This window comes from Lygodium microphyllum, chromosome 30 (genome assembly GCF_053477565.2).
Source record: "Lygodium microphyllum isolate KBCC chromosome 30, Lygodium_microphyllum_v1.1.10, whole genome shotgun sequence".
Classification (NCBI taxonomy): Eukaryota; Viridiplantae; Streptophyta; class Polypodiopsida; order Schizaeales; family Lygodiaceae; genus Lygodium; species Lygodium microphyllum.
The window spans coordinates 44785986-44930164 of NC_141164.1; the positions used below are offsets into that span (position 1 = coordinate 44785986).

General features: G+C 41.4%; 1 protein-coding gene across 4 annotated transcripts; it reads left to right on the top strand.

Moving 5' to 3' along the window:
* Nucleotides 1-57334: 57334 nt before the first annotated feature.
* On the top strand, nucleotides 57335-118829 carry LOC148009801 (zinc knuckle (CCHC-type) family protein). Of its 4 annotated transcripts, XR_015689672.1 has the most exons (10): nucleotides 57337-57773; nucleotides 62074-62126; nucleotides 64080-64239; nucleotides 64413-64501; nucleotides 72565-72700; nucleotides 72867-72959; nucleotides 74045-74147; nucleotides 83255-83534; nucleotides 118242-118361; nucleotides 118549-118829. XR_015689672.1 is itself a non-coding variant. In XM_087672581.1 (9 exons), exons 1-9 carry the CDS (start codon nucleotides 57465-57467, stop codon nucleotides 103407-103409), a joined length of 1227 nt encoding a protein of 408 aa, XP_087528707.1. In that variant the 5' UTR covers nucleotides 57338-57464; the 3' UTR covers nucleotides 103410-104023. The 4 variants fall into 4 exon arrangements, 3 of the variants coding, with proteins under 3 accessions (XP_087528709.1, XP_087528708.1, XP_087528707.1); XM_087672581.1 differs by lacking the exons at nucleotides 118242-118361; nucleotides 118549-118829 and adding an exon at nucleotides 103406-104023 and having other exon boundaries at nucleotides 57338-57773; XM_087672582.1 differs by lacking the exons at nucleotides 118242-118361; nucleotides 118549-118829 and having other exon boundaries at nucleotides 57336-57773; nucleotides 83274-83890.
* The last annotated feature ends 25350 nt before the right edge of the window (nucleotides 118830-144179 follow it).

The following is a 144179-nucleotide window of genomic DNA, read 5'->3' on the forward strand; positions in this document are numbered from 1 at the left end:
TATCCTTAAGACACATGAGAAATCCTTTGTATTGAGCATAATGACTATAAACTATTGCTTACAAGCTCCAACACATTAGTAGTAGCAACCCAAGACAAGTCAAGTCATCTTGTTCAACTTGGGAAGCTTCATGTTTTGCATCCTAAGAAATAATCCTAGAAGCAACCAAAATTTCAATAGTCAAGGAATTGTCTTATAGTCAATTATCCATTGGACACCAAGGGGCTATAGTCAAGGGATTGGCTTGTAGTCAATTATCTAATTGACACCAAGGGGCCTTCTCAAGTACCACTTTCCAACAGTAGACAAGGTGAGCCGACAATAGTGAGGATTTTAGCCATATTAGGTTGGGGCTTGAAGCCCATATTTTGCTTGAGTTGGGCTAGAAAAGATAGATCTAGATTATCAAAAGCTTTCTATAAGTCCAATTGAACCATCACATCTTTTGATGTGTATGCTATGCATAATGCATTCCCATTGGTACACAAAGAATATTGGTTGGGTTGGCTAGAAGTCCACTTCATGTAGTTAGCATCATTGTGAAGCTTGCAAGGCTACACTTTGCTTACTTCAAATTAGCAACCATGCTATCACAATATTGCTTCCCTTTTCTCACCAAAACAAAGCAAACAAAACAATCCACATGTAGTGATGTAGTTGTGTTAGCTACTTAAATCTATGATACAAAATCTTGGATGATGAGTGTAGGTTATATGTGAGTCAAATAGCTCATATTTTTATATCTTCATTTTCATCAAACCTTTAAGTAATGCATCCTTTAATATCGGTTTATTGGCTAGCTAGAGATTCTTACCTGGAGGTGGAGACTACCTTAATCAGGACATTTACTAAGATCTTATTCATAGATTTTGCCTCACTGTTAGCTTAAGGGTAATATGGTGAGGATTTCCTATGGATGATCAAGAAGGTGAATAGCAAATGGGCAATCACTTCATTAACGAAGTGTGTGCCTTGATCAAACTAGTTTGATGGGGTAGCCAAATCACGAGATCACATGCTCCCAAAGAAACTTAGCCATAGTCCATCATTCTATCTAATGGTCCAAGCTTTAGCCCATTTCATGAGATAGTCCATTGCTACAATTATGTATTTCACCTGTGGGTGTTTTGTTGAGGGACTGATCGGCACAATGAAGTCGATTCCCCACTTTTCAAATGGTTTTTGTGCTATCATCAGGTCAATTCCATCTTGTCCTTCCAAATGGGGACTTTAGTTCTCTAGCACTCATCGCAATGCTTCACAAACTTAGCTACATCGCGGAATAGGTTGAGCCACCATAGCTAAGATTGCAGCACCTTGCATGCCATAGCGTCTCGCTGAAGTGTTTGCCAGCAATTCCTCCTTGTGCTTTGGCAAGTGTATCATGTATCTTGTGCTCGCACATGCATCTTCATAATAACCCATCATGTCCAAGTCTATAGAACTAGCAAGCTCTATTAGCTGATAGGGCTAAACCTTGAGAACAAGGCACTTTAAGGCTAGCCTTCTCTATGGGCCTCTCATGCAATCTATGCTCTAGGATTTGGACTATGGCATCCACCTAATACGGTGGTAGATCGGCCCTGAATAGGCCTCTCTCACTGGATACTCCAAAAAATGCACATCTATTAGGTCATCTACAGTGCCTTGATTAGTAGCTTCTCCTGTGGGTATGTGGGACATATGATCTACCATGTAGTGCTACTTAACCCTTGCGTACAACCGTGGAGAAGTCAAACTCTAGTGGCAAAAGTAAACATCTAGCTATGCATTCTATAGCACAAGGTTTGTTGACTAAAAATAGTCAATGAAGAATGTTGAAAGGTGTAGTTAACAAATAATGGTGGAACTTCTTCACAGTGAACACCATAGCTATGCCTTTCTCTCTCTGTCATGGAGTAGCTCATCTTTGTATCTATGAGTTTTCTACTGGCAAAGCTCACATGATAATCGAGATTATACTAACCAAGTTTGGCAAAAAATAGCTCCCACAATGAACTTTGATGCATCAATGTGCAAGTGGAATGTCATGCTCCAATCTAGGGCTTGTAGGATTGGTGTGGTTGTAATATTCTTCTTCAATTCCTCATAAGTGCATTCGCATTCCTTGGTCCACTCAAATGTGATTAGCAATTTGTAAAGGGGTCTAGCGACCAGTGCATAGTTTAGAACGAATCGCCAATAGTACCCTATGTATCCTAGGAAGCACTAAACTCCCTTATAGTTTATGGGCGGTGGTAAATTGGCAATGACCTTGACTTTGGAGAAGTCAGTGTGGCAATGCCATTCTTAGACACCATGTGCCCTAGGATACATTCGTGTTTTACCCAGAACTAGCACTTAGGGGGATTCAAGGAAAGATTACACTTCCTACACCACTCAAATATTGCACAAAGTTTATCTAGGTGTTCCCCCTAACTAGAGTGGACACATAGATCGTCAACAAATACCTCCAATTCTTGCCTAAGCATGCCTTTGAAGATGGTGCACATGAGGTATAAAAGGTAGTCGTTGCATTAGTTCGCCCACATGGCATGACCATGTAGCCAAACACACCCCATTCAGTTTGCCAATGCTATCTTATATCTGTCGTCAGGGTGTACATGCACCTGATTGTAGCCTAAGAAGCCATTGAAGAAACTATAGGCTTCCTTCCTTGCTACTCTTTTAAGCATGTGCTTCATATAGGGTAGTGGTGGATAGTTGTCCTTCTTTGTTGGAGCATTGACCTTTTTATAATTCACACACACTTGAATCTTCCCATTCTTCTTCAAGATAATCGCTATAGGTGACACCCAATCCGTGTGCTCAATCTCGTAGATGAATCTAGCCTTCAACAACTTATCTATCTCCTCCTTAATGGCATGTGTATGCTTTAGATTCATTGGATAGGGTCGCTACTTGACTAGCATTGCATCAGGAGTCATGGGGATATTATGGATCACAACCCTCAGATCTATTCCCTTTAGTCCAAGTAAACAAATCTATGTACTCTCATAGAGAGTGATGAGATTAGTATCTTCTTTTTTAGTCAGGTTCTCAGCTATAAATAGGGATCGAGGCTTTTCACATTCCCTTGCTAAGTTGGCTCCACTGACCTTGGTGGACCCCTCTATTGGTTTGCTTGCCTATCCTTGCCTCTTAGCTCCTAGCAAGATCACCACTCTATCACCCTTTTTGAACTTTGTGAAGTGCTTTGGTGAATCTTGGGGCTTCCTTTACTCTTCAACTTCTAATCCATTTGGCTACTTTCTCTTTTACTCTTTCAACCACCTACGCCTTAGGTGGACTGGTAGGTCCCCCTTGGTGCATTTGTTCTTAGGTGGTCGGGGCATCTCTAGATCACTCTCAAAGCTCACTTCCGATTGAGAGTTAAACTCACAACAACCCTTGCTAGAAGAAGTTTCCCCCGGTGGTCATAGCTCTGTGGTCGATTCAGTTCCAATGAGTGGTGCTTTGGTTGAACCAATCTAGCTTGTTCATAGTCCATTACATCTAGGTGGTCAACCAAGTACAGTCACATTCTATCCTGACAACTCCTCTTTCTATCCTAAAGATATTGGCTTTCCGTGGCTTGGAGTCTACTTGTATCTGTTCGATCACTGCCATCCGTATCATACTCTATCGTATCGGCCTCTTCCTCATTTTCCTCATTTCTAGAGTAGCAGTCTTTGTACTCATCGTCTGAATCATCATATTTTGACTGCTTCTCGTCTCTTAGGCTTCTGCTCTCAGCCTTCTTCATATCTATGATTTGTACCCAATTGTACAACAAGTCCAAGTCATGCATTTTGATCCATTGCCACTTCGGCTCATCCATGAGGTCCTTGAGAGGTTAGAGGTTGGCAGTTGTGTTGCTAGCTACCCTAGAGTACAAGTCCATAAGATGGGACGTAGAAGGGGGCAGGTGTTGATTGACTGCCAGAACTCCTAGCCATCATGCACAATGGTACCGATGGTGGGGTCCTACTCTTTGACATTTAAGATTGTATGACTTTGTGGGACTCACCGATAGGCCTAGCGGCCTACTTATAATCCTCCTCTTCATCTAAAAATAGAAAATCAATGTGGCTCATAGGAATTAGTCTTCTATCAAAGATTTCCATAAGTCTCCTTTTAGAATATCAAAGATGTCATCTAGGTTGACTAGTGTGGTTTTCCAAGTATCCATCTCGACTCTCATGGCTTTTGATCTACTACCTAAGAATATTAGACCATTACCCTAGTCTTCTATCACTCATGCATTTCGCATCTAGGATCGGCCTAGCAAGATGTCGTAGTCCACTCCCTTCATGACTATGAAGTTTACTGAGAATTGGACTCCTGCTACCTTCAAGGGCCAATCTTTCAGCACTCCAAATGGTCTAACCTTCATTCCATTATCCAATGTGATGTTAAACCTAGCAGTCTCCATATCTGGGTTAGCTCAAGCCTACATGACTATATGCACTAACTCCCACTACTGTATCTATAATTCCCTTTCTTATAGTATCTCCTAATGCATTGACAAGCAAGACTGTGTGCATCTCTGTGCCTTTCCAAAAAGCATTTACATGCAAGGACTTAAGCATTGAGTTCAAGGTTGAGCTTGGTATATGTGTTACTGAGTCGTGGTCAGGTAAGTCGATCGCTCAAAGCTTGTCAGGTCTTTCTATCCACTGCTTCAACCCTTGTCATAGTGTTGGCTTTTGCCTAAGCAGCTCCCTAAAGGAAAATTCACAGGGGCTAATATCAATGTCATGAGCAGGTTGCCAATTGCTTGCTTTTTGTTAGGCTCTACAGTCGTTTGCCCTAGTGATCCCAACTAGATTGCTTGCATGTGGCATCTAGGCTTTGTCCATGAGATGCCACATGGGGTGAAAATGCATCTCTCAACCTTAACCGTGTAGGCGAGACTGGTGTGCTCATGCTAGAGAGCTCATCAATCTCATCTTCCATTATGGATTCGGCAACCTTGAGGTACTCTTAGGCTTCTCTCACCCACTCCTTGTGACCTTATCAACTACTTTCAATTGGTGCCTTGGGTCGAGATACTCCTCAATCTTGGCACTCCCCTTTTCTATCATCTTAGGAGCAAATGTTTTAACTTCTGTGTCCATGACCTGCTTCCCCTTGGGTAGTGTGGTGGCACTATCTGTGTTGAGCATTACCTTTGTCTTTGCTCTCTTTCTCCTCCTCCTACAGCTCTTCTTTCCTATTGAAGCTACATCAAGATTGCTAGGTCCAAGTAATGAGATACCGGCTTGCTTTGTTTGTACTTAGATCATGACATTCAACAGGATCACGGTGGCCTCCCCATCAAGTGTCTCGACTCCAAAGAGCCCCAAGGGTACGAATGACACAATTGCTGAACTAGTGGAAGGTTTCCACCTAGGACATTCGGCATATAAGTGTGTGATCCTACACTTCAAACATCTCAAGTTAGCTTTGTCTTGATTGCCTTGCTCCCTTTCGGGCCAATAGGATGAGATATTCCCTAGGTGATCCAGTATGCGATGGGTTCTTGGTGTTGTCCTCCTAGACCTCAACCTCTTCCCATGCCTAATGCCATCATGGGCACTAGTTTGAAATCCATCAAGATGGGGTTGCACTCCTCTCATAAGAGACATAAGGATTCACGTATGCTTCATTCTTTGTTCGGCTCCTCTACATAATGTATTGGAGCATTGCTCAATGGATGGGTCACAATAGGTCCAAGTGGTCTAGGTATCCATGTAGGATTGATGTCCATCCTAGGGATGGCTAGCTTTGAGTTATTAGGTGATGCTAGAGCCAATGGAGCTCCCCTCCCAAAGTTTGGGGACCTATTCCCTAGGTAATACAGCTAATTGTATAGTTACGAGTACAAAAATCTTCTTGGCAATTGGCAATACATCACGTCATGTCCAAACCTACCACAATTAGCGCATGGTCTTGATCTAGGATCCAGGCATTCAGTGAGGCAAGAAGGTGATTTCCTCTACAATGCACACATTGAGTGTATACCATTTGACTCCATAATATAACATAGGGCTTGCTAGTAGGTTAGTGAATGAAATAGCATTGATATAGAACTATGAGAAGTAGATGCTAGAAAATGAAGGAAAATAGGGAAATTGTTAGTAACACAAGTGCAAAGTACTAACTTGAAATTAGGCATGGAGCACCTAGTAGGGATTATGCCAATGATGTGTAATATTGTAGATTAATAGGTAACAACAATAGGAATTGATATGGAGCTATCTATATGTTCTTTTTTGACATACTATTATTCCAAAAACATCAAAACCAATATGCTAAACTTCTTGCCAGTCAAACAACATGTTTTGCATAGATGTTCAATTTCCTTTAGATTTAGAAGTTTTCATGACAATGCATTTTAAGGCATATGTGTGTGATGTCTTTGTAGGTTTCCTTTTGCATTATGCATCTTTCATTACCAATGTTAATTTGAATGTCATTTTATGGTTTATTAAACTCCTTCCTCCCCCTATTAACTTCGACATTGCCCTCACCACATACAACTACTTTGAGGAGTTCACAAACATGTTAGAGGTTGTAGTACATACAATGCATAGGTGAGTAATCAAATACCACAAACTAGTCATTTGTAGTAATTGGAGAAAGCTGAAGGTAGCCTACTATTTGATTGATATGCATACTTTAAACGTGCATAAAAGCTTCATGATAGATCCTAAAATGATAATTCAAGAAATTATTTTCTTGATAAACTTTTGGGTAGAGCTACATTGTGTAAATTAGGTATGAACTTTGATCCCCTGCATTGGTAAACATTTCATTATTTCTCCCTTCTAGGATTTCAATCATCGGACATACTCTGCAAACTGTATGTTTGAGTTAGAGAGTTCTAACTTTCAACCAAACAAAATGTGGCCACCAAGTGATGGGTATAAAGCCCATGCATAAAGCCTTAAATTAATTTCATGTGTAGTGCATCATTTCATGAAAATGTTTGGGTGGCATTTGATTTACAAAATTTTTGTGATTCAATGAATTTGATCTAAGAAATGAAGGAGGAATTTAAACTATTACAAAAGGAATCTATGTTTCAATGTTGGCTCTATTAAAAATGTTACCTCACATTCCTATATATTGTCATTTGCTCAAGTTACCTATGCAACTCAATATGCTACAATATTATATTGTCAAATTGTTGAACTTACAAATGACATGATTTAATGAGCCTTCCATCGTTCTCAATTTCTCAATAGACTATAATACTACATGGCTAAAAGATGAATTTGTAGATGATAAAATTAGTTAAGTATTGTATGGTTGAAAGGGGGAACGCTCAATGATGCAACTAAAATATCAAACTTGCATAAATTTTCTAGCACTAATCCACTTAATTTTTGTTTGTTAACATGGTTAAATGGTTGCAATACCAATAATATAATTTGTGAATACACTCATGATTGAATTTGACCAAGCAATGCAAGTCAAGGCTCAATATTTATCTCTCACAACTTAAATCAATCCTTCAAGCACAAAGAACATGCCAATCCTACATAATTTTTTTGTGAATTTTAAAATTTAAGGAAATACTTGATCAATCTCTCTATCTCCCTCCCTCTCCCCCCCTCTGAATAGCACCATGCACATTAGTGCTAGGATAGGGCTTATCATCAATGAAGCATTTAACTCTTAGCTCAAAGTACTAAAGTTGTTATTTGACTAGGTCAAATGTATTCAAACTTTAAACTTGAGGAGAGGGAGCATGAGAGAATGTATTAACATTCATCATTATTCATATTTAAACAAATCAAAAGCATCGTGCAATCATACCCAACTCATAGTTTGGTAATTTTCATATACAATCGAGTTGTTGAAAAAATATAAGAAGATGATGTTTAAACAATATAAGGATGTAAGATGTTTAAATTGTTACTGCTAGAGAGAGAGAGACAGAGAGAGAGAGAGATTCATACAAGATTTTGGTGTGATATCTTTTCTTTGTGATCTTTTAGTACTACAACATAAATTTTGTGTCAAAAATCAATTACCCTTCTTATGGGAATTAAGTGAGCAATTGCAATTTCAAATGAGCAATCATAGTTTTCAAGGAAAGTTTGGCTTTTTGGTGAGCATTGCTAGGTGACTATTATTGCTTTAGGTGAGAAATGCCAAATTTTAAAGAAGCTAATGAGGCCACTTGAACTTCTTTGAAAAGTAATGGAGGTGTTTCAAAGGATACTATTAGTCTATCACTAATGCTATTAAGATTGGATTGCCTTAGGAAGTGAATCTATGCTTACAAGTTAGGCTATGGGGCTATTGAGTTGAACCAAAGTTTTGAGTGAATTTTCCCTAATGTGTCCTCGTGATATTGTAAATATCTTTTGATATTAAGGCATATTTTGGAGCTTTAATTGTTAAAAGATGTGGATCTAGGACATGACACAAGCTATGGTGGATCAAAGATGTAAACCAAGTTCATAATGACATGGACAAGTAGAGACAAACTATTACACAAGTGAATTAGGTTCCAAGATAGATTAGCTTGGACTCATAAACACAATCTTGTGTGGAATCGACAATGACAGACACTTAATTGAAAGTACAAAGCATCATGATATTGTATTCATTTCATAGTCAAGTACAATGCTTTATAGGCTTTGAGTTGTTCCACTCTCCTCACTGTGCATATGGGATTCAGGACAGCTCCTCTTGGAGCATACATCATTTGTCTAGTACAAAGCATCATGATATTGTATTCATTTCATAGTCAAGTACAATGCTTTATAGGCTTTGAGTTGTTCCACTCTCCTCACTGTGCATATGGGATTTAGGACAGCTCCTCTTGGAGCATACATCATTTGTCTATTTCTCAACGCCCCCCCTCAAATGATGAGTCCCTACACTTGCTGGCTTTTTCCCCCCTTCATGATAACATGGCCCGGAAGACTAGCTCATAGGCAGCCTAGTCAAGTTAAAGCTTGAGACTTTACATCTTGGCAAGGGTTGTACAAATCAAATTCACTAAGGAAAAGAAAGATCCACTATGGGGAAAAAAACATATGAAAGATACAATGAAAGTTCTTCAAAACAATCTGTTAGAGTTGTTGATGGTAGTGGAAGCATATTCTTCTTCTTCTCTTTCTTCCATGTATTGGTTCTGGTGATGATCACTTTGTAATTGTTGGGCTCTCTTCTTGTGGAAACATTCACTGGCTACATGGCCAGTCTTACCACAATAGTGACATGTAATCCGATCCTTGTTATTGTTGTTGATGAATCCTCGACCTCTTCCTTTAGGTCCAGCAGCTCCTTTGGTGTACAAAAGATTTTCCCTAGATGATGAGACATTGTCTTTTGCATTCTTGGTTTTTACTTTGCCTTCTTCATCGAGTAGTGAGTGCTCAATATCTTTAAGTGTGAGGCTTGGAACATTACTCAAAGTGGACACAAGATTTTCATATGGATCCTTGTTTACACTTGCAAGCAGTACGGCTATTGCTTCATCTTCCTCAATATTCTTTTTAAGATATGCAAGTTGAGTTTTTAAACTCTTAAACTTATTAATGTGTATGGTCATAGAAGCACTGTCTTTGATATCCAGTTTATAAAACTGCATGAGAAGTTTTACCTTTGAATTCTTTGCTTGAGTACCAAACATTTTATCAAGTTCCTCCCAGGCGGTTTTAGCATTTCTAATGCCAAATATATGATGTAACACGTCATCACTTAATCCCCAAGAAATGATGCCTAGTGCCTTATTATTCATCTTCTTCCATTCTTTGGATTTGAACTGGTCTTCTTCAACGAACCCGTCTTCATCATCTTCCTTCTTGTTATCTGCATCATCTTCAAACAAGTCCCGTAAGTTCTTTCGCATCAGGTGGTACATGGTCTTTTCCTTCCAGGCATGGAAGCCTTCTCCATTGAACTTTGCTATTTACTCAAGTTCTGCCATGTTGAGCAGCTCCAATTAACTGAGAAAAGACCAACAAGGGGGATTTGTGAACTATCACAAGGAGGTTAGTGTCAACTGACACTAGTTGAGTATCAATAGATACTACTCTTGAGCTTAGTATTTGAATGTCAGTGCTTGATCTTCTTCTTGCTTGTTGATTTGAAGTGTTAATCTTGCTGGGAACTAAGTTCAAACTCAGATAAGAGTGGCAATGTGTGCCCTCAGTTGAAAGGAATGAGAAATTGAAGGAAAAATGAGCTTGCACCTTGATGGCTATGGCCTCCTGGATTAGGGTTTTGACCCAGGTCTGGTTTTTTTCAGATATCTAGAGCTAGAGTTGATCATTTTGGAAACTTTTTTTATGGAAATGTAGCTTACTCCATGCTCTACAAGAGCCCCATGATAATCGTCAAGATCGGGTACTGCAGTCCTTGCGCAGATCAACGAAACATAACCAGGCGCAGATATGGCAGCAACGTCGAATTTCAGCAATGCCAGAATTGTAGGTATCCAATGTCAGGCTTAGAAGTGATAGGCAGAAGCTCCTTGAGTAGAAGAACAATACTCCTAAAGAAAGCACACTGAAATATTGCCTGGTTTGAGAGATATGAGAGCTCAAAGTGAGGTATGTCCTGCACGCCACAAATTGGGGCTATGGCAGCAACTGACAATAGTGACAATGCTGAGGTCCAGATAGCCAAATCTCATGGATTGATGTGATACAGGGAAGCTTTGTGAGGTGGAGAACAACTTTCCAGAAGGAATCTCAGAGAGATTTGGTATGTGGAGTGAGATACAGGAGCTTCAAGATGATAGGGTGCTGCTGGCTATGGCTGCCACAAGGTTCAACTGAGATTTGAAGTTGAAACTGAAGATATGAGCTGAATGTGGGCTGATTAGAGATCACTAGAGATGAAGGGAGACTAGAGATTCAGAGTGTGAGCTATGCCATGCCCAACTGGGCTCTGATACCATGTTAAAAGGTGTGGATCTAGGACATGACACAAGCTATGGTGGATCAAAGATGTAAACCAAGTTCATAATGACATGGACAAGTAGAGACAAACTATTACACAAGTGAATTAGGTTCCAAGATAGATTAGCTTGGACTCATAAACACAATCTTGTGTGGAATCGACAATGACAGACACTTAATTGAAAGTACAAAGCATCATGATATTGTATTCATTTCATAGTCAAGTACAATGCTTTATAGGCTTTGAGTTGTTCCACTCTCCTCACTGTGCATATGGGATTCAGGACAGCTCCTCTTGGAGCATACATCATTTGTCTAGTACAAAGCATCATGATATTGTATTCATTTCATAGTCAAGTACAATGCTTTATAGGCTTTGAGTTGTTCCACTCTCCTCACTGTGCATATGGGATTTAGGACAGCTCCTCTTGGAGCATACATCATTTGTCTATTTCTCAACGCCCCCCCTCAAATGATGAGTCCCTACACTTGCTGGCTTTTTCCCCCCTTCATGATAACATGGCCCGGAAGACTAGCTCATAGGCAGCCTAGTCAAGTTAAAGCTTGAGACTTTACATCTTGGCAAGGGTTGTACAAATCAAATTCACTAAGGAAAAGAAAGATCCACTATGGGGAAAAAAACATATGAAAGATACAATGAAAGTTCTTCAAAACAATCTGTTAGAGTTGTTGATGGTAGTGGAAGCATATTCTTCTTCTTCTCTTTCTTCCATGTATTGGTTCTGGTGATGATCACTTTGTAATTGTTGGGCTCTCTTCTTGTGGAAACATTCACTGGCTACATGGCCAGTCTTACCACAATAGTGACATGTAATCCGATCCTTGTTATTGTTGTTGATGAATCCTCGACCTCTTCCTTTAGGTCCAGCAGCTCCTTTGGTGTACAAAAGATTTTCCCTAGATGATGAGACATTGTCTTTTGCATTCTTGGTTTTTACTTTGCCTTCTTCATCGAGTAGTGAGTGCTCAATATCTTTAAGTGTGAGGCTTGGAACATTACTCAAAGTGGACACAAGATTTTCATATGGATCCTTGTTTACACTTGCAAGCAGTACGGCTATTGCTTCATCTTCCTCAATATTCTTTTTAAGATATGCAAGTTGAGTTTTTAAACTCTTAAACTTATTAATGTGTATGGTCATAGAAGCACTGTCTTTGATATCCAGTTTATAAAACTGCATGAGAAGTTTTACCTTTGAATTCTTTGCTTGAGTACCAAACATTTTATCAAGTTCCTCCCAGGCGGTTTTAGCATTTCTAATGCCAAATATATGATGTAACACGTCATCACTTAATCCCCAAGAAATGATGCCTAGTGCCTTATTATTCATCTTCTTCCATTCTTTGGATTTGAACTGGTCTTCTTCAACGAACCCGTCTTCATCATCTTCCTTCTTGTTATCTGCATCATCTTCAAACAAGTCCCGTAAGTTCTTTCGCATCAGGTGGTACATGGTCTTTTCCTTCCAGGCATGGAAGCCTTCTCCATTGAACTTTGCTATTTACTCAAGTTCTGCCATGTTGAGCAGCTCCAATTAACTGAGAAAAGACCAACAAGGGGGATTTGTGAACTATCACAAGGAGGTTAGTGTCAACTGACACTAGTTGAGTATCAATAGATACTACTCTTGAGCTTAGTATTTGAATGTCAGTGCTTGATCTTCTTCTTGCTTGTTGATTTGAAGTGTTAATCTTGCTGGGAACTAAGTTCAAACTCAGATAAGAGTGGCAATGTGTGCCCTCAGTTGAAAGGAATGAGAAATTGAAGGAAAAATGAGCTTGCACCTTGATGGCTATGGCCTCCTGGATTAGGGTTTTGACCCAGGTCTGGTTTTTTTCAGATATCTAGAGCTAGAGTTGATCATTTTGGAAACTTTTTTTATGGAAATGTAGCTTACTCCATGCTCTACAAGAGCCCCATGATAATCGTCAAGATCGGGTACTGCAGTCCTTGCGCAGATCAACGAAACATAACCAGGCGCAGATATGGCAGCAACGTCGAATTTCAGCAATGCCAGAATTGTAGGTATCCAATGTCAGGCTTAGAAGTGATAGGCAGAAGCTCCTTGAGTAGAAGAACAATACTCCTAAAGAAAGCACACTGAAATATTGCCTGGTTTGAGAGATATGAGAGCTCAAAGTGAGGTATGTCCTGCACGCCACAAATTGGGGCTATGGCAGCAACTGACAATAGTGACAATGCTGAGGTCCAGATAGCCAAATCTCATGGATTGATGTGATACAGGGAAGCTTTGTGAGGTGGAGAACAACTTTCCAGAAGGAATCTCAGAGAGATTTGGTATGTGGAGTGAGATACAGGAGCTTCAAGATGATAGGGTGCTGCTGGCTATGGCTGCCACAAGGTTCAACTGAGATTTGAAGTTGAAACTGAAGATATGAGCTGAATGTGGGCTGATTAGAGATCACTAGAGATGAAGGGAGACTAGAGATTCAGAGTGTGAGCTATGCCATGCCCAACTGGGCTCTGATACCATGTTAAAAGGTGTGGATCTAGGACATGACACAAGCTATGGTGGATCAAAGATGTAAACCAAGTTCATAATGACATGGACAAGTAGAGACAAACTATTACACAAGTGAATTAGGTTCCAAGATAGATTAGCTTGGACTCATAAACACAATCTTGTGTGGAATCGACAATGACAGACACTTAATTGAAAGTACAAAGCATCATGATATTGTATTCATTTCATAGTCAAGTACAATGCTTTATAGGCTTTGAGTTGTTCCACTCTCCTCACTGTGCATATGGGATTCAGGACAGCTCCTCTTGGAGCATACATCATTTGTCTAGTACAAAGCATCATGATATTGTATTCATTTCATAGTCAAGTACAATGCTTTATAGGCTTTGAGTTGTTCCACTCTCCTCACTGTGCATATGGGATTTAGGACAGCTCCTCTTGGAGCATACATCATTTGTCTATTTCTCAACGCCCCCCCTCAAATGATGAGTCCCTACACTTGCTGGCTTTTTCCCCCCTTCATGATAACATGGCCCGGAAGACTAGCTCATAGGCAGCCTAGTCAAGTTAAAGCTTGAGACTTTACATCTTGGCAAGGGTTGTACAAATCAAATTCACTAAGGAAAAGAAAGATCCACTATGGGGAAAAAAACATATGAAAGATACAATGAAAGTTCTTCAAAACAATCTGTTAGAGTTGTTGATGGTAGTGGAAGCATATTCTTCTTCTTCTCTTTCTTCCATGTATTGGTTCTGGTGATGATCACTTTGTAATTGTTGGGCTCTCTTCTTGTGGAAACATTCACTGGCTACATGGCCAGTCTTACCACAATAGTGACATGTAATCCGATCCTTGTTATTGTTGTTGATGAATCCTCGACCTCTTCCTTTAGGTCCAGCAGCTCCTTTGGTGTACAAAAGATTTTCCCTAGATGATGAGACATTGTCTTTTGCATTCTTGGTTTTTACTTTGCCTTCTTCATCGAGTAGTGAGTGCTCAATATCTTTAAGTGTGAGGCTTGGAACATTACTCAAAGTGGACACAAGATTTTCATATGGATCCTTGTTTACACTTGCAAGCAGTACGGCTATTGCTTCATCTTCCTCAATATTCTTTTTAAGATATGCAAGTTGAGTTTTTAAACTCTTAAACTTATTAATGTGTATGGTCATAGAAGCACTGTCTTTGATATCCAGTTTATAAAACTGCATGAGAAGTTTTACCTTTGAATTCTTTGCTTGAGTACCAAACATTTTATCAAGTTCCTCCCAGGCGGTTTTAGCATTTCTAATGCCAAATATATGATGTAACACGTCATCACTTAATCCCCAAGAAATGATGCCTAGTGCCTTATTATTCATCTTCTTCCATTCTTTGGATTTGAACTGGTCTTCTTCAACGAACCCGTCTTCATCATCTTCCTTCTTGTTATCTGCATCATCTTCAAACAAGTCCCGTAAGTTCTTTCGCATCAGGTGGTACATGGTCTTTTCCTTCCAGGCATGGAAGCCTTCTCCATTGAACTTTGCTATTTACTCAAGTTCTGCCATGTTGAGCAGCTCCAATTAACTGAGAAAAGACCAACAAGGGGGATTTGTGAACTATCACAAGGAGGTTAGTGTCAACTGACACTAGTTGAGTATCAATAGATACTACTCTTGAGCTTAGTATTTGAATGTCAGTGCTTGATCTTCTTCTTGCTTGTTGATTTGAAGTGTTAATCTTGCTGGGAACTAAGTTCAAACTCAGATAAGAGTGGCAATGTGTGCCCTCAGTTGAAAGGAATGAGAAATTGAAGGAAAAATGAGCTTGCACCTTGATGGCTATGGCCTCCTGGATTAGGGTTTTGACCCAGGTCTGGTTTTTTTCAGATATCTAGAGCTAGAGTTGATCATTTTGGAAACTTTTTTTATGGAAATGTAGCTTACTCCATGCTCTACAAGAGCCCCATGATAATCGTCAAGATCGGGTACTGCAGTCCTTGCGCAGATCAACGAAACATAACCAGGCGCAGATATGGCAGCAACGTCGAATTTCAGCAATGCCAGAATTGTAGGTATCCAATGTCAGGCTTAGAAGTGATAGGCAGAAGCTCCTTGAGTAGAAGAACAATACTCCTAAAGAAAGCACACTGAAATATTGCCTGGTTTGAGAGATATGAGAGCTCAAAGTGAGGTATGTCCTGCACGCCACAAATTGGGGCTATGGCAGCAACTGACAATAGTGACAATGCTGAGGTCCAGATAGCCAAATCTCATGGATTGATGTGATACAGGGAAGCTTTGTGAGGTGGAGAACAACTTTCCAGAAGGAATCTCAGAGAGATTTGGTATGTGGAGTGAGATACAGGAGCTTCAAGATGATAGGGTGCTGCTGGCTATGGCTGCCACAAGGTTCAACTGAGATTTGAAGTTGAAACTGAAGATATGAGCTGAATGTGGGCTGATTAGAGATCACTAGAGATGAAGGGAGACTAGAGATTCAGAGTGTGAGCTATGCCATGCCCAACTGGGCTCTGATACCATGTTAAAAGGTGTGGATCTAGGACATGACACAAGCTATGGTGGATCAAAGATGTAAACCAAGTTCATAATGACATGGACAAGTAGAGACAAACTATTACACAAGTGAATTAGGTTCCAAGATAGATTAGCTTGGACTCATAAACACAATCTTGTGTGGAATCGACAATGACAGACACTTAATTGAAAGTACAAAGCATCATGATATTGTATTCATTTCATAGTCAAGTACAATGCTTTATAGGCTTTGAGTTGTTCCACTCTCCTCACTGTGCATATGGGATTCAGGACAGCTCCTCTTGGAGCATACATCATTTGTCTAGTACAAAGCATCATGATATTGTATTCATTTCATAGTCAAGTACAATGCTTTATAGGCTTTGAGTTGTTCCACTCTCCTCACTGTGCATATGGGATTTAGGACAGCTCCTCTTGGAGCATACATCATTTGTCTATTTCTCAACGCCCCCCCTCAAATGATGAGTCCCTACACTTGCTGGCTTTTTCCCCCCTTCATGATAACATGGCCCGGAAGACTAGCTCATAGGCAGCCTAGTCAAGTTAAAGCTTGAGACTTTACATCTTGGCAAGGGTTGTACAAATCAAATTCACTAAGGAAAAGAAAGATCCACTATGGGGAAAAAAACATATGAAAGATACAATGAAAGTTCTTCAAAACAATCTGTTAGAGTTGTTGATGGTAGTGGAAGCATATTCTTCTTCTTCTCTTTCTTCCATGTATTGGTTCTGGTGATGATCACTTTGTAATTGTTGGGCTCTCTTCTTGTGGAAACATTCACTGGCTACATGGCCAGTCTTACCACAATAGTGACATGTAATCCGATCCTTGTTATTGTTGTTGATGAATCCTCGACCTCTTCCTTTAGGTCCAGCAGCTCCTTTGGTGTACAAAAGATTTTCCCTAGATGATGAGACATTGTCTTTTGCATTCTTGGTTTTTACTTTGCCTTCTTCATCGAGTAGTGAGTGCTCAATATCTTTAAGTGTGAGGCTTGGAACATTACTCAAAGTGGACACAAGATTTTCATATGGATCCTTGTTTACACTTGCAAGCAGTACGGCTATTGCTTCATCTTCCTCAATATTCTTTTTAAGAGATGCAAGTTGAGTTTTTAAACTCTTAAACTTATTAATGTGTATGGTCATAGAAGCACTGTCTTTGATATCCAGTTTATAAAACTGCATGAGAAGTTTTACCTTTGAATTCTTTGCTTGAGTACCAAACATTTTATCAAGTTCCTCCCAGGCGGTTTTAGCATTTCTAATGCCAAATATATGATGTAACACGTCATCACTTAATCCCCAAGAAATGATGCCTAGTGCCTTATTATTCATCTTCTTCCATTCTTTGGATTTGAACTGGTCTTCTTCAACGAACCCGTCTTCATCATCTTCCTTCTTGTTATCTGCATCATCTTCAAACAAGTCCCGTAAGTTCTTTCGCATCAGGTGGTACATGGTCTTTTCCTTCCAGGCATGGAAGCCTTCTCCATTGAACTTTGCTATTTACTCAAGTTCTGCCATGTTGAGCAGCTCCAATTAACTGAGAAAAGACCAACAAGGGGGATTTGTGAACTATCACAAGGAGGTTAGTGTCAACTGACACTAGTTGAGTATCAATAGATACTACTCTTGAGCTTAGTATTTGAATGTCAGTGCTTGATCTTCTTCTTGCTTGTTGATTTGAAGTGTTAATCTTGCTGGGAACTAAGTTCAAACTCAGATAAGAGTGGCAATGTGTGCCCTCAGTTGAAAGGAATGAGAAATTGAAGGAAAAATGAGCTTGCACCTTGATGGCTATGGCCTCCTGGATTAGGGTTTTGACCCAGGTCTGGTTTTTTTCAGATATCTAGAGCTAGAGTTGATCATTTTGGAAACTTTTTTTATGGAAATGTAGCTTACTCCATGCTCTACAAGAGCCCCATGATAATCGTCAAGATCGGGTACTGCAGTCCTTGCGCAGATCAACGAAACATAACCAGGCGCAGATATGGCAGCAACGTCGAATTTCAGCAATGCCAGAATTGTAGGTATCCAATGTCAGGCTTAGAAGTGATAGGCAGAAGCTCCTTGAGTAGAAGAACAATACTCCTAAAGAAAGCACACTGAAATATTGCCTGGTTTGAGAGATATGAGAGCTCAAAGTGAGGTATGTCCTGCACGCCACAAATTGGGGCTATGGCAGCAACTGACAATAGTGACAATGCTGAGGTCCAGATAGCCAAATCTCATGGATTGATGTGATACAGGGAAGCTTTGTGAGGTGGAGAACAACTTTCCAGAAGGAATCTCAGAGAGATTTGGTATGTGGAGTGAGATACAGGAGCTTCAAGATGATAGGGTGCTGCTGGCTATGGCTGCCACAAGGTTCAACTGAGATTTGAAGTTGAAACTGAAGATATGAGCTGAATGTGGGCTGATTAGAGATCACTAGAGATGAAGGGAGACTAGAGATTCAGAGTGTGAGCTATGCCATGCCCAACTGGGCTCTGATACCATGTTAAAAGGTGTGGATCTAGGACATGACACAAGCTATGGTGGATCAAAGATGTAAACCAAGTTCATAATGACATGGACAAGTAGAGACAAACTATTACACAAGTGAATTAGGTTCCAAGATAGATTAGCTTGGACTCATAAACACAATCTTGTGTGGAATCGACAATGACAGACACTTAATTGAAAGTACAAAGCATCATGATATTGTATTCATTTCATAGTCAAGTACAATGCTTTATAGGCTTTGAGTTGTTCCACTCTCCTCACTGTGCATATGGGATTCAGGACAGCTCCTCTTGGAGCATACATCATTTGTCTAGTACAAAGCATCATGATATTGTATTCATTTCATAGTCAAGTACAATGCTTTATAGGCTTTGAGTTGTTCCACTCTCCTCACTGTGCATATGGGATTTAGGACAGCTCCTCTTGGAGCATACATCATTTGTCTATTTCTCAACGCCCCCCCTCAAATGATGAGTCCCTACACTTGCTGGCTTTTTCCCCCCTTCATGATAACATGGCCCGGAAGACTAGCTCATAGGCAGCCTAGTCAAGTTAAAGCTTGAGACTTTACATCTTGGCAAGGGTTGTACAAATCAAATTCACTAAGGAAAAGAAAGATCCACTATGGGGAAAAAAACATATGAAAGATACAATGAAAGTTCTTCAAAACAATCTGTTAGAGTTGTTGATGGTAGTGGAAGCATATTCTTCTTCTTCTCTTTCTTCCATGTATTGGTTCTGGTGATGATCACTTTGTAATTGTTGGGCTCTCTTCTTGTGGAAACATTCACTGGCTACATGGCCAGTCTTACCACAATAGTGACATGTAATCCGATCCTTGTTATTGTTGTTGATGAATCCTCGACCTCTTCCTTTAGGTCCAGCAGCTCCTTTGGTGTACAAAAGATTTTCCCTAGATGATGAGACATTGTCTTTTGCATTCTTGGTTTTTACTTTGCCTTCTTCATCGAGTAGTGAGTGCTCAATATCTTTAAGTGTGAGGCTTGGAACATTACTCAAAGTGGACACAAGATTTTCATATGGATCCTTGTTTACACTTGCAAGCAGTACGGCTATTGCTTCATCTTCCTCAATATTCTTTTTAAGATATGCAAGTTGAGTTTTTAAACTCTTAAACTTATTAATGTGTATGGTCATAGAAGCACTGTCTTTGATATCCAGTTTATAAAACTGCATGAGAAGTTTTACCTTTGAATTCTTTGCTTGAGTACCAAACATTTTATCAAGTTCCTCCCAGGCGGTTTTAGCATTTCTAATGCCAAATATATGATGTAACACGTCATCACTTAATCCCCAAGAAATGATGCCTAGTGCCTTATTATTCATCTTCTTCCATTCTTTGGATTTGAACTGGTCTTCTTCAACGAACCCGTCTTCATCATCTTCCTTCTTGTTATCTGCATCATCTTCAAACAAGTCCCGTAAGTTCTTTCGCATCAGGTGGTACATGGTCTTTTCCTTCCAGGCATGGAAGCCTTCTCCATTGAACTTTGCTATTTACTCAAGTTCTGCCATGTTGAGCAGCTCCAATTAACTGAGAAAAGACCAACAAGGGGGATTTGTGAACTATCACAAGGAGGTTAGTGTCAACTGACACTAGTTGAGTATCAATAGATACTACTCTTGAGCTTAGTATTTGAATGTCAGTGCTTGATCTTCTTCTTGCTTGTTGATTTGAAGTGTTAATCTTGCTGGGAACTAAGTTCAAACTCAGATAAGAGTGGCAATGTGTGCCCTCAGTTGAAAGGAATGAGAAATTGAAGGAAAAATGAGCTTGCACCTTGATGGCTATGGCCTCCTGGATTAGGGTTTTGACCCAGGTCTGGTTTTTTTCAGATATCTAGAGCTAGAGTTGATCATTTTGGAAACTTTTTTTATGGAAATGTAGCTTACTCCATGCTCTACAAGAGCCCCATGATAATCGTCAAGATCGGGTACTGCAGTCCTTGCGCAGATCAACGAAACATAACCAGGCGCAGATATGGCAGCAACGTCGAATTTCATCAATGCCAGAATTGTAGGTATCCAATGTCAGGCTTAGAAGTGATAGGCAGAAGCTCCTTGAGTAGAAGAACAATACTCCTAAAGAAAGCACACTGAAATATTGCCTGGTTTGAGAGATATGAGAGCTCAAAGTGAGGTATGTCCTGCACGCCACAAATTGGGGCTATGGCAGCAACTGACAATAGTGACAATGCTGAGGTCCAGATAGCCAAATCTCATGGATTGATGTGATACAGGGAAGCTTTGTGAGGTGGAGAACAACTTTCCAGAAGGAATCTCAGAGAGATTTGGTATGTGGAGTGAGATACAGGAGCTTCAAGATGATAGGGTGCTGCTGGCTATGGCTGCCACAAGGTTCAACTGAGATTTGAAGTTGAAACTGAAGATATGAGCTGAATGTGGGCTGATTAGAGATCACTAGAGATTAAGGGAGACTAGAGATTCAGAGTGTGAGCTATGCCATGCCCAACTGGGCTCTGATACCATGTTAAAAGGTGTGGATCTAGGACATGACACAAGCTATGGTGGATCAAAGATGTAAACCAAGTTCATAATGACATGGACAAGTAGAGACAAACTATTACACAAGTGAATTAGGTTCCAAGATAGATTAGCTTGGACTCATAAACACAATCTTGTGTGGAATCGACAATGACAGACACTTAATTGAAAGTACAAAGCATCATGATATTGTATTCATTTCATAGTCAAGTACAATGCTTTATAGGCTTTGAGTTGTTCCACTCTCCTCACTGTGCATATGGGATTCAGGACAGCTCCTCTTGGAGCATACATCATTTGTCTAGTACAAAGCATCATGATATTGTATTCATTTCATAGTCAAGTACAATGCTTTATAGGCTTTGAGTTGTTCCACTCTCCTCACTGTGCATATGGGATTTAGGACAGCTCCTCTTGGAGCATACATCATTTGTCTATTTCTCAACGCCCCCCCTCAAATGATGAGTCCCTACACTTGCTGGCTTTTTCCCCCCTTCATGATAACATGGCCCGGAAGACTAGCTCATAGGCAGCCTAGTCAAGTTAAAGCTTGAGACTTTACATCTTGGCAAGGGTTGTACAAATCAAATTCACTAAGGAAAAGAAAGATCCACTATGGGGAAAAAAACATATGAAAGATACAATGAAAGTTCTTCAAAACAATCTGTTAGAGTTGTTGATGGTAGTGGAAGCATATTCTTCTTCTTCTCTTTCTTCCATGTATTGGTTCTGGTGATGATCACTTTGTAATTGTTGGGCTCTCTTCTTGTGGAAACATTCACTGGCTACATGGCCAGTCTTACCACAATAGTGACATGTAATCCGATCCTTGTTATTGTTGTTGATGAATCCTCGACCTCTTCCTTTAGGTCCAGCAGCTCCTTTGGTGTACAAAAGATTTTCCCTAGATGATGAGACATTGTCTTTTGCATTCTTGGTTTTTACTTTGCCTTCTTCATCGAGTAGTGAGTGCTCAATATCTTTAAGTGTGAGGCTTGGAACATTACTCAAAGTGGACACAAGATTTTCATATGGATCCTTGTTTACACTTGCAAGCAGTACGGCTATTGCTTCATCTTCCTCAATATTCTTTTTAAGATATGCAAGTTGAGTTTTTAAACTCTTAAACTTATTAATGTGTATGGTCATAGAAGCACTGTCTTTGATATCCAGTTTATAAAACTGCATGAGAAGTTTTACCTTTGAATTCTTTGCTTGAGTACCAAACATTTTATCAAGTTCCTCCCAGGCGGTTTTAGCATTTCTAATGCCAAATATATGATGTAACACGTCATCACTTAATCCCCAAGAAATGATGCCTAGTGCCTTATTATTCATCTTCTTCCATTCTTTGGATTTGAACTGGTCTTCTTCAACGAACCCGTCTTCATCATCTTCCTTCTTGTTATCTGCATCATCTTCAAACAAGTCCCGTAAGTTCTTTCGCATCAGGTGGTACATGGTCTTTTCCTTCCAGGCATGGAAGCCTTCTCCATTGAACTTTGCTATTTACTCAAGTTCTGCCATGTTGAGCAGCTCCAATTAACTGAGAAAAGACCAACAAGGGGGATTTGTGAACTATCACAAGGAGGTTAGTGTCAACTGACACTAGTTGAGTATCAATAGATACTACTCTTGAGCTTAGTATTTGAATGTCAGTGCTTGATCTTCTTCTTGCTTGTTGATTTGAAGTGTTAATCTTGCTGGGAACTAAGTTCAAACTCAGATAAGAGTGGCAATGTGTGCCCTCAGTTGAAAGGAATGAGAAATTGAAGGAAAAATGAGCTTGCACCTTGATGGCTATGGCCTCCTGGATTAGGGTTTTGACCCAGGTCTGGTTTTTTTCAGATATCTAGAGCTAGAGTTGATCATTTTGGAAACTTTTTTTATGGAAATGTAGCTTACTCCATGCTCTACAAGAGCCCCATGATAATCGTCAAGATCGGGTACTACAGTCCTTGCGCAGATCAACGAAACATAACCAGGCGCAGATATGGCAGCAACGTCGAATTTCAGCAATGCCAGAATTGTAGGTATCCAATGTCAGGCTTAGAAGTGATAGGCAGAAGCTCCTTGAGTAGAAGAACAATACTCCTAAAGAAAGCACACTGAAATATTGCCTGGTTTGAGAGATATGAGAGCTCAAAGTGAGGTATGTCCTGCACGCCACAAATTGGGGCTATGGCAGCAACTGACAATAGTGACAATGCTGAGGTCCAGATAGCCAAATCTCATGGATTGATGTGATACAGGGAAGCTTTGTGAGGTGGAGAACAACTTTCCAGAAGGAATCTCAGAGAGATTTGGTATGTGGAGTGAGATACAGGAGCTTCAAGATGATAGGGTGCTGCTGGCTATGGCTGCCACAAGGTTCAACTGAGATTTGAAGTTGAAACTGAAGATATGAGCTGAATGTGGGCTGATTAGAGATCACTAGAGATGAAGGGAGACTAGAGATTCAGAGTGTGAGCTATGCCATGCCCAACTGGGCTCTGATACCATGTTAAAAGGTGTGGATCTAGGACATGACACAAGCTATGGTGGATCAAAGATGTAAACCAAGTTCATAATGACATGGACAAGTAGAGACAAACTATTACACAAGTGAATTAGGTTCCAAGATAGATTAGCTTGGACTCATAAACACAATCTTGTGTGGAATCGACAATGACAGACACTTAATTGAAAGTACAAAGCATCATGATATTGTATTCATTTCATAGTCAAGTACAATGCTTTATAGGCTTTGAGTTGTTCCACTCTCCTCACTGTGCATATGGGATTCAGGACAGCTCCTCTTGGAGCATACATCATTTGTCTAGTACAAAGCATCATGATATTGTATTCATTTCATAGTCAAGTACAATGCTTTATAGGCTTTGAGTTGTTCCACTCTCCTCACTGTGCATATGGGATTTAGGACAGCTCCTCTTGGAGCATACATCATTTGTCTATTTCTCAACGCCCCCCCTCAAATGATGAGTCCCTACACTTGCTGGCTTTTTCCCCCCTTCATGATAACATGGCCCGGAAGACTAGCTCATAGGCAGCCTAGTCAAGTTAAAGCTTGAGACTTTACATCTTGGCAAGGGTTGTACAAATCAAATTCACTAAGGAAAAGAAAGATCCACTATGGGGAAAAAAACATATGAAAGATACAATGAAAGTTCTTCAAAACAATCTGTTAGAGTTGTTGATGGTAGTGGAAGCATATTCTTCTTCTTCTCTTTCTTCCATGTATTGGTTCTGGTGATGATCACTTTGTAATTGTTGGGCTCTCTTCTTGTGGAAACATTCACTGGCTACATGGCCAGTCTTACCACAATAGTGACATGTAATCCGATCCTTGTTATTGTTGTTGATGAATCCTCGACCTCTTCCTTTAGGTCCAGCAGCTCCTTTGGTGTACAAAAGATTTTCCCTAGATGATGAGACATTGTCTTTTGCATTCTTGGTTTTTACTTTGCCTTCTTCATCGAGTAGTGAGTGCTCAATATCTTTAAGTGTGAGGCTTGGAACATTACTCAAAGTGGACACAAGATTTTCATATGGATCCTTGTTTACACTTGCAAGCAGTACGGCTATTGCTTCATCTTCCTCAATATTCTTTTTAAGATATGCAAGTTGAGTTTTTAAACTCTTAAACTTATTAATGTGTATGGTCATAGAAGCACTGTCTTTGATATCCAGTTTATAAAACTGCATGAGAAGTTTTACCTTTGAATTCTTTGCTTGAGTACCAAACATTTTATCAAGTTCCTCCCAGGCGGTTTTAGCATTTCTAATGCCAAATATATGATGTAACACGTCATCACTTAATCCCCAAGAAATGATGCCTAGTGCCTTATTATTCATCTTCTTCCATTCTTTGGATTTGAACTGGTCTTCTTCAACGAACCCGTCTTCATCATCTTCCTTCTTGTTATCTGCATCATCTTCAAACAAGTCCCGTAAGTTCTTTCGCATCAGGTGGTACATGGTCTTTTCCTTCCAGGCATGGAAGCCTTCTCCATTGAACTTTGCTATTTACTCAAGTTCTGCCATGTTGAGCAGCTCCAATTAACTGAGAAAAGACCAACAAGGGGGATTTGTGAACTATCACAAGGAGGTTAGTGTCAACTGACACTAGTTGAGTATCAATAGATACTACTCTTGAGCTTAGTATTTGAATGTCAGTGCTTGATCTTCTTCTTGCTTGTTGATTTGAAGTGTTAATCTTGCTGGGAACTAAGTTCAAACTCAGATAAGAGTGGCAATGTGTGCCCTCAGTTGAAAGGAATGAGAAATTGAAGGAAAAATGAGCTTGCACCTTGATGGCTATGGCCTCCTGGATTAGGGTTTTGACCCAGGTCTGGTTTTTTTCAGATATCTAGAGCTAGAGTTGATCATTTTGGAAACTTTTTTTATGGAAATGTAGCTTACTCCATGCTCTACAAGAGCCCCATGATAATCGTCAAGATCGGGTACTGCAGTCCTTGCGCAGATCAACGAAACATAACCAGGCGCAGATATGGCAGCAACGTCGAATTTCAGCAATGCCAGAATTGTAGGTATCCAATGTCAGGCTTAGAAGTGATAGGCAGAAGCTCCTTGAGTAGAAGAACAATACTCCTAAAGAAAGCACACTGAAATATTGCCTGGTTTGAGAGATATGAGAGCTCAAAGTGAGGTATGTCCTGCACGCCACAAATTGGGGCTATGGCAGCAACTGACAATAGTGACAATGCTGAGGTCCAGATAGCCAAATCTCATGGATTGATGTGATACAGGGAAGCTTTGTGAGGTGGAGAACAACTTTCCAGAAGGAATCTCAGAGAGATTTGGTATGTGGAGTGAGATACAGGAGCTTCAAGATGATAGGGTGCTGCTGGCTATGGCTGCCACAAGGTTCAACTGAGATTTGAAGTTGAAACTGAAGATATGAGCTGAATGTGGGCTGATTAGAGATCACTAGAGATGAAGGGAGACTAGAGATTCAGAGTGTGAGCTATGCCATGCCCAACTGGGCTCTGATACCATGTTAAAAGGTGTGGATCTAGGACATGACACAAGCTATGGTGGATCAAAGATGTAAACCAAGTTCATAATGACATGGACAAGTAGAGACAAACTATTACACAAGTGAATTAGGTTCCAAGATAGATTAGCTTGGACTCATAAACACAATCTTGTGTGGAATCGACAATGACAGACACTTAATTGAAAGTACAAAGCATCATGATATTGTATTCATTTCATAGTCAAGTACAATGCTTTATAGGCTTTGAGTTGTTCCACTCTCCTCACTGTGCATATGGGATTCAGGACAGCTCCTCTTGGAGCATACATCATTTGTCTAGTACAAAGCATCATGATATTGTATTCATTTCATAGTCAAGTACAATGCTTTATAGGCTTTGAGTTGTTCCACTCTCCTCACTGTGCATATGGGATTTAGGACAGCTCCTCTTGGAGCATACATCATTTGTCTATTTCTCAACGCCCCCCCTCAAATGATGAGTCCCTACACTTGCTGGCTTTTTCCCCCCTTCATGATAACATGGCCCGGAAGACTAGCTCATAGGCAGCCTAGTCAAGTTAAAGCTTGAGACTTTACATCTTGGCAAGGGTTGTACAAATCAAATTCACTAAGGAAAAGAAAGATCCACTATGGGGAAAAAAACATATGAAAGATACAATGAAAGTTCTTCAAAACAATCTGTTAGAGTTGTTGATGGTAGTGGAAGCATATTCTTCTTCTTCTCTTTCTTCCATGTATTGGTTCTGGTGATGATCACTTTGTAATTGTTGGGCTCTCTTCTTGTGGAAACATTCACTGGCTACATGGCCAGTCTTACCACAATAGTGACATGTAATCCGATCCTTGTTATTGTTGTTGATGAATCCTCGACCTCTTCCTTTAGGTCCAGCAGCTCCTTTGGTGTACAAAAGATTTTCCCTAGATGATGAGACATTGTCTTTTGCATTCTTGGTTTTTACTTTGCCTTCTTCATCGAGTAGTGAGTGCTCAATATCTTTAAGTGTGAGGCTTGGAACATTACTCAAAGTGGACACAAGATTTTCATATGGATCCTTGTTTACACTTGCAAGCAGTACGGCTATTGCTTCATCTTCCTCAATATTCTTTTTAAGATATGCAAGTTGAGTTTTTAAACTCTTAAACTTATTAATGTGTATGGTCATAGAAGCACTGTCTTTGATATCCAGTTTATAAAACTGCATGAGAAGTTTTACCTTTGAATTCTTTGCTTGAGTACCAAACATTTTATCAAGTTCCTCCCAGGCGGTTTTAGCATTTCTAATGCCAAATATATGATGTAACACGTCATCACTTAATCCCCAAGAAATGATGCCTAGTGCCTTATTATTCATCTTCTTCCATTCTTTGGATTTGAACTGGTCTTCTTCAACGAACCCGTCTTCATCATCTTCCTTCTTGTTATCTGCATCATCTTCAAACAAGTCCCGTAAGTTCTTTCGCATCAGGTGGTACATGGTCTTTTCCTTCCAGGCATGGAAGCCTTCTCCATTGAACTTTGCTATTTACTCAAGTTCTGCCATGTTGAGCAGCTCCAATTAACTGAGAAAAGACCAACAAGGGGGATTTGTGAACTATCACAAGGAGGTTAGTGTCAACTGACACTAGTTGAGTATCAATAGATACTACTCTTGAGCTTAGTATTTGAATGTCAGTGCTTGATCTTCTTCTTGCTTGTTGATTTGAAGTGTTAATCTTGCTGGGAACTAAGTTCAAACTCAGATAAGAGTGGCAATGTGTGCCCTCAGTTGAAAGGAATGAGAAATTGAAGGAAAAATGAGCTTGCACCTTGATGGCTATGGCCTCCTGGATTAGGGTTTTGACCCAGGTCTGGTTTTTTTCAGATATCTAGAGCTAGAGTTGATCATTTTGGAAACTTTTTTTATGGAAATGTAGCTTACTCCATGCTCTACAAGAGCCCCATGATAATCGTCAAGATCGGGTACTGCAGTCCTTGCGCAGATCAACGAAACATAACCAGGCGCAGATATGGCAGCAACGTCGAATTTCAGCAATGCCAGAATTGTAGGTATCCAATGTCAGGCTTAGAAGTGATAGGCAGAAGCTCCTTGAGTAGAAGAACAATACTCCTAAAGAAAGCACACTGAAATATTGCCTGGTTTGAGAGATATGAGAGCTCAAAGTGAGGTATGTCCTGCACGCCACAAATTGGGGCTATGGCAGCAACTGACAATAGTGACAATGCTGAGGTCCAGATAGCCAAATCTCATGGATTGATGTGATACAGGGAAGCTTTGTGAGGTGGAGAACAACTTTCCAGAAGGAATCTCAGAGAGATTTGGTATGTGGAGTGAGATACAGGAGCTTCAAGATGATAGGGTGCTGCTGGCTATGGCTGCCACAAGGTTCAACTGAGATTTGAAGTTGAAACTGAAGATATGAGCTGAATGTGGGCTGATTAGAGATCACTAGAGATGAAGGGAGACTAGAGATTCAGAGTGTGAGCTATGCCATGCCCAACTGGGCTCTGATACCATGTTAAAAGGTGTGGATCTAGGACATGACACAAGCTATGGTGGATCAAAGATGTAAACCAAGTTCATAATGACATGGACAAGTAGAGACAAACTATTACACAAGTGAATTAGGTTCCAAGATAGATTAGCTTGGACTCATAAACACAATCTTGTGTGGAATCGACAATGACAGACACTTAATTGAAAGTACAAAGCATCATGATATTGTATTCATTTCATAGTCAAGTACAATGCTTTATAGGCTTTGAGTTGTTCCACTCTCCTCACTGTGCATATGGGATTCAGGACAGCTCCTCTTGGAGCATACATCATTTGTCTAGTACAAAGCATCATGATATTGTATTCATTTCATAGTCAAGTACAATGCTTTATAGGCTTTGAGTTGTTCCACTCTCCTCACTGTGCATATGGGATTTAGGACAGCTCCTCTTGGAGCATACATCATTTGTCTATTTCTCAACGCCCCCCCTCAAATGATGAGTCCCTACACTTGCTGGCTTTTTCCCCCCTTCATGATAACATGGCCCGGAAGACTAGCTCATAGGCAGCCTAGTCAAGTTAAAGCTTGAGACTTTACATCTTGGCAAGGGTTGTACAAATCAAATTCACTAAGGAAAAGAAAGATCCACTATGGGGAAAAAAACATATGAAAGATACAATGAAAGTTCTTCAAAACAATCTGTTAGAGTTGTTGATGGTAGTGGAAGCATATTCTTCTTCTTCTCTTTCTTCCATGTATTGGTTCTGGTGATGATCACTTTGTAATTGTTGGGCTCTCTTCTTGTGGAAACATTCACTGGCTACATGGCCAGTCTTACCACAATAGTGACATGTAATCCGATCCTTGTTATTGTTGTTGATGAATCCTCGACCTCTTCCTTTAGGTCCAGCAGCTCCTTTGGTGTACAAAAGATTTTCCCTAGATGATGAGACATTGTCTTTTGCATTCTTGGTTTTTACTTTGCCTTCTTCATCGAGTAGTGAGTGCTCAATATCTTTAAGTGTGAGGCTTGGAACATTACTCAAAGTGGACACAAGATTTTCATATGGATCCTTGTTTACACTTGCAAGCAGTACGGCTATTGCTTCATCTTCCTCAATATTCTTTTTAAGATATGCAAGTTGAGTTTTTAAACTCTTAAACTTATTAATGTGTATGGTCATAGAAGCACTGTCTTTGATATCCAGTTTATAAAACTGCATGAGAAGTTTTACCTTTGAATTCTTTGCTTGAGTACCAAACATTTTATCAAGTTCCTCCCAGGCGGTTTTAGCATTTCTAATGCCAAATATATGATGTAACACGTCATCACTTAATCCCCAAGAAATGATGCCTAGTGCCTTATTATTCATCTTCTTCCATTCTTTGGATTTGAACTGGTCTTCTTCAACGAACCCGTCTTCATCATCTTCCTTCTTGTTATCTGCATCATCTTCAAACAAGTCCCGTAAGTTCTTTCGCATCAGGTGGTACATGGTCTTTTCCTTCCAGGCATGGAAGCCTTCTCCATTGAACTTTGCTATTTACTCAAGTTCTGCCATGTTGAGCAGCTCCAATTAACTGAGAAAAGACCAACAAGGGGGATTTGTGAACTATCACAAGGAGGTTAGTGTCAACTGACACTAGTTGAGTATCAATAGATACTACTCTTGAGCTTAGTATTTGAATGTCAGTGCTTGATCTTCTTCTTGCTTGTTGATTTGAAGTGTTAATCTTGCTGGGAACTAAGTTCAAACTCAGATAAGAGTGGCAATGTGTGCCCTCAGTTGAAAGGAATGAGAAATTGAAGGAAAAATGAGCTTGCACCTTGATGGCTATGGCCTCCTGGATTAGGGTTTTGACCCAGGTCTGGTTTTTTTCAGATATCTAGAGCTAGAGTTGATCATTTTGGAAACTTTTTTTATGGAAATGTAGCTTACTCCATGCTCTACAAGAGCCCCATGATAATCGTCAAGATCGGGTACTGCAGTCCTTGCGCAGATCAACGAAACATAACCAGGCGCAGATATGGCAGCAACGTCGAATTTCAGCAATGCCAGAATTGTAGGTATCCAATGTCAGGCTTAGAAGTGATAGGCAGAAGCTCCTTGAGTAGAAGAACAATACTCCTAAAGAAAGCACACTGAAATATTGCCTGGTTTGAGAGATATGAGAGCTCAAAGTGAGGTATGTCCTGCACGCCACAAATTGGGGCTATGGCAGCAACTGACAATAGTGACAATGCTGAGGTCCAGATAGCCAAATCTCATGGATTGATGTGATACAGGGAAGCTTTGTGAGGTGGAGAACAACTTTCCAGAAGGAATCTCAGAGAGATTTGGTATGTGGAGTGAGATACAGGAGCTTCAAGATGATAGGGTGCTGCTGGCTATGGCTGCCACAAGGTTCAACTGAGATTTGAAGTTGAAACTGAAGATATGAGCTGAATGTGGGCTGATTAGAGATCACTAGAGATGAAGGGAGACTAGAGATTCAGAGTGTGAGCTATGCCATGCCCAACTGGGCTCTGATACCATGTTAAAAGGTGTGGATCTAGGACATGACACAAGCTATGGTGGATCAAAGATGTAAACCAAGTTCATAATGACATGGACAAGTAGAGACAAACTATTACACAAGTGAATTAGGTTCCAAGATAGATTAGCTTGGACTCATAAACACAATCTTGTGTGGAATCGACAATGACAGACACTTAATTGAAAGTACAAAGCATCATGATATTGTATTCATTTCATAGTCAAGTACAATGCTTTATAGGCTTTGAGTTGTTCCACTCTCCTCACTGTGCATATGGGATTCAGGACAGCTCCTCTTGGAGCATACATCATTTGTCTAGTACAAAGCATCATGATATTGTATTCATTTCATAGTCAAGTACAATGCTTTATAGGCTTTGAGTTGTTCCACTCTCCTCACTGTGCATATGGGATTTAGGACAGCTCCTCTTGGAGCATACATCATTTGTCTATTTCTCAACGCCCCCCCTCAAATGATGAGTCCCTACACTTGCTGGCTTTTTCCCCCCTTCATGATAACATGGCCCGGAAGACTAGCTCATAGGCAGCCTAGTCAAGTTAAAGCTTGAGACTTTACATCTTGGCAAGGGTTGTACAAATCAAATTCACTAAGGAAAAGAAAGATCCACTATGGGGAAAAAAACATATGAAAGATACAATGAAAGTTCTTCAAAACAATCTGTTAGAGTTGTTGATGGTAGTGGAAGCATATTCTTCTTCTTCTCTTTCTTCCATGTATTGGTTCTGGTGATGATCACTTTGTAATTGTTGGGCTCTCTTCTTGTGGAAACATTCACTGGCTACATGGCCAGTCTTACCACAATAGTGACATGTAATCCGATCCTTGTTATTGTTGTTGATGAATCCTCGACCTCTTCCTTTAGGTCCAGCAGCTCCTTTGGTGTACAAAAGATTTTCCCTAGATGATGAGACATTGTCTTTTGCATTCTTGGTTTTTACTTTGCCTTCTTCATCGAGTAGTGAGTGCTCAATATCTTTAAGTGTGAGGCTTGGAACATTACTCAAAGTGGACACAAGATTTTCATATGGATCCTTGTTTACACTTGCAAGCAGTACGGCTATTGCTTCATCTTCCTCAATATTCTTTTTAAGATATGCAAGTTGAGTTTTTAAACTCTTAAACTTATTAATGTGTATGGTCATAGAAGCACTGTCTTTGATATCCAGTTTATAAAACTGCATGAGAAGTTTTACCTTTGAATTCTTTGCTTGAGTACCAAACATTTTATCAAGTTCCTCCCAGGCGGTTTTAGCATTTCTAATGCCAAATATATGATGTAACACGTCATCACTTAATCCCCAAGAAATGATGCCTAGTGCCTTATTATTCATCTTCTTCCATTCTTTGGATTTGAACTGGTCTTCTTCAACGAACCCGTCTTCATCATCTTCCTTCTTGTTATCTGCATCATCTTCAAACAAGTCCCGTAAGTTCTTTCGCATCAGGTGGTACATGGTCTTTTCCTTCCAGGCATGGAAGCCTTCTCCATTGAACTTTGCTATTTACTCAAGTTCTGCCATGTTGAGCAGCTCCAATTAACTGAGAAAAGACCAACAAGGGGGATTTGTGAACTATCACAAGGAGGTTAGTGTCAACTGACACTAGTTGAGTATCAATAGATACTACTCTTGAGCTTAGTATTTGAATGTCAGTGCTTGATCTTCTTCTTGCTTGTTGATTTGAAGTGTTAATCTTGCTGGGAACTAAGTTCAAACTCAGATAAGAGTGGCAATGTGTGCCCTCAGTTGAAAGGAATGAGAAATTGAAGGAAAAATGAGCTTGCACCTTGATGGCTATGGCCTCCTGGATTAGGGTTTTGACCCAGGTCTGGTTTTTTTCAGATATCTAGAGCTAGAGTTGATCATTTTGGAAACTTTTTTTATGGAAATGTAGCTTACTCCATGCTCTACAAGAGCCCCATGATAATCGTCAAGATCGGGTACTGCAGTCCTTGCGCAGATCAACGAAACATAACCAGGCGCAGATATGGCAGCAACGTCGAATTTCAGCAATGCCAGAATTGTAGGTATCCAATGTCAGGCTTAGAAGTGATAGGCAGAAGCTCCTTGAGTAGAAGAACAATACTCCTAAAGAAAGCACACTGAAATATTGCCTGGTTTGAGAGATATGAGAGCTCAAAGTGAGGTATGTCCTGCACGCCACAAATTGGGGCTATGGCAGCAACTGACAATAGTGACAATGCTGAGGTCCAGATAGCCAAATCTCATGGATTGATGTGATACAGGGAAGCTTTGTGAGGTGGAGAACAACTTTCCAGAAGGAATCTCAGAGAGATTTGGTATGTGGAGTGAGATACAGGAGCTTCAAGATGATAGGGTGCTGCTGGCTATGGCTGCCACAAGGTTCAACTGAGATTTGAAGTTGAAACTGAAGATATGAGCTGAATGTGGGCTGATTAGAGATCACTAGAGATGAAGGGAGACTAGAGATTCAGAGTGTGAGCTATGCCATGCCCAACTGGGCTCTGATACCATGTTAAAAGGTGTGGATCTAGGACATGACACAAGCTATGGTGGATCAAAGATGTAAACCAAGTTCATAATGACATGGACAAGTAGAGACAAACTATTACACAAGTGAATTAGGTTCCAAGATAGATTAGCTTGGACTCATAAACACAATCTTGTGTGGAATCGACAATGACAGACACTTAATTGAAAGTACAAAGCATCATGATATTGTATTCATTTCATAGTCAAGTACAATGCTTTATAGGCTTTGAGTTGTTCCACTCTCCTCACTGTGCATATGGGATTCAGGACAGCTCCTCTTGGAGCATACATCATTTGTCTAGTACAAAGCATCATGATATTGTATTCATTTCATAGTCAAGTACAATGCTTTATAGGCTTTGAGTTGTTCCACTCTCCTCACTGTGCATATGGGATTTAGGACAGCTCCTCTTGGAGCATACATCATTTGTCTATTTCTCAACGCCCCCCCTCAAATGATGAGTCCCTACACTTGCTGGCTTTTTCCCCCCTTCATGATAACATGGCCCGGAAGACTAGCTCATAGGCAGCCTAGTCAAGTTAAAGCTTGAGACTTTACATCTTGGCAAGGGTTGTACAAATCAAATTCACTAAGGAAAAGAAAGATCCACTATGGGGAAAAAAACATATGAAAGATACAATGAAAGTTCTTCAAAACAATCTGTTAGAGTTGTTGATGGTAGTGGAAGCATATTCTTCTTCTTCTCTTTCTTCCATGTATTGGTTCTGGTGATGATCACTTTGTAATTGTTGGGCTCTCTTCTTGTGGAAACATTCACTGGCTACATGGCCAGTCTTACCACAATAGTGACATGTAATCCGATCCTTGTTATTGTTGTTGATGAATCCTCGACCTCTTCCTTTAGGTCCAGCAGCTCCTTTGGTGTACAAAAGATTTTCCCTAGATGATGAGACATTGTCTTTTGCATTCTTGGTTTTTACTTTGCCTTCTTCATCGAGTAGTGAGTGCTCAATATCTTTAAGTGTGAGGCTTGGAACATTACTCAAAGTGGACACAAGATTTTCATATGGATCCTTGTTTACACTTGCAAGCAGTACGGCTATTGCTTCATCTTCCTCAATATTCTTTTTAAGATATGCAAGTTGAGTTTTTAAACTCTTAAACTTATTAATGTGTATGGTCATAGAAGCACTGTCTTTGATATCCAGTTTATAAAACTGCATGAGAAGTTTTACCTTTGAATTCTTTGCTTGAGTACCAAACATTTTATCAAGTTCCTCCCAGGCGGTTTTAGCATTTCTAATGCCAAATATATGATGTAACACGTCATCACTTAATCCCCAAGAAATGATGCCTAGTGCCTTATTATTCATCTTCTTCCATTCTTTGGATTTGAACTGGTCTTCTTCAACGAACCCGTCTTCATCATCTTCCTTCTTGTTATCTGCATCATCTTCAAACAAGTCCCGTAAGTTCTTTCGCATCAGGTGGTACATGGTCTTTTCCTTCCAGGCATGGAAGCCTTCTCCATTGAACTTTGCTATTTACTCAAGTTCTGCCATGTTGAGCAGCTCCAATTAACTGAGAAAAGACCAACAAGGGGGATTTGTGAACTATCACAAGGAGGTTAGTGTCAACTGACACTAGTTGAGTATCAATAGATACTACTCTTGAGCTTAGTATTTGAATGTCAGTGCTTGATCTTCTTCTTGCTTGTTGATTTGAAGTGTTAATCTTGCTGGGAACTAAGTTCAAACTCAGATAAGAGTGGCAATGTGTGCCCTCAGTTGAAAGGAATGAGAAATTGAAGGAAAAATGAGCTTGCACCTTGATGGCTATGGCCTCCTGGATTAGGGTTTTGACCCAGGTCTGGTTTTTTTCAGATATCTAGAGCTAGAGTTGATCATTTTGGAAACTTTTTTTATGGAAATGTAGCTTACTCCATGCTCTACAAGAGCCCCATGATAATCGTCAAGATCGGGTACTGCAGTCCTTGCGCAGATCAACGAAACATAACCAGGCGCAGATATGGCAGCAACGTCGAATTTCAGCAATGCCAGAATTGTAGGTATCCAATGTCAGGCTTAGAAGTGATAGGCAGAAGCTCCTTGAGTAGAAGAACAATACTCCTAAAGAAAGCACACTGAAATATTGCCTGGTTTGAGAGATATGAGAGCTCAAAGTGAGGTATGTCCTGCACGCCACAAATTGGGGCTATGGCAGCAACTGACAATAGTGACAATGCTGAGGTCCAGATAGCCAAATCTCATGGATTGATGTGATACAGGGAAGCTTTGTGAGGTGGAGAACAACTTTCCAGAAGGAATCTCAGAGAGATTTGGTATGTGGAGTGAGATACAGGAGCTTCAAGATGATAGGGTGCTGCTGGCTATGGCTGCCACAAGGTTCAACTGAGATTTGAAGTTGAAACTGAAGATATGAGCTGAATGTGGGCTGATTAGAGATCACTAGAGATGAAGGGAGACTAGAGATTCAGAGTGTGAGCTATGCCATGCCCAACTGGGCTCTGATACCATGTTAAAAGGTGTGGATCTAGGACATGACACAAGCTATGGTGGATCAAAGATGTAAACCAAGTTCATAATGACATGGACAAGTAGAGACAAACTATTACACAAGTGAATTAGGTTCCAAGATAGATTAGCTTGGACTCATAAACACAATCTTGTGTGGAATCGACAATGACAGACACTTAATTGAAAGTACAAAGCATCATGATATTGTATTCATTTCATAGTCAAGTACAATGCTTTATAGGCTTTGAGTTGTTCCACTCTCCTCATTGTGCATATGGGATTCAGGACAGCTCCTCTTGGAGCATACATCATTTGTCTATTTCTCAACATTAATCAAGTAGCCTAGTTAGGTTAAGTCTAACTTCAATTGTAATCACAAGTCATAAGACATGATAAACTAGAGTGTGTTATTTGAGAGTAACCAATGGTGTAACTTATTCCATTCTTAGATTTTTGGTTTATCTTCTCATCTACTCCTTACAATTTGGTGGAGATGATGCCAAGATCCCCACTCAACCCCCTTAGTCCTTGATCACATCCACAAGATGAACCTATGTACACATAGTCGGAGCAACCAAATTATATTGAGAAAACGGTGACCATTGTCAGAGAGCAGTTTAATGTTGCATCAAATGGATGTAGCCTCCCAACATTCTTGGAGCAACAATAGAGGCTATGTCTATCTATGTCAAATCCTTGGGTGTGACAAGTCCTTTTTCTACTTTACCAATAGAAGACATCCTTTCTTGGCTAGATCTTTTTACCATCCATGGACAAAGGAACAAAAAACAAAAGAAATAAAAGCATTATTAGAGGGAATAGTACTGGCATGGTATGTTGAACAACTAGATGTAATAAAAGAAAATTGATAACATTTAAAATAATCTCTAGTAAGACACTTTGCAAATCAAAATGTAACACAATCTTCTTTGAAGCAATTGAGAAAGTACTGTAAAAAATTGCCAAGAGAAATAATGGCACAACTTGAAATTACATTCAGTCAAATAATTACAAAGCTAAATCCCACAATGCATCAACTTATTTTTCTTATGGCCTCAATTGTGCTCAAATGTAGTAAGGTAAGCGCACTGGATCAAGGACCTCAAACATTACATGAGGCAATTTTGATAGCACAATAAATAGAAGGGGAAGTAGAAGATATAGATATGCCACACACAAATATGAAAGCTAAAGTAACTTTGGATGGTCAAATTGTAATGAACATTGATGTACAAAATGCCCAACTTACAAATAGAAAAGCATTGCCAATAAGGGATTCTCAAGGAAGATGAGAATGTTTCTATTGTAATAAGTATGGATATGTAAAGAAGTATTACAATAAACTTAAGACCAAGCAAACACTTCCATATACCATATTCCTCACTAGTTTTTCCTTTAGGAGGACAAACATTATATCATGATGCAAACTTCTTCCTCACTAGTTTTTTACTTTAACCTTATGATGTGATTGGTTAAGACAACATCAAGCATCATTGAACTTCAAGGATGAAGTTTAAGAATTACCATATTTTGCACCAATATCATTCATAAGACTTCCAAAGCATTACCATTTTTAATACGTACAACTAGGCAAAGTTCCCAAACGGTGGTGATAAAAGGATTCACAAAAGCTTCTACAAATGTAGACCAAGCTCATGTGAACAATAGAGAAAAGGATTTACAAAAGCTTCTATAAAGGTAGACCAAACTCATGGCAACAATAGAGAAGTAGAGAGACATAAATGCTCCAAGTTGTCATGAAATACCCACTTATCTAGTCTAGTAATAAAGATGCCCATGCACAAATGATCACCAAGGGAGATACATAATAAATGAAGCAATAAAGGATATGTTAGCAAAGGGAGTCATTGAGCCAAAAAAAAGTCATTGGTTAGCAGAACCACATCTTGTTAGGAGAGACAAAAGTCGATATAGATTTTGTGTGGACTAGAAACCACTGAACAAAGTGACAACTAAGGGGTCTATATTCATTTCCAAGATTAGATGATATTCTAGTACAATTGGGGTCTAGATACTTTAGATCAATTGGTTTAGCTTTTAGATATTGGAAAATTCCATTAAATCTAAAGGATGCTCTAAAGACAACTTTTAGAAATCCCAATTTAAAGTAATGTCCTTTGGATTGACAAATCTTGAGCACATTTCAAAGGATAGTAAATAATCTATTTCAAGATTTAACTAAAAGAAAAGCTTTAGTGATTTACTTAGATGACATTCTTATACTTGTAGCAACATGAATTGAGCATCTCTTGGTTCTACAAGAGGTATTAAGGGGGTTGCAACAATATAACTTAAAAATCTAAACAATGTAAATGGGGTGCAACAACTCTCAAACTCTTAGGCTACACAATCTAATAGCAAACAAAGATTTTTGGCATTAATGGCCAACTCAATGAAGTTCATACCAAATGTGATAGCAATTATGTTCCCACTGAGGAGATTGTTAGAAAAGGAGAAATGTACCAATGGACAAAAAAAGTGGAGAATCCCTTCATCAATTAAAGATCCTCAATAGCCAATCATCATTACTACAAGATGCAAATTATATATGCCCTTCCTATTGAGGATTGATGCATTAGGTTATGTATTAGGTGCTATTTTATACATGAAAAGGAAGATAATTGGAAATCTGTATATCACATAAGCAGAGGACTGACAAAAATAGAAGAAAACTATTCAACAACAAAAAAATGACTTTTGGAAATACTATGGACATGTGCAAAACTACATCCTTATTTACATGGTCCTAGAGTCATAGGAGAGACATAATCCATTGGTAACATTCATTCATATGTGGCATGTTCCACAATTTATTGAGACGAGTATTGTCATTGGGAGACTACAACTTCAAGATAAAACATTGCGATGAAAGTAGGAACATGATATCTACTGCAATTAGTCAAAGCATACTACAGATCCAAACTCCAAAGATTCTTGGAAATCTTCACTTCAAAAGTCTACTTACAAAACAAAAGAGCTTTATGGGTCAATATAAAGTTTCACATTTTACATTTTATAAAGCACTACCAAAAATCTACATACTAGAAAAGTTGTAACACATATACATTGACAAATCATAATTATCCATTGCTTGGGTATGTTGGAATAGGAAATTCTTAGAGATGTTGTGCTTAGCATATTATTGGTAAGGATGGGAAACACAATCGCAAGCCACTTACAACCATGCTCACAATGCCATGGACATAAAACCCCCATAAAACAAGATGCACTCACTAATACTCAACTGATGAAATCAAAGTGCTATGACCAATGAATTATGTGTAGTGATATATAGTGCTCAAAGAAAGCTTTCTTGGCATCATTATGTAGATACACGACAAGTCATTTAAGCTTTCAATCAATGCATGACTAATGACTAATGCAAAGCTTCATTTTAATCACATATCATAGGCATTGAGGCACCAACCCTTGTGCTACTTGTGTTGCATATAACACACAAATGGTCCTAGAGATTATTAAGTCTACTAGAGACCAACAAATCAAACCTTTTATCTCTTTCTTTAAGACCACATAACATGTCTCTTGCAATTGAGTCCATGGATGCATCTTTCATGCTCATTATAGACGCATAAAAAGTCTTGAAGTCCAACTTTTTATTTCACACTTATGTGAAATTGAGAATGGAATATTAAAAAAATGTAGTGAAGAATGGAATATTAAAAAATGAATCCTTATACCCCTCCCATTTCTCCACTTTATGTGTATTTCACCTATATGAATCACACATTCTTCAAAGCACACAAATGGAATGGCATTGAGACCAACCTTGTGCTACCAGACCCACATATATATGACATTTAACATTCTTAACACATAGAATAAGGAGAAGTGCGGATAAATTAATTCTAATGACATCCCTAACACATCCCTCAATTTTTCCTCATTGTTAGCACCAAAATGGCCTTTAAACCTTTTCTTTCTTAAATTTTAGGAGGTTTCTTCTATTTTGAATGTGTAAAACATGATTTTCCTAATTCTCTTATCACACTCAGAAAACAACTAGAGAATATGGTCAAAGTATGCATTGAATCTACTCACTTGTAGAAATTATCATTTTAGGAAACCTAGGAAATTTCGTCACAATGAGGGGGAGGATCACTACTAACACCCTTCTTAACTCCTAATGTGCATTGTCTTCACTTCCTTTTTCTTTAGGTCCCCAAAGGTTGTGAACCAATGTCAACCCCTTTTTTCCTTTCTTACACACACTCATACAAAAAAAGGAGATAGAGACATAGGAACACCACTTATGTAGAGGAGAAAGAGTAGAGACAAAGATTAGGATGAGAGGGAGAGACCAAAACATGAAATCACCCATGAGATTGCTGAAGGATTACATCAATAGCTTGCTCTTGATGGAGAGAAGTGTAATCTATAGTGATTTTACATTCGTGAGAGAGAGAGAGATGCATTGATATTAACCTTTCTCATCAAATTGGTACATTCAAGAAGGCACCATTTTCATCCTTTGATTTTCATGGTGTTGCAACTCATGGCTCTTCATGACCTTTCATTTCTTCTTTCATTACTGTTGGGGGTAAAGGCGCCTCCACCTAGCTGTCCGTGTATTACTACACTAATAGTACCCGCCACTGTACACTGCAGGTGGCGGGCACCCATCACAGTCACTTATTCTTTATTCTTTTAGTGACAATTTGAATAAAAGGAAGGCCCGGTCACACATTGTGGTTGTTGGAGTTCCCACTTCTCTCTCTCTCTCTCTCTCTCTCTCTCTCTCTCTCTCTCTCTCTCTCTCTCTCTCTCTCTCTCTCTCTCTCTCTCTCTATCCGCCATAGCTCTCACCGCCAAGCTTCTTCCTCCTAGGCTCTACTTCCCTTTCAACTGGTATCAAAGCAAAGGCATTGGAGCTTGCCCGACATTCTCTTTAGCCCAGATTTGAAGAGCTTCAATTCGAGCTTCAATGACAGCCATGGCACCTTCATTTGCAGGTATGTTTTGATCTCCCACCTCCTCCCTGTTCTTTCGGCCTTCATTCGGCACCTTGCAGAGCTGCATTGGAGCCCCCTGATCATTGCCAAGTGCTCAATAGCATTGTTGAAGACCCCCAATCCCTGGGAGCAACCAACGCAAAATGCGGCACATTTTTAGGGGGCTGGGCTGATCCATTCCTGGCATTTCCAGCTCCTTCCTCGACTTCCCAGCATTGTTTGCAACCTTCCCGATCATCTTCGACTCCCCGACATTGGTTCTTGGATCCCGTTGATTGATATAAGTGCTTCCACCTTCAGCCATTGCTATATACACAGTCCCAGGACTATCAAAAACAGGGCAGCACTTGAAATTTAATGTTTGATGCTTCTTGGCATTGTCCATTTGATGCCTATTGATACCCGGTGATGCCCATATGTTATGGGATGCTATGTCTATGATTTGGGAATTATTTTGAGCAAATTTGAGCACCGATTGAGCTTCATTTGATAGTAAATATGTTGATGTAATATAGTGGGCTAAAGCTCATTTACTTGGTGCATGCATTGGTTCTTGGATACGAGGTGCTTACCGGAGATTTGAATGATCATACCGATGTATTTGGAGACTGTCAAATGCTTCTTTTTGGTTCTGGAAATGCTTTTGAGCTTGGATAAGGCTCCGTCTTGGTTGTCATTCACTAGCATTTGGATTCAGTTGTTGGCATGCTTTGGACCGGTTTATGCCTATTGTCACTGCTTGACATTTAGGCTTCTTGCATTTATGCTTTGGTCAAATATGGATGCCCCTTGGTTTGCCCATGCTTAACAGTCACTTGGAGCTTCATCTTTGGATGTATTTGAGCATTTTGGACCTATTGGGCATTACATTTGGTTGTTAGTTACATGCTATTTGAATGCTTTCAGGCTTATGCCTTACGGGTCTAAGATAGCTTGGGATTTATGCTCCGAATGTACCCTACTGGGATTTGGAATATCTGATGCTATGTACTCAATGTATTTGAGCATTGCTTACTCTGTTTGCATTTGACTTTACTTCTAGTGGGAGCCTCTTGGCATATTCGGATGTACACAGAGTTTTACTTACACTTGAGCTTGAGCTTGTGGGACAGTTACATGCATTTGCTCTCTTGAGAGCTTTATGTCTGCAGTTAGTCTGTAGTGGACTGATTTGATATGCCTATTGGGGCCGGCCCCTATCTCTTTCATTGGTTTGTTAGTTTTGTATGCATCTTGGATGGTTATGCATTGAGCTTCTTGCTCTATAAGTTGTGCTTGTGCTTGGTCTCTTCTCTTACCCCGAGACCCATTACATGCATGACTCCTAGCACTATGAGATGTATCTTGCCCGAAAAGTTATTGGTTTGATACTTCTTGGTACCTTCTTGCCCCTTGACACTCATTGTTGAATGTATCTTGCTACCTTACAGTTCTAGTGACATATGTATCAGTGATTGCTTCACTTTGGGACAATTTTACATACTGTTGTAATTTATTCCAGCAAGTTGAAATCTACAGATTTTGAGCACTTGTATGAGGGTAATGCTTACTATTTGATGTTGTCTTGGTCATATTTGGTGGATAAGTGGTTCTCTTGGTGATATCCACTCTTTCATCTAGTTTTAGCAGTGGTTTTAGTGCATTTTCTGCTAATTACAACAACATGCAATTTTCCATTTTTGCTTTGATTTGGGACAATTTGGTTGGTCATCTAAAAGACACAATTCTCTTTAAAATTGCCAAGTTGGATGGTATCAACTATGGGTATTGGAAGTCCCAAATATGGCAGGTTTTGGTGCAGAAGTTGCAGATTAAACCCTTATGTTTCAAGGGTGTTAAACCCGAGGATATGGATGATGATATTTGGATCGAAGTTGATGAGCTATGCAAGTCTACCATTATCTTGTCACTCTCCGAAAAAGTCCATCATAATGTTGTTGAAGATGAGAATCAAAGTGCATAGGACTTATGGGAGAAGATTCAGGAGATTTATATGCTGCAGAGTCCTACATCACATATGTATTGGCTGAAGCAGTTAATGGACCTTCGCATGAAGGAGGGACATCCCTATCATCTCATTTTAGCCAGTTTCATGCTATCATGAAGAATCTGTTGTCACAGGGTATTGAGTTCAAAGACAACTTGCACCCGTTGTTTCTGCTTGGCACCTTGCCTGAATCATGGGATGTCTTCCGTGCTGCTATATGCACGAACAAGCTTGATGGACTGAAAATCAAATATGTTGGGAGTGCTTTATTGACTGAGGAAATCAATAGGAGAAACAATGATGCTTCCCGCTCTTCACATGCATTGACCGTTAGAGGTGGCAGACATGGTAGGCATGATAATGATCATAAGGACAAGGACTCTTAGAAGTCCAGATCAAAGTCACATGGCCGTAGTAAGTCCCATGGATGGAAGTCTAATCTTACCTATCATTATTGTGGGAAAGTAGGACATATTAAGCCACAATGCCATAAGATGTGTGATGATAAGCGCAAGGAAAAGGGAAAAGAGAAAGTGCCAGAAAAGTCTTCTGAGCACAGTATTATACCTGCAAAGTCCAGTGTGAAGATAGAAGACGTTAATGTCATGCAAGCCATTGATTCAGATGAGGATTACATACTTGCACCTTCTTCATGTGATGCCTTACAGGCTTCTGAGACACATTCTATGTATACGCTTTGCTGGCTTTTGGATTCGGGTGCATCATTTCATGTGACACCCTGTAGAGATTGGTTTCATACCTATCGTACCATCTATGGTTCAACGCGTCTTGGTGATGATAGGTCTCTTGACATTATGGGCATTGGAGATGCTAGGATGCAGTTTCCTTCTGGAAATTCTTTTGTTTTGCACGATGTACGCCATGTACCTGCGTTGACTTGCAGCCTTATGTCAGCTAGACAGCTTGATGATGTAGGGTATTTTGTGTCTTTTGGAGACTCTACATGGAAGATTACTTGTGGCAGGCTTGTGCTTGCAAGAGGTGCCAAGTTTGACAGCCTCTATCCCTTACTTGTATCTGGAGCTACCTTGAATCATGTTTTGTCTATGGGTTCTATTCCCCATGTATCCCTTTGGCATGCTCGTTTGGGGCATATGTCCCTTAAAGGAATGAAAATGCTCCATGCTTTGCAGTATCTTCTACCTTTTGACTCTTTGCATTTGATTCTTGTGATTATTGTTTATATGGTAGGCATACCAAAAATACGCATAAAAAGTGTGGTAAGAAACGCATGGGTGAGCCCTTGGCTCTTGTGCACTCAAATGTATGTGGGCTCATGCCCTGTCAGTCACTAGGTGGGGCAAAGTATTTTGTTATTTTCCTAGATGATTACTCACATAAGGTTTGGGCTTATCCCATAAAGAGAAAATCCGATGTCTTAGACACATTTCAACGTTGGTTTACATTAACAGAGAACCAGTCTGGGAATAGGCTGAAATGCCTAAGGTCAGATAATGGGGCTGAGTATGTATCACGTGCTTTTGAGCAGTTTTGTGATGGAAGGGGTATTAAGCATCAATTGACCACCCCTTACACCCCTTCCCAAAATGGTATGGCTGAATGCATGAATAGGACCATTTAGGAAAGGGTCCATAGCATGCTTAGCCAGGCTGGCTTACCACAGCACTTTTGGGTTGAGGCAGTTACTACTACAATGCATCTCATTAACAAGTCACCTTGCAATGGCATTGACTTTCAAGTTGCAGATGAGGTATGGGCAGGCAAGCCCCCTCTTATGATCATTTGCGTGTCTTTGGATGTGAGGCATTTTGCCATGTGCCCAAGGAAAAACGCAATAAGCTGGATCCTAAAAGTGTCAAATGCATTTTCATTGACTATGGAGATGCAGGAGAGATGGGTTACCATCTATGGGATCCGCAAGCGTGGAAAGTGATCCGCAACCATAATGTCATCTTTCATGAGGACAAAATGCATATGCAGCCTAAGAAAGTGGTTGAGGTATACATAGTTATCTTTCAAGAGGAGCCACTTGCTCCCATACAGCCCGCTCCACAGCCAGCTAGACAACGTGGAGGTGGTGGGGTGGGGATGTCATGGATGGGGGGGGGGGGGGGGGGGCGGGGCGGGGCGGCACGTCGCGACATGGTGTGGTGTGTATTGAGGGGGGGAAGGGGGGGCCGAATTTTGGAGGTGGGGGGGAGGGCGCGTCATGACATGGTGTGGTGTGTGTTGGGGGGGGGCGTCGCGTCGTGTCATGCCGTGTCATGGGGGGGGGGGGGGGGGGCGTCGCGACATGGTGTGGTGTGTGTTGAGGGGGGAAGGGGGGGAGGGCGTGTCATGTCATGGGGTGGGATGTCATGGGGGAGGGGGGAGGCAAGGGGGGGCGGTGTGTGCATCGCTTGATGCTGATGGCCTAGATGTTAGACATGTTGATGTTAGACAAGATGTTGGTCAGGCCACAGAGCCTGGGTTGAGGTGTTCTACTAGAGATAGACGACCTCTTGACTGTTTTGCGCCCTCTATGGATTATGTACTGGTTACAGATGCAGGAGAGCCTCTCACTTATGATGAGGCTATGCACAGGGGTGATTGTTACTCTTGGGAGAGGGCTATGCAGTCTGAGCTTGACTCATTGCATAAGAATCAGACATGGTACTGGGAGGTTGTTGGAGGTAAAGGCGCCTCCACCTACCCGCCCATGTATTACTATACTTTACTACACTGGCAGTACCCACCACTGCACACTGCAGGTGGCGGGTGCTTGTCACAATTACTTATTCTTTATTCTTCTAGTGACAATTTGAATAAAAGGAAGGCCCGGCCACACATTGTGGTTGTTGGAGTTCCCACTTTTGTCTCTCTCTCTCTCTTGCTCTTGCTCTCCATCCGCCATAGCTCTCACCGACCAAGCTTCTTCCTCTTGGGCTCTACTTTCCTTTCAATTACCACTTTGAATTTGAGTTTCATTTCATTTCTAAAATGCCCACCATGCTCCTCATCCTGAAGATTCAATTTGGCCTCTTTTCACATGCCAAATGTATAAAAACATGATGGAAATGATGCCCATTTGCTCTACGTATGCTCTTGTAGACTTAACACCTTTAACTACTTCATCTTTCAATTTTACAACAATATTCCATTCGTGATACCAAATTAATAATCATCAAAATGTGACTTCCACTTCATTTCACTTTCAAATTAAGTGAAATCCCTTAAAGTGCCACAAAAATGACCACCAAAATCCTCTAAAGTGATTCACAAAAAGTTCATCTTCAACTTATTGTTAGATGGTATTGTATTGATTCAAAGTAAACAAATAAGGTCAATAATGACAATAAAGCAGTAATGTTATCTCTCTATACATATTACATTATAAGTGGAAGAGATATTACATATAAGGTGACCAAAATATCAAAGAATTTAGGGTCGAGACAAAGTTTTGAGAGTTTGGTGATGACCCTATTTTATAATAATGTCAATGAAAAAATTTACCATTCCTTAAAAAGACTATAAATGTTAAATGTATGCAAAGCCCAAGTAGTGCTTGTGTACTGAAGATATCATTCCTTAAATCCTAAGGAGTTCAAATATAGAATTGGTTATTGCTCAAATGATACCATGTGTGCTATGAGTGCACTTTTTTTTAGTGTAGGTTCCAAACATGGAGATGACTGGAAGACCCCCAATGAATCAATGGTCCTTACAACTCTACTTCTTACCTCTCCTTATCTATGAGATACACCAAGATGACCAACCCTCATTTCCTTTGCAACAATGATTAGCCAAGCTTCAACATCAGTTCCCTTCATCACTTTCCATTGCCACCCTCTTCATGACCCACCCGAATAGGCCCACACAATGTTACCCACCATGTCACAAAGTGCCATGGGAATGTGGCACTTGTCTAGGAGGGGATAATATTAACCTCTTCTTGGAAAGGTGAGAAAAATGGAGTAATATTAACCACTTCTTAAAAGGGCAAGCAAAAAGTTCAAAGAAATAAAAAAGTTAGAAAAAAAAAAGCGCAAGGCTTGGAAGTGGACATAAAGGTGACTTTTGGCACAAAAAATCAACAAATGTGATTTTTTGGGCACTTAAAATTTTTTGAAGGGCATTATGTTGTAATTCTATTTTTTAAGAGAGCTAGGGTCACTCCCATGTAATTTGTACTATAATTTTGAGTGAGATATTAGAGTCATGGAGCTTCAGCTCAATAATACCAAGAAAGGCCAAGTATAATTGTAAGCATGGATTAAACAAGAGAAGTCCAATTTTAGGCCAAAGAGAGGATAGGACGCCCAAAAATCAAGCCATGTGTAAAAACCAAAAAATGAATGAATAAGCTCATTCTTGTGGTGTGCAATATTGGAGAGATCTCTTCTTACTTTTTGCTTCTATATTCTTACTTGTTTGGAGAGAGAGAGAGAGAGAGAGAGAGAGAGAGTGTGTGTGTGTGTGTGTGTGTGTGTGAAAGAGTGAGGGACCAACATGTGAAGCTATTTGTCTGTGTGTTCTTCTTCTTCTCCCTTTCATGAAGTGAGCTTGAAGTGATTAAAACTATGGAGCTGGAACACGCTTGAGGAGTATCACATGAATTGTGGAGCCATCGATGAGCCTTTGTAGATAGACTACAACAAAGAGGTAAATCGGTGAGTTCACTATGGTATTTGTGAGAGTGTGCAATGGTTATGTGAGAGGTAGCCATGTCATTCAAAGCACTAGTGCTTCCCTTCTTGACCTAGTGCTTAAGCTTGTCAATTACTTCTATTTGATGCTCTAGGCTAGGATATTCACTACTTTGGTAGTGGTTGCCTTGTTTATGTTGGGCCAACTAATGGGAGCTCTTTGCAATCAAATTGAGCTCTATGAGTATTGTGAGTCAACAATCACACTATTCAATGTGACTTTTATTTTAGGATGCTTCTTTCTTATTTTGAGGTCTTCTTTCCTATCATCCATTTTGGTAATTAAAGGGTAAGGGATGCTCACTTCTCATTTCTTGCTTTGAGCACTTCTAATGGCATTAGTCATGGTGTCCTTATCATGAATGAGCTATGGCTGCCGGGAAGGAGACCCAATGCAAGTAGGGAGTCGATGGGATGCTGAGAATGCCACGAACCAAGCTCAAGAGTCGGAAAGCAAAGCTCTGATACTAGTTGAAAGGGAGCGATGGATCGAAGGTTGGACTCAAGAGCTATGGTGGGAGAGCAAGACCAAGAAAGGGAGAGACTAGAAATGGGAACTCCAACAGTCACAACGTGTGACCAAGCCTTCCTTTATTCAAACTATCACTAAAAGAATAAAGAATAAAGTGACGGTGACGGGCGCTCGCCACCTGCAGTGTGCAATGGCGGTGACTGTTTGTGTAGTAATACACGGGCGGCTAGGCAGAGGCATCTTTACCCCCAGCAGCTTTCAGCCATTTTGGGAGGATTTTATGTAAAAAGAAGGATTGGCAAAATCGTGCGACATGCAATTGTCATTTTCAGGCAATGAACAACACTTCGAAGTGGGAGATGAAGGATTGATCTAACAGAATTTTGGCTAAGTGTGCTAGTATTTTACCCCCCTTTCAGAGCCAATGGACGCATCAAATTGGCAAACTAAGCAACATAGAGGAAAGTATTATTTTATGCACATTTTTATCTACAAGAGATTTATCTTCTCACAATGCAGAAATAAATTAACATGCTTCACCTCTATGAGTATTCTTCTACATCTTCTATTTCTTTAAATCCCTTCTCTTGCGTCTATTCCTCTCCCTGAATCTCACTTCACCCTGTTATCTCTTACCCCCGCGGTAGACTTTCGACCCCAAATGCCCCGACAGTGGTGAACCCAACGTGAAAGTCAGCATCAAAGGTGTGTAAAGATGGAGGATTCAGCTGGATCAAGTGGCGGTGATGCTTTACAATAGATGATTGCTTTGTTGCAGCAACAACAACAGCAATAGTTGTTGTTACAACAACAGATGCAAACTTGGCAGGAAGCAGAAGAATTGATTCCTTAGCTGTGAATGCATTGTAGGCAGTGGGACAAGAATTGAAGTAGTTTAAAGGTCAAAATATTTCGGCCTTCATTCAGTTGTATGAAGAAAATATGTTGTTTCATGGGGTACTAGGGTATGCATGGAGACAATATTTCTCCCCTTTGGCCATGCATGCTTTAAAAGACATTTATAGATTGGATTGAAAAGCCCAATAACTGCTACAGCTTTGCTCCGTGAATTTGAAAGTCGGTATGCGTAGTTGGATGCCGATGAGCAACAACCATTGGAGAGTCAGAAAATTGATTTGTTTCTGAAGGCTACAGATCATTGGTAAAGAGAGAGCGGATGAAATTAAGATGGGGTACATGCACCACACCGGCTAGTGCTCAGAAGGGGATTGAAATTGCATCCAAGGCACCTGTAGCTATGGCAGAACAACCGGCTATACTTGTTGGTCCGACTCTTCAAGGTGATGATGTGGATGAATTAAACAAAGGCATGTGTGATTTGAGGCTGAATTTGATAGAAATCTATGCAAAGATGGAAAAATTGGATGTTAAGGTAGAAGAGAAGCCTCTGGCAACAGCCCAAAGGCCGTATGAAGCAGAAGCAAAAAGTTTAGTCTTTTGGAAAGATGGAAAAAGACATGCAATAGAAACCGATCTTCCAATACAACCAAATTGTGGAAATGGTGGCATGCATAAGAGGTTGGAAGAGATGGCTACAAGGATAGCATTTGCTGCCATAGATGCAGCCACATATGGGTTGAGAGTTGAAAGGACTAATGAAGCTTGTAAAGGAGGCATGGCTGAAGCAAAATCTTGTGTTTGGACAAAATCATTAGATTGCATGGAAAAGGGCAAAACAACAAAGTCTGAATTGGTTTATGCAAGTTAGAGTATACGAGGGAGAATAGGATGGAGTGCACCAATGGATTCATTTTCAACCTATGTTTATTTGGCTGAGGTTCATAATCAAGAAGCTCTTGTGGAAGAAAAGAGAAGAACAGATGAGGACACTGCTAGTCCTTCCTCTTCAAATCCATCTAAACGCATAACAAAAAGTAAAATGGAGCAGCAAAAAGAGGTTGAAAAAGCCATACCTGAGCATATTATGGAGGATGCATCTCAAGAGAAGAAACAAGAAGGGAAGAAAAGGGGTAAATAACTCGGTTACAGGTTATAATCAAATCTTAAGACTACCACAAACCTTAAAAAATTCTTGGAAGATCGCGTACTTGATAGTAGAGTGGAATTTACACTTGGCAAAGTTCTTGGAATCGCAAAGCGTGAATTTCATGATGCAATCATTGATATGCTGAAACGAAAAATACAGTTTGATGGTGACGTTTTGCAAGCATTGATACAAGTTGACAAAGACATAGAGAAACATCTTCAGAGGGAATATGATGATGCATGTAATGCTGTTTTGGAACAAGCTGATGTTGAAAATGGATTAAATGGAAGTATAGACATCAAGCTTGTGGCTGAAAATAGTATTATGAGCAGCACTAAGCATAGAGAGAAGGCTATGTATAATAGGGATGTCCATCAACAAGCACATGAAGAAGGAGATGCTCATTTTATTCCAAGTAGTCATTATTCACCAACTCATCGGGCTCGTACTACAACAGAGACAATTGTTAAAGTGGGAGAAAGAGAGACACCTTGTATAGCACTCTTGGATCATGGTTCCGAAATCAATGTTATGGCACGCAACTTGTATGAGAATGGAGGTTGGCCGATTGATGTAGATCCGGGATGATGCAAGCAAGCAACAAACAATTCATTAGGGGATCTTTATGTGGCTTGTCTGAATATACCCATGACCATTGGAGATGTTAGAGATGAATATCATTTTTTTGTGCAAGATTCATATAGTTATCCAGTGATTTTGGGGCAGCCATATATTTCAGAATCAAGGCTGGAAACAAAAGCCTTGGATGATGGTTCTTTATATGCTCGAGTTCGGAGTAAAGAGAATACAAAGGTAGTACAATTTCTCACTGTTTGTGTGAATCATCCCTACAATTGGGATAGGCTGTGGGATAATCCTATGCCACCTAATGCACAAGAGTTTAAGGGTTTTTAGATAGCACTGCTGTAAGTGGAGGCTATGGCAGTGCCTCTAAGAAGATAATTATGCCTCCAAGAAAGAGGGGAAATGTGTTTGTGTTTGGATTGCAGGAATGGACAGCATGTAGTCTCGGTAGTTTTAAGAATATTTTGAGCCATGTGTAGGTCTGAAAAGAAATTTGTAGGATGGGCTAAAAAAGAGTTGAAGACATATGGTTTGATGGCTACAAATGAAGGTATTTCATGGTTGGTTGATGTTGATATAGTGGATGGCTAAAAAATATTAGATTTTTGGACAATTTTAGCTAATTTTTGATATTTTAAATATTATCTATTGTAAAAATCCAAGAACTGTAGAGAACTTCTAGAATAGGATGATATGTAAATGAAAGCATGTATCTTTCAACCATTTTGGGAGGATTTTATGTAAAAAGAAGGATTGGCAGAATTGCACGACACGCGATTGCTATTTTCAGGCAGTGAACAACACAAATGAAGAATGAATGATTTGGCAGAATTCTAGCCAGGTGTGCTAGTATTTTACCACCCTTTCAAAGCCAATGGAAGCATCAGATTGGCAACCTGAGCAGCATAGAGGAAGGTATTATTTTATGCGCGTTTTTGTCTACAAGAGATTTATCTTCTCATAATGTAGAAATAAATTGATAGGCTTCACCTTTGCGAATATTATTCTACATCTTCTGTTTCTTTCTATGAGTATTCTTCTACATCTTCTATTTCTTTGAATCCCTTCTCTTTTGTCTACTCCTCTCCCTAAATCTCCCTTCATCCTATTATCTCTTACCCCCGGGGTAGACTTTCGACCCCAAACGCTTCAACAATGTTACTCATCCTATGCCCATCATCTTCATGAGGACGGCATAATATTCCCTTGGGAGACTTTTAGTGAGCGGATTAGTAGGATTTTTGCCAATTGATATCATGACAAGCTCTATCTACTTTTCCTCAATCGCCTCTCTAATAAAGTGATAACGGATCTCAATGTGCTTGGTCTTTGCATGAAAGACCCAATTATATGCCAATTGGATGGCACTCATAGAGTTGGAATGCAATATAGGAGTCATAGCCCTACCAAGGTTTACAACCATAGGGTCTCCTTGCAAGCCTCAATGGCTACAATATACTCAACCTCGATAGACTTAGACAAGGCCATGCATTTCTTACCCTGGACATCCAATAAATGACACCTCCAACCAAGATGAAGACATAGCTAGAGATGGACTTCCTACTATATATCTACATGTCTTGTATGATTTGAGTCTATGTAGCCCACAACTCCAATATCTTGGACAACATAACAAATATACATATCTATAGTGCTCTTAAGGTATCTTAGGATACCCTTCATAGTGTCCTAATGTCACTAGCCAAGGGTTGCTATATAATGAGCCAAAAACTTCCACTGTAAATGCTATGACAAGTCTAGTGGCTATCATGGCATACATCAAGCTATCCACTACAAATGCATATGGGATCTTGGCCATCTTGGCCTTCTCATTATCAAACTAGGGACAATCTTCCTAGTTGACTTTCACACGAGAAGATAATAGGCAAACAATAGGCTTACCACCTTGCATGTGGAATCACTCAAGTACTCTATGGATGCAATCCTTCTAGGACAAGTAGAGAAGTCCCTTGGAGTAATTGCATATAATGTGCATACCAAGTATGTGAGAGGTATGCCCCATGTCCTTCATCTCAAAGATCTTCTTGAGTCAAGTCTTCGCAGCATCCAACTCGACATGAGCAGTCCCATCAATTAACATATAGTACCAGAATGATAAAGCTATCATCACGAGCCTTCTTCATATAAAGACATGGATCCATAGCACTGTGGGAATAACCTTGCAAATGCATTAAAGCATCAAAATTGTGGTAACATTCCCTAGGTGCCTTCTTAAGTCCATAGAGACTCTTTCTCAACTTGCACACTGGGTGTTCCCTACCCTTTTTGACAAAGCCCTTAGGCTTGTGCACATAATTGTCCTCATAGAAGTCTGCATGTAAAACAATTATTCTCACATCTACCTAATAAAGCTCCATATCTAACTATGCAACCAAGGCCAAAACAAAGTGTAAAGTAGTCATCTTGACCAAGGGGAGAATATCTCATCAAAGTCAACTCCCTTTTCTTATTTAAAACCCTTTGCAACCAAATGGGCCTTGTATGCTAGCTTAGGGCAACTAAGAGTGCTCTTAAACTTATATACCCACTTGCATGGCAATTTATGTTTACTATCTGGAAAGGAAAAAAAGTCCCACATATGATTTTTCTACAGTGAATCAAACTCAAAATGCATGGCCCTCACCCAAGAGTGATTATCACCTATGCACATAGCCTCCTCATAAGTAAGGGGCTCCTCAGAGTCCACATCAAGACATAATGCATAGAGGGCTCAAAATGATCAAGCGGATGTGAGGGTCTAGAAAAGCATCTCAAAATTGGCTATGGGCCATGTATAGCTTGTACTCTATATCTAATATCATGATCTACATTTTGATTGTATTGTAGATGAACTACAAGTGTTTGGAATGATGCTATGTATGTAAACTTTCCATACACGCTTGGAGGGTGCCTTCCCTCAACCATTACGTGTGAGAGTAGCAACATCCAAGCTGGCATTTCTCCAATGTGTGTATAGGATAACTCACAAGTGGCATGAACAATGGAGCTTGATTGCATTAGGACTCTCTTTCATGGTGAGCCTACCAAGGAGGAGAACCAATTGGGTTTTTAAGTTAGGCGCAATAGCCTTAACTTTCATAAAATATACCATATGAATATAGATGTCCAACCAAGTGATGCATCTAGCAAGACTCGAACTTACAAGCTAATGAGTATGAGCATATGTTCTAATTGTTGGGCCTACACCTTGGGGATTGCACAACCACTTCCTTTTACTCGAAAAATGTGAAGTGAGCTAAGCAAGCTTGCTTTTGCATAGTAACTTTGCAAATGGTAATTTACAATTAGATAAGAAAAAGTACATTAAAATTGTGTTCCAAATGAGGAAAATGAATATGTAAAACATGTATATAGACACTTTAGAGCATCTTCCCATGAGCCTATATCTTTGATGTTTGTTGCAGATACCAACACTTGCCAATGTAGCTACAAAATTACATGCAGCTTGCAAATTATTATTATTGTAGTATACAACCCCTATGAAAGAATGCCAACATAAGTAAGAATTGTGTGTGGCTTCAAAAGGTAAAAAATGGAGAAAAATAGAGAACTAGAGTGTTAAAAGTACCTCCAAGATTAAAAGCAAAGTCAATGGATCAAAAGGGCCAAAATTTAGACCCTTGGTGAACTATATATTATTTATGGTAGTCTTTAACATGTGATTAGTGTAAAGATCTTCATTGAACCTATCTATTTCCTCAATACTTAATGAATGTTCCTCATGAGAAGCTACTCTAATTGGCCCTACCAAAAGTGGTAGCCAGTAAAGCTGGCTTTCCCAAATTAATACACCTCATGCAAAGGTGCTCTTAATCTATACATCTCTTATTTTTAGATTTCACAAGGCACAAACCAAACTTGACATGTTAGCTATCGAGCCTAGATGATAAGCAAAGCAAGATCTCCAAGGTAGTTTTTTAGGAAAAAAATTGGCAAAAACATTTTGATTGGACAAAAACCTTTTTAGTTGATTGGATCTCTCTCTCTCTCTCTCTCTCTCTCTCTCTCTCTCTCTCCCCCGCCAGTAAGCTCCCATGTTGTGTGCATTAAATCATTGTCTTCTCTCTCAGCTTGATGCAAAGCCTATTGGAGCAATGATCACTATTGTAGCAAAGAGAAAGTGGTTGAAGGAATCTAGCGAGTGATTGACTCCACTTGTGGACTTGAAGAACTCTTGCTCAAGCTTTAATTGATTGTTGGTGAAGATATTGACAATGGAGACCTAAAAGAAGGAGATCCTTGGCCTTGAAACTAGTGATTGTGCAAAGGCAAAATAGCTCGAGGAAGTTGGTAACCTCACATGCATAGAAGCAGGTGATGCAAATGACCTTAAAGGTGTGCACAAAGGAGCCCTTCTCCTTCTTGCTCTTTTGCCTCACCCAAAAGAAGTACATGCTCTCCACGAACCCCACCTCCTTTATCTCCTCCAAAGGCAACAGCTTGTTGGGAAGGCCCATGCTCTCCAGTAGTGATACCACTTTGGGAAAGCATGCCTCATGACCATGGGGCACTAGAGCCTAGACTCTTTATTGGTCCTCTACAATCACAATTGCCATGCCTTCTAGGCTTTTCCTTCTTATCATGAGAAGAAAAAGTCCATCATTCAATCAGCCAACAATGGCTTTTCCTTCCTATCATCATCCTTCTCCTCCACTTGTTGCATCCTCATGTCTACGACATTGATGATTATGTGCATCCTGCCTCACTAGATCTCTCTTTATCTTCCCATGCTTGAGTTGTGCAAGGGAGGAGAAGTTGGAACACAAACACGCACACACACGCACACACGCACACACTCTCTCTCTATCTTTCTCTCTCTCTCTCTCCCTCCCCCCAATGGAGGTGGATGACTTGTGCATGCTTCGATTCCAACCCCAAGTTGAGAGTTGGCATGATCATTAGGCTTTGGAAGACCTATGCAAGCTTTGGCCCTTCTGTCATCAACAACATATGACAAAAATTTTTGCAATCTTCCATCACCATTGCCTTCCCCAATCTTTGATATACGAACAACTTGCAAGTGTATTTGATAAAGCCCTTCAACTAGCCAAGTGACATTAGAAATAGAGTATGTTAAGAGGACATGGTGGCTATTCAGTTAGAGAGAGACAACAAATTTGTTGATTAGTCTCAATGGAGGTGGATGACTTGCACATGCTTTGATTCTAAGCCCAAGTTGAGAGCTTGCATGATCATTGGGCTTTGGAAGACCTACACAAGCTTTAGCCCTTTTGTCAACATCAGATAACAAAAATCTTTGCAATCTTCCATCACCATTGCCTCCCCTAATCTAAGCCCAAGTTGAGAGCTTCCATGATCATTGGGCTTTGGAAAACCTACACAAGCTTTAGCCCTTTTGTCAACATTAGATAACAAAAATCTTTGCAATCTTCCATCACCATTGCCTCCCCCAATCTTTGTTGCACAAATAGCTTGCAAGTGTACTTGACAAAGCCCTTCAACCAGCCAATTGACATTAGAAATAGAGTATGTTGAGAGGACATGGTGGTTGTTCAGTTAGAGAGAGACAACAAATTTGTTGATTAGTCTCAATAGTTCCAATGGTAGTATATGACAATTCATCAAGTGAGCTAAGGTTTTGAAGCAACTAAGGTGATTCCTTGAAGTGGTTGAGCGCTCCCTCTCTCATCAATGACGACAATAAGCTCTCTCATGAATCTCCTTCTCTCCCTTTCAATGTATTTTATTAGTTTGCATTCCGCTAAATCCAGTGGAATGTTGTTCTCCAAAGATGTGCAAGTATTTACACTTTTGTGCTTGTTGATGCGACCTATGCTTTATGTAGATTTGTATGTGCTAATCCAGAGACATATAATAAGGATGGTGATATAAGACAATAGATTCATGCACTATTTGTTGTGGATTAGAGTTTGTGGACCATCACTAATTGCCTTGATTGAAATAATTATGCCAAACATGCAAGGAAAAGTTTTAGAGGGATGAGAAAGAACTTGCAATGGTAGTAGCTTTTCTTTTTGTAAGAGAGAGAGAGAGAGAGAGAGAGAGAGAGAGAGAGAGAGAGAGAGAGAGAGAGAGAGAGAGAGAGAGAGAGTATCACTGAACTGCCCTTTATCCACCATTAGAACTTGCTGAACGTGATTATTCAAAGAGTCATGACAAATTAGCATGCACTATGAGTCACCTAATATGTAATACGTCATGGAAGTGCTTGGATTAGAACCCCTCTTCCTACTTAAAATCATATAGCTATGTAGAGCTTTTCTTTTGCATGCTTTTTCAAAGAAGGGAGAACACACACACACACACACACACACACACAAAGGTTTGTGCCATTATCGAACTCCTCCTCCATAATCGAACTCCCATGCAACGACTTCAAGAAAAGTGTACCAATGTGCAAGAGTAGTCTCAATGGAGTGATGTACCTGCTAGGAAAAACTATTGCAAGGGAACCATATGCACATTATAGATGTGTGTGTATGTGTGTTTGTATTGCATTTTTGTGCTTTTTGAAATGGACACACATTTCAGGATGGTGTGTTGTTCATAGCCAAGGGGGCCATAGAAGGGTGAGAGAGAGAGAGAAGGGGGGGAATAAACACCATCGCTCATAGGTGCTTTAGCGACCCGCGAATCCTAACGGAGCGCTAGAAGCCTTCTGTCGTAAAGAATGAATGGATTACAGCCCCTTCCATGGGAACGCATCATCGTCATTATAATCACCATGCATACATGATCCACGAAACTGACAGTTGGCCACAGACATTCTACTGCCAACTTCTCCTCCTCCCATTGATGGGATTGGAGACGACGAAGATGCGAGGACCCGTGTCGCCATGCCTCAAGAACTCCATTCTGGACCTTGCTCCTACTCGCAGGCTGCTCCTGGGCACGAGTCATCCGCCTGCCATGGAGAAGTCCAGCATTGGCAACCGTTCATGCAAGCTTCGCCTCCTAACGCGCAGAGCATTCGCATCCGCCCGCGATTCTGCAGCCTCTCTGGTGCTCGCTTCCTGGCCTGTCATAACCCTAGATTTTTAAACAAAACAAAACAAACGCTTCAAAATGGTAGATCTTTTCTTCTTAGGACAGGCTTCACAGTTATTAACAAAGTGATTATGCACATGCGCAACGATGGAGTTCATATAGAACAGATAATGCCAGAAAGGTGTCTTGTAAACCACAATTTCATTTGTCTTTCACATAAGTGAAAACAACCAAGTCTCTCAAGGAGGTACAATATTTATCTTTACAGCACAAAACAGATGGAACTTGCCAACTTATCTAGAACCACAATCTCCCATTAACATGTAAATTGTGCTGTTATCCTCAGATGCCTGAGTCAGAATGACTGTACTAGTCGCCAGATTTCCAAGAAACTAGTTGTCAGAATGCTTTTGGATATTGAAAGACATCAAATCATTAGACGACTATACATATTTTCTGATCGGATCAGTTTAATGTTCAAGAGGTGCAAATAAACAACCTCATGATGCGTGCAAAATAAATTGAGAACATAATGTTGACTACAGCTTATTGTGAAGTCCATACAAGAATGCTAGATGGGACTGTACCACTTTTGCTGACTTCCAAGCTCAGCTTAGAGAAATGCAAAGGTGAATCATTGAGCTTTGTACTCCCCACTTTTTGCTTGTGCTTGCAGCTATGGGTATGCTGCCTCTTGAGCTCCATCAGAGTCCCTTTAAAGGGGAGAAAAGCGAATGCAATGAGACTAGTGTCAACTCATGGTTGGTCAAGTGGATGGCGTACTTTGATTTGTATCAGCTACCTTGATGCAAAGTGTATTGAGTAGACATAAATCATGCTTTAGGGAAAGACTTATGCTTGTTGGGCGGGGTTATGCCCCAAGCCCAAGACGTGGGTAGACTTTCAGTCCATTTCGGAAGCATTTCATAATTGATGATTGGATTGAAGACTTTTGCAAGGTGTTTGAGATTTGACATGGGTAAGAAGTCCTTGGGCGCATGCTCACTCACAGGAGTTCAAGGATCTTCTTCATAAGATGAAGACCTTGGACGATCCATAGGTACTTGTCTACATACATTATCTTTTTGGGTTGCATGTGCCCCTCTCCATTCATTAGAGGATGTCTACAAGTATGCAAATAAATTTGATGATACTTTGGTAGTGAGCAAAGGTGGCCAATCGATGGGTAGTTTTCATCAACCCACTACCCATCAAGCCTATAGGAGCTCAAAGTTGAAGCAGATCCCCACAGCAGTAACTCCTCATAGAAAGTTACAGGTATTCGGGTGCACCTTCCATGAGGCTGAAGAGGTTTGTCCATGAAAGGACTCAAGATGGCAACTGCATAAGGAACATTTGTTTGGGTATGAATGAGCCATTTCAATGACCAAACCAAGCACATGTAACTACTGACATCCATCTTTGCTTGTTTGCTAGGATATCTTGGACTTTGGGTTCGTGGGGCACAAAATTAGTCATGCAAAAGGTTGTCAACAACTCAGCCACATCACTCTGTTGTGAGATGATAGTGCATGTGGGTGTTTAAAACACTGCTAGCCAAGGAAAAGAGAAGGAGATCAAGATTTATCATCTCAATCTCCTTGCCCAACATCTCTCTAATATGAGCAATGTGCTCAATGTGATTCCTTGTAATGGTTGAGTCAGCCATGTAAAGAACGACAAAGATCACCAACCAATCTAACAATTGAAGTAGAGATCCAAGTCATAATTTGATAGTGAAAAGCCATGGTTAAGAAAGAAGTGGTCAATCCACAGATATCAAGCTCAGGGCGCTTGTCTGGTCTCATTTGAGCTATTTGAGTGAAAGTCTCTACATAGTCCAAGCTAGGCTTCTTGGAAAAACCATGGGTAATGAGCCTAGCATTGTACTCGTCCAAGGTCCCATCAGCTTGATACTTTATGATATAGGCCCATTTAACACCAATAACCTTTCTCCATAGAGAATATAGAATCAAAGACCAAGTTTGATTTTACTCAATGGAATCCAACTCATCTTGTATGGCATGCTCTGGAAGAGTGTTTGCATCAGTGCTAACATCCAGATTGCTTATGTCATTACTTATGTTAGTGATGCTTATGTCATCAATGATGTCAGCATGTAGAAGCTTCTCCTTAACCTCTTCAACTCTTGTATAAATAGTGGTCTTGAGCTACAAGCCTTCAGTCTTGCCAATACTAGTTATGAGGCTTTTGTGAGGTAAGTCCTCTCTAGTTCTAGTTCAAGCCATGCATCTCTAGTCCTTGTCTTGTCTTATCTTTGGTCTAGTCTTGTATTGAGGTTTTGTCTTGTATCAATCTTATCTCAATAAGTTGTTGTACTTCATCCTTTGGTAATAAAGACCATTGGAAGGGGGGCACCTCTCGGAAAGTCCATTCTTCTCTATTTTTCCATTGTCCTCCTGCTTTTCTTTCTCACCCTTCCCTTTTAGCTTCCCTCCCCTTATAGTCCCTGCAGCAAAGGTCTTAGTGATCGTTTCTGATCCACTGGAGGTCTCTATATGCTGAGGCTTTTGCTCAATCACTAATGGATCATGGAACCAACTCCTACATCAAAGTTCCATGTGCTTACGAGGTAAGAAAATTGGTATAAAAGATGTCATACCTAGGGGAGGAAGGATGGGTAAGTAGTGTGATTGCCAACCTAGAATCAACAACGCATCACAGGAAGCCAACTCAAACTGAATCTGCTCCACCATCTTATTAATGTGATCCCGAATGGTAGGAGACTTGGATGGTGACATCTGTTGAATCCACATCTCCAATGCGAGCTGATGAGAGAAAGTACAAACCTCATAGAGGTTCTTCACCTTGGTCTAGACTCTACACCTATGCTGCAATAGGTATGCCCTTTACATGAGCCAACACATTGTCAATTCAATTAAGGCAAGAGAATATCAAGGCTCTAGCATTGACCCTGTCCCAGAAATCAGTGCGATCCTGTGAATCTCCATCATCAAGTGTCAGTTTTGGGCAGGGAATAGGCTGGAAGACGAATGTCCACATCTCATAGGTGTTGAGAATGTGCTTGGCCTTGATCTTCCACTAGGAGTTGTTGGAGCCATCTGACTTTTGAGCCTAAGAGATGTTGGTGAGTAGAGAAAATGCACTGCTGGTGCAAGTAGAGAGAAATGAGGTTGTGACCTTGTGGCCACTGTGGTAGGCTGGGCAGAAGTGGTAGAAAAAGATGCATCAAACTGGAAATCTATTCTGAAGAAACTCAAACATATACTTTAATGTTGCTCAAATACAAGATACCTAAAGATGGAAGGGGGTGTCCATCAAATTTAGGAGCTTCAGGCCAGCCTGATGGATGTCTGCTTCACTCCTCAGGATCTCCAGCAGCTGTCCCGGATGAATGCAGCAGCCAGCACTCCAGAAGGTGAAAATGCAGGTCCCAGCTCCTCAAATGCAAGGCTCCCAAGCTTGGTGGATGTCCACTGGGCAGTGCGTAGCTGAAGGCAGGCTGATCAGACCTGCTGATGGATCACCAAAAGCACCAAAAAAGGAGCTGCAAAGATCACATGCAGGACCAGTAGGTCAGTTGTAAGGCTCTTTTTTGGTTGGGGGTGTTGCCAGGCAGAGACAGATGAGAGATGGCAGTGCAGAATGCAGGCTGCCAGAGTCAGCACAGCAGGACACAGCTGTCTCACAAAGGTTGATGGTGATGATACAATGTGAGAGGTGCAGCAGGAGAGGATGAACATGAGCAGAAAGAGAATAGAAAGAGTGAAGACGATGAGAAACTTATCTGAATGATGAACAGAAGCTAATACAATGCTCACCCCCTGCACGTGCTACAGATGTAGCTGCAATGAGGGTGCTAGGGGAGAGAAGGTGGGAGACAGAAGAAGTCAATGACTGAAGTGATGTCGCTAATTGAGCAGGTGAAGCCTGTATATAGGCAAGACTGCCTTAAAAACCTCAAGCACAATGTCCTGGGCTAAAAGCATGGATGGGGCCCAAAAGTAGGGATGACAAACAAAAAGACCAGAAATGACCAAAATGACTGGACCTGGACAGAGCTCCTAACGTCCCTCACTGAGTCAAGGTCGCACTCACAACTTGGAGATGACCATGACTTCTAACACTAACCAGCTTGCTCACCTTCCTCACTAAATATACTAAAAGTTTCTATCTAGCTGGTGCTGAGCTCCTAGGTATGCACCATGTTTAATCTTATTTGAAATGTTTGGAAACACGCCATTTAAAGATTTAATTATGATACACGAAGCTTCTGTCAATTTCTGAAAGTTATGATTAAAAAAGTTTTTGTATTACTGGGATGAGGTTGCAGCTGGATTGGGATCCGTTTGAGGATGTTCTTGGACCATACACAGACTCATCAAGGTTGGTTTTTAGACGTTTCACTCCCCAAAGTTTTTTATGAATCTCAAGCATTGCTTGGAAGCTTGAAATAACACTTTATATTTCTTAGCTCCTTTCAAGTGCATGCAATCTGCATTCCGGAAGGACTTTTGAATACAGACAAATCCAATGATAACAGTTTAGTAAGTTATGGTTCTAGCTGCAACCCAGTGGTGTAAACAAGAAGTTGCCCTAAAACTTAACTCTGCAGATATGTTGACATTGGCATAGTTGACTTCTCTGTTGTGACTTATCAGTTTGAAACTGTACATAGTGGTTTCTATGTAGGCTATGCATCTGTACATTCCTGCATCAAAACTGAAAATAGATTCTTCTCTGTATCAAGTAGTCCAGAGAATTGGAAGTCTGAAAGAAAATGAATGGTTAACAAGAAGTATAGAGCAGTCCAGGAAGTTGAAAACGTAAAAGATACTGAATGGTTAACAAGAAGCATACTTGCATTCCAACCGGCATGATAGGAATATCAGGCTTGGTTAACAAGAAGCATACTTGCATTCGAATCCATATGATTGGAATATCAAACTTTCCATGCCTGTATGATAACACATGGATAGGGCATTTCAGACTTGACTGTTCAGTGTTCACTGCTAAATCTCAGTAAGAGTTTACTTATGCGGCCTTGATGGTTGTGCATTCAATGATAAAGTTTTAAAATATCGAATGATATTTCCATACTTGTCCGATTTTATCTCTGTGCTTCTAATAGAGCCAGTTGACTTTGTTCCAAGTACAATACAAAAAAGTCTCAGCCTAAAGAGCTAAGATATGACTAGCTAGACTGGTGTAAGGGTGGTCTAGCTTAACTTAGCCTAGGAGACCTAGAGGAAGGTAGCCTAAGGGTAGGGCTACCACTGAACTCTTCCTTTGGCAAGTCTCTACCAAGAAAAGTCATGCCAAGTGGGTGACTCCTCGTGCACTGTTGATGCACCTGTCAGAGTGCAGCGATGCGGAAGCGTAGGACAAAGACTGAGAGAAAGTGAACACAGAGAGAAGAGAGAGAGAGAAAAGGAGACAGTGTAAACGCAGAAAATCTGTAGTGTAGTATGCTGTATAAGAGTGCAGAAATACACAAGGGGGCAGAGGAAATATTTGTGTAGGTCTCCGACTTGATGACCTCGATCTCCTCAGCCTGAGCACAGTCTGTCTCAGCCAACAGAAATAGGATCCCCTCTTGGCTGCCCAAGGATATTCTCGGCCATTGCAAAAATTGGCATGTCAGTGCTAACTGTTGTGGATAGTGATGTGTCGAGTCTTATGAGTGTGATTGGCTCTAGGATCTCCATGACAGAGGGGGCTCCATCACCATTGGTGACAATTCCTCAGTGCATGTTCGAGATGTGGGTACCATTTCTCTTCTCCAAGATAGCTAGGATTCCTCTGTAGTAGTCGAAATAATTCATGTATGAGATTTGGGCTTCAATCTTTTATCTGCAGTTGTCTATGGTCTCACTCTGCTTGGCATCACACAGCAGGAGGTTAGGATGGAGGATGCTGTTAGTAGTCATGTGTGTCATGTAAGGTCATATCTTCCCTATGAGCCTCAGTTTGAGTACATATGCCCTTTTGTGCTATCAAGAGTCTCATAATTCACATGTTTTCACCCCTGTATTTATGACCATACTAGGAGTAATCTAAGTTTGAATGCGGGGAAGCTTTGACATCACCACACAGCTGTTTGGGTTTTTGTCTCACTAACCACATAAACCTTTCAGTACTTTTGTTTGGACGTATATGACCTTTTGGGAGACAATATATAAAATTGTGTAACTTTTTGATTGAAAGTACATATGTTCCTTAAGGACGAAAGGACTGCCTTTTATCAGGTTTACTTGGTTTTCAGTTTTATGTACAGCATATGGATTAAAGATCTGCACTGGAACATTCTTAACTTGAACAACATGTGTGATTTTGCAGAGAGCGGTTTGCAGCATCTCACCTGAGATCTTGGTATGGACCAGATGGAGATCTAGTCAGCAAGTTTCCTTGTCCAACATGTAGGGGTCGTGGTTATGTTGTTTGTCCTTTATGTGATCTTAGAACTCCAGAAGCTTCTTGTCCAGAATGTTCTGGAAAGGTGTGTCTTATGAAAGGGCAATTACATTATGATAAAGGATGACTGTGGGCCAACTTAAATTCCTTCTTGAACTTGTGTGATTTGGAATTGTTATCCTTTACATAAAACCATGCCAACGCATTGGCTTTGTGTCTGGACTCTGTAAAACTAAGCTGCTCAAGTTGCTGCTGCAGGGTATAAAGACATGCCTGCAATGTCTTGGAAAACGCTCTGTTTTGGCGAAGTCTGTGTCTGAGATACCATGGGGAGACACTGAATCAAGGTATTCTTTTCCTGTTGTATTTATCCTTTCTGTTGCAATAAAAAAAAAACCAAGCTTGTGAATGTCCTTTTATTAGCTTGGCTATCTGGTATGAGATTTGGCTCTGTTCATGTCATTGGATCCATTTCATTTGGATTTTTCTGTCAAGAAAAGAAATCAATTAAATCCACCTCAGCTGAAAACTTATGTAAAAAATTACATACAACTGAACCCAATCAAAAACAAAAAACATGAAAGTGTGATTAGGACATTCTTCCCAGCTGGACATTCTCACAGGAGGGTTTTGTACAATGGGTGTAATAGAGATTGAATGGGCCTGCACTGCTGTGAGAAAATAGCTCTACTAAGGTCGCATGTGCTGAAAGTCTCTCTTTGTCGAAGGCCTCCCGACACCGCGCCTTCCAGATATGCCATCAGTAAGACTTCCTATGATCTCCCATAACTCCGAGCGGTCTGCTGTGGACTCCGGTACCTGGCGGATGGTTAGAGCCTCCAAACCGACCACTGCGCACGACCTTGCCTTGATAATGAATATCGTGTCCTGCATCCCGGCCTCATACAAAAGGTGACGGCCCTGGTTGATTGCCTGCCAACAAAAAGCTCCCCATGAGATATATCCAAGGCTAGGTGCTATACGGCGAAGGATGCAGCATGCTCCTCTCCACACGAGCTGCGCCTCCTCACATGGCCAAAGGCAGTGCTTTGGGGTCTCTAGAGGCTGCTGTATGCAGCACTTACAATTTCCCTCCTGCATCTGGGCAAGCCAACTTCCCACTGCCAGGCCTCCATGTGCCACCAGCCATAAGAAGTACGACACCCTCCTCGGCCTCTAGCTATCCCATAGGCGGCGCCAGAAGGTCTTGAAAGGGCTTCGTGATGCTGTGCTCCGCCCAGTGTCTGCTACGTGATGGCGCCCAGTCCATATGCTCCTGCATCAGTACATGTCTGCCTATCCTGGCAGTGTACTCTAGGAACTTGGGTGGCTTCATGGCTACTGCAGAGGCCGGCCATAACCACTCTCTTGGATCCCACTCCAGCTTATCAAGTGGTTTGCCCTCACAGATCCAAAGGCGCTACTCCTTGAGCTCCTTCCAAAAAACATAGGGGTCCAGTTGCCATGTCTTCCCTTGAAGGCCCACCACCCGAATCCTCCTCCACGAAAGGGCGGCAATCCCCTCATCCTGCTGCCCTCTATCAAGGGCCAGACGTCCCCCCTCCTGAACGATGAAGAAAGTCCCCTGCGGGGCGCCACCCACTCTACCTGCCACTTGAAGGGGAATGCCTGCTGGTGAAAACCTAGCTGCTCATACCTCCCCGGGCTCTAGCAGCTCACGTATTGGGAGAGCAAGCCACTCCGGAGGTATTGCTGTGTCTATCTCCCTTCTCCTCAACTCCACTCCTCTTTGGTAGCCTGATACTCGCTGCGACACCTTGTTTGCCATCCTGTACACCTCCCGCCATGTCCTGATGGTACAAGCCGGGCCGACCTCTCACCCAGCCCACTGGATGTGGGGGCATTCACCTATGTGTGCCCCTTCCCGATCTTTGACCTGGGGGTTTCAGATTACCAGCTGACGGTCTATTTCCTCCTGGCAACCTGGGGGCCTCTGGATTAGGGCCTTTCAGAGCCCTGCCACACGCGGAGTAAGTTGCGAAGGAAAGGTGATGTGGGGGAGGGTGATTTGGGCAGACGTGAAGATCCATCTCAAGGACAGCCTCCACTCCCCGCCAAGCCTCGGTCTATAGAATCCAGGACAGGAAGAAACTGCTAGTGGGCAAGAGTGATGTCAAGTCCCACTTGGAACCCTAGGTACCGGACGGTTTGTCCTCTGCTCACCCATCTAAATTCTAGGTGGACGCCCCACTCCGTGTTGGAGTCCAGGTCTGTGAGAAAACCAACTGACTTTCGCCAGTTGATTTTCGCTCCCATTTTGCAGAGCAGAACACGTCAAGAGCCAGTCTCACTCTCTCCAGCATCAACTCATTGTCCTCTATGTAGAGGGCTGTGTCATCTGCATACTCTGAGTCTAGCAACTCAGTCTCCTCTCTCACTGGAAGTCGGCGGCCGCATAATCCACTACACGTGACCTGAGGAAGTGAGACATCGCCTTTGCGAAGAGTAGAAACAGGTTTGGGGCCAGGGGGCAGCCCTGTCAAACCGATCTCTCTAGCCGAAACTTCTCCCCTCACCTTTTGTCTATGAGAACCCTGTTGATGGCCGATCTGTACAAGGCGGAGACCCCATGAATCCAAGCTTGGGGAAATCCCAACCTCACCATGGTGCCCTCTAGGAAATCCGAGTCCACCTTGTCATAAGCTTTCTCAAAATCCAAGAGTAGTACGGCCAGTCTTTGCCCACTGTGCTGAGCCCACTCTGTCGCCTCAAAGAAGGTAAATACATTGTCAAGAATGCTCCTATCCTGGACAAAGCCTGTTTGTGTGTCATGGATGATATCTGGAAGCACGGAGCGTAGTCGCCTACCAATTATCTTTGCCAGTGCCTTGTAGACCATTGGCAATAAGGTGATTGGTCTCCACCAGGAGAGCTCCAACCGGTCTCTCCCTTTGGGAAGAAGACTGATGAGGCCTGGCGAGAGACTCCCTGGCATCTGTCTTGAAGTGAAAATCTCCTGGAAGGCCCTCAATAGGGGGTCCTTCACCACTTCCCAGTAGGTAGTGAAGAAGGTCTTAGAGAGGCCATCCTCCCTCGGGCATTCCTGCCTATCCTATGTATGGAAAGCCTCCTCTAGTTCCTTCTCTGTGAAAGGGGCTAGGAGGGAGTGTCCCATCTCCTCTGTGATGAGGGACGGGATGTGATCCCATGATGTTGCAACTTGACTCAGTCTATATTATAGATAGGCTATTTACATGTCAATTTCAATTTTCTTTGTTTGATATGTATGCATCATAATTTTTGAGTTATAAACCATAGTATAGCTTGTCCAAAGACTACTTTGACATAAGTGACAAGTCAATAATGGATCATGGATATGTAACGTATAATGTATTATTATCAATTGACTCTATTATCACTCAAGCTCAATTAGCCATTCTTTGTTTAAGAGAGAGTTCCATAGAGGTGTAGAACCTCTTTCTCGAGTTAAAACTATTAAAAATCCCTATATAAAAAAACCCGCGTTTCTTATTTTACCCCTTCTTGAAAGAAACTTACGAAACATGTTTCTGACATTTCGTTTCTAAACGTTTCTGACGTTTCTGGCTGCTATGGTCATTTTGGACAGCAAGGGGAGTTGGAATACCGAAAGGGATTGGGAGAATCCCATTGTACATCAACCTTTTCTTCAATTAAGTTAAATAAATATTGAAAGGGGTGCTAGTTTTGGGGCCAACGGGGTGTCTAATGTCCAGGATTATATGGTAAAGTGTGCATTTCAGCTTTGTGAATTTGTTAATTGCTGTAAATAGTGCTTAATCAAGTTATTTACCACCCTATCTGAGGAGGAAGGCTGGTTATGGACTATGCCTCTTGTTGCTACCTTATGTGCTCCTTCTGCCCCCATAGCCACGAGACGTGGCATGCGGACAGTCCTAGCAGCCTCTATCTTTCAATTATAGAAATATGAAACGGGGACGTAGGAACAGAAATGACATTAAAAAAGTAAAATTAATTTTTATAAAATATTTCATTCATAATTCATGTGGAGTACTAAAGCGAAGGTATATAATCCACAATGACAAATTAATATTTCAATCTATTTATGTGGTGCCATGGGTAGAGCCATGTCAAGCACGTGAGTGAGAGACAGGCAGGCTACAAGCGACATTTGCAGGAGATAGATGCGTGATTTGGTAGGTGGTAAATTGGGGCAGTCGATTGGTCACTTTGTAGGTAAGTTTTTGGAACGGATTCTAGTTTGAAACAGCATTTCGGCACCTCGGGGAGTCGTTCCAATTGTTCCGTGTCACTATGCTTTCAGTACTCCTGAAGGATTAGCCGTTGATTGGTCTACTAGCTTCTTACCCAGTGCACTCTTTGCATCCATTCCTACGTCATCCTCTACTCCTCTATCTAGGGCCACTTCTCCATCTTGTCAGGCGTTTCATTGGCAGATACGTGCGGATGGACACACGCGATAGGCCATCCTCTACATCTCTATCTAGGACCACTTCTCCACTTCGTCAGGCGTTTCATTGGCAGATTCTTGCGGATGGACGCACATGATAGTGGCCACATCCTTAGTTTTTCATTTTTTAGGCTTCCGCTATATTCATTCTTTGTTTAGCTTTACTTTTTTGTTTTGTTTTGCTTTGGAGCATCTCACTACTAACCTCTATTTTGCAGATTTTGATTTCTCTTGCAAGGTTTTGTATTTCAGTGTAGGGCTAACATGTAGGTTTGCATCAATCCTTCTTGGGTGGGAGACTTGGGATGCGCACCATTCCTTTCGTGGTTTCATCTTTCTAGGAGATTTGTTCTTCTATCAACATGGAGGCTTCTCCTCCTGAGGCAAATCATGCATCATCACTCTTGATGCTATCATGACATGGCCTTCTACCTTGTTCTTCCAATCAGGGTGCTTCATCCTCATATTCATCTATTGTCATGGTTCTAAGCATTGCACGAAGACCGACATCAGGCTTCTTTTTTCTCCTTCGGCATCGACATCTAGGGTTGAGAGGGGGTTCATACCCTTTCATGGTATCCTATAGGTTTCGACACTTGTTTTTGACATCAGCCCTCCTTCCCTATTGTATCTTCCCTTTGCATTGCATAATCATCATCATCTTTCTACAAGGATTCTTGGGCAAGTAAACAATTTTTCCATGAGCGAGGGACATTGTCCAAGTGGTACCTGCTGCAAGCACATTCTCATCATGTAGTATTACTCTATGCATCTCATTGTGTAGAGCATCCTTGAGCAAATACTGAGCTGTCTCCACCTACAGTTCTTTACCACCTTATGACCACCTCACCATTCTTCATCACCCTTTCCCTTGTCCTTGGACCTTGACACTCTCAAGTGGTTGGGTTAGCTTGATGTGTTGGATCTAACCATCTCTTTTCATTCTCCCTATGGGTTAGAGTCATTGAAAGGCCGCAAAGCATATCTACTCTCACCAAGCAACGAAAACAAAGAAGAAGGTTCAATGTGGTTTCCTTTGCCTTTGCAGGACTTGGTAGGCCCTGTCCTCTCTAGGTGATTACTTGGACTCCCTTGCTAAGATAACAATTGCCTCTTTAGGCCATTGGGCAGCTGATGTGCACCCTTTGTTCGATGCCTTAGCTGCTTTGGGGTGGGACGCCTTAGGGTGAAACTAGGCTTGAGCTTTTCTTCCAGTCCCTTCTTCGTTCTAGTTTTGGGTGTGAGAAGGGATTTTGAGCTAAGAATTCAGTACATGCTGATTAGCTCTTTAAAATAACCCCAAAGTAGTAAATTACCAAAAGTTTCATTAAATGGAGAGCAGCTCGAGAATTGGTGTTCCACATGCAAAAGCCTAACTTGGGAGGATCTTTCTCCATCTATAAATAGACAGGCTTCCCACCATTCAGGCCCATCCTTGTCTTACTGGTTTCAGCTACCATTAGCTGTCCAACCCCTAGTGATTGCTGCTACGTGGTCTACCTTATTGCCCAGCCTCTCACTATTGCTAGTGATCAGTTGTGCCATCATTTTCATCAGGTCGTTTTTGTGTTTTCAACACGTTTTCTTTATCAGCCTCTCCTCTGACTGGTGGTTACTGCATCAGGATCTATCTTTGGTGAATGATGCACATTAACACCTCCCTTTGCCTGCTTCCATGAGAGCTATTGGCTGTTGGAAAGCTCTGCCCTTGAGCATCTTGTGCATTCTTTCCTTCATTTACAGCATTCATTCATTCACTTCAGAGTTCTCTCTCTTTTTCTGTTTGTGTTTGTGTATTTTTGCATTTTTGTGTTTTGCATTTAGGGTTTGAGTTTCGCACGTCATTGTTTGAGTCTTTGTTTTTCAGTTGTCGCTGTACTTTCTTGTGTTTCCTCAGTGCAAACATATCTTCACACACTTAACAGCTGTATAGGTGGAGCATGTCTCTTTTCCTCCTCGTAGGTCACCTTTTTGGGCGTGAGAGGGGATGTTCAGCAAGCAAAGTCATTAATGCATAAACAAATAATTCTACTATATTACTTCCTAATTTTGGTCTCCATTTATAGCCCCCAAAAAGGATTTATTTGTATTATTTGGCATTTATGGTGTAGGGGAGGACAAATATCGATTTTTTTGCCTATAAATAGGGCTGGGCATCATTATCACCATCATCTCATTCATTCTTCATCATTTCCTTCACCCTTAGGATTCTCCTATGCTGTCCACACCCCAAGATGGAGTACGTCTCATTTGGAGGTTTCCATGTGCTGCCATCTGTTCTCAGAGGTTTTCCAGCCCGCCATGACTGTTTTTGGAGGACTTTCAACCGCTGATGACATCAACTACTGCTGCATTTTGCTGCTGGTGGCCACCTTGCTGTCCTATAGCTCCAACATCACTTGCACATCTGCATTTGACTGCTGGAGACCTTGCCAGTGACAGCATTCTGCCTGCATACAACCAGCTGGATGCTCCTCTTCTTTTGTTTTTTTGATGGGCAGGCAGTTTACACAGTGCTGACTGCTCTCGGCCTGTTTAACTGCTGCATTTTGCAGCTTTCCTCTCTTCTAAAATAGGCGACTTCCTTTGCCTTCAGCTGACATCATTTCAGTGTCTCTTCAGTAGACTTTATGTTTTCTTCACGAATTGGCTGCCCAACAGTTGCCTTGAAAGCAGCCATCATCTTGGAGAGATTTCAGAAGCATCTTCTTTCCAACAGCTCCTGAGGACTGTGTTTCACTCCGTCTACTACTGTCCGTCATTTTTCAGTGTCTTCTCCGACATCCCACTGCCTAGAGGACTCTGTTTCACTCCCTCCATAGAGCATCTTCATCCACAGGCACTGCTGCCTGATCAGCCAAGACAGAGAAATTATCTCCAAGCTTTGCTCACCTCAGTTCCGATTCTAGAGACATGGCCACTTTGAGGCTCACTCGATTGTATCAGCATTCAGCATGATTTAGTGTTCGTTATTCTTCATTCTTCTATGTTTCTTAGTTTCCTTTGTCACAATGTTTGCCATACACTTTGTGTTTCTCCTTGCAAACCCTACTGTTTCTCAGCAGTGGGGATGGTAGCTTCTTTCCATTCCACATCTCATTCCATGTGACTATGTAGTTACAAGTGGCGGCAATTCCTTGCTATTCCCCATCCCCATCCCATCATATGTAACTTGTGAGTATGAAGGCAAGCTTTGTTCAAGAGAATTTCCCCCAGCTCATTTTTGAGATGAATCGTGAAAGTACTTCTTAGGTTACCATGGATACAGAAGACATGACATAGTACAGGTATTGTGAGACCAATGAGTCAAGACAACCCATGTGGATGCTAGACTAGTTGATGAACACCCATAGGGTGAGGGGACCTAGGGCAACCACTAGTTTTTGTAGACCTATAGATATGGATATCCTTGACAGTAAGATACATCTATTAACCTTATGTGTGGTGTTTAATTTGGCTCATCTTTAGTTAGGTGGTTCTACCTCTTTCAGTCTCCTAAGTCATCTAGTCCAGCAGCTGTTTCTTCTTCAATGTGCTCATGTGATGAACCTACAATATATTCTCTGATTCTGTTGTAGTATAATGAGTTTTACGGGATCTCATATGGTTGCGACCAGTTTAGGGCTTGGAGCTTCAGCCGTGGGTTGTTGCCTTGATTGATTTCCTTTTAGAGGTTGATGGATCTAGTTGGGAGTGCCTGGAAGCATTAGATGCTTCTTGTAGCATTTAACTTAACAACTACAATGAACATTATAATTGCCTATGAAATGTTCAAGAGTATGATTATTGTGTGATGGTTTGACCAATATTTTCAACGTCTTGCATGACAAGGCAACACATGTGGGTTTTAATTTCATTTTGCTTATCATTTTCTATCTAAGTTTAGGCCTGTTTTTGTACGCTTATGTAATAAATGAATGTTTCTAATTTTTTGGATTGACTTTATTAACCTCTTGATAATGCTGTTTACTGTTGAAGCAACTCTACTCTTGAAGTTGAGGATGATAAGATCATCGAGCACATGGATATTCAGCTGTCACCGAAAAGAAATCCAAATCGTGTTTATGGTTCACATTCAGTGGAAGTTCGTGAGAAGATAAGGCGCGCGCTTAAAGTAAGTCAACCTTTGTGTTGTAACAGTTCATAATGTTGAACATAGTGGTTTTAGGATAATTTCTATTTGACTTGGACTTAGGAATATGATTTTTAAATAAAAAAGCATTACTATACTGTAGGATACAAATTTTTAATAAGAAAGCATTACTTTACTGTCTTTGTAGGCACTTGATGCTCGAACAGGGTCCGTGACTAGAAGAATGAGGAGAATACATAGTGACCCAGTTCTACGCGCAAGAAGAATAGCTGCTATCAAGGCTAGTCACTACTGATTATCTCTTGAAGAAGCTTCATATTCTTAATGCAATTTTGTTCAAATAGGTGATTGCCGCAGATCTGATTTACTGAAATTCCATGACATTTATGTATTCTTATTTGCCGGCATGTAGTTGGTGTTGTCAAATTAGTGGTGTCCTACACTGCTGGCTTTGAATACCTGTATCCTATTTGTAGATAGCTTGTTAAACCAAATTCTCGAGAGTACTTACACATGCTCCTTTATTTTTCTGTGTTTGTGCTACTGTTTAACTGCCTTGTAACCTGTGAGTCTGCCTGGTTTGCTGCCAAAACACAACTCTATCCTGTGATAACCCACTTCAAGGTGATAAAGCATGGTTTAATTAAACACCAGTTTGGCTGCTTGTAGAACTGGTGATTGCCATCTGTGATTTTTTATTTTAGCTTCATACTCGAGCAGGCAAAGTGCTGTAATGCTCACACAGAGAGCACCTGGTGCTTTAGGGTCCAAACATTTCACGTGAATGTTATCCCAGGAAAAATTGAAACCAAAGTGACTTCTTCAAGCAATGACATCAGGAAGGAGAGCTCCACGTAGGTTGGCAAGCAGCACGAGAGACCTCTCTATATGAAGCCTCATATTCTCGATTCTTCATTTTGTACAATGGAATGCTAGATGGCTAATTTTCTTCATTTCAACAATGGCAAGGTATTGCTGTATTTGAATATTTGATGAATTTTGGAGGTCCTAGCTACCATTGGATTCTTTTGGCAATTTGAAACAGCTCTTCAGGAAGATCCTACTTGGGAATGCATCTGCATGAATTTCCAGCCCATTTTCCAGGAGTTTTTAGCCCATTTTCACCGTGTGTAGAACATTTATGCCTATTTTTCTGTTTGAAGGCAAGCCATAAGAACTTTAATTTTTAAAGGTGCAACCTGTGAAAGGATGCACACAAACTATGCCATTGCTTTTCTATACACATGTTTTATTAGATTGCAGAATATGATGGTATTAATTGGTTCAAAGTTCAAGCTTTGGGACTCGTTGCATTTTCTTAGACTTCAATTCAACAAGTCCTACCTTACTAACTCATACTTGCAGAAAGCCAAACGTACGGAAGCTGCAAGAAAGCATATGAGTGAAAAACTACGTTTATTTTTCCAAAATCCAGAGAATCGGTATCGCCATGGTCTCCGATTAAAAGGTAGCCATCTGCCTACTCTTTTGAAGCATGTGTTGTATTTAAAATTAGGTGCTTTGTAATACAGATGGCCTAACCTCAAAAGTTTTCAGCTGTTGCCTGAGTGTGATTCTGGACTAATCTTATCTATTCAAACAGTGACCTGTAGACATTAGTTTGTTTAGCCCATCCAGTTGACCATGTTAATGGTCCTTTTCCTGTAACATTGTGAGCATAATTTATCCTCTTAAAACTAAACCACTTAATGATGGTCTTTTCTGTGAGATGATGTGATGCTAAATTCAAATATGTGTTTTTCCAAGATTTGTTCAAAGTTGATGAAAAGTTCTTCTAGATTTATTGTTGGAAGAGTTCAAAATGAGGAGTTACTAATACTCAGCCAACCTGACCTTAAGGTCATCCCAGTCAGTGATTTTGAAATTTTGGAACTCATGGTTGAGATTTATGCGATGGGTCCTATCCCGAGCTGCATAGTGGTTAGTCAAGTGTTCCCACCGCTTTGAAGTTAGGTCAACGTGCCGTGGCTGTGAGTGAAATTCAAGTAATAGACCTTGCATTAGCTCGACGATAGTGGAGGTATTTCTAGCCTTCCATGAGCAGACAATCTTTGGTGGAATAAGGAGTGGGTCTAGTTGGGGTTCTAGCACCTGGACAAGGTTCCAACTCCATGGGACCGTAGATACCCGCATTGTAGTACAGTTGATGTGGATCAACCCTCAACTTCCAAAGAGTGTAGTAATGGAACAAATGCTTTTGTTGTGTTGGCAGATTTTTTGGATGAGGATGTTCTTCTTGTCCTAGCAAATAAAGCCGTAGAGAGGCTTGGTTTCTTTTTGTTCATCATGAAGTTGGCTAGTTGGAATGTTTGGGGTATTTGTTCGCATATCAAACAACATGCTATGTGGCATATGTTGCACTATTAACATTTGGGATGCTTTGTGCGTGATAGAGCATAAGAGTCATAAAGAAGCGGGGAGAACCCTGCATTGTCATGGCTTCAAGCTCTTCTATGTTGGTGTTCCGACAATAACCCATTCGGGTGTGTTGCTCATTGTTTAGAAGAAATTTCAGCTAGTTGTGAATTAAGAGAGATGTGTTAGGCAGATTCATAGTTGTTGAAATCATTTATGATGGGGAAGTGCTATGGCTGGTGGGCATGTATACTCCCAATGTTTTTGGTCGTCATGAGTTATGGCAACAATTGTGAGTGTCTTTTCTCTCGGAAGACGCGGACTTAACATGGGTGATTTTAATATGTGTGTCGATCCATCTCAGTCAACTTCTCGACATGGACTAATGGATGGGCCTAAATGCCAGGTTTGGAATGTCTTTGCATTAGTAGTGTTGAAACAGGATCCATGGTCTTGGTTATCTCCCCTTGACTAGGGTTTCACCTTCCATTCAACGCAGCACTTGGAAACCAAGATCTGCTTGGATCCACTCTATGTTATGCATGATAATTCTTTCTTGCCAGAGGTTTTGGAAATCTAGGTTTTGCAAGGCTATGTTCTCTCTGATCACTTCTCCTTGGTGCTCCAGATGCATAAGCACCTTGTCTATCCCTTTTGATGCCTTTTAAGCAAGCTGCCTTTGCACTTTAATTCCTCTTACCTCCCGCATGAGATATTTGATGGCTATATGCAACAATTACTACATCGGTTTCATTGGATCATCCGTCTCAAGGGGTAGCATCTCTTGACCTATTGATATGCAATGTGTAGATGGTTGCTAGGCAATATGTAATACATCATCCTACCCTTTGCAAGTAAAGGTTGCAAGTCGCCAAGCAACTCCTAACTTTGGCAGATTCTCTTTTGATGCACTCACCACAAGATTCCCTTTACTTTCTATCTTTGCAAGATTGATGTAGCTTGTTGGTACTTTTCAAAAGAGATCCTATTAGTAGGTTAAACTTGTTATGTTATGTGAGGGATTGTTGGGTGATAACTATTAGTGATATAAATTTTATCGGGGTTTGTATGCTTCCTTTGCTGGGGAAAATGTGGTCCACTTGAGCAATTCTAAAGGTGAAATGGTTAGAGAACCTCAAGCATTGTACATATGTGAAGAACTATTTTATGGACTTGCTTGGAATGCAATCCTATGTTTATGATACAGCCATGGTGGCCCATGCCAATCTCAAGATTTGTGCAAGCCCTAGACAATATTGGCCTTAGTGACCAGTCAATGGTGGTCCTTAATCATAAGATGGTACGCCTAATTAGTTGAAGCCTTTTCCAAATGGAGTTGACCTATAAGGTCCCAATCATGATAGGGACGATCAGAAATGAGGGCACAGAAAGACTCTTTGGGCTGTAATGTCGTCAGAATGTGGTTCCACAAGTCCCTATAACCTGGAGGGATGTGAAAAAGCCTCTTGGATGTGCGGAAAGACATCAGCCCTCTCCGGTTCACCAGAGTGGCATCAAAAACTGAAGATAAGCCTAGCCGTACCACAGGATTAAATTTAGGACGAGCCTCTTGCTTCCCATTCCACAAAATCAGCCTGGACATTGCCAACAATTTCATTTGAAAAGAGTTAGTGGCAAAATCATGCTTTGGTAATCTTTGTGTGTGTGTGTAATGAGTAGTTGTATTATATCAAATCATGCTTTGGTAATCTTTGTGTGTGTGTGTAATGAGTAGTTGTATCATATCAAATCACATGAGGAATGCAAAAGTCACAGCAAAGAAACAGAAGAAATTGCCATATGCCAAGGAACCAAGTCCTTCCTAGGAAGAAGGCCAGCATGTGGAATGAGATCTAATTGTCAATGTAGATCCTTGAGCCTAGCAATATGTCCCTTACATACTCCCTTTTGGAGGCTATATTTATAGTTTGGAGGTACCGCCCTAACTTTCTCTCTCCTCTATGTGGTGTGTTTGCATTCAACAGTGGTTGCCCAATTTTCTCTCTCCTCAGGTACCTGCATTTTTAGAATTTCTCTCTCTTGTACTACCGTCTACATCAAATCCAACCTTCCGTGGCTGAGTTTGTTGGTGTTCAACACATAGAGGCTACCTTAGTGCATTTTGAGATCCATTCGGAGTACGACACTCTTCAGCTCATAACTTTTGCCTTGATCCCAGAGATATGAGAGTTTGAGGTTCAGTATTCACTACATAGTGTGTTTGTTGTATGAGCATTGTGTATTTGATATTCATTTAGTTTATTATTGATTGTGTTCACTGTCTTTGAGTTTACCCTAACCCTAACTATGTTTTGTGTTTATCGATTTGTGCTTTGTCGAACAATTGGTTTTGTGTTTTTTGCATTTAGAACATTTCTTCATAGGAAGATGTGGGTGTACTTTCTTCGTGATGAGGCTCAAGCTTTTGTTAAGTTTAAAGAATAGCTAAAACTTGTTGAGAATGAAACAAGGCAAAGTGTGAAGAAGTCTAGAACAGATGGTGGTGGTGAATTCAACTCAAAGGAGTTTCAAGACCTTAAGTGTCAATTGACAACGCCTCATACACGTTAGTAGAATGGTGTTGTCGAAAGCCGAAATTGCACCATTGTGGAAATGCAAGGTGCATGCTTAAGGGTAGGGATTGTCTAACTAGTTTTGGGTAGAAGTTATTAATATTGCAATCTATATTCTCAATCGGAGTCATATAAAGGCTCTTAAGAGAAAAGCTGCTCATTAGGCCTATTCTGGTAAGAAACTATGTGTCTCAAAGTGTAGAACTTTTGGATGTGAATGTTATGCACTTGTTCCAAAGGATAAGAGAAACAAGTTAAAATCAAAAAGCACAAAATATATCTTTTTGGATTATAGTGGTGAGCAAAAGTCTTAGAAATTGTATGACCAAGAGTCAAAGAAGATTATAGTGAGCTGTGATGTGGTGTTCAATGAGTAGCCACATACAATGAAGGAGAAGAATGTAAGTTATTCAACTTTATCATCTAGGGAAGTAGTCCACTATGAATTTGTCCCAAGAGCTATCCCTATTCTCAAGGAGGAAGCATCATCTTCGAATGATGAGGAAAAAGTTCACCAACCTGCAATCATGTCACCGGAAAAGCCATTGCTGCGATGGGTGAAGTAACTCTATGATCGCAACAATCCTATGCCTAGCATTGTTGAGGAAAAGGCAAATGAACCAAGGAGGTCTTTGAGAATAGAGGAGTAAAAAAAGGCTTCTACTCATATAGTCAATATAGCCTTGATGGTTGAGATTCTGAGAGAAGTAAAGGAGCCAACAGACATGGAAGATCCAGCATGGAGAGAAACTATGCAAGCTAAGTATAATGGCATAATGAAGAATGATAGTTGGGAGCTAGTGGATTGGCCAGAAAAGAGAAAGATTATTGGCACTGAGTTTGGAAGGTAAAGTACAAGGTTGATGGAAGCGTAGAAAAATATAAAGCTAGATTTATTGCACAAGGTTTTTCACAGGTTGAAGGATTTGATTTTCAACAATCATTTACTCCAACTACTAGAATGACCACTATTTGCATGGTACTTGTAGTGGCCACTCATAAGGACTGGCTAGTGTATCAAATGGATGTTAAATCAACGTTCTTGAATGGAGACCTGAAGGAGGAGGTGTACGTGGCTTAGCCACCGGGACTTAATAAAACCATATTGATGGGGGTGCACCAAAGGAGGTAGGTGTTTATGAAGACAATTCACCAATACCTTCACAAAGATCTTATATATAGTGCCCATCAAGGAAATCGGTCTCCAATGCGTAAGTTTGGAAGGGGAGGGAACTTTAGGAATCAACTTAATCACCCCTTCTTTCCTCGATAAAGGCATGTTGCTAGAATCCCAAACCTATAAACACATGGTTGCTAGTAGTTTTGCCAAAGTAAAAATCTCTTGGAAGGCCAATAGTAAGGGGTCCTTCACTACCTCCCAATAGGTAGTGAAAAAGGCCTTAGAGAGGCCATCCTCTCTCGGGCATTTTTATCCGTCCTATGTATGGAAAGCCTCCTCTAGTTTCTTCTCTGTGAAGGGGGCTAGGAGGGAACATCCCATCTCCTTTGTGACGAGGGATGAGATGTGATCCCAGACTTGCTTTCTACATCGCTGTCCTCTAGCTCAGGCTGTCTCTTGCTGGAAAAGGTGTCTGTAGTAGTCGGTGGCAATCTCCATCACCTCGTCTGGGCGGGAATGAGTCCTCCCATACTGATCCCGAAGGCTGCGTATCTGCTCTCCTAAGGTGCGGGGTTGGTGCACCTGGAAAAACTCCCTACACATTGTGTCCCCCTTTCGGACGCCCAGAAGGCTGCTGAGGTGTGGAATGAGAACTCCGAGCGTCTATCCTCTAGACTGGTGATGGTTGCTCGCGTGCGCACCTCCTATGCGTGGAGGGTGGGATCCCTTGGTGCCTCCTGTACTGATCTCTGCGTGGCTGCAAGGTCTTGTTGGAGTGCCCTCTCCTTCCAGCTTTGCTACCTGGCCTATAGGGCTGCCTTCTGGCAGATATTGCTTGACTCGGCTAGGACCTCTACCACCTCCTCTGTGATCCGGTCCCTCCTGCCCCACTCCCTGGTCCAGATCTGCTCAATCTGTCTCTTCACCTCCTCCCTCCTATAGATCGAGCCAGGGATCCGACATGGTCGTGTGTCTAGGGCTGATGTTGGGGGATCAAGTGTGAGGAGAACCATGTAGTGATCGGGGACAATGTGGTGCCCGCCAACTGCCCTACCTGGCCTCCACGAGAGCATTCACACTCTCCCACATAGAACCTGTCCAACCGCTCCAGCAGGACTCCACCTAGCTGCATGTATCCCCAAGAGAAGTCTAGCGACCTCTCCCTCCTGTGGAAGGCAGGGTCTCTCCAAGCATCGCGTGCTCCTACTACCAGTAGAAAGACCTCCCATGCCTCCTGCTCCTCCCCAGCCATGCCCTGGTAGTTTCCGCCTCTGCCCTATTGGTTCTCTAGAGCCTCCAGGTTATTGAAGTCTCCAACAATCTAGGAGTCCACCTCTGGGAGTCATGCTGCGATCTCTACCTAGAGCCTGCTACGTGCCCTAACCTCAGCAGGGGCATAGACATTGAGGACTCCAAGGCACAAGTCCCCAATATCCAATTTGATCCATAGAACCCTCCCTGCCACTATCATCCTGTGGTCTCGTTCACAAGCTGTGAGACTCGGGCCAATAGAGGTGCATATGCCTCCAGTCTTGTTGTGGGCACCGATGGCGTGCTCCCAGTAAGTGTGTGAACTGCTCGAGAGAACCTTTCCTAGGGCCTAGGCAGGAGTGAGCTTGTGCTTCTATAGAAGTAAGATGTTGATCCGTTCGACAAGGGCAGGCTGCAGCTCCTGCCGAACAATCAACTTCTTGGAACCATGTGCTCCACTTTAGTGGAGGGTATTCACATTCCAGGATGCAAGATGTAAACTCATGGGAAAACCTATGACTGACCGAGCAGGCATCTGTTCAGTGTGGAAGCTGTTGATGAAGAGGAAGAACTATGGGACATGCGAATATGCTTTGCCGCAGGCCTGGACGGCGAACTCCAGTCCCCCATGGTGGCCCTCGGATGGGACCATGGGGGTGATAGATGCTCCAAGTGGTCCAATGCATCTATCAGCCACGCCGAGAGTCATGACTTTGTACATTGGTAGAAATGGGCCGCCTGTGGGAGGGGCCACTCGATCACATCCATCGGAGCTCTCCACTGTGGAGGGGCTCGAAAGGTAACGCTCAAGTGCGGGACCTCGGCACTAGCCCACCAGTTAATGTCCATCATGCAACCTGGCCACTAGTGTGCAAACAGTGCTAGTCTTCCTTCTCCCATCCACTGGGAGATGTGGTCCGCTACTTGACTCTTCACCTCCTCCTCTATCTATGTTGTCCTCTAGTCCCTTGAGTGAGAGGACTCAAGGAAAAAGGCGTAGTTTGGTCCATCCGGTGGTGCTAATAGATGGACCTTGCCACTCCTTGACTTGAGTACCACGAAGATCCCCACCTCCAGAGGTAGTAGGAACTCTCCGTGCTCCTCAACTCTCAGGTAGGACCACGGGCCACTGTGGAAGAACTCCTGTGGTAACAACTGTGCTTGTCTCGGGAAAGTGTGACAGACGGCAAGGATAGATGAGCTGGTGGTGTGAGGAGGGGGAGGGCGAGATTGTTGGTGAGGGGAGGATGTAGGCGTGTGGCGCTCATCAACTCCTGTGGGAAGAGGGCGGGTGGGCCAGGGGGGGGATCACTTGTACCAGGTGCAGATCAGGGGGAGTGCTCGGCAAGGGAGGTGGTGGGGAGGAAGAAGATCGAGGGATGGTGGGGTGGTCAGAGGTACGTGGTGGGTGTGGAGGGGGGGTTGGTGGTCCTGGAAGGGAGGGGCTGTGGGCTAGGGTTAGTGGGGGATCCATGGGAGGAGGGGAGGTGGGTGTGGGGGTTGTGGGATCTTAGGTGAGGTAGCCTGTGGCGCGGGTGGTGGATGTGGGGGATTGAGGTCCTGCCGGGTGGGGCAGGTGGGGGGGCAGCCGGGTGCTTTGTCGGGGGGGCATCGCTCGCCCTCCTGCTTCCTACTGCCGTGGCTATGTCTGAGGAGCTAACAATGGCGCCTCCTGCGGTCTCCCTCTTTGTCGTCTCTAGACCCATGTAAAACCATCAAGCCTATTGGCGGAGCCGCCTTGGCTCCGAAACGCATGCAATCTACTGCGTGATGCCCAAAGTCGTGGTAGCACAAGCACTGCCATGGTTGCCCAGTCACAATGACCTACTGCCTAAAGGAGTGACCTCCTGCCTCAATCTCTAGGAACTTTGGTATACTCTTTGTGTTTTTCACGGCCACTCGTACCTTTGGGACTCCTGCAACTATCATTGCATCCATGAAGGATGCAGGAAGAACTGTGCGGAAGAGTCGTCCAAAGTTCTCCACTAACTGGCGGTACTCTACCGCCAGTCCGAGGAAAAGTAAAGTGACTGGATGTCTGAGAAACCTGTTATGGAGCGCAAATGTCTCCATTGTGAAGCCACTGTATCAGGGAACCATGTAAATGACCCCCTTCGTGGAGGCATAGGGGAGCTCTCCACTAACTCACAAGTTGCGTCCGCAGAGTTGAGTCGAACCATGAAGATCCCTTGGCCCATGAGGACTGCCTCCGTGATTTGCATTGTGCCAATGTGCAGTGTAGAGTGGAGCCAATCCTGAAGCTTGGCCCTCGATGGGGAGTGTCCAACGACCTAACCAAAGATCGTTGTTTCTTTCAACTCCAGCTCTGTGGCATGGACGGCTAAGAGCTGTTCCTCAGAGAGGATGATGCGCAAGGTGTTTAACTGGGGGCACTCGCAGAATGCACCGGCGTCTGACTAGAGGTTTTCATTGTGCGTTCTTGCTGAGAACCTACCTATCGCATTGCTTTGCTACGGGTGTGGGGGAAAGTTGCTGCAGAGGAGAGGAGCAACTGGAAGGGGGGGGAGTACGGGTGGTGGATTTGCCAAACAGGGCCGTGTGCTGCAGGGCGGAGGCGACAGGGGTAGCGCAGGGGGTCCTTTAAAGCCTCCTTTAATATCTCAGCTTTGTAATCAGCATAGCCATGGCATCTTGGTTCTTTAAGCATCTTCCTTCATTCATCAAAGGTCCACCCTTGGCGGGGCAAGCGCGCCACTGAGCCGCAGGCGGGGGGGAAGGCAGGTCGGGTACAGCTGGCTGCAGACAGGGGGCGCAGGCGCGGGGGACGGGCAGGGCAGTTGCCAGGCAGGCGGGGGTGCAGGTGGGGGGGCGACAGGACAGGCGACAGATGGCGAGGACAGGGGCGATGGCCACAGGGCAGGGGAGCAGGCCGCAGGCGCGGGGGGGGGGGGGGGGCGGCTCTGGCATTGGCGACAGAGAGGGAACAGGCCGGTGGGCGCGATTGACCAGGCGATGGTGGCGTGGTGAAACAGTCGGGGCAGGGGTAGCTCATGCAACGCGACGGGCAGAGCTTTTGAGTTCAGTAATGTGCCATGGTTAATGATGGGATCATACTTTTCTAGTAATTGTATTCCTTTTAGTTCATTTTTCACTTGTGTACTTTTCCAGTAATTAATACAATTACCCCTTATGTGTGTGTGTGTGAGAGAGAGAGAGAGAGAGAGAGAGAGAGAGAGAGAGAGAGAGCTATTACGAAAAAAAAAAAAAAGAGAGAGAGAGCTAATTTCCCCACAGGTGTAGTGTTTCACTGCAGTCAATGTGGAGAGAAGGGCCACCGCAAACATTATTGCCCAAATGTACCTAGGAAAAAGCAAGGTACCAGGGTGTACAGATGTGGCCTATGTGGGCAGCTGGGGCATAAAAGGACAAGCTGTAGAAGCATCTTGAAGAGCTCCTTGCAGAGTGCCTCCAGGAAGAAGCTTGGTTACAGATGTGGATTTTGCAAGGCTGTTGGCCACAATGTCAGAAGTTGCCCCCAAAGGATTAAAAGAGACAATTGCTTGGATAAAGGCAGGTAGAACCAGTCTCTATCAATACCCGACACTAGTGTGCTTCTGTCTTTTTATAATTCTTATATGCCTTATGCATGAGTAGTTTACAAAGTAACCTCTCATGTGGTTGAGGCTTTTAAAGTTCATGCTTCAAAGAAACATTGGAGATCTAGGGTCTTCCAGTTGCCCCAATGAAGTTGGGGAAATTCAAAAGACCTTGGCAATATGCAAGTGTAAAGAGCAGGATACAACTCTTATGGATTTGTTATGAAATCTTTGCTGAAATAAGACACTCTACTAGCTGCATCAGGAGTTGTGTTTGCGTAGTTTTGATCTTTGGTGTTGTTGCGATGTTGGAATTCTCAGAAAAGACAAATACAAAGGCTCCTTGCTCTTTTAACTCTGTTTTAGAGTACTTGTTTATTATAGAGTGAGTCATGTTATTGTAGTCCACTGTTTATTATCGAGTGAGTCATATTATTGTAGCCCAGTGTTGCTGTCCAACTTTGAACTATACAAACTGCAATAGTACTGTTAGTTAGCTGGTCTTCTTGTGGTCATTCAGGATATTTACACAGTCATGCATGGTGCATGTTGATCTAGGCAGGCTCCCCTCTTACTGCATTGTCTATCAGGGCATATGCTTTAGGGATACTTGCAAGATCTTAGGAGTCCTAAATGACAATTACTACATTACCCATAAGGACACATGCTCTAGGGATACTTAACAAGATGTCAAAAGTTCCAGATGACAAATTGCATCACGATAGCTGAACAAGGTAGAATGTGCAGCTGGCTTTGTGTTTCGTACAAAATCAACACGAATACTTTCGTGGCATGCAATGAGGAAGACTTTGTTTGGGTTCCTAGAAGTAGTATGTTTTCATGGTGAGCTGAAGCAAAGAACGTATTGATGTTCTTGGAGACCTAATGATCATGTTTCTGTAGTGAAGCTAATCATGCTTCATTGCTTTGTTAGCTTTGGCTAGGCCTATTTTGAAAAGGAATGACCTTGCCGATTGTTCCATTTGGGTTTTTTGCAATCCTCATGACTACAGAGAGTACTCAAGGAGCAACTGTGATGATACTGGTCGTGTTTTTATCAACGTTGCTGCATATGATGTGCCTATAAGGGAAAAAGAAGAACGAGCTAGAAAGTCTAAAAGAAAACTACAAAGTAGACACGTGGTGTTCGTTGGGTTGAAATACATGACTGCCATACGCTATCTACAGTGGAGAGCCGACTCAATTCTCTTTGAAGAACTCTGATGAACAAGCTCCCAACAAGGAAAAGGCTTGCCAAGACTGGCAAAACTCCACCATGGTGCGGCTTGTGTAGCAAGGCTGAGAAGTCAGTCAATCGATTTGTTTTGGGAGTGCATCGAAGTTAGGAAGCTATGGTCTCATGTGATTAGTTGGGCAAAGGAGACTGGAGGCATTGACATCAAAGGAGCACTGTTTTGAGACTTTGGCTATTTGCAGGAAGCAAAGGCACTCCTTTGGAATGTGATAAGGGCGGTCGGCTAAGGCGCATCTGGTCTCATAGAAACAACAAGATCTTTGGCACAAACAATCTTTAGATACTCTACTTTGGATGGATTTTAAACAAATACATTTTGATAGTGTTGAGAGGTCTAGGTAAGAGATCCTCTGTTTACATCTCTTTTTAGAACTTTAGCGAAGCTAACTGACTCTAGGGTTAGTTAAGAAGTATCTCCCCCTTTCTTTGGAAGGTCGATGATGCAAATGTGTTCTCTTAATACAACTTGCATTATTTATAGAAAAAAGATTATATTTTGGAGGCACCATTTGAGAAACCAAATCATGCCTTCACTTCAAGGCACTTCTTGAGGTCTGTATTTTGCTATATCATGTCTAGATCTTAGAGTTCCTACAAAGAAGTGTCTCCCCCTTTCTTTGGAAGGGTCGATGATGTAAATGTGTTCTCTTAATACAATTTGCATTATTTATAGAAAAAATATTATATTTTGGAGGCACCATTTGAGAAACCAAATCATGCCTTCACTTCAAGGCACTTCTTGAGGTCTGTACTTTGCTATATTATGTCTAGATCTTAGAGTTCCTACATCATTGATTTATAAGTGTGAGGCTTTGTGGAAGGAGATGTAAGCCACTAGCCACATGCAAATTTCCACAAGTTTGAAGGAGAGCCAATGTCATGGTTATAGTCAAAGTTGCAACAGTGGTGAGAGAAGTAGGCCTTTTGATGACATTGTCTTGCTTATGTGGGCCAACTAGAATGGTGGGGATGCAAATCTCAAGGCAATAGAGATATATCTAGAAGATGTTTGGTATATGAGAGAGAGAGAGAGAGAGCGATTCCTTCCTCCAGGGTTTACTTTCCATTCCGCACAGTATGCATCTACACGGTCGCGGTTGGACCGAATGTACATCATGTAGGATGATGATTTTCTTCCTGAGATGCTGGAAATGAAAGTCTTGCAGCAATATGCCTTGTCGGACCATTTCCCTCTCCAGCTTGAGATACTGGCACAACCCATTGCACCTTTTATGCAGTTGCTGGATAGACTCCCTTTACGTTTCAACTCGTCTTATTTGAAGCATTCAATCTTTCAGGGCTATATGCAGCAATTGATTGAGAGATTTTTATTGGACTTTGCCTCTGAGGGCACAGTTTCTTTTGAACGACTGCTCTCTAATGTGCAACGGGTTGCTCGCCAATATGGGATACATCATGCCTCTCTTTGTCGGCAGCGTCGACATGCAGCGGAAAGCTTACTGGCTTTGGTTCGTTCGCTACTGGTGGATACCCCAGATGACGAATTTTTGTTGTCACTGGCGCAGCGTTTCGCTGATCTTATTAAAGAATTTCAGTTGAAATTCTATTAGCAGGCCAAATTGCACAATTTGACTGACAATTTGCAAGATAGTGCTTGTCAGACTCATAAGTTCTTTCATGCCTTGCATGCTTCTCCTGCTCGAGAAAATATGACCAGACTCCAGGATTGAGAAGGTCGCATGGTCACTGATCCGCACACCATTGTCAATATGTGCAGGAATTATTTTCTGGATCTTTTTGATTCTTCTCCATCGCCTTTTGACCAGGTTACGTATGCACGTTCAGTCTTCTATGATCTGGTCCGCCATCAGGTTCCACTTGATATGCAAGCTACTTTGGAGGCAGATATTTGTGAGGACGAGGTTATGGATGTTTTGTTACATCTGCCTAAGGATAAAAGCCCTGGCTGGGATGGTCTCACCAATGAATTCTTTGAGAGCTCGGCTACCCAATTGGTGAATCCATTGGCAGCTATGTTTCAGTAGGTTTGGGAAACAGGGGTCATGCCTTCCTCATGGAAAGAAGGCCTTATCAAACTGCTTCCAAAGGTTCCTTTGCCGTCAATGTTGCAACAATGGAGACCAATTTCATTGATGGGCTCGATGTATAAAATCTTTTCCAAAGTGCTAGCGAATCGGCTCCACAAGCACCTTCCAGCTATTGTGCATCCTCTTCAATATGGTTTCATTAAGGGCCGCAACATTCTACATAATATCTTAAATGTGCAAATGGCCATTGACTATGCAAGGCACTCTAGTCAGGAAGTGGTATTGATTCAATTGGATCTGGAAAAGGCCTTTGACTATTTAGACTGGTCTTTCATTGCTGAACTTATGTCTGCTATGGGTTTTGGTACTTGGATGTCTCGATTGATCTACACCATTAGTGTTGCGGCTTCTTCGCGTGTTATGCTCAATGGTGGGTTTACAGAGCCATTTGTCCTTGCACGCTCGGTGAGACAGGGTTGCCCTTTGAGTCCTCTCTTCTTTGCCCTAGCGACCCACCCGGTTCTTTCAATGTTATCTTCAATGGCAGCTTCTGATCAGCTAGCCAGATTGTCTCTTCCTTTGGGACAGCACTTCATTAGCCAATCTTTGGCTGATGATAGCTTTATGATTTTGCGTGCAGACAAGGACAACATTCGCAAGGCATTAGATGTTTGGACACTCTTTGGTCATGCTTCGGATCTTCGCATCAATGCCTTCAAATCAGCCATTCTCAGCTGCACGGAGTCGGGTTTACAGTCATTGGGCTGGCAGGGTTAGGTGGTTCCTCGTGGCTCCATTGTTAGGCATCTTGGGTACCCATTGGGTGTTGATGTTCGGCCAAAGCAACTACTGGGGTGGATTTCACAGAAACTGGCAGCTAAGTTTATGTATTGGAAGTCGCAAGCGTGGCCCTTCCATGTCCGTCTCAAAGTGGCACAGACAATTATGCTGCCAATGCTCATATATTTCTTGCCATTGTTGCTGTGGACTCCTACTACTTTGAAGGCTCTCACTCGCCCTATTCGTTTCATGTTATGGAAGAAGAATTCATTGCACGCAGGTATTTCGTGGATTTCGTGGTCACATACATGTACCCCCAAACGTCCGGGTGGTGGAGCTATTTTGGATGCTGAAACTCATATGCTGGCTCTTCGTTGGTCTCTTTTTCGCGCTATGTGCGTGGATTATCACCCGTGGACCATTATAGCTCGTTATTTTCTTGAGGACAGCGGGCTTCGGCATGGCAATACACGAATTCGGGGCTCCTGGTGGCATGTCCTTAATGCAGACTCTCGGTTTTCCAGCCCCTCCTCTTCTTTGTTACTGCATTTGGTCGGCTCCTGGAAAGTGGTGCTCCAAAAGGCGCGTTGGCATCCAGCAGAGGACCGCTTGCATACTAACTCCTTTCAACTGGAATTGTTGGCAGTCTCGAGATTACTTTCATGGGAAGACAAACATGAGCTCAAACCAAAATTTAACCGCATGGCCCATTTGGGTGTGACTTCAGTTGCGGATGCCATCCTTGCCAGTCGTAATGTCTTCGCATCGTTTCGTACGGCCAGGAGACTTTTCAGAATCCGGCATGGATACCATGACTTATGGGAGCAGCTTTTGTTGGTGCTTCAAGGTAGGCAACCCTTTCCTGCCCTTGCTGTGGATCGTCCTTGGCAGGACTGGGACCTTGCAGGCCGGTTCAGTCTGGAAAAGGCCTCTACTAATCAGGTGTATCATCTTCTGATTAAAGATCATCAATGGCTGGGTGTCAAAGCTAATACTGTATGGGGATTGCGGAAATCTCAGTCATGGTGGAAGGCAACTGTCATGGAGGGCTGGTTGAATAAGACACCTTTCAAATGTAAGGTCTTTCTTTGGCGGGTGATGATTGGTGGTCTTCCTCTTGTCTCGGCCCTTTCCAAGCGTCGAATCTCGAATGGCAATTGTTTCTTCTGTACCACTACTGTGGAATCGGCCCGACATTGATTTATTTCTTGCCCACTCGCCAAGAAGATCTGGTCGCTCTTGTCACAGGTTTGGCGTACAGTGGTGGGGTCCTCTCTAACCCCTTTCGATTGGGTTTTTGTGCGGCCAAAATACCCCACACCGCCACAGTTGCATATAAAGATCTTGTTTCACTTTTTCAGATACTGGGGATGCTGGCACAATTGGACCACTCGGAATGCCTTTCTTTTTGATTCGGCCTCTAATGTACTGAGACACATTGCCCGGCTTAAAGGCCTCTTGCATTGGCAGATAGATCTCATTCGGCACTCGGACTTGCTCCCTCGGGAGGACTTGCTTCCCTGGCATATGGCAATTTCCTCTAGGTCTTTGCCATGACTTGTGTAACTTTTTTGTGACTTAGTACTGGGATCTTACACACGTTGGCTTAGAGCCCTTGTGTATCTTGTAATCATGTAAACTTGTACCTTTTTTTCGTAATTAATACAATTACCTTTTACGAAAAAAAAAGAACGCAATTCCTTGTCGGCGCTCCTGTTTCCCCTAACCAACGGACGTTTGAATCTGTCTCGCGTACTGCGTGCCCTGCAAATAGATTCAGATCTCTTGTTAAAGTGGTGATACAACATGGCTGGTCTGGACATGGCCTTTATTGACCAAACGGTGGCAGCCCTTGGTCCGGATTCTGAAACAGAGGAACCAGAGGATATGGTTCCTTGCACAGAGGAGATGCCACCTGGTCCTTACTTCCAGCCTGTGGGCAAACGCTCCAAGCATACTTCAGAAGATACAATGGATCATCAGGAACATTCTTATGCTCAGGTTGCTTCTGATTCTGTGGATTCTCAGGATGTTGACTAGGAGCATTTGTTGGAGTTTGCCAACACTCTGCTTGGTGATTATGTTCAACATAATCATGAAGCGTTTTTTGACTCTGAAACTGAAGATGTTGTGGAAACCACTGTGGATCCTAAAAATGTTTTGTGCTCATTCTTAGTGTTTTATGAACGTGCTGTTATACTCTTCTTCACTGGTAGGATCCCAGTGCTTTCCTATATTCGCCAGTGGCTGCAAAGTCTACTACAAGGGGAGTGTGTTGAAGAGATTTTGGTTGATCCCCGAGGCTTTTATGAGGTGCTGTTGAAATTCGAGAAGCATCGTGTTGATCTGCTGACTAAACTGCCATTGTTCTTTGATCGCCGTTTGGTCCATGTTGTGCCATGGCGCCCAATGGCAGATTTTCAACGCTTGCTTCAATGTGAATGCCCACTGTGGGTTGAAGTGGAAAACTGTCCGGCTGTCTATTGGCCACTGTTAAAGGATGCCATGGCCATTGTGGGCACTATTTTGGTTCCCCTGAGCCTAAGAGCCACGAATCATAACCGTTTGTGTATGTTACGGGACACTGCTCGAAAAAGGTCTGCTTGGTTACGTCTTAATAAACTCTGGCATGCATCCTTTGTACTTTCGTTTGAAATGGGGTAACTTTGCAGGGCATTGTTTTTCGTATGGAAAATTGGGGTATTTTATGGCCAAATGTCCAGTGAAGCAACCGACTTCAGATGCTGAGCATGTTTTGCCTCCCATGGAAGATATGGTGCTTGATGCTCTGTCGCAGGATGCAACCCAGCCACCTAAAGTTTTGGATAAAGGCAAACAACATGTTTCGGGTTTGGATTCCCGTGACAATGACTGGGTAGATGTACGTGCCAAAAAAGGTAAAAGGTTTGATGCTGGCATGGCGGATACTGTGCCTAATGCTTCACAAGATTCCTTGCGTACTTATATGCACAGGAAAGACATGTTGTCTTCAGAGCACACTACTCATGCTATGGTTTCTTCTGCTCCTCACAATTAACCCACTAGGAAAGTATATACAGATGGTCCGAAGGGCCCACCTGCTAAGTTGGCTTTTGATGCTAGAGGTAATGTGATTACCCCATGGGATCGTCGTTATCCCTGTTCCATCCCCAAGACAGTGGATACACCGTCTATCTCTAAATCTGGCCGCCGTCGGAACTCTTTTGCTGTGTCAGCTGATTTTTTGGATGAGGGAGTCCTTGACATTCTAGCAGAAAAGGTTAAATCGAGGCAAGCTTTGCCTCGTCTCTGATTTTCTTTTTTGAATACACATGAAGATAGCCATGTGGAATGTGCGAGGCATTTGTTCTCGCAATAAGTAACATGCCATGTGGAGTTTATTGCATGAGAATCAGTGGGATGTCTTGTGTGTTGTTAAGCACAAGAGTCATGGTGAAGCAGGAAAAGTTGTGGATTACCATGGGTTTCGCTTGTTTTATGCAGGGACACATGCCATGCATTATTCTGGTGTGCTCATGATTGTACATGAGAAATATCAACCTGTTCTTATTAAAAATGATGTACATGGTCGTTTTGTGGTGATTGAAGTTTTATTTGAAGGAGAGATCTTATGGTTACTTGGGCTCTATGCTCCAAATGAACCTTTATCCCGCCGGGATCTTTGGAATACTTTGCAGACCTCCTTGTCACTTGGCAGACGGGGTTTTTTGTTGGGGGATTTTCATATGTGTGTTGATCCTTCACAGTCCACATCAGAGCATTCCGTGATGGATGCTCCGAAAAGCCGTGTGTGGAATGCGTTTGCTCTTGCTGTACTTAAGCAAGATCTCTGGTCATGGCTACACCCTTCTTCTACAGGGTTTACTTTTCATTCTACGCAGTATACAACTACATGGTCGCGGTTGGACTGCATGTACATCATGCAAGATGATGCTTTTCTTCCTGAGATGCTGGAAATGAAAGTGTTGCAGCAATATGCCTTGTCGGACCATTTTTCTCTATAGCTTGAGATGCTTGTACAACCCATTGTACCTTTTAAGCAATTTTTGGATAGACTCCCTTTGCATTTCAACTCGTCTTATTTGAAGCATTCAATATTTCAGGGTTATATGCAACAATTGATTAATGGATTTTTATTGGACTTCTCTGAGGGCAATGCTTCTTTTGAACAATTGCTCTCTAATGTGTAGCGGGTTGTTCGGCAGTATGGGATCCATCATGCCTCTCTTTGTCGGCGGCGTTGACAAGCAGCGGAGGAATTACTAGCTTCGGTTCGTTCTCTACTGGTGGAGACTCCAGATGATGTATTTCTGCTGCCATTGGCTATGCGTTTGGCTGATCTTATTAAAGTGTTTCTGTTGAAATCTTATCAGCAGGCCAAATTGCAAAATTTGACTGAGAATTTGCAAGATAGTGCTTATCAGACTCATAAGTTCTTTCGAGCTCTCCATGCATCTCCTGCTCGAGAGAATATGACTAGACTCCAGGATGCAGAAGGTCAAATGGTCATTGATCCTCAGACTATTGTGAATATGTGTAGGAATTATTTTCTAGACCTTCTTGGTTCTACTCCTTCACCTTTTGACCAAATTACTCATGCCTGCTCAGTTTTCTATGATTTGTTCAGCAATCAGGCTCCACATGACATGCAAACTACTTTGAGACAGATATTCGTGAGGTGGAGGTTATGGATGTTTTGTTACACTTGCCCAAGGATAAAAGTCCCAGTTGGGATGGTCTCACCAATGAATTCTTTGAGGTTTTTGCTACCCGACTGGTGAAACCATTGACGGCTATGTTTCAGCAGGTTTGGGAAACGGGGTTCATGCCTTCCTCATGGAAAGGACTTATCAAACTGCTTCCAAAAGTTCCTTCGCCGTCTATGTTGAAACATTGGTGACCAATTTCTTTGATGGGTTCTATGTATAAAATCTTTTCCAAAGTGATGGCGAATCGGCTCCATAAGCATCTTCCTGCCATTGTGCATCCTATTCAATATGGTTTCATTAAGGGCCGAAACATTCTGCATAATGTCTTAAATGTGCAAATGGCTATTGACTATGCAAGACACTCTAATCAGGAGGTGGTATTGATTCAATTGGACCTGGAAAAGGCTTTTGATTATTTAGACTGGTCTTTCATTGCAGAACTTATGTCTACTATGGGCTTTGGTACTCGGATGTCTCATTTGATCTACACCATTAGTGTTGCGGCTTCTTCGCGAGTTATGCTGAATCGTGGTGTTACCGATCCATTTATCCTTGCACACTCTATGAGAAAGGGTTGCCCTTTGAGTCCTCTCTTTTTTGCCATTGTGACTCATCCGGTTCTTTGATGTTATCTCATATGGCAGCTTCTACTTAGTTGGCTGGATTGTCTCTTCCTTTTGGACAGCACTTCATTAGTCAATCCTTGGCTGATGACAGCTTTATGATTTTGCGTGCGGACAAGGATAATCTTCGCAAAGCATTAGATGTTTGGACTCTCTTTGGTCATGCTTCTGGTCTTCATATCAATGCTTTGAAATCAGCCATTCTCAGTTGCACGGAGTCAGATTTGTAGTCATTGGACTGGCAGGGAATGGTTGTTCCCTGTGGTTCCATTGTCAGGCATCTTGAGTACCCTTTGGGTGTTGATGTTCGGCCAAAGCAACTACTAGAGTGGATTTCACAGAAACTGGCAGCTAAGTTTCTGTATTGGAAGTCACAGGCTTGGCCCTTCCATGTTCGCCTAAAAGTGGCTCAGACAATTATGTTGCCAATGCTCACATATTTCTTGCCATTGCTGCCTTGGACTACTACTACATTGAATGCTCTTACTCAGTACATTCGTTTCATGTTATGGAAGGACTCCTTGCATGCAGGCATTTCATGGATTTCTTGGTCGCATGGATGTACCCCCAAACGCATGGGTGGTGGGGCTATTTTGGATGCCGAAACTCATATGCTGGCACTCCGTTGGTCTCTTTTTCGTGCCACGTGCTTGGATCATCACCCGTGGGTCTTTATAGCCCGTTATTTTCTTGAGGATCACGGGCTTGTGCACTGTAATACCCAAATTCGGAGCTCTTGGTGGCATGTTCTTAATGCGGACTCTCGGTTTTCTAGTCCTTCATTATCCCTGGTTGCTCATTTGGTATGTTCCTGGAAATTGGTTCTCCAGAAGGCTCAGTGGCATCCAGCGGAGGACCGCTTAGCTACTAACTCTTTTCAACTGGAATTGTTGGCAGCCTCGCGATTACTTTCTTGGAAAGGCAAACATAAGCTCAGACCAAAATTTAACCGCATGGCACGCTTGGGCTTGACTTCAGTTGCAGATGCCACCCTTGCCAGTCGCAATGTGTTGATATTGTTTCGTACAACCAGGAGGCTTTTTAGGATCCCTCGTGGATATTGTGATTTATGCGGACAGCTTTTGATGGCGCTCCAAAGCAGACAACCCTTTCCTGCCCTTGCTTTGGATCGTCCCTGGTAGGATTGGGACCTTGCAGGCTGGCTGAATTTGGAAAAGGCCTCAGCTAACCAGGTGTATCATCTTCTGATTAAAGATCATCAATGGCTAGTTACTAAAGCTAATACTGTATGGGGATTGCATAAATCTCAGCCATGGTGAAAGGTAACTGTGATGGAGGGTTGGTTGAACAAGACATCTTTCAAATGCAAGGTCTTTCTTTGGAGGGTGATGATTGGTGGTCTTCCTCTTGCTTCAGCTCTTTCCAAGCGTCGAATCTCCAACGGCAATTGTTTCTTTTGCACCACTAGTGTGGAATCGGCCCGTTATCGATTTATTTCTTGCCTTGAGAGTGAGTATGGTTCTATGCACTCTTAGGGTATTCCTGGCAATATAAACTTGAAATCACTTGTAGCCTACTCTCAATACCTCTCATTGCCCAGCTTGCACCCTAGACACTTGTACACCTCCATTGCCTTGAGCTTGAGTATTGTCTATCTAGCAGTTGTGTTATCTACTTGATTTTTTGAGTTTGAGCATTGGCATAGAGAGATGCAAATTTTGCTACCCATGGCCTGCTATCCACTTCTATACTTGAGGTACCATCGAAGGATATAGATAATAGTAGCATACTATCAATGATAGTTTCGGGTCACTTTAGCATATCTGTGCTAGATAGACGCATGCAAGGCATCATGGGATGATCTTGATCCTCTTCTTCCCTTAGTAACCGACCATATTAATTCAACCACTTTGCCATTCTAGCTGATGTATTACATTCCTAGTTTTCATTTCCTAGCTATATGTTTCTTTTTAGTTGTGTTCTTTGATCTATGACACATGATAATTCCTTGAGTTTCAAGCGTATCTATTTTTGTCCCATGAGTAACATTTGATTTCGCACTTGTAGATATTAGTACACAACTCTCTCTCTCTCTCTCTCTCTCTCTCTCTCTCTCTCTCTCTCTTTTTCGTAACGGATGTTATATTTATAAGGTACTAAACGACAAAAGAGTTACAAAAAGTCATGGCAAAGACGCAGAGGAAATTGCCATATGCTTGGGAAGTAAGTCCTCCCGAGGGAGTAAGTCAGAGTGCCAAATGAGATCTATCTGCCAATGCAAGAGACCTTTAAGCCTAGCAATATGTCCCTGAACATTAGAGGCTGAATCAAAAAGAAAAGCATTCCGAATGGTCCAATTGTGCCAACAGCCCCAGTATCTAAGAAAGTGAAACAAGATCTTCATATGTGACTGTGCCGGTGTGAGGTATTTGGGCCGCACAAAAACCCAATCAAAGGGGCCTAGCGAGAAACCAACCGCTGCTCGCCAAACCGCTGACAAGAGTGACCAGATTTTCTTTTCCACGGTATTAGAGTATAATAAAACCTAGCCTAACCCATGATAGGAGTATATAATAAAAAAAGAATTTGAGTCATACATATGTGTTCTAGATGCACGGTTACTATTGGAGGTCAATCTCCTTCTTCTTCTCCTCTTCCTTGTGCTAGTATTGTGAGATGGCAACAAAATCCTCCACTCCTCTTCTCTTATGTTATTGGTGGGTAGTAGCAACACAACCTCTTTCTTTTCTTCTCTTACTTTCTTTCTTTTTCTCCAAGGCAAACACAAAAAATAAAAATCATAGAGCAATTAGCTTTTCCTCCAAGGTAGACCCGAAATTAGGTGCCCTATTTCTCCTTCTTTTCTCTCCCAAAAGAAGGAATTTCTTGAGGCGCAGCAAGCAAGTCCACAAGGTAGAAGCTAGGACTACTCTAGATGCTATCGGTGAGTATTTTTCTCCATTCATGGGATCAAATGACCTTAAAGTCTCAAAAGATAATAGTTCAAATGTATTAATTTCTAAGGATTGAGATGTACTAATTTGTGAGGGATTGTTGAATGATAAGCAAGCTGTAAGAGTCCAACAAGCGCTACAAATTGTGGAAGTGACGAGGTCAATAGAAGACATGCATGAGGTGTAGATGCTACCAAGAGAGATAAGGGAGTTTTGGACAACTACTTGCAAAGTATTCAACTAGAATACCTTGAGAAGGTTGAATTTATTGATTTTTGCTAAAAATGCTAAGATCTATTGCTTCCTACAATTCCAAGATAGTCTGTAGTTGATGCTTATGAGTTGTAGTACCTATGCAACTGTAAAGTGTTAAGGGTGATTAAATGATAGTGAAAAGCATGCCAAAATCTACTAAAGAATTGCAAAACATGAAGAGAGTAAGATTATGCAATGCATCTGTGAATACTAGTCCCTACAACAACTGAAATGCAACTAAGTGCAAGATTAAGCATTGACAGCGCTTATAAAGCAACATAGATGCATCTTTCATACCAATGCTTATTAGTCGTGAAAACCATGGACTTTATGCACATTTTGTGATGTGGATAGCAAGCATAACCAAATGTTAGTCAAGAAATAGCATCCAAATGAATAGAATATCTACAGACACTCTACATTATATTGTAATTCATGTTTTCATCTTACACAAAGGAAAACTCAAAGTAAATCTAATATGCTTTGATCCTTTCTTTACTCAGCACTTTTATTCTCTACTCTTATCTATTCCTTCAAATTGATTCCTACAAATTTGACCTTCTTAATATACCCATATGAGTGATTCAAAATGGCTATGCCAACTCAAAGGGAGAGCAACACATCACTCTATCGCCTTTAAGCAACCATGGTTCCTATTCCCACACATTGGTGAGAATATGATCACTAAGAGAGTTAAACCTATCTTGATCCTACAACAGAATCAAAATGTTGGTGCACTAAGCTTTAACCATGATGGGACTAGAGAACACTTATTCCTTCAAGCACTCTATTCTTCAATAGTTCAAGCTAGTTCTCACCTTAGTGGTTTGTATTGCTTGCTTCGAACCGATCAGTGTACTTTCTACTCTATTCAAGCTTTGGAGGCATAAAATAATGGTTCAATGAACATAGTATGGTAGAGACACCATTTTCCTTTTTTAACTCTATATAACTACCAAGAGGTAATAAAGGAACGACCTTAGGATCATCTTGGATAACCTTATCAATTTCTTTAGCCACCTTCTCTACGAGGAAATAGGAAGAGGAAGAAGAAAAAGAGGAGTAAGAAGAGGAGAAGAGATGCTTCTCTGAACCACACACACACACACACACACACACACACATATACACACACATGCGCATGCACAAGCACATGTGCGCGCGTGCGCTGTTGTCCGAGGGTTGTGAAAGTCCCTCGCCGCAGGGACGCTTTACGAGATGGAAGTGTCAGAGTGCAGCAGTGCGGAAGCGTAGGACTGAGAGAGAGAGAACACAGAGAGAGAAGAGAGAGAAAGAGACAGTGGAAGATGAAGATCTGCTGTAGAAAGTGTGCTGTATACAAAGATATGCAGATATATACACGGGCACAGTGCGCTGGACTGCGTGTCTCCACCTCGACGATGCAACCTGCTGTTCACCTCGAAGTCCGCTGCAGTCTGCACTGTCTCCTGTCTGAAATCTGCGAACAGAGACGGAATCTGTGCGTGCCACCAGTCTGTAATCTGCGAGCAGAAAAGTGTGTGAGACTGCTGAAAAACTCGGCTATAAATAGCCAGGATCTGGGCGAAAAAAACAGGCAGGTCGGCTGGACTGCAGTCAGTTGGACTGCCACGTGGCAGTCCGACTGGACTGTGCAGTCCTGGACAGGCTATGATCTCTAACACCCCCTCTCAGAGCCTGGGCGGGGCAGAAGCCTGAGGGATCTGGAATGTCTCCGAAGTAGAGCCTGGGGAAGTGCCTTCGTAAACAAATCTGCAAGATTGTCCTCCGTCTTGTAGTACTCCACAGTGATGGTCTCATCCAGAAGCTTCTCTCTGATGAAGTGGTACTGGATCTCTATGTGCTTCGTCCGGGCATGAAAAACAGGATTCCGTGCCAAGGCAATGCAACTCTCATTGTCACATTGCAGCAAAGTAGGACGAGTCTCGGGACAGCCAAGCTCCTCCAATAATCTCCGAAGCCACACAGCCTCACATGTGGTGGAAGACGCGGCCCGATACTCCGCCTCAGTAGACGAAAGGGCTACCATGGGCTGCTTCTTGCTACTCCATGAGATAACACCTGCACCCAAGGTAAAACAGTAACCTGTAGTAGACCGCCTGTGGTCCACATCACCGGCCCAATCCGAGTCGCTCCAACCTGCAAGTACAAGATCTGAACCATTTGTCCTTGCGGGATAATGAATCCCTAAATCAGACGTCCCCCTCAAATACCGAAGTATCCTCTGAGCAGCCTGCCAATGCACCGTCTGAGGGTCACTCATAAGCCCTGCCAAGAGCCCAACAGCAAAACAAAGATCAACACGAGTGTTGAGGAGCCAAATCAATGATCCAATCAATTGACGATAGCGGGAATCATCCGCCATGGGAGAAGCTGAATGGGAAGTGGCCTTCCAGTTCGGATCCATAGGAGTAGAAAGGGTCCGACAATCCTCCATCGCAAAAGAAACCAAGAGCTCCTGTACATATCTCTGCTGACAAATGAAGATCCCCCTCTGAGACTGATAAATCTCATGGCCCAAAAAGAAATGGAGTAGACCCAAGTCCGTCATCTCGAATGTCCGATGTAAAGCTGACTTCGTCTCTTGGACATGCTGTGCATGATCACCTATGACAATCAAATCATCAACATACAACACACTTTATACAACAGATCTTTATCTTCCACTGTCTCTTTCTCTCTCTTCTCTCTGTGTATTCTCTCTCTCTCAGTCCTGCGCTTCCGCACCGCTGCACTCTGACAGGCCATCTCCTATGGCCAGCCAAGGCAAGAACAGCTCGAATAGTCGCCATACGAGCAGTGGGGGTAAAAGTATCATGACAATCAATCCCTGGGAAATGTGCAAAACCTTTAGCAACAATGCGAGCCTTGTGCTTGTCCAAAGAACCATCGCTAAGGTATTTGGTCTTGAAGACCCATTTGACGCCAATCACCTTCTTATTCGGGGGACGTGGCACGAGTGACCAAGTGCCATTCCTCTCAATAGCCTCCAACTCGGCTTCCATAGCTTTCTTCCATGGTGCGGACTGTAAAGCCTCCTTCACGGAGGTGGGCTCTCGATCCTGCATAACACGGGTCATCAAGCAATAGTTAGAGCAAACAAGCTCCGTAGAATGTGCTTGGTGCCTCCGTGACCGCTGCGGACCATCCTGCGGTCCCCACTCCTCATCAGGAACCCCCTCGATCCCTGAATCACAGAGTGTGTCACAGGCCCAACGAGGAGGAGGCCGGACCTCCCCTCGTCTCTCTCCATCAGCTGAAGACTCTCGAATATCCACGGTAGTAACTCCTCGGGGGTGACCAGTAGAACAGTAGACTCTGTGTCAGAAACAGAATCAGAATCAAAAGGCACGGGCTCCAAAGGAACTGTAGCAAGAGCCCAACTCTCCCCTGGATCTCCAAGAACGGGATGCTCCTCACCCGCTGATATGGCCGGAACCTCCACAAACCGCACTTCGCGACTAGTGTGCACATCCCACTTGACGGGATCATACAATCGATAGCCTTGGGACTGGGAGTTGTAGCCAACAAATACCCGTCTTCGGGAAGCTGCTTCAAATTTATCACGGTGAGCCTTGGGAATGTGAACATAGGCATCACACCCAAAGACCCGAAAGTAAGAAACATCGGGCTTAGTCCCAAAGTAAGCCTCAAAAGGTGTCATCCCATCAACGGCCGAAGTGGGGGATCGATTAAGAATGTGGACTGCAGTAGCCACAGCCTCGACCCACAGAAATTGAGGTGTCTGTCGATGCTCCATCATGGTGCGCGCCATCTCGATCACACCGCGGTTTTTCCGTTCAAGAATGCCATTTTCTTGAGGAGTGTTGGTATTAGTAAACTCCTAGTGAATACCTTTATCTGCACAAAAACGAGCAAACTCATTAGAAACAAATTCACCACCCTTGTCGGATCGCAGAGTCTTCAATCTCCGGCCTGATCGGTTCTCCTCAAAGAGAAGCCAATCCTTGAAGTGGGAGAAAGCTTCTGACTTCAATGCCAAGAAATAGGCCCGTGTCATCCTGCTGTAGTCATCTACAATCAACATGAAGTACGAGCTCCCTCGCAAGGACTCGTTCCTCATAGGGCCACAAAGATCCGTAGATACAAGCTCCATCGGTGAAGTAGACCGCCACGAAGCTTTGTGGGGAATGGCATCCCTATGCTGCTTCCCACGAATGCAGGAGACGCATAGCTGCTGGCTCACCACTATATCCGGCAACCCTCGAACAAGCTGTCCACGTGACGCCCTCCGAAGATAATCATAGTTGAGGTGACCAAACCGAGCATGCCATAGCTCTGACTGTGTCTGAGAGATAAGAAGAAGAGTAGAAAGGGTGGTGGAAGACTTCAATTTATAGATGCCGTTCTCCTCATATCCGGATGATAGAACCTTCCTTGACCCACGATCAAGGACTCGCACCGAATCATTGTCAAACTCCACCAAAAGTCCAAGGGAGAAAATCTTATGAAGTGACAGTAGATGATACCCTAAACCTGGTACATGCAAGACCTCTGAGGTATGGGTACCACCACATCCATCTAGAATAAGCTGCATCTTACCCCGTCCTGCAATAGACACTGAAGAGCTATCTCCAATGAGAATCTGCCCACGCGAGGGTCGCAACTGGGCAACACCATCTGATGAAGGAGTCATGTGCCGGGAGACACCACTGTCAACAATCCACTCTCGAGCCTGGGGAGCCGTCATCGCAGCATTAGAAGCATTCGGTGAAGAGTCCTCAATGACAGCTAGATGAAGAAATGCAGCTGATGAGGGTGCAACCACCGCTCCAGAATCCTTCGTGTTCTTCTTGTTGGTGTCCTTGTCTTTGTCAGGGCAATCCTTCTTCCAATGGCCAGTCTTTCTACAAATATGACATGTGGATTCTTTGTCCTTGTCCTTGTCCTTCTTTGACTTGTTATCCCCCTTTTTCTTCTTTTGGTCCTTCTTTTTCTTTTGAGAGGCTTGACCTGTCAATGCCTCCGATTTGGAAGCATTTTGTCCCTTTAGTTGTTCCTCTTGGTCCAAGACCATAGGAACCAACTCTTTCCACCGAAGAGTAGACTCTTGCCCCGAAGCAATAAGGGCGGAGTAGAAAGCACTGAATCGTGGCGGCACTGGGACAATAGTGTGATCGCCATGTCTTCAGAGGAAATCGGCTTCCCTGCATTCTGAACCTGCATCTGAAGCTGTCTAAGCTTGTTGATATGCTCCTGCAACGAAGAAGACTTGTTTACGGACAAGGTCCGCATCTGAACCTCCAAAGAAACCCGCTTCATTAGGGTCATCCGGTTATACATCTGATCAAGCTCCAGCCATATCTTCCGAGCCACTGTCAAGTGCTTGATGTGAGCTATCACGGCTGTAGTACAAGATAGAAAAAGAAAGGAACGAATCCTGGCATTCAGTTTGTCTCAGTGAGACTAAGCCTTGGCCAACTCCGCATGAGTATCGGAAGAGAGTTTGGACTCATCTCTTATCAAGGGCCGGTCGATCTCCTCCTGTACAAGCTCCGCCAAATCATAGGACTCAAGGATGGCCAACATCATGACGCGTCAGATGCGGTAGTTGTCGCCATCAAGCTTCTGATCTGTGGGAAGAGCCGGTAAGACAGGCACCTTCCGGTCCATAATTGTCTGGAACTCCAAGTCAATCTCTGTAGATATCTTCACCTGTAATGCCTTCACAAACGCAAAAGTAGTCCCCTCTGACCGTGAAAACTCAGCCTGCTAGGGCTCTGCCGCGTCCTGAAACTTCTTCACCCGCCGGGGGCGATGAAAAAGCAAAACCTGCACTTGAAAGCTGAAAACTCAAACTTCCTCCTCGTCAAACAGCAGCAAATCCACCACCTGGACTCCTTTCCTGCGCGCCCACGCTTGCTTCAGCCTTGTTCCGAGGCGCAGCCCTCTTGCCTGCCCTCAAACGCTGAAAACGCAGCCTTGTGTCGCGATAGAAACTCCTCTTCAGGTTGGTTCTGCACTCAGTCAGCCCTTCAACACTGCTCTGATACCATGTTAGAGTGCAGCGGTGTGGAAGCGTAGGACTGAGAGAGAGAGAACACAGAGAGAGAAGAGAGAGAAAGAGATAGTGGAAGATGAAGATCTGCTGTATAAAGTGTGCTGTATACAAAGATATGCAGATATATACACGGGCGCAGTGCGCTGGACTGCCGGTCTCCACCTCGACGATGCAACCTGCTGTTCACCTCGAAGTTCGCTGCAGTCTGCACTGTCTCCTGTCTGAAATCTGCGAGCAGAGACGGAATCTGCGCGTGCCACCAATCTGTAATCTGCGAGCAGAAAAGTGTGTGAGACTGCTGAAAAACTCGGCTATAAATAGCCAGGATCTGGGCAAAAAAAACAGGCAGATCGGCTGCATCCGACTGGACTGCAGTCAGTCGGACTGCCACGTGGCAGTCTGACTGTACAGTCCGACTGGACTGTGCAGTCGTGGACAGGCTATGATCTCTAACAGGAAGCAGGGAGTTCCAAGTAAAATCTAAGCAAGTTTACGACAAACCTTAAACAAGGAAGAAGAAACAAGAACAAGGCAAATGGGAAAGCAAGCTTATTGTTTAAAGGTATGGCTGAGGTACATATGCAAAGACTCATGGTCAAGGGAAGGTGAAGATGTCCCTCTTGACTAGCTTTAAACATAGTTGGAATTTCACTCGAGATGAAGCTTAAGAGATTGTTGACTCCTTTCTTGATTGCTTATGGTAAGATACAAAGTTGAATTCATTGATGGTAGATCAAGACTCATTCCAAAGAGTCAAGTAGAAACTCACAAGCAAGTCCTCTCATTTGTTGGTAAAGTGTCATATATCCCTCATGAAGTAGAGCTATTGTGCTGGCTTTAATCAGTTCTTCAAATCAATCAATTGCAAGGAAAAGATTCCATACTCCCAAGGTGTGTCATTTGGACCAAATTTGGTGGTGGTGGTGGCTTTCCACAAAACATCCTCTTCCCTCTCTTTATGTGATGCCCAGTTACAAGCGATGTTATTCCGAGTCTTCTTTATGGATAAGCTGCCAGTTGGCACTGTTGCACTAGGTAGTTGGCTCTCATTCAACCGAAAATAAGTTCTCAACAAACTATAAGTGCACTGATTGTTACGTAGAACTATTTTGCCTTACAATTTGCCAAAGATCTTCTTTACATGCCAACTTAGATTCAGGAAGGACTGGTCTTAAACTTTCCCAAGAACACCGTAATATCTTGTAGAAGATCACCGCTCTCTTGGTGTGTTACAGAAGTCGCTACTTGCTGAATAATTGCAACTCTCTGTTTCCCATGCAGGTGATACTTTCATAAGCAGCATCTGTGGCCTTGTTTCTGGTTCAGAACTCAATCAATCGGAAAAAAAATCACTTAAATCCAGTCGGAAGATGCAGAACAGCTCACTGACGTCATAGGAGGTGATCCAAGACTGCTTCAGATAAGTCTTGTCATGGCCAGATTCTCTGGCCACAACCGAATTTTCTTGGTAATATCAATCTGCAGAGAAGGATAAAAAATATATATGCGATGATCGTATGGAAGCAATGTTTCAAGGTGGTGGAAACAGACATTAGAAGACGACGGCCTCCTAAGCGCCTCCTCGTGCAAATCTACTTCCGCGTGCTCGCCGTTCGTCATCTGTCTTCTTCTTCGCCATCCTATGCTGCGACTTTGTCACCAGCTTCTTTGACTTTTCAGTTTCTTCTTCGTCTTTGCCTTCGACTGTAGGTTACCTTCTGCATGCTACTTCGAACTCGCCAATGCCGTCAACTCCCTCCTTCATGTCCTCCCCTGGCATGATGATGGTTATCGGCCTCCTGTAGCGGCCTTTTTAAACTTTAAAAAATCCTTCATTAATGGCACTTTCTTTCTCTTGATTCACATAAAGCTCGTAATTCATAGAAAAAGCTCAAGAAAAGCTTGTTTACATCAGATGCTTTTCCTATCAACCTGCATTTCCAGGCCACTGTCATCACTTTCGTCATCAATCTTTATCAGTCGTGGGCTGTCTGGACTACACATCGTCAATTTGGCTTGTAATGGCCGTCTTTATCGTAGTTTCCATCTGTAGATTTCTCAATAGTCTCCTCATTAGAATCAATCTCCTCAATCTATAACCCATAGAGAATAGCCTCGACAACAGCTAAAGCCTCTCGATGGATCATATCCTGCATTGACTTTTCAATAACTTGCCGTTTTCTTTTTATGATGTCAATGATAACATCATGAAATTCTCTTTTGGCAATCCCCAAGACTTCACCAAGAGTAAATTCAATTTTGCAATTAACAATTCGATCCTCAAGTATCTTTTTCAAGCCCATAGTCGTCTCGATGTTGGATAGCAGCTTGAATCTAGGTTGTTTTTTCGGCTTCAGATTCTTTATCTTTGGGGCCTTCTGATCTTCTTGGACTTTTGCCTTTTGTACGTCAGCCATACTCTGCTGCGGTCCTGAAGAAGAAAGATGAAGGACTAATTCACTCCTCTTAGTCGCACTCTTCAATTCTTCAGGTTGATCATTATCTCTTTCCCGCTTTTCTTCAACAAGTGCTTCAAATCCTTGAGATTTTACAATGTAAACATCGATAGAAAAGGCATCTACGCGATCATTCCATCCAGTCCCTTTTCTGATTGCATCTCCTATAGATGAAAGTTCGGATGATGAAGCTTTATCTTTCTTTTTTGCATGTAGTGCATAGGACCATAAAGGAGACTTATCTTTCGGCAACTGCTCCAATTGAAAACCATAGGCAGTAACTTCTCTTACCGCCTCTTGCTTCGCATAAGAAAAGTGTAAAAGAGATTTCTCCAATAATTTCTTCATACCTCCTTTGCCGAAATTCGTTTTAAGCGGTTGCTCTGTATCTCTGAAACATATCATCCTGTCCTTTCAGACCACCAACTTGAGTCTTTTCGCCTCTTAAAATTCTTGACAATCCTTCCGCTCATGGTCTGGACTATAGCACCATATTATGCAATGGCGAACACGATCATTTTTGGAAGAATTCATAGGAGTAGAAGAGGTTGGGATAGAAGTTGGAGCTAGGTTAAGTGGTTGTTGTTTTTTTCTGGTCATCTTAATTTGAAGATTTTTCAAGTTCTTTGAAATTTCCTTCACCATGTCTTTGACAGTTGGTTTGAAAGATGGTCTGACAACTGCAGTAGGAATAGGCATAGGCATAGACACAGGATGAGAAGTAGGAGAAGAAGTAGAAAGAGCAACATGAGAAGTAGGAGAAGTCAATATAGGAGAAGACATTGCTAGAGGTGTTTGCATACCGTTCTACAAGCGAGCCTTCCATCTCCACCTCTTCGTCAATGTGGAAACCGCATCAACAGCATCTTGCCAATCCGTCTGCAATCCCATAGGCTGCGTACGGTCTTCAAGAAGCTCTCCAAACTCATCCTAAAGTGCAGGATTAGCCGCCTGCAAGAACAACTCCACTTTCTCCGAGTTTAGGGCTCTTTGCTTAAGTGCATCCAATTGGCTGTAACGTTCTTTAAACTCGCGCAATAACTTGAAAGCAACAAGTCATTTGTTGGACTGATAGACCTACTCTTTGAACGTCTTCCGCGTAGCAATACCATAATCCTCCAGAAAATATTCATCTTTGAGCTCCTTGAAAACATTCCAGTTTGAGTCTTGCACAAATAATTCAAACACTCTAATCCGCAAAGTAGGCGTGACAAGCCGTAAGAAATAATTACTCTAGTTGGTTGATAAAGTTCCAAGGTTGAGAATGACCTCTTTCTTAAGACATAGTGATTACGTCTCTTAGCATACCGTTAACTTTTCTTTAGAACATCTTTCTCAGAAACAAGCTGACATTGTCACCACCTTGCAATGGCACATGTAGAGGTAATCTTCCTTTATCCTTTTTTATACAAGTTAAGGACTATTGTATCATGTCGTGGTTCTAGAAGGATAGTTTGAGTTTAACATAGCCCTCGTTCAATCCTAGCCATCTTTCCTTGATTTCTCCATCGTGTTAGTGTTGTTATCTGCCATGCTTCGTCTCCTATATTTCGACTATAGTATATAGCTTCATTAAACCATAGTCTGGTGTCACTTGTAGTGAGCATCACCTCCAAGATAAATCTGTCATCCACTTTTTGCAGCTGCTCACGATGCTTCATTACCGTGTTCTCCCAAGATCAGGCGGTCTCCACAGCCCATAACACCGTCCACAGTCGCCTTTACCAACACATCGTGTCTTGTTGATCAGATTTCTCACACTCTTTACAGCCTTCAATCTTCAGTTGTGGTCAGTACAATCTTCACAAAGCATTCTTTCCATATGTCCATAAACCTTACCGAACTTATTAGTTGTCGCCATGCTGAAGGGGTGGTAGTGAGAAACGGTAATACAGGGTGGCTTTCAGGTTCATGCAGTCAGAGGAGTTTGTCGTCACGGGAAGGGTCGTCTAGATGGTGAAGAGGATGGGTAAGGGCGAGGATTTGTTTCCCCGTTAGGTCAGGGAATGATGTCGGGAATCAAAGCCATTTCGAATGAGGCATTAGCATAGGGGTGGTCATTTCTTCTCCTACAGCTTCTTTTTTTGCAGCTTTGTCATCACCTTCTTCTGCTTCTGTAGGTCCTCTGCATCACAGCGATCGTAAAATTTACTTTCTCCACCCAATAAGCAGACCACAACCGCGGAAGCCGCATGTCAGTCGTCATGACAAGTTGCAGGCTTCACCGATGCTTCCTCTTTAATCTTATCGTCGATTCATCGTCTTCCAAGCTCATCAACTTCGGCCATCTCTTCTACTGCGTTGTCTCTCGTTCTTCTTCTTCGGCTTCGCTGCGGCCTCGTCCTCGCCTTCTCCTCCGTCTTCTACTTTTCAGCAACTTCCTCCCTTTCACACAACTTCTGCAGGCTTGTCCTTCAACTGCCGCCTTCAGCCGTCTGTCTTCCTCCTCCTCCCATCGTGATCGAGGTTTTCTTTTTTATAGGTTCTTTCGGCTTAGGAAAAAGATTCTCTGTTTTATCGTTTCATGACATCTGTGATGTCGTCGAGTGTATTAAAACGAGCTTCCGACGTCAAGGTTTACATTGCCCTTGTGCCGCCATCTCTCAGGGTGCTCCCATGAAGACGCTGCCATAATTATTGTCTATGAGTACTACGGGCAGAGACGTCATTGATGATGAAGCAGGATTCCTTCCCTTCAAAGCTTTTATGTCTGATCTTAATGCCTCTCAAATCACTCCGATTCAAGTCATCAAATTTTGAGGGTATACATATTCAAGACGAATGTTGTAGAGATCCAATAGCACCATATACACTCAATACGGTTAATGTAAGCCCTTTGCACAAGAACAGAAGATCGACTAACTCTCTAAGATGCAAGCTCTCACAACTTGTGAAGCAAACTACTTTGCAACCTCCTCGAGCTTACTGTTACAAATGCATGTTTATAGGCAAAGACATGGCACAAGCATGTAGTGTCCACAAGGCATTGAACTAAACCTAAACTTCCCATTTGCATCTGATATAGCATGGCACAAGGCTTTCTCATCAAATGGTGAATCCCCGTGACCTTCAAGACATACATACTTTAATGCTGTACAACCAATCAAACAATACTCCACACAAAAATTATGAATGTACTGAAAGAATGTGCCTTGCCTAACCGCATGTGTTCGTGCGTCATGCAAACAAAAAGAGACACAACAGAAAATAAATTCCTAATGACGCTGACTAATGTGATCAAATTCTTGGCGCAAAACTCCGCCCTCAGATTTGTAGTGGTGGACGCGTAGCGTCATGACAACGTGTACACACACACACACACACACACACACTCTCTCTCTCTCTCTCTCTCAAGCTATAATAATGAGCTCTCTTTGTTCATTGTTATATATTATATGCGTAGGGTTTCTTTTTGGGTGCGCATTGTCAACCCTTTAGTCCATCCCTTGTGCACTTACAATACCTGGTCTTTAGAGTAGGCTTGTGCAAGGTTTTGAAATGCATGCAAAAAAAATATTTTTAAAAGCTTTTGGGGTTTTCTAATGCACACCTACTTGTGGGGACATTTTAATTACTAATAGGTTTATAAAACTTGCATGGGAGTGATTCTAACACTCAAATTTTATAATAAATTTTATCTCATGCTATGAATTTTCCAAACTAACTCTTAAATGCTATGGAATATTCACAAGACTAAAAATATGAATAGAGATGCAATTTAGAAAGTGGAGCGTTCAACAACTTCAAAGATGATTCTATTATTTTTTGGGCTTCCACCTTGGTCTCTTCCTACTATTTCCAACAACCAGCTATCACTTATTATTTAACAAGTAGCATTTTGGGAAGTTTCTTAACTTGTAAAATTGGTGTTTTTGTTAACTCATAATTCCTTTCGTAGCTCCTTTTAACATTTTGGACTTTAGCAACATGTGTTTTCAGTAATACTGTTTTGAGTAGATATTCTTTTGGCATTGCTTGAAATTGGTTAATGTATGTTTTAAACTTCTATGTCTACACAAGCATATACTTTAGCAAGACACTCAATGCATGTTCACCTTGCATGCTCTAAAGCAACTAATTGAGTTGTTTAGAAGTACTATATTCATTTTTAAAAACTACTTACACAATTGCATGATGTAAACTTCTAGTGGCTACATAAGCAAAGGCTTCAACTAAGCAACTAAGCCATTGAAAGTATTTTCACATTGTATATGGATCTAATGCAAGTAGTTGGAAGAGGCCTTAGTACATAATATAACATGAAATGTGGATTTTTAAAAATGTAAAATGTAAACAAGCAATGAATTGCAAGTAACAATATGGCTTTAGATATCTATACTAAATAATTCAATGATCTACCTATCCGAATCAGGCATAATGTTTGAAGGTTGAAATACCCTTCAATGGGGATGTTCTCCTTCTAGAGAAGAATTTACAATGTATCACTCTTCACGTGTGTAGCTTCGCATGACTATGGTGCCAGGCTTAGATGGATTGGTGCATATTTATTCATGCACTTTGACTCAGCTAATCGCTCGCAACCCCTCACCTTGCAAGTTCTCCTACCATGCATGTCCGCTCACTCGACTAGTCGTGGATTGGATCCATAACTCTACCAGCCTTTGCAAGCTAACTCCAATCGATAGTCAGAGCAAGAGAAACTCACAAATGATCGTACTCTAGATGAGTCAGAGAGCTCCCAAGCTCTGACGATTCCTTCGACCACACGAACCTCCAAGCCTTGCGAACCTCAAAACTCACAAGCACTACGCAAGATCGTGATGCTTCGCCTGTTCCTTGAGGCCGAGTGACCCTCTCTCTCTCTCTCTCTCTTTCTCTCTCCCTCTCAAGCTCTCCTTTGATACAAACCATCAACCTCTTAAACTCAAGCTCGGCTCAAGAAGGGGTGAGGAGATGAGATTCAGAGAGCAGGAAAGCGAGTCAAGGCAAGCTCAATTAGCAACACACACACACACACACACACACAGACACACGCACATATGCATAGAGAGGTTCCATAGAAACATTTGACACACCAAGAAAGAATTTGCAACCACAAGAATCATAAATATGGGACCTTAAATAATTAAGGTTGTTTCCCACCTTAAATATGGGACTCTTGTTTATAATTAGAAATGTCCTCTTTTTCAAAGTGCTTGTAGCCAAGAACTCCTTTCATATGCATCCGTAGCACCACAAGTGACTTGTTCAGACCTTCTCGCTTAATTTTTCTCGATTAACTCATTTTAATGATTTTAAATGCACATTAAATTGGGATTGCATGGGAGTAATCCCAACACTCAAAATAATTTAAACGTTCAACCAGTTCCAATAATTTAAATGTACGAATCAATATATTTTCTTGCTATTTTTAGATTTTCTTGGGACTTTGGTAGCTCTTGGCTCAGATTCTCGATCTTCATGGAATTCTTGCATCTCAAAATTTTCAAATTTTCTTTAGCTCTGGTTGTAGCTTTTGGTTGGCTTCCCATCCTTTCCAATTTTATATGGGCTCTTTGCTTTACTGAACTTGCATCAGGTTAATATTACCCCCCTTACTAATTAGTGCGAGTCCCATGGCACTTAGAAAATCCTTGGGACTTGAATGAAATGGCAAATGGGGGTAAGAGGTCATGTGATAATGAAGAATAGGTGGAGATTGGAGGCTCTTTGTAGTGCCTTGAATGTACATGTGAGGAAAAGTTGGATGTGAAGTGAGTGGGGGGAAGTGTAATTGGGACTTGCATCTATACTAAGCATGCCAAGGCTTCCTAGGTTTGTCCCACACTGGAGGACCCAACTGGTGAATAGTTGTTCATGTGGTATTCATGGTGATAGTTTTGCAAATTCCTTGGGATGTTTTGCCATTGAGGACTTTGAATGAGATGTGGGGGAAAGGCCTAGGGGGGTGAGATGGAGCCAACAATCAAAATCACCAAATACCCTCCATTTGAGGACCCCCTAGGTGGTGTGCATACTCAATGATTTTTCAGCTCTTATTTTTTCCTTTATTTCTTTTCTCGTCTTTTCTTTTTTTAAAATTTGGTGTACAACTAGTCCTTTTCCTTCCCCTTACCTTGAGTTGGCAAAAGGAGTAGCTTTAGGGAGCACTCCAAGCAAGCCTAACTCATGAGATAGCTCTTCATTGCCACTTGAGTTGCCAGTGGAGTAGTGGGCAAGAAGAGGGGTTATAGCTTGTGAAGTGGCAAGTGAATACTTATCCGTTATGTAGTACTTTATGAATAATATGATTGTTGATGGCTCATCAAAGAATGACATATGGTATGTAGATTCAAGTGTCTCTCAAAGAATGATGTATATTATGTAGACTCAAGTGCCTCTAACCACATGACTTATCACATAGAGTGGTTTAGAGAGACGTGCGGTCCAAAGTCTCCAGGCTATGTGGAGATAGGAAATGATATAACTCACCCCATTGCTCATGTTGAAAATGTTTCTTTGAGTATGTAGGATGGTAAAACTAAGTACTTGGTTAATGTGCCACATAGACAAAATATTATAGAAAATTTAGTTTATGTGGCTTAGATGGTAGAACATGGATTGCAAGTTCGGTTCACATCTAATGGTTGTTATGTAGAAGATCTAAAAAATGATTGCAAATTGATTACAAAAGGGAAACGTGCTGGTAAATTGTTTACTCTTGATGTAAGTTTGCTTGAAATGGATGCTGTCATATTTACATAAGATTCAGGTATTGTGGATGATATTAAAATTTGGCATAAGAAAATTGATCATGTGAATGTGCAGTGGCTAAAAAACATGTAGTCAAAATAGATTGTAGATAGTTTGCTCAAGTTTAGAGTTGATGGGTTGTATAAAGTATGTGAAGCATGTCAATTTGAAAAGCAAGCAAGGTATATGTTTCCACATGAAAGGCATGCATGTAAGTAGCCACTTGAATTGATACATTCTAATGTGTGGGATTCTACAAAGACTGCAACTTTAAGTGGTTGCAAGTATTATGTTTTTTTCATTTATGATCATACTCTTGCAAAGTATGGGTTTACTTTATGCGTAAGAAAAGTGATGTGTTCACTCACTTTAAAAGCTTTAAGGCTTTGTTTGAGAAGGAGATAGGGTTGTATATTAAATATTAAGGTTGGATGGAGGGGGAGAATCTCTTTCCAATGAGTTTTTTATTTTTTTACAAAAGAATGGTATACAAACGTAGTATACATATATATATAGTCCACAACAAAATGGGATTATTAAGTAGAAAAGAAAATATATTGCAGAGATAGCTCATGCATTGAGGTTAGAAAGAAACTTGTCTAATTACTATTGGGCTGAAGCAATTGCTACTGCTATATATATTATGAAAAGGACATCCATTATTGCTATACATGATATGACACCCGAAGAGAAGTTTACAGGTAGAAAGCCAAATCTATTCCATTTGAAAGTATTTGGATGTATTGCTTATGTGCATATTCCTGATGAGTTGCACAATAAATTGGATTTCAAATTAGAAAAATATATATTTGTTGGATATTCTCTTAAGTAGAAGAGATATAGATGCTATAACTCTATTACATATGAGCTAAGAGTTAGCAAGGATGTTGTTTTTTATGAAATGAATAGTTGGTATAGTAATGTATAGAATGCAATTGAGGTTAATGAGCATAAGAGTGTGGCTGTGCAGAAAACATGTCAACAGTCATAGACATTAAGTAAACTAGAAGAGTCTCCTAGTTATGATTCTATTAATAGACCTTGGAGTGGTAGATTGAGATCACATGTTACTCCACTAAGTACATTATAGATGCCATGAAAGATAAAGGGAAAGTTAGGGACTCACCTATTATGACATATGTGGTATCAGGTTTCTCTCATGTTGATGTTGATTCCTTCTCAAATGTCTCTAAGCAATGTTTAGATGAGAAGCTTGGAATTCCTTCTATTAAAACATCTAGTGTGCAAAAGGCACAAGAGGATGCTAAAGCACCTTGAAGTGATCCAAGTCTGTGAAAGTCAAGTAGAGTAAGAAAGCCAACACAATGATTGATATATGACAGCTATGTAGCTCATCACTATGCATATATGGTGGTTAAGGTTGTGCACGATGTGGAATCCACTTGTTTTGAGAATGTAATGGATAATGAGTATTGGGATTGTGCTATGGATGAATAAATGACTTCACTTATGGATAATGATACATGGAAGTTAGTGCATTTACTAGATGGTAAGAAAGCTATTGGCTCCAAATGAGTTTACAAGGTCAATGATGGATCTATTTGACAATTATAAGGTACAACTAGTTGCCAAATTGTATGTGGAGACTTACGGTATTGATTATGTGAAAACTTTTTTTCCAATGGCTAAAATGGCAACTTTAAGGGCTATCATAGTAGTGGTTGCATCAAAGGGAGGAAGTTTATGTGGAACAACCACCTAGTTATGTAGATAAGAGTCATCTAGATTATGTATGTAGGCTTCATAAGGCCTTGTATAGGCTGAAGCAAGAACCCAGAGTATGGCATGACAGGATTGCACAATACCTTGTTAGCATTGGATTTCACAGAGCACAGGTTGATCACTCACTCTATGTATGTGAGACTAGTTTTTCACCAAGTCCATGAGCAAAACTCAACCAAGATCAAGAATCTTCCTCAACCTCTTTTCTCCCTAACCCTCCATTTCCACCCTCTCGCTCCATATAGGATGAATCCATTACTAGTCCTTGGACCTGATCACATACTCAAATAATGACAGTCTACCATCAGAAGATGAGATCCTTGCCAATGTCTACAAACTTTTCCCCTATCAGAAGAGCAAGTATAGACCTCCTCCCTTAGCCACCTAGAGAGTGTCGTGATAGTGCCACTCTATTTACAAAATGGTTGAGGATTTGTTTTCACTCACTAAAAATCCCACCATAGATTGTTTTCTACAATTGGACCCTATGTTTGGCACTGTTTGCAATGATAGATCTAGGATTGGCTGACATTGACATGCTGTTGCTTGTTTCTTAATGGCACCCTACATGGGAGGAACATGAGCATTTCTTCCACAAAAGTCTCATAATCTTGGATCAACTGACTCAAGAAATACCATAAAAGTTGTTAAAAGATGTTAAATCCTCCCTTCTTATTTACCAACTACAATCCTCAAAGTTCCTTATGTTGTTGATGACAACTTACAACAACTTTGTGGCTAGCCTGCTCACTTCTTGAACAAATGGTATACACTTCACCATGAGGATACCACATTAGGAAGCAAAGTGGTCACCACCACTAAATATAGGAAGCTTGTTAGCTCCTTGAAACATGAGTTGGCATATTATGAGACCTCTTCATTATGAGCAATCATCAAATCCCACGCAACATTGACGCCTCCAAAATAGCCGTTGCATCACCCACTCTTTTACAAGTTACTAATTGAGAATGAGGTCCATGTTGCTAGTTGATTCAATGGACATTCACTCTTGGATGACCTCACATCATATCTTTGTGAGTTACTTGTTTGACCAACTGACCTAAATGCTCTCACCAACCTGGAGTACAACCTAGGATTTTATGACTGGTGGATTCTAGATCCTTCTCCATTATACATTAAAAAACACTCCTTCAATTGTGCATAGTAATAAAACTATAAATCTTACAAAATAAAAATATATTGCACACAATGTGACCTTATCTTCCAAGCTAGGAAGATTGCTCCTACTTTGCAGAGGAGGAAGGGAGACCAACGATATAAATTTTCCAATATCCTTGCAACCTCCAGATATCAAGTTCTTGATCAAGAAAGCTACTTGCCAAACCAACAACCAAAATTCCCAACCAAGTAACAATTTATTGTAATTATGGTAGAAGATGGGTAAGAATTATGGATTTCATCATGCAATAGTATTCATGTATAAAAATAATTGGGAAGTTAAACTTTTGAACAAATTCGAATGAGAGATGATCTTTCAAGCATTTTTGAAGAACTCTCGAGAATTTCCTTGACCTTGTAGGAAGTAGAACAAGCACGAGTAGGGAACAAGCCCATCCTTGTCAAAGATACCCTTAACTAAGATAAAATCATCTTTATTGCCTAGCAATGTGTTGACTTTGGAGTGGCAATAAACATGTACAAAATGGGCTACGTTTGATTTCGGAACATGAGCAACATTGAGAAACTAGTGAATCATTACCAATCACTCCTCGGAGAACTATCAAAATGTGAACTAGGAACTTAACTCAAAGCCACGACGTCTTGCCCCATCCACTTTCTAGCTTATGAAGCTACCAACTTCTACTGCTACCCAAAAGGAAAGTCTTTAAGCTCAGATTCAATATCCAAAGTTGAGAACAATGGATGACTCGAGAATCCATAATTGAGGCCACTCCGAATGTGGTAGGAAAAACCTTGGGGATAAAAGTTGTGGAAGTGTCTCAGCAATGGAAGGATCCTATTCTTCACCAAAAGATATTGATGCTATTAGGTATATACGATGAGGAGGTAAGGGTCACTACACATGTGTTTTTTCATCTATTCACCTACAACAAGCCCTTGACTACCTAGACCAAAATACCCAAGTGGCTTATGGATGACATCCTAAAAAGGAACCTAACGAAGTAAGTTTGGAATGCATTATGGATTGAATGCATCACAAAATCCCTAGCCAAGGCCCACAAGGTCTACTCAAGGGAGACAACTAGCAAACTAAATTGCATGAAAGATAGAAACACTATCATTAATTATGGTAGCGCACTATCCCACCTCATAGCCACTCACATGGGAATCTTTGTAGGAGCCAATGTTGTCCCTCTCCCACCACCAAACCTACAAGTACTAGAAAAGGAACAACAACAAGAAAAGGAATCAAGAGAGTAACTAGGGCAACAAAAATGACAAAGGTAACATGATGAGGAGGAAGAAGATACAATTTTGTTGGAAAAATCCCTTAAGTAGAATACAACAAGAGGGAACAAGGAAAACAAGATGAATGAGAAGGTAACATGAAGAGTATCATCGGACTATAAGGCTTTTCTTTGAAGAGTCCCTATACAAATAATTGGGCAAGATTCTGATAGAAAAAGAAGAGGGTAGCTCTAGAAAAAGAAAGGATAAAATAGAAGAGATTCCACCAAGTGACTCAACTCTCATGTTGAACCTACAAAGCCAAATGGAAAGAAAAAGTAGATACAACAATCATAGAACCAAATAATAGAGCTAGTCAAGTCCATATCTATAGTAGAGATCATCACTACAACACATTAGGAAAAGTATACAAGCTAAGAGCACTTAGAACCATCCTAAGCAACAAGGCTATATGGTCAATTTGGAAACCTTGTAAAAAATGTACGAAGAGCTCAAGGAGAGTTGGGAAATAGCACTTAAAGAGAAGTAAGAGGCCCAAGAGAAGTACAAGACTTTCATAACCACTAGATGGAGTAATAGAAGTTAAAATATCAAAAGCAACTATAAGAAAAGGAGAATGCCCTATAGAAGAAGACAAAGGATCTCACTAAAAAAGAGACACTATTAAGGGAGGAATTCTAGAAGAAATTGAAAGAGAAGGAGAACTCCTTATAGGAATGGGTCAAGAAACTTATCAAAAGGGTGTAATCTTAAAGAAGAAGCTTTAGAAGCAATTTCACAAAAAAGAGGTTATCTTGCAAGGGTAGGATATGCCATAGAGATTTAGGAAAACAGGATGATGCAAAAGGAAAAATTAGCAGAAATAGCCAAGACAAACTAATGGTTGATATGAAATACCCACTAACAACACTCCAAATTGAGCTCTCTCAAGAGGGAAATATTATAGATTAGGAAAAGAGAGCACAAGCACCACTTATAGGAGAAAGAACAGTGGAAGGTCACCTATGAAAATTCGCAAAGGACAATGGTGACTAGGTTGACCCCCCAACAATAGACTCAAAAGAAGGGGAAGCATAAAGACTATGGGAATCAGCATTGATGAAGCTATCCACTAACCCAGGGGCTACTTTATATGAAGAATTCCAAAACAAAGTTAAACTTGATGCTTATAGGTTCATCCTCAATATAGTGGAGATCTGTAAGGAGGTAGCACTCAGAGCCTACATTCTACTTTCGACCCTACTAAACTCAAGGCCTAACTTGGGATAGCCACAAGCATACTAGAAAGCATGGAATAGGTAGGGAGGTCAACCTAATGACTATAGAACCAACTAGATAAGACCTCATACAAGCTAAGCCCTCCCCATCAGAATCTCCTCTTGACTTGGAGCCACCCATCATCATGACATCGCCTACGAATCTACTTGATCTACTAGACTTTGACTTTGGAGAGTTAACAAATTAGCCAATTGAGGAAACCCATGAGCAAAAAGAAAGCATGTAATGCAATGGTTAAGGAGCTGAGGACACAACCATAGAAGGTAACTGATTTTCCTCTTCCAGTAGAGCATCTAGTAGAAGAAGAGTAAGGAAACCCTAAGGAGGTGGTATAGAGATTTCAGACACAAGAAGAATCTAGCAGTGTTGTGATTTTTGATTTTAAGATGGATGGATAGACAAGTTCAAGGAACCCTTTTTTGAATTGTGCAAATGCTCATTCAAAGGACAAAAAGCATAGCAAAGAAGTGGATATGGCTACTAGACATTGAAGCCTTCAAGATAACTTGTCAGACCACAAGTGCCACAAGATGATACCTCATCATGAAACCATGGGAAGCTTAGCCAACATAGCCAGAATGGAGGTACCCTATCGTTGAAAGTGACAAGGCAACATGGCAGGCCTTCCTTTACTCTTATGTTAATGCAAACATAGATCCACTTCATTGCCCCTATCCTCATTGGCAAAACAAGGAATACAAGGAAGGAGAACATGGCATGTACAACTTTTCAAAGATTCAAAATGTCAAAGCCATTGAGAAGAAAGGAATCTACTTCTTCTAGCATTTTGACCTCATTTCATATTTTTTTCATTTTGCGAGCAATTTACAAACTACCCATGTTAACAATATTTTGTGAAGGCTAAGGGCAAAGAAGGTCAAAGCAAGGTCAAAGTGCAAGTGTCAGCTATTATTTTTTGGAAAGATTATAATTTTATGGAGATTCATTATATTATTTGGGCACTTGTATATTATTGTTCTACTCATGGACACCAGATTATCATGGATGTATAATTTTGTGAGATTCGAGATCACTTCCATGGACTCACTACCATGCACATCATATTTATCGCCCACAATTGTATTTATCACACCTGCAAGTGTTGCATGGATTGGATACATGTATTTGATTAGATTGGCATAGGCTTAGTCTATTTAGACTAAGGTACAAGCATTCAATGAGGATTGACCAGCCTAGAACCCACAAAGTGGGTAGGACATCCAAAAGAGGGTGCAAACCCTAATTCATAGTGATGGAAACCCTAAAACGAAAAAGGGACACAAACCCTAAAATGTAGAGTGGGTGCAAACCCTAACCCTAACCCTAATTTGTGTCTATATAAGAGTGGGAGATCTTAGTTGTATTCATCCTTTTGGTGCATCCATGTTACAGAAACTTTATCAATGCAATTATTGAAGCTTTCTATTCTCTTCTTCTATTCTATCATCTTGCCTCCATTATTGAGAGTGAATGAGAGTGAGTGAGTGAGAGGTGTGTTGAGTGGGAGACTGAGGGAAGGTGAAGTTCTTCATTGTCTTCTTCTTCTTCTCTAGTAGCTTCTCAACTTGTTGGTGTGTCTGGTGGTGGATGCAAAGGAGCGACGACATTGGATCATGTTGATTGTGGTCATGGAACCATCTTCGAGCCTTCAAGCTTTTGGGCTACAATGCAAGAAGGTAAGTTGGTGAATTCACTATGTCTCAATGTTAGTCTTGTGTTATTACTTTCTTGGGATAGAGAGGACGATGCTTGGTTAGTGAGAGATTGTCACCAAAGTGAGTTATAACTTTTGAAAGAATAAAAGTCATGTCCAAGGTCTCGACTAATGGTGCATTTGAATCAATATTTTGGTTTTGTTTTCAGGACCAAGGATGATGCAACCACTGATGTTCTCACACTCTTTCCATGTGGCAAAATAGAAGGCTTGTGCATGGGCATGGATGGGATCGATGGGGTACTGATTGTCCATGTCTTTGGCTAGCATTCCAAAACCCACGTGACTAGGATAGGAAGGTTGAATCAAAAGGAACCGGTTCTTTGGATAGAGTTGAAGAGATTGGATTTATTAGAGTAGGAAAAATCACAAAATACAAAACTAAAAATTTGAAAAATACAAAAATCTCAAAACACAAAACTCAGACTCAAACTTTTCTCGCTTAAACAAACCATGTGATATTTTTATGGATTGAAGATACATCATGCTTGTCATGCTTGTTGGGTTGTGTGTGTATTGAAGTGAAAGAAATGCAAAAATGCAAAATACAAAACTTAAAACTCAAAACTCAACTCTTTTTACTTGAATAATTTGTATATCAATGTTATAGATGCAACTTTCTTATCATGGATGATTGACAGTATGAGCATTGAAGCAAGAAGAGAGAAAAACTCAAAAAACTCCAAAGTTAAAAGAAACCCAAAACACAAAAGGCAAGGTAAAAACTCAAAGCTCAAAATTCTCTTACATGAACAATTGTGTCATACTATTGTGAATTAAACATGCATCATGCTTATCATAGTTCTTTGGTTGTATGTGCATTGAAGAAAGGGAAGTAATCAAAACTCAAAACATACAATGCAAGAGTCAAATGCAGGGCCATTGTTTCATTGTTTGGTTGGTTGTTACTTGTTGCTATTTGATAGTTAGGATCCTTCACATCTAAATTTAGAGTTCCTTTGCACACTAAAATATCATTATCATCATCATAGTTCATACTCACATCCATAGTTCACTCACATTCAAAATTCACAACCCTCACATACATCACATTAATCCACTTATCACTTGCACCACCCACTTGCACCACCTAGATTGCTTTACACTCGTACCACTTGCACTACATGACTTGCACCACCCACCTAGGTCACTTTGCACTTGCACCATCCCTGCACCACCTAAGGCTTGTACTAAGCTTGCACGGCCCACCTTGCACCACCTACCTTGCATCACTTAGCTTGCACAACCTAGTTGGACCACCTCAAAACTTGCATCACTTGGCTTGCACTTGCACCACCTAGGCTTGCACTTGCACCACTAGGTTTGCACCACTTGTCTACATTTGTCACTTGCACCACCCACTTGAACCACTAGGTTTGTACCACTTCCACTGCCCTCACAACTTGCACTACCCACTTGCATCACCTAGGTCACATTGCACTTGCACCACCTAAGTCACTTTGCACTCGTACCAATTGCACTATCCTTACAACTTGCACCACCCACCTAAGTCACTTTGCACGACCTACACTTTGCACTTGCACTATCTACCTAAGACTTGCACCATTTTTCACTCTTACACATCAAACACTCACTCCCACCACGGAGTTCCACTCCCGCACATACATACCTCCACTCCTCTCTAAGGTTAGCTTGTCATGATTGTGATGATTTGAGGAATTGTTGCATAGTTGCATATTGTTTGAACAAAAGAAAGCGTGATTTTGCACATCTCACTCTTATATGCTCAAAGTGCCTCAAGTGTCTTGAAGACTACATGTTTTGGAATGAACTTGTTGAAAGAAGCATTTAACTGCCTTAGGAATTCACTAAGCAACTTGTACAAACACCCTAAGAGACACTTTGTCATATCATAAGGACTTGGCACACCTAACACCTAGGCAACTTACATTAGGCTAATATCACCTCGAGACATTTAGGATACTAGTGCAGAACCACAGCAATCATTTCCACATCTAGGCATAGAACACACAACAAGTTGAGGGGGAAAATAATCCAATCTACCACTAAGAGCTAAAGTCCAATCACTATAAGAAGGGCCCAATGAGAGTTCACATCATTCTAGAGATTCAAAAGAACAAAAACACACACAAGAAACCATGCAAGAACTTTAATTTGAAAGAAGAGTATCATCTAGCTTTTTAGAGCCTAAGATTTTGTTGATGTGCCTCATAGAAGACTAGGCCATAGGTCTATAAGTCCTAAAATCTTTAGAGTCAACAATAAAGAGAAACCTTCCCATCTATCTATCCATCGACAATATAACTAAGCTAGCAACTAAAGAGCATAGGCCACAACTAGCAAACTGAATGGGGATAGAAAAATTCACAAAGATTGACCTTAGATGCATTGAGTGTGGCATCACTCATATGTATCATGACTATCCAACATGCAAGGGCGTCCACCAATAGTACCCTCACACAATCTATAGAGTCTAACATCCAAAAGGTCAAAGCCACCAAGACTCACCCAAAATATGAAGAGCTAATACCTCATACATATCTTCAGGGCAAACTAACTACCAAGCATTGATGCTCTCATTGACAAAGGTTTTGATTACAACATCCTGACTTATGACGTATAGACTACAATTGGTCAACCTAAACTAGTCCCGACAAATGCAGTCATCAAACCTTATGGAGAATCACCTTCTCCCCTCTTAGGATGATGCAAGATTATTCAGGATATAAAGAGTAAGATCCTCCCCATTTTTTTAAATGTGTTTCCAAATTGGGAAGATATGGATAGAGAGGTTCTACTTGGAATAACTTTCAAGCATGTGACTAGATGTATTGTGGACTATCAAGCACACCAAATGCAATTGAGCTTACGCCTCGTCTCTTCTCTAAAGAAGGGCAAGCAACCTGTCTTAGAGTCAAATAAAAAACCTATTGTGAGGACAACCAAAGAGTTCTAAAGGACCTACTCAAGGTACATGCAAACAAGAAAGAACCACTTCGTGTGAATCCTCATGGCAACAAAGTAAAGCCCAAGGTGGCTAAGACCACCGCAAGAGCTTCTCAAGCTATTAAAACAAGAAATTCATCTACAAGGAATAGGAGACCTAGGGCACATAATTGGAAGCATCTCTGGAGAGCTAGCACAAAGCCATGATGGGTCCTAAAGAGTTGCTACATGCTCAAGGGTTTTATGCAGGAATCAGTCAGATTTGGTTGCAAAAACCACCCACAAAGCTACCTCCATGGAGCACAACCCAAGGTCCATCAAAATCCAAGAAAAAGAGAAAGAGACTCAAACATAGCTCTAGATCAAGGACTAAGATTCTTGCGGAGTTACACTAACAAAAGAAACTAGTTCTTGAGATACCCGTATCCACAATTCTAGAAGTGCAACAACCTGAAGCAATTGCTAATCCACAAGAGGAACTAGCAATGATTGAGCAATCATTGAGTCAAAAATAGGACAAAGCAGTCACTACTTTGGTGTTGCTACTCATGTTGAAATAGAAAGTATAAGGAAGGTGAATATAAACCCCTCTAGTGTTGACGAGCAACAACTCATGGAAGTTGCTAGTCCTACAACAACCAATGTCTCACAACAGAGATCGCGAGCCTATTTCACAATATACCGAGCGTTTTTGGAATGCTTTATTGCAACTTCGAATGCTTGAAGATGTACCTGAGGCGACCCATAAGCGCAAGTTTATGTTTGGTTTGCTTGGTCACTTCTATGCAAAAGTGAACATGCTCAAGCCAACGACTCTCGAGGATGCGATTTCCTTGGACCATGACGCTAAAGATAAAATTCGAGGATGAGAGAAGAAACCACAACAATTCTCAAACAATGGTAATTTCGGTACAAAGCAATTCAATTCTAACTTTCGAAGATTCAATCAAAATCACTTTGTTCCATCTTCATTCTGTAAATCTTGGACACGACCCCCTACTTTACCATCAAACATAAATCCAAATCCTAAGCCATCTCTTCAGCTAAATCCCAACATTCCTAAACTTCCTGCTCTACCAATAATGTTTCTAAAGCCAAATCCATAGTCCGTTATAAATGCCATCAACTTGGACATCTAGCAGGGGACATCTAGTGGTGAATTGTCAATCCAAAAAGCCAACTAATCACATCAACTATTTGGGAGTGACTAAAGATGAAGACTATGAAGAAATGTCAGATTTCACGGAAAACGATGACGATAACATCACTGCTTCAGATACTTTACCAAGTATACCAAATCCCCATTCTTTATTAATGATGAAATGTCTTGTGCATGGTAAAGAAAAGACTATTTTACATGATGATGGGAGCACACACGATTTTATTTCTGCAAAATTGATCAAAGAATTGAATTTACATACTGTTTCCACTCATTATTGTGTCAAGGCTATATTCTTAGGCACTAGATACAATGGAACATGATGAGACCTAAAACGGACCGGCATTGGCTCATGCACTAGCCGGACCTCTATCATGCGCTCAACAACCCCACGGCCTCGCGGCTAGGAGCGTGGATGACATATACATCATCTTCCTAAACATCTTGCATTTGTATCATGTATCGTAGTCCAACTCTAACCCAACTAACACTCCTCAGAGGGAGTCCCAAAACATTGCCAAATAGCACGAAGCACAAACATAGGAGGTCCTCCCATGGCTGACTGCCGCTACCTCACTGCGACTCTCCTACACCTTGGGGATTGGCCCCTGGATGCATCGTTAAACATATATAACACAATATCGTACACATTTCCACTCAAGGTACCAATTGATCGTATCCAAGAATGTACCATACCTCACTTTACTTTCCCCTTAGACCCAACGCCTAGCCTACAGCTTAGAACAACCTTACTCACTCAACGTTGGCCATATCTCTAGAAAGAAATTGCCATGCATCCAGGAGATTTTGTCTGATACCTTTTAAATTTCTTTATGATTCATGTAAATTGTGAATGTCCATGTGCTCAAACAAAGAAAAATCAGCATTGGTGCACATGTGGAAAACACTTCTTTCAATGATTTTGACTATTGCTCGTATGCGGCGTTGCATGAACCTAGCACCGAGAAACCCTCGTGCTACTAGGTTCTTAATTTAGAATTATCGACCAACCTAAATGGTATGCATAAAAACCAGCAAGCTTTTCATCATTTCATACAGCATTTAAACACCTCTTATACACTCTACCCCCTCATCTGTTTAGGTTGTGCATTATTGCATAGGTTTAGGGTTCATTTTTCAAATTTTTATTGTATAAAAAGCCATAAAAACTCACTAGAACATAAAGGTAGGGCTGAACTAGGGCTAAATCTCATACTTCAAACCCCCCATACATCCACAAACATGAATCTTATTTTTCCTTAATTTTCGGCACTCAAAATCCATTTTTTCCTTATTTTTTCCTATTTTTCTTGTATTTTTTGTAATATTAAATGACTGAACGAGTTGTGGGCTGTGGCCTTTAGGTTCATTTGCAGCAAAAACACAAGTTTAGTTGGTGTGTCTTATTATATTTTCCATTTATATCTCAAAAACACCCAATTTCTCCATATTTCGCGTGTTTTACGGGTTTTACACTACTAATTTCATCCACAACACTTATGATTTTCTGATTTTTTGATCATAAACAGTTGAAAGACATTGCAAACAATATTATAATGCATAATCATCCCATGGGAATAAATATTCATGAAGCAAATTGCATAAAACATCAAATTCCTTTGTAAAAATGAGATTACCGTTCTTTGCGGGTTGTGGGTTTTTATTTGCCATATCTCGGGACTGATTTCCAGCCACCATTAATGCTCATGACAATCCACAATCAGTAATCTTCCTTCCTCTTGCACCATGGAGCAATCCGGTCTTCATTGGACAAGCATCCGTCATCCATTCTTCTTCTTCTTCTTCACCACATGAATCTGCCTTTAGGGGAGAGAGAGGGAGGAGAGAGAAAGACTGAAATCAGAATTCTTCACAGAGACCACCATTTCTCGGGTGAGAGGCGGTGATATGATTGGCATCTAAGAGGGAAGCAAGGGCAATGATCAGTGATGTGGGTTGTTTGCAGGCTGGAGGTTGCCTCCTCCCATCCATGGCGTGAATTTCGGCGCCCTCTGTTGGCGCCTTCTTCTCCTCTCTCTCCACGATTTTTTGCATGCCCCCTCTCCCAAACTTTCATGTGACATTAAATTTTGGGCTCCCAAAGGTCACTTGCCCATTTTGGCCAAATTTTGTCCACCTCTTCGAATCTTGACCGGTTTCTTGGCCATTTCCCCGTCCGGACTCCGAATTGAGCTCTGAAAAATCCTGGGCGTCCAGCTTGGCATCCCGCATTGGCCAATAACTCTTGTCAACCTGCATGATAGTCTGAAAAATTATGAAAAATCAACAAGTGTCGCTCGAGGGGCGTCTTTAAAGCACTTTGACGCTTAAAATCGTCCTAGATCGAGCCGTGGCCTTCGACGTTGAATATTTTTCCCTTGATATTCATAATTTTTAGCTATTTTTAAGCACTTCTCGGCACCAAAATTCCGCTCTCATTGGCGACCACGAGATAGGGCGACTCAGTTCGTCGAACTCACGATAGATCTGCACAAAACAACCAAAGGAAGCATCAAGCTGATACAAAATAGATACATATTAAACACAGCACAATGCTCACCCTACCCCCTGACAGAACCAAGGCATGACATCCACAAGGAGTAGGCCTAACAAAATCTAATAAAAGGTCCCAAGCTAGTCATTAACCAACTGCTCCAACACGGCCAAACTAAAAGGTACTGTCAAAGAGGTTGCCCTAAGTGGTGGTCTGAACTACCTTCCTAACTAAGGACAACACAACTAGGAGTTCCTACTAGGCGAGGACTCCTATAGCCTGATCAAGAAGTATTTGCTTTTAGCACATCTCTTCTTTTAGGGTTTTTATGTTTCATTCTTGGGTATGTAAAAAGGAGGGAGCTGAGCGTAGTGACCCAAGGAGAACAGGGCATCGGCCTCAGGACCTGTCTCGGTACCCAAGAACCTACCAAGCCCTCGCAAGGCGACACTTAATCCTTTTTTGAAGCTCACTTTTATTTTCGCTCCAACCTTCTTGACTTTCTTCTTTTTCTAGCAAGAGGCTACCCCTAGGAAGATAAGGCATTGGCCCCGGGTCTGACTCGTCCCCAAGAACCTACCAAGCCCTCGCAAGGCAATGATCAACTGCTTATAAAATTTCCTTTCTTTTCTTCTTCAATTTTTATAGGGGTTAGAACCCCTTTTTACACACCTTTGTATTTATTTATTTTCTTGAAGATATTCAGGGTTTTATTTCCCTTTATCATCTTTATTTTCCTTATGCAGGCTTCCCTAACTGCCTCACAACTAACAAGAACTCCTAGAACGGCTGCCTAGCATGCTAGCAAAACAGGGTCACTAGGACTTTCATCTAAAACAGGTCTTTTAATGCTTAACAATGTCTTTACAGGAGGCAACAACTACCCAGACCTCCCTCAAACATACTGAACCTAATCCTGGGACTTCATGCCTTGGACGTCGGTCCCCAATAAGAAACGAAAAACCCCCTTTAACAAGTACACAAACACATATAACATAAAAACCACAGTACTCATAAAGGAAAGATATCACTTGGATAGGGCCACGAGAAGCTGCCGCACAACAAAAGGCTCCTTCCAAGCTCTTCTTCCAAACCTATCTAGCACAATACTAAAACAAGAAACCATTAACCGTACCTGTACTAAATAGACAACTAGCCCTCTTGGCCTAATGAAATAAAGCACTTCACTACCAAACTGAATCGGCCCTCTTGGCCTAACGAAATAAAACAAAGTAGCACCTATACATCCTTTCCTGGAATTATACATATATATAATAATAGACTCCTTTCCAAGGAGGAAAAACAGACTTGTAGCCCTAAACTAAATGCATAAGGTTATGACCCATCCCTTCTGCATATATAGCAAGAGGCGTACGTATAATATGTTGTCTAATCAACTATGGGTCCTAGATAATAACGGTAAATTGGTTTCGGATACTCTTTGCATCACCCATATCAACCACCGTCTGCCATATATTGCATGTTCTGATAACATACCCCACAAGCGACCGGGTCCTGTTTAATCATTGATAACAATATCCAGACTAGGACCACAATTAAAGAAGAGGTCTTCTTCATAAGCCAGATTTGCTAATGAATCCGCAAACTGATTCCAGTAACGTGGGATTAGCTAAAAAGACACTCTCTCAAACTCCTCTAGTAGGGTCATAGTAGTCCGATGATACATACAAAGAATGGGATTGCTCACTATGTATGTCCCATCTAGCTGATTCATGATCAACTGGGAATCCCCTTTTACTAACAATCGACGAATACCACCTTGTTTGGCAATATACAGTCCCATAATCAAGGCTTTATACTCCGCCTGTCAAGATTGTGGGAGAGAAGGAAGGAGTCTCACTTGTAGCTTTCTTGCTTGCACAATGGGGGAATACACACAAGGGTGGAGGCTGAAAATGGTTTTCCTCTCCTTAGTTGTGGAAGCCAAAAGAACTCAAGTACAAAGAAATAGAAGAACCCTATATATGGGTCTCAAACCAAACTCAACTAACTAAGGTGGCATACTAACTGAGCCACGAACTAGAGTAGATAAGGATAGCTATCATGTAGCTATTATTCATGGGCGGTGTACCAACCGCGTCTGCAACTGACAAGTCGGTGACATAAATACACAACGGTCACCCTGGCATATCACGAGTGGAGCTCGATATCTCAACACCGCCATGTTGTTAGTGAATCCTACCCCGAGATAAGCAGCTAACTTCATCGCAACTCTGCGTCGGGGGTCGCGGATTACTACTCCAACACTTCCTTTTTTATTAGGGCCCCTGGACGCTTCGTCAAAATATAATGTGTACGTCCACAATGGGTTTACACAGCCGGCTCCATCACAAATTCCTCTACTCGTAATTATGGTAATCAAAGTTTAGCATATTGAGAGGATGAACTGACGGCTCCATCCCACCTTCTTCATTGAACTCAACAGGGATACTCGTCAACAGTGGTAAACAGTGATGGCAGAAGAATTTGATCTCCCACATAAAGGTTCCGTCTTCTTGCTCAATCACTTTATACCCTTTGCTCCACCAGATGAGTTTCCCTTGATGGTATGTTTGCTCCAGATATGGGTGCTCCAAATAAAGGATTAATCGACCCATCAATTGTCTTTTAAACTCTTTCGCAGGTCTCAGATCATTCCTAGCATGGACTTGCAATGCATTTTCTTTGTACTAGCATACTTAGAAGTAATAAGGTTTAATCTTATTAAGATTAACCTTATTCTTAAACTCTACTACCTGTAAATCAGCTAATAGGGCCGTAGACCTGTTCTTCCCTAACCTGACGATTTTGTAGGGCCCGTCCCATTTAGGTTCCAATTTTCCTGGAAACAGCTCCCTACGCGCATCATAATACAAAACCAGTTGTCCTTTCTTAAATGTATATTTCTTCGCTTTTAGGTCATGCAACTGTTTCATGCGACGTTTAGCCACCTCCTGATGTAAGAGGCTTTGCAACTTAAGTTCATCTAGGTGTGCTAAAGTCGTAAATCGCTCTAATAGGGCGTCTTCACTACCCAAAGAATGGTTTATTGCGAATCTTATGGTCGGCAACTCAATTTCTAAGGGTAAAACGCACTCCTCACCATAAACTAGTTTGAACGGCGTGTGGCCAGTGGCTCGCTTAAACGTGGTATTATATGCCCATACTGCCACATATAGCTTCTTATCCCAGTCGCGTTTCTTTTCAGATACGACTTTTGATATGATACCCACAAGCTGCTTGTTGGTACTTTCCACCTGTCCATTTGCCTGAAGATTATAAGGAGTCGTTTTATTGTACTTGATTTGCCAAGCCTCAATCAAGCTTTTGATAACCTTGTTTAGGAAATGGGTTACACGGTCCGACACTAATTCTTTTGGGGGACCAAAACGGCATATTATCTGCTCTAAAAGGAAACTAACAGTTTCTTTAGCATCATCTTTCCTTGTTGCACGTGCTTCTGACCACTTTGTGAAGTAGTCAGTTGCTACAATAATATATCTCTTTTGCGTAGTTGATGACGGAGTAATAGGACCCACAAAGTCTATTCCCCACTTCTCAAATGGAAGTATCGCCATAATAGGGGTGAGTGCTCTTTTCCTATTCTCTCGACTATCATGTCGTTGACAAATATCGTATCTCTTAACATACGAAAACGCATCCTGGAAGATGGCAGGCCACCAGTAACCTGCTCTTAAAGCCTTTTGTGCTGTAAGCCGTTCAACAAAATGGCCTCTGCAAGCGGAATCATGGCACTCTTCCAAAATGAATGGCACCTCATCAGGCATCACACATCAGCGATAGATGTCATCAACCCTTTGCCGATATAATGTACCTGCGATCAAGGCAAACTTTAATGCCTTCTACTTAATTTTTCTTTTCTCAGCTTTAGATAGTTCGGATCCAGCCTCTCCTGTCGATAAATAATGCATTATTGCAGCATACCACAAGGGAATAGATGCCGTATCTATCTTAAATAACGACTCCATGTCACTACATTTAGCCACAGATTCTTTCGGCTCCCCAAAGTCCACAAGACATTCCACAATATCCTGTAACCTTGGTGGCTTACTCCTGATCTCATAATCAAACTCCTGCAAAGTGATTAACGACTTCGCTAGACGATCAAGCGGCTGTAGCTTATTCATCAATAATCGAAGCCCCTTCGCCTTCGTATAAAGCACAACTTTCTCATAGAGAATATAATGCCTGAATTTCTTGGTCCTAAAGACCATCGCAAGACACAACTTCTCCATGTAGGTATAATTGATCTCTGAAATGCCCAATTTTCGACTAGCAAAGGCTATCGGATGATACTACTTTTCCTCCCAAATTTGGGCTAAACATAGCTGATACTATGCATGGTGGCTACTGAAAATATATAGAACACCTCACCTCTTTTAGGTGCTTTTAAAATGGGAGCTTTTACTAGCTCCTGCTTCACATCCTCGAAAGCTACCTTACAGGGGTCACCCCATACAAACAAACAGCTGAAGGACAATAGATTTGTAAGCGGCAACGTTCTTTCTGCCAAGGCGTTTATGAAACTACGGTAATAACCAATCGAAGACAAAAAGCTATGAACTTCTTTCGGAGTGTGTGGTGGACCCATGGCAACTATGACTTTGACCTTCTCGGGATCTGTCGCAATTCCTACCGAACTGACCACATGGCCCAACAATAGCCCTTAAGGTACGCCAAAAATACACTTCCGTGGGTTTAGAGCGATGCAAAATTGCCTACACCGCTCAAAGCATTTTCTTAAAATGATCAACTGCTGCCTTTTTCTCACGATGGCGGCCCCTAAGTCATTAATAAACACCTTCAACTCTTCAGGGGATATGCCACCGAATGTCTTATCTGCTGTTCGTTGCCACGAACTAGGCGCATTGCATAAACCAAAGGCCATCACATGGTATGCAAAAGTACCAAAGACAGTAATAAAAGTCATTTTCAACTTGTTCTCTTTTGCAATTGCCATCTAGTTATATCCTGCAAAGCAATCCATAAACGAATATATCTCCCTACCCACTAATTGATCCAAAATCTAGTCAATAAATGGCAATGGGTAGTAATCCTTAACCGTCTACTTATTCAACTCTCTAAAATCTACACATAATCGGATTTGATTATTTTTCTTCTTCCTGATAACAACTGGTGAACACCATTCCATGTGTTGCACAAGAAAGATCAAACCGCTTTTCTAAGCTTCTGTAACTTCTCAAACAGCCCGTCCCTCAGTTCGAAAGGCATACGCCTTACTTTCTGACGCACAGGACGACTGCCCTCTTTTACAGGAATAGTATGAACAGGCAGGCTGGGAGGAATGCCTCTCAGCTCATCACCAAGCAAAGATGTCACGGAATTCTTGAATCAAGGACACATAGTCCTCCCTTTCTGCTGAGCTGAGCATAGAACCTAATTTAATTGGCCGCGAATCATTTGGTATGCCAAGGTCTAGCTCGATAATATCTGCATCTCTTATACGATCTTGGGCCTCTATCGGCTCGTTCAAAGTAATCTGATAGATGTCTTCCATGGTGGATCCCTCTTTGGACTCATCACTCGATGATGTCTCACTGGCGGATAAATCCTATCTCCAATTTTGTGGAAGATAGAGGAGCTCTCTCACTCTGCGGGGACTCAGGATAGGCATCAATCACCATGCGCTGAGCACCTCTACCGAATATGAGCTGACCGGTGGGTATATCCACTTGGCAGTCCGCTTGCAAGATCCAAGGTCGTCCAAGTAATACTTGATAACTTGGATGCCCTGCAAAACGAATTACCCTAAAGTCCAACAGGCATTCTACATTTGCAACAGTGACATGGACCTTAGTAATGCAGCCTTCCGGCTGTCTCAAACTATCATCCGCCATTCTAAGAATTGTGGAGGTATATTTTTGGATCGCAAGACCCAACCTTTCCATCAGTTCAGAACTCATAATGTTAACAAATGATCCAGTGTCGACAATGGCATAATCTACTAATATCCCATCGACATAGGCTGTAACCCTTGGGCAATGCTTCTCAGCATGCTCAAACCAATCATCACCAACTCGCGCAATACCCAAAGGTTCTACGATATACCCGATACACAGGATCTTTCTAAATTCCTTGTGTACTCCTGGGGAAAGCTTAATAAGCTATAAAAGATTCACATCTGGCTTGACTTCACAAAGAGAGCTCGCCAAATCGAATTCATGATAGTTCGATAGAGTTCGCTTTTCACGCCAAATCATCCACTCTTTAGGTCATTGAACTGGCTTTATTGCTTCTTTTTTAACTTTCACCTTCTTCCTCGATGGTTCCTTATCCTTCTTAGAATCGGCTTTACTCTCCATGGGCTTCAGAGGTCCCCCTTCCATGGCAGGATCCAGAACTTGCGTTCCTTTGTCGCCCTGTTAAGGGTAGATGTCGACAGGCTTATCCTTATCGACCTCTCTACCCTTTTGACCTCTTGTAAGGACAGCTCGCAGATTAGAGGTTTCAGTGTCATTAACGCGCACATCCTCAATCAAACTAACCCCACTACCACTAGACAACTCCTCTACTGTAGTCTTTGGTCGTTGGAGTATTTGTTTAGGTCCTTCTTCTCGCTGGGAATCATTTCCTTATGCACGATGATTAACAAGCCCTGGTTGCCGACTACCTCGCTGGAGGGAACTAATCTTACTCCAGCAAGTGGTTGCTAAATGGCCAGATTTTCCATAGATGTCACACTTGACATTTGGGCAATTTCGTGGATAATGTTGCCCACCACACCATTTGCAGCTAAACCTCGAAGGTGCACCCTCATCCGGGTATCTACTTCCTATCAAATTTTGTTGTTTTTTAAGAAAGTTGACATCAATGGCTATTTGTCGATACTGCTCCGTAATCATGTCAGTATAATGCTTCATCATGTCCTTAACCTTGCCAAGAACATTGGAAGTGCTCGACTCGTAGCCTTGATCATTACCCTGTCATTCCATTGGCCTAACAATTCGATTAGGCAGTGGTTGTTGAACCACATGCATGGTATTAGGATTAACTGCTTGGCCTCCACCATTTGGAGCCATTTGACTACCCGCAGGCATCGACATGCTAGGGGGAGCTAGTAACAAAGGCACATTCTACATCATGTTCCCTCTCCCATTAGGATTAGCCATCGCTATCCTTGGCTACTACTGCCATTGGCCGTCGCCATATTATTTCCCAATGCTAGACCCATATTCAAAGTGCCTCGAGAGGCATAGGCTGCTTGTAGTTAGGATTCCACTTTTTGTGCTCGTGTAATGGCAGTATCTATATCCCCCAAAGGAACAGTACTCAACTGCAACTGAATATTAAAGTCCAAGCCATGTAGAAAATATTGCAATTGGGCAGCTGCGGGCATAGGAATAGAGGTGTCCAACTTACGGAAAACCTCTTTTAGTTTCTTCGCATAAGCACGAATATCCTCGTGTGGTTCTTGGCGGGTCACGTTAAGTACACGCAACCAATATTGCCCACCCCGTTCAGGGGCAATTTCCCTTCGAAAAGCTCCATAAAATGAATCAATATTCAATATGGTTCCGGCTTCTAAACCATGATGCCATATGGCAGCTCTTCCTTTGAGAGTCATGTTGAAGAACATCATTAAATGTCCTTCTTCTTGATGTGACAATTAAACATCAGCTTTTGAAACTCCCTGATGTGGAGTTCCGCATCTTCCTTAACTAGCCCATTAAAAATGGGTAGCGGGTAACCCAGAGCCGACAAATCCGTTGTTCCTACAGGAATTGCAATAGGCTGTGCCATGATGGAAATTGGATTTGCACTAGAAATAGGGGACAATGGGGTTACACCTCCCGCACTTGATGTAGACTGCCTTATGGAAGAAAGGGGAGCACTAGAGCTTCCACCTTCTCCTAACTTGCTGCTTGTGGCACCAAGACTACTAGATCCACTCCCTCATAAGGGTTCAGCACTGCTACACTTAGGGGAATACCTCCTAAGAATTTCAGCACGTCGCCTAGCTCTTTCCTCTCTCTCTTGCTTTTGGATTTTGGCTAGACGATGCTTATCGATTAATAACGGGTCAATCTCAGTATCCTTTGGCATAAACTGCTAACTGGTCCTTAGACAACCAGGATTCGAGGACCGCCACTTCTAAGTGGCTCCGACAGACGCACCACTGATGGGACCTAAAACAGACCGGCACTGGCTCATGCACTAGCCGGACCTCTATTATGCGCTCAACAACCCCACAGCCTCGTGGCCAGGAGCGTGGATGACACATACATCATCTTCCTAAACATCTTGCATTTGTATCACGTATCGTAGTCCAACTCTAACCCAACTAACACTCCTTAGAGGGAGTCCCAACACATTGCCAAATAGCACGAAGCACAAACATAGGAGGTCCTCCCACGGCTGACTGCCGCTATCTCACTGCGACTCTCCTACACCTTGGGGATTAGCCCCTCGATGCATCGCTAAACATATATAACACAATATCGTACACATTTCCACTCAAGGTACCAATTGATCGTATCCAGGAATGTACCATACCTCACTTTACTTTCCCCTTAGACCCAACACCTAACCTACAACTTAGAACAACCTTACTCACTCAACGTTGGTCATATCTCTAGAAAGCAATTGCCATGCATCCAGGAGGTATTGTCTGATACCTTTTAAATTTCTTTATGATTCATGCAAATTGTGAATGTTCATGTGCTCAAACAAAGAAAAATCAGCATTGGTGCACATGTGGAAAACACTTCTTTCAATGATTTTGACTATCGCTCGTATGCGGCGTTGCATGAACCTAGCACCGAGAAACCCTCGTGCTACTAGGTTCTTAATTTAGAATTATCGACCAACCTAAATGGTATGCATAAAAATCAGTAAGCTTTTCATCATTTCATGCAGCATTTAAACACCTCTTATACACTCTACCCCCTCACCCGTTTAGGTTGTGCATTATTGCATAGGTTTAAGGTTCATTTTCCACATTTTTATTGTATAAAAAGCCATAAAAACTCACTAGAATATAAAGGTAGGGCTGAACTGAGGCTAAACCTCATACTTCAAACCTTCCATACATCCACAAACATGAATCTTATTTTTCCTTAATTTTCGGCACTCAAAATTCATTTTTCCTTATTTTTTCCTATTTTTCCTATTTTTCTTGTATTTTTTGCAATATTAAATGACTAAACGAGTTGTGGGCTGTGGTCCTTAGGTTCATTTGTAGCAAAAATATAAGTTTAGTTGGTGTGTCTTATTATATTTTCCATTTATATCTCAAAAACACCCAATTTCTCCATATTTCGAGTGTTTTACGGGTTTTACACTACTAATTTCATCCACAACACTTATGATTTTCTAATTTTCTGATCATAAACAGTTGAAAGACATTGCAAATAACATTATAGTGCATAATCATCCTATGGGAACAAATATTCATGAAGCAAATTGCATAAAACATCAATTTCCTTTGTAAAAATGAGATTACCGTTCTTTGCGGGTTGCGGGTTTTTATTTGCCATATCTCGGGACTGATTTCCAGCCACCATTAATGCTCATGACAGTCCACAATCAACAATCTTCCTTCCTCTCGCACCATGGAGCAATCCGGTCTTCATTGGACAAGCATCCGTCATCCATTCTTCTTCTTCTTCTTCACCACATGAATCTTCCTTTAGGGGAGAGAGAGGGAGAAGTGAGAAAGACTGAAATCAGAATTTTTCACAGAGACTACCATTTCTCGGGTGAGAGGCGGCGATATGATTGGCATCCAGGAGGGAAGCAAGGGCAATGATCAGTGATGTGGGTTGTTTGTAGGTTGGAGGTTGCCTCCTCCCATCCATGGCGTGAATTTCGGCGCCCTCTGTTGGCACCTTCTTCTCCTCTCTCTCCACGATTTTTTGCATGCCCCCTCTCCCAAACTTTCATGTGACATTAAATTTTAGGCTCCCAAAGGTCACTTGCCCATTTTGGCCAAATTTTGTCCACCCCTTCGCATCTTGACCGCTTTCTTGGCCATTTCCCCATCCGGACTCCGAATTGAGCTCTGAAAAAACTTGGGCGTCTGGCTTGGCATCTCGTATTGGCCAGTAACTCTTGTCAATCCACACGATAGTCTGAAAAATTATGAAAAATCAACAAGTGTCACTCGGGCGCCTTTAAAGCACTTTGACGCTTAAAATCGTCGAGCCGCCGCCTTCGATGTTGAATATTTTTCCCTTGATATTCGTAATTTTTAGCTATTTTTAAGCACTTCTGGGCACCAAAATGCTGCTCTCAGAACACAAGAAGTGCCCGACTTAGAAGTTAAAATTGGTGATTATATTGAACGTAGGAATTTCTTAGTTGTGCCTTTGCAATCTAGTGACATTATCTTAGGAATGCCTTAGTGTCATCAGTATAATCTCGATGTAGATTATTTCACGAATTCTATGAAGATTCATTCTCATGGAAAACAAATCACATTGCATGGTATACACACTTTTGATAATTTTCCATTGCTTAGTCATACGGAGGCTAAACATGCATTAAGTAAAGATAGCAAATCCTACTTAATCTGGGTTAATGAAATTGAAGTTAAGGAAAATAAGATGCATCCTAGACATACACAATTTCTTTCACAATTTAAAGACTGTTTTGCTGTGCTGACTTACCACCTGGTTTACCACCCACACATCCTGAAGATCATAAAATAGGCTTAATTCTAGGTTCTCAACCACCATGTAAAGCACCTTATCGACATAATCAAATTGAACAGAAAGATATTCAAACTCAAGTTGAAGAATTGTTAACCCGAGGACTCATTAGGCCTAGTAGTTCTCCATTTGGTGCACTTGTCCTATTAGTTAAAAAGAAAAAAAACACCTATAGGATGTGCATTGATCATCGTGCCCTAAATAAGATCACTGTCAAGAATAGAATTTGATCCCTAGGGTAGACGACCTCATGGATAAACTACAAGGGGTTGCAATATTTAGCAAAATAGATCTTAAATCTGAATACCATCAAGTACGACTGGACACATTTGATATTTTCAAAACTGCATTTAGAACTCAATTTAGACATTATGAATTCCTTGTTATGCCTTTTGGTTTAATTAATGCACTAGCCACATTCAGTCGTATGATGAATCGCATATTTTTGAAGCATCAACATTGTGTCATTGTTCTCTTTGATGACATATTGGTTTTCAATAAGAGTTAGAATGAATATTATGAAAATTTATCTTTGGTTTTCAAATTATTGAAAGAGAATCAATTATATGCAAACCCTGAAAAGAGTGCATTTTTCCAAACCCAAATTGAATACATAGGACATATTGTTTCATTTGAAGGTATTAAAGTTGACCCTAAAAAGATAGAAGCAATTTTGAATTGGCCGATACCTAAAAATGTGCATGAATTACGTTCGTTCTTAGGTCTTGCTAGCTTTTACAGAAAATTTATGAGAAATTTTTCATTGCTTGCATTACCTTTGACAAAATTATTAAAGAAAGATATTGTGTATCATTGGTTTGAAAATCAACAAAAGTCTTTTAATTTACTAAAACATGCCTTAACACATGCTCCTGTATTGCAACTCCTTGACTTTAATGAAACATTTTTCCTAGTAGTTACTAACGCTAGTGGATCTGGAATAGGAGTTGTCCTTATGCAAGATTCCCATCCCATAGCCTACTCTAGCTGCAAGCTTAAACCCTCTGAACTTACATATTCTACCTATGATAAGGAATTGCTAGTTGTAGTACAAGCTTTACGTCAATGGAAGCACTATTTAATGGGATTTGAATTCATGATTAAAACTGACCAACAAAGTATCAAACATCTCCTTAGCCACCAATCTCTAACTGACATATTAAATGGGCTACTTTTATTCAAAGTTTTCATCCACTTATCCAATATCAATCCGAAAAGAAAAATGTTGTTGCCGATGCCTTGAGTAGAAGACCAACTATTCATAATATCTCTATGATATCTTTTGATTCCCTTATCCCTATGAAAGATACCTATGATCAAGACCCCAGTTTTCAAGCTTATTGGAATAAATTAATTGCCAAAAACTAGATTCTAATTGATTCATTGTCTTATCTAATGGATTTATGTTTTATGAGAAAAGGTTTTATGTAACTGTTCCATTTAGATCATACACCTACTACTTCATTGTACAATATACAGCTACACGAAAAGCACCTTTTGAAATCATATATGGATATAGATTGCCTACACCTACTACTTCATTGTCAAACAAAGTTAAAGCTGATGATGATATTGCCAATATGCATGCTACTATTTTTAAAAAAGTTAAAGATATAATTGCAAAAGCCCAACAATCTAATACTAAACAAGAAAAAAAGAAAAGAAAGGCTATGAATTTCATAGTTAATAATTATGTTTGGTTACGAATTGAAAAGCGAAGACTACAAAGTGTTGAGAAACACCTTGTTGTAAAGTTAGATCCTAGATTTTATGGACCTTTCAAAATCATTCACAAAATCAATGACAATGCCTTCAAAATAGAATTACCCCAACACTGGAAAATCCACAACACTTTTCATATCAGTTTGTTATGACCTTTCAAAGGCCAATTACCTGTCCACCATGTCTATGAAAATCCTCCTTTGTTAAAAGAAGAAACTGAAATCCTTGAATCTGAGACTATTCTAGATACTGACTTTATGACCACTAGAACTGGCCGTAGATATTCTAGATATTTGGTAAAATTCAAAAATCATCAGTTGAAGAGGCCCAATGGATGCACGCTCGTGATCGAAGTGCTTACCCCTCGCTGCTCGCTTCACATTGAGCTAATAGCAATTGAGGACAATTGTTATCCCACCCCAGGGATATGATGGCAGGAGGCATATTCCAAGGTGGATTCCGTGAGGTTTTACGGTGGATTTCATAAAATTATATTTATTTGCCGAGGCTCATACAAAAGGTGGATTCCTTATGCGAAAAGTTGATGGGGACGCCTGTCCTTTTCGGGCATCACATTAATTTAATGTGCAAGTGGGTGATTCCACAAAATACATATTTAAATTAATGGATGTTTATGAGTTTAGAGTCCACACTTGTATTAAATTAAGGTTAGGATAGAGTTCCAACCTATTTATTTATTTTGTAGTTGAAGACTGCTAGGTATTCACTTTTGTCAGTTTAATTTTATTATTTTCTAGCAATTGTGAATGCTTCAGTTGATGTGTAGAGCAAGCAGCGATGGCTCTGGGAAGCACTGGGCAATACCGTGTATTCAAGTTATTTATAGGAAATTATCATTTTTGATAGGTACACGTCTTAGGCATGGTGTCAATATTTATTTTGACGAGCTTGTTTATTGAAGTGCTTAACATATATTTATTATTTTTTATGTGCATGGGCGCATGATTTAAATATTCATTATTGATCATTGTATTTGGGCACAGCCCGACTCTTGGGGCACCCAACCGCTTTATTCTTTATTTGGAGAAAAGCTCAAGCACAAAAGCTAAAGCATGCTAATTGTAAATTTGGGCTATTTTTGAGCTTGGAGATGAATAAAATATTAAATACATGCTTTGTGGAGTGCTCACACAAGGTATGGGGGGAGATTGCACCCAATTGGTCTTTTTGCTTCATGTCGTGCAAGTCTATTCTCTTAGATTTTGAGCAAAAAGTAGAGTTCTTTGTTCTTGGGGACCTTCCGGCACTTGCTACATATGCATACATCATCTGATTTGTGCACCATAAGATGACTTTCTTACATGGGGATCTACATGAGGTTATTTGTATACATCAGCCTAAGGGCTTTGAGAAAAAGAAAAAAGAACACCTAGTGTGCAAGTTGAGAAAGTGTCCTTATAGACTTAAGCAAGAACCTAGGAAATGGTAAAGTTTGATGTCTTTATGTATTCATAAGGTTATTCCCATAACGATATAGATCTGTGTCTTTACAAGAAGAAATCATGTGATGGTAGCCTTATCATTTTGGTACTATATATTCATGACATGCTAATTTTTGAGAGAGCTCATGATGAGCTAGATGCTTTGAAGACTCGGCTCAAGAAGAGCTTTGAGATGAAGAACATGGGGCATGCCTCTCACATACTTGGTATGCACATTATGTGCAATTGCTCTAAGGGACTCCTCTACCGGTCACAAAAGTAATACATTCATAAAGGCCTTAAGTGATTCCATAAGGAGGTGATAAGACTATTGGCTACATATTACCTTCTCATGTGAAGGTCAATTCATGAAAATTGTTCCTAGTCGATGAAATGGATGAGATAGCCAAGATCCCATATACATCTATTGTGGGTAGCTTGATGCATGCCATGATAGTCACTAGACCTGATATAACATTTATAGTGGGAGTTGTGACTTGTTGTATGGTGACACTTAGAAGGTGACATTGGGGCATCATGAAGGGTACTCATGAGATACCTTGAGGGAACCGTATATATATATATATATATATATATATATATATATATAATGGTGGCCAGGATACTCAAGTATGGGCTTACATAGACTCTAATTATGCAGAGCATATAGATAATAGAAGGCTATGTCTTCACTTTTTCTTAGATGTCTAGGGTGTAGAAATGCATGGCCTTGAGAAACTAAGAACATTATAGCCATTAAGACTTGCCAAAGAGTCCCTATAGTTAGGCCATCTAGTTATAGACCTTGGTATGACTATGGCCCGTACATTGCATTCAAACTCTATGAGTACCATTCAATTAGCATGTAATCCATTATTTTATGTGAAGACCAAGTACATTGAGGTATGTTATCATTTCATCAGAGAGGTGATTGAGGATAAGAAGATAGAGCTTGTCAAGATCTCAACTAGCATGATTCCTATAAATTTACTTACTAAAAGTCTCCTAGTAACGGAACATTATTCCTTCCTTAAGAAGATGATGGGTGTAGGATGCGATGACATCTATTCCTCATGTTGATATAATTATATGTATACATTGTCCTTTTTCACTTTTTTCTTGTTGTCTCCATACTTAGGCACATTCAACTTTAAGTGGGAGGCTACTCTACACTTGTACATTGTAGGTGGCGACTGTTCATTACTATCAATTTATTCTTTATTCTTTATATGATAATAGAATCAGGGAAGGCAAGTTAGACAATGTGACTGTTGGAGTTCTCATATACTATCTTATTCTCTCTTACTTGAATCTTCATATCTCTTGCTTCCACTTATGCTTCCACTCCTAGTCCACCTTTATCATAATCTAGGCTTGTGGTGACACAATTATTACATTTAGTCCACTATGTTGTGGTGTGTTAGACTCTATAAGCTCAAGCATTATGGTAAATGTGGCATGCATAGTTGCAAATTCATAGGCTATTATTTTAGATTAAAAACTTTGGCATACACATTTTGATAAACTAAAATTTACTTTTTCATTGCACCTGCAAATGCCTAATATGGTGTCTTCAACCTACTCTTATGACACCTAGAAAACACATTTGTGAAGGTTGCATATTGGACAGAGGCAATGTTCTTCATTTCCAAAAGATAGTTCAATCAGAGCTATTTGCAAACTACAGCATTCAATGCAAACAATATCTTTTGGTAACTACTTATACTTTGTGGCTTTCATTGATGACTATTCTAGACATGCATGGATACATGGTTTGAAAGCAGTTTGAAAGCTAAGTCTAAAGTATTTGTGTGCTTCAAATAGTTTGTTAGCATGGCTAAAAATTTATGAGGATGTAAAGTGGAAACTGTATATGTCTAGGCATTTTAACGCATATCTAACTAAATGTGAGATAAAATACCAATGTACAGTGCCATATATACCATAGAATATATGGTATATTTGAGAGGAAAACCCTATCATTCATGGAGATGGCACAATATATGATTACGAGTCGAGCTTTAATAGATAGTTTCTAGCTTGATGCTATTTTATATACATCATATGTACTTAACATGTGTCCCACTAAGGCTTTATTGTCTATCACTCTATATCACCTTAATTATATGAAAAATCAGCTAACTCAACTTGCAAAGATAAACTTAAAAATGGAAGAAGACATATGCATTGGAGTCTTACTCAAGAGTCTTCATCTAGAATTTGGTAATGTCTTCACCACACTTATTAAATGCCAAATCCAAAGCTGTAGACATCAAAGCATCACTCCTTGAAGAAGACAAGAAGCTCAAAGGTAAAGAGGAAGGAATCACTTCAAAAGAAGGAGAGGTGCTCTATGTGAACGGCAAGTACAAAGGAAAGAAAGGCATTGTTTATGAATTTTGTAAAAGAACTGGGCACATTGAAAATTTTTATTATGCCAAGAAAAGATCACAAAAGGCCTATCTTGCAACTATCAAAGGAGAAGAAGAAGAAGAAGAAGACACTCAAGAGCAGAAAGACAAAGCCTCATCAGTCCTTCTTTTCCCACTATTCAGACTAAATTTTTTAAGCCTTGTATGTACTTGCATCGATGCTTCAATCATAAGCCTTGTACTCCTCATGTAACTTGTGTACTATAGCATCTACACACTTACTGAGGCCTTGTGATAGCCTCTAGCTTTATATGGTTGGTTTTTCCATGTCTGCACTTAGCAAGGTTCTACACATGATAGCTTATGTATACTTAGTGTTTTTTTATGGTTGTGATTGAGGAAGGGTGTTGAGAAATATGCAATCACACTCCTATGACAGCCTCTTTGTATGGAGGAGTAAGGCAAGGAATATGCAACAGCCTAGAAGAACCACCTTATATCCCATAGACATAGTGAGGAAAAGCGGTACCATCCTGGAACTATAAAGTAATGTACTTGACAATCATTTGAATGAATGCTATCATACTTTGTACTTTTTGTCTTGTCCATGTCTACTCAAGATTATATTTATGAGTCTAAGCTAATCTATCTTGGAACCTAATTTAGTTGAGTAAGATTCTTGTCCATTCATTAGTCATCACGCTTCTTGTCACTCGATTCCAACCTCCATAGCTAACCTTTCTCAAGATTCGTGTTTCTCACTAAGGTGATATCTCTCTCTCTCTCTCTCTCTCTCTCTCTCTCTCTCTCTCTCTCTCTCTCTCTCTCTCTCTCTCTCTCTCTCTCTCTCTCAAGCCTCCTCTAGCTCTCAAGCTCCTATCATAAGCTCTCTATCCCTCTACCCGTCAAACTAAGTGAAACCCAAGAAGGAAAGGAGAAGAGATAAAGAGGATGCAAATGAGAAGAAAAAGAGATAAGATCACCAGCTTATTCTTAGTCTCATAGAATAAATTTGTATGTAACAGAGAAGAGCACTTGAGAAAGAATCATAAGAGACAAGAAGAAAAAGTATAAGATTTTGAATTGCAACCTTAGGAATCAATTACACTAAGGTCTTTCCACCTTATATATGATCTTTCAGTTTTTTAAATGGGCAAGGCCTAACCCTTAATCGTGCCCACCACCTATGGTTCTATTCAAGCCCCATTGTCATACCGCTATATGCACATCGTGTGAAAAACTCTAGAGTGTGGCTTCCTTATAGATCTAGAGAGCCAATGCCACTTTAGGCATCAGTGTTAGTGTCCATGGTTCAAAAATATTAGATTTTTGGACAAGTTTTAGCCAATTTTTGATATTTTGAATATTATCTCTTATAAAAATCCATAAAATTGTAAACAATTTCTAGATTAGGATAACATGTAAAAGAAAGCATGTAGCTTTCAGCTATTTTGAGCGGATTTTATGTAAAAATAAAGATTAGTGAAATCACACGACACGCGATCGTTGTTTTTAGGAAGTGAACACCACTCTGAAGTGGGAGATGAAGAGGGAGTGATTTGATAGAATTGTGGCTAGGTGTGCTGGTATTTTACCCCCCTTTCGGAGCCGATGGAAGCATCTGATTGGTGATTTGAGCAACATAGAGGAATGTATTACTTTATATATGTTTTTGTCTACAAGAGTCTTATCTTCTCATAATGCAGAAATAAACTGACAGGCTTCATCTCTGTTAGTATTCTTCTACATTTCTATTTCTTTCTGTGAGTATTCTTCTATGTCTTCTATTTCTTCGAACCCCTTCTCTTCCATCTACTCCTCTCCCTGAATCTCTCTTTACCTTGCTGTCTCTTACCCCCATGGTAGACTTTTGATACCAAATGCACTGACACCGTGTTAGGGAAAGTTTATGCTATCATCAGAGGTGAATTGCACAAGATATTTGGGCTGATATCTTCAACCATATTCAGAGAATTAGCTACAAAAATATTCTTTTAATTCATTTCTTACTCTACAAAATGCATCTTGTCAAAATATGCAAGTATTATGTGCCCCTATGGTAGGGCAATGTTTGTAGATCATTCATAGATGCTTTCAGTTGAATTAAGATGAGTTTTTTCTCTTATTCCTTAGCTGTGGTAACTTATCCTTATCAGGAAGTCAATTTGAAGCTCTCTTGAAGCAAGTCTCTTTGCCCTACAAGCCTTGTAATTGACTCATAAGCTTTTGTCCCTAACAGCCTACATTGAATGTAATCATGCAAAGTTGATTCATGCTATGGTATCATGTATGAATGATGGGATGCAAAATTGTTTATGATACATGGCAACACATTGTACTTGATTTTATAATTTGTGATTGCTCTTACAGTCAAGAAAACAAGCTTGATTTGAGTTAGAACTTATGAGATAATACTCTTGTGATCTTTGCTAAGAACATGCAGTTGGAAGCTCTATTAACATCTTCAAGAGCCTGGCTTGAAACCTTCAACCCTTCTCTTATTCTACCATCTCTGAAGTCTAAGCTCTTGAACCCCCATCCATTCTTCTCTCTCAAACCCCTGTGATTGACCGTGAAGTACCTCTTGAACCTTTAAAAATTCATTGTAATCTACTTATCTCTTGAAGACACATCTCTATCTATCTTGTCTAGTTTTCTTGCCAAACCCTTGTGGTGACCTTCAACCCTACGCGTTGCGACACCGTCTTCGGGGTTCCTATAACCCATTATACTATCTAGTTTTCAAAACCAGGACTCACTCCATTCGTGTGCTGTTGATTGTACATTAATTTAAAATTTTCACAAGAGTGATCCCAATGCTCAATAAAAATTAATTTCACAAATTTTCACTATAGACCACTCGAGTTTAGAATATTAGTACATGTCTAAGTTTTTTTGCTACACTTCAATATTCTCTCACCTTTTTTTCATCTTTCACATCTTGCACTCTTCAAATTTTTAAAATTTTTGAA

Coding starts and splice junctions, on each gene's coding strand:
- LOC148009801 (XM_087672581.1), top strand. CDS start 57,465: ATGGGAACGCATCATCGTCATTATAATCACCATGCATACATGATCCAC. Junction 57,774..62,073: donor GCGATTCTGCAGCCTCTCTG/GTGCTCGCTTCC, acceptor ATGAGGTTGCAG/CTGGATTGGGATCCGTTTGA. Junction 62,127..64,079: donor CCATACACAGACTCATCAAG/GTTGGTTTTTAG, acceptor GTGATTTTGCAG/AGAGCGGTTTGCAGCATCTC.